The 144179-nt window shown below is 42.9% G+C and overlaps 2 protein-coding genes across 4 annotated transcripts; one reads left to right on the top strand and one right to left on the bottom strand.

The window, feature by feature from the left end:
* The first annotated feature begins 1771 nt into the window (after positions 1 to 1771).
* FHIP1A (FHF complex subunit HOOK interacting protein 1A) lies at positions 1772 to 51849 on the top strand. Its single transcript, XM_074993178.1, has 11 exons — positions 1772 to 1954; positions 3258 to 3884; positions 11379 to 11534; positions 14838 to 14924; positions 32057 to 32224; positions 35656 to 35735; positions 38201 to 38388; positions 38904 to 39947; positions 46376 to 46554; positions 46828 to 46966; positions 51166 to 51849. The coding sequence occupies exons 1-11, from the start codon at positions 1850 to 1852 to the stop codon at positions 51399 to 51401; spliced, it is 3009 nt and encodes a 1002-aa protein (XP_074849279.1). The 5' UTR covers positions 1772 to 1849; the 3' UTR covers positions 51402 to 51849.
* Positions 51850 to 58247: 6398 nt separating this feature from the next.
* On the bottom strand, positions 58248 to 125208 carry GATB (glutamyl-tRNA amidotransferase subunit B). Of its 3 annotated transcripts, none has more exons than XM_074993181.1 (13): positions 125083 to 125208; positions 120733 to 120883; positions 100821 to 100934; positions 96078 to 96276; positions 94707 to 94829; positions 91587 to 91700; positions 90808 to 90892; positions 89963 to 90007; positions 88520 to 88709; positions 79209 to 79342; positions 78618 to 78696; positions 65597 to 65731; positions 58248 to 58483 (listed from the first exon to the last, which is right to left on the bottom strand). In XM_074993181.1, the coding sequence occupies exons 1-13, from the start codon at positions 125205 to 125207 to the stop codon at positions 58385 to 58387; spliced, it is 1593 nt and encodes a 530-aa protein (XP_074849282.1). In that variant the 5' UTR covers position 125208; the 3' UTR covers positions 58248 to 58384. The 3 variants fall into 3 exon arrangements, with proteins under 3 accessions (XP_074849282.1, XP_074849280.1, XP_074849283.1); XM_074993179.1 differs by lacking the exon at positions 58248 to 58483 and adding an exon at positions 58530 to 63141; XM_074993182.1 differs by lacking the exon at positions 58248 to 58483 and adding an exon at positions 63161 to 64740.
* Positions 125209 to 144179: the final 18971 nt, after the last annotated feature.

Below are 144179 nucleotides of genomic sequence, written 5' to 3'. Positions count from 1 at the left end.
GTGCAGTTTCTTGTACATCACTGCACAACCTTCTCCTTGTTCATGAGCACCTTATTGTTCTGGTCTTTGATTGCCCCATGTGCTTCAGCTGCCACTTATTATTCCCAATCATCTTATACCCCTCCCTGGTTTTACACTTGCCATAATATCTCTGTATATCTTCACACTGCTCCTCTAACCATTTTGCCTTATCCTTTCTGGATGCTTTCCTTACCTCGTTGCATTTCACTCTGTATTGCTGTTCCATTGTCTCAGATACATCCCTTCTGATCTTCAGTGCTCTCTGCTCTTAAACTCTCTTCTCTTGGACCAACTTCAGTGTTTCCTGTGTAATCCACTTTGTACTGATCTTCTCTTCTTCTGGAACAGTCTGCTCAATTGCCTCTTCTATCGCCAGGCTATCCCTTTGACACTCTTATCTAGGCCTTCTCTGCGCCTTCATTCCTAATCTTCTCTTCGAGTGCTGCACTGTAAGCATTCCCTATTTCTTCCTTGCCTAGTCTCATCAAGATGAAACTCAAGAGAAAATATAAGACACTGCTTAAGAAAAGAAGAGACCTGGCAAGGCTAGGTGAGACAGTTAAATGCCCAAAGAGATTCATTTATGTATTTATGAACTTGAAAGCCCAGTTTGCCTGTTGTCTTCTCCACCCCCTAGAAAGATGCACCAGTGAAAACGTGAAATTACATGTGGGTGGGTTTTTATTTATTATTGTTTTTTGTTTCCTTTTCCCCAGACCTTGGTGTGTGGGGGAATAATATATGCTCATAAATATTTGGGAGATGTGTCTCTTTTTTGTTTTAACTCTATCCTGAAAGTATATCACCACTTTGATGCTGTGATATTCAGGATAGTAAAATATGCATGAAAAGAAAATTCCAGTGTTTCGGTGTGTCTCATATTCAAATCCCTCTGAACTAATATGACATTTTAATTTGGTTATACATACATTTTTTTCTCTTTTATGCTTTTTATATTTTATGTTGCTGGGGTGTTTAACATTATATCAGTGAATCCTGCTTGTATGTGTGGTCTAAGGACATGCTAAATATACACAATTCACCTTTATAAATCAAAAAGGTCAAGTTTTAAGAGTGTCTCTTTTTAAGCTCCAGAAATAACCTGTAGCTTGTTTACATGGATAGCTTGCTGAAGCTTGTTAGTTACAAAGCAATACTGTATGAAGAGTAATAGGTTTTGCCATGTTAAAAAAAAAAAAAAAAAATGGTTGAGAATCTCTAGTGATTCCTTGCTTTGAAATGGGGATTTGAAATTTGGCAGGAATGCCACTTTTCTGTCAGCAATGTGCCTGTGAAAATCTGCCCAAACGTAGCTAAGTTATAACCCTCTGGGAAAAAAAAAATCTTAGTTGTTAAAGGCAGTAGAGATTTATATAGAGAGGAGGATGGAAAACATGCACATTCTTGCGCATGCACGTGCACACCAAAACTAAATGTTCATCTATACCACCTTTTGAATACACTTATTCATGTTCAGTGTATCACTTTATTCCACGCAATTCAACTGATTTCAGCAGGGCTGTGAGAGGAGGAGGTACCCCTTGTGACTAAAGGTATGGGAATCTAGCCCTTTACATCTCTTACAAAGTACTCCACTCAGATGGGATTCTCAGTGAAGTGTATGCCAATGTGTAATGAAGTTCTCCATTGTGATGCAAGACAATCTGATGTGTTGTCTTTTTTTTTTTTTTTCTAAAACAGATTTCTATGAACTGCAGAATCAAAGAAGTGTCCACCCTGAGCTGATGATTCCACCTTTTTGATTTTGACTTCAGAGTTTTCAATCAAAAGTGAATATGGCCTAGCAGGATTGGCCTTTGGAGAGTTTATGATGTCCTCCAGTACCAGCAGAAGCAAGAACCAGCAGGCTGTGAGCCTGCAGGGAGTTGACCCAGAAACATGTATGATTGTGTTTAAAACGCACTGGGGACAGGTAATAAATTTAGTAATACTGGATAGTTTTAATGATTTTTTTTTTTTTTTTTTGAGTTAGGTTGCATTTTATAGGAATCTGCTCAAAGTAAAGACTGAAAGGATAACATTGTATTTTTCAGATACATACTTATATTTCACAGTGTTTATTGGCTAGCACTGAAACATGTTTAATACTTTTATAACTCATCTTTTGAGCTAAAGTAGGATCTTGCTAATCCACATGGCGTTAGATCTCGCATTTGCAGTGAAGAGAGAAGTTATGAGGCTTAATGATCTGGTACTGACATTGGGAGACCTAGGCTCTGTTTCTAGATCTCTGTGACTCTGTGGAGTTACTCAGGTCATTTACCATCTTTGTGCCTTTGTTTCCCTGTCTGTATAAGGGGGGAAATAATGCTTAACCACCTTTTGTGTAACATGCTTCTAGATCTATGGGGAAAGAGCTGTTCCGGTATTATTAATTGACTAAAAACTTTTGGCTTATGTGGTATAATTTACATATTGTTCTTGACAGTTTTTTTCAAAAATCTGTGTGTTCCTGAAATTTTGTTCTAGGGTTGCTGATCTTGTGATAACCACTAAAGCCCAGATCAGTAGTTATTTAAGCATCTTACTCTTATTGATATCAACAGAGACTTGAAATTAATGGGAGTCAGGCTCTTAAACAAGTTTGAGGATCTGGATCTTGGTGCCACCGAGACATCAAGTGCCATCATTTTCAGTAGGGCTGTCACTGCCCTACATTTCTGTGATGACTGACTGACTGTGTTACATGGGAGTCTGTAATTATCTATACATTTCTGATGAGGCTCTGCACTAGCATCCTGTAGTGAAGAAACTCTAATTTAAACATCTTAGGTATTTAGCCAATCAAGGGAGAAAATCAAGGAGGCTGCCACTCTGTTCTGAGCGGGAGAACAGGCTGCTTTAGCTCTGCTGCCTTCTCTTTCACTAAGAGTAGGCCCATTAACTAGAGGCCACTGTTGCACAGAGTCTGGCTGACACTGAAAGAAACTTGCCCGAAAGAGTAACTCAGGTTTGATGTACAGTAAAACTTTTCTATTGTGTACACTTTGATAAATTCCAGATTTGCAGCAGTGGGGCTACTTGTGCAATTAGATTAGGTAATACATAGTGTGAGTACAGGTGTTGCAGTGCCAAATTTTGAAGTTTTAATGATTGCTTTGTCAGCATACTCAAAGTTTTAAAGCATGAAAAGTAAGATGTTGATTTCTCTTGTTTTTTATCAACTATATTTTAACCATGTAAACTGGGATGATGTATCTGCATTTTGCTTTTAGGTCGTAAAAATCTTAGAGAAGCATGACCCTTTGAAAAATACTCAAGCAAAATATGGAGCCATTCCACCAGATGAGGCCAGCACAGTGCAGAATTATGTGGAACACATGCTTTTCTTATTAATTGAGGAGCAAGCAAAAGATGCTGCAATGGGACCTATCCTTGAGTTTGTTGTCACAGAGAATATAATGGAAAAACTCTTCCTTTGGAGCTTGAGGCGGGAGTTCACTGATGAGACAAAAATTGAGCAGCTGAAGATATATGAGATGCTGGTTACTCAGTCTCATCAGCCTCTTCTGCACCACAAGCCCATCCTGAAGCCTTTGATGATGTTGCTGAGTTCTTGCTCAGGAACATCCACCCCAGCTGTGGAATTGGAAATGGTGATCCTACTGAACCAACTCTGCTCTATTCTAGCGAAGGATCCTTCCATTCTGGAACTGTTTTTCCACACCAGCGAGGACCAAGGAGCTGCCAACTTCCTCATTTTTTCCCTTTTGATTCCCTTCATCCATCGGGAAGGAACAGTAGGTCAGCAGGCTCGTGATGCTCTGCTCTTCATAATGTCCCTGTCAGCTGAGAACAACGTTGTTGCAAATCACATAGTAGAAAATACCTACTTTTGTCCTGTAAGTTTGTTTCTTGGTTCCTTTTTTTGACATGAATTTACTTTTTTTGCTAACTTTTTTGCTTTTATCCTTCCCCCTTTCACGTTTTTTTAAAGAAAGATACATTAATTTTACTTAATCCATAGTTTAGTTGTAAACTATAAGGGTGGGAACCAAGTTAGACCTGTTGCAATTACAGAGGCTATATTAGGGCATGGGGTGGCAGGCAAGGGAAAAACTTTTCACTATTAATCACATTCTTGGTTCACCAAGGGCACATCTATACGTTTGGAAAGATTGACCCAGTCAGGGTTGATCTTCTGGAGTTCAAATTTGTGCGTCTAGTAAAGACATGCAAAATAACTCTCTCTGGGGTTGGCAAGTGACCCCTGTACTCCTTGTACAGCTATCACGAGGAGTAAGGGGGGTCGATGACAGAAATGCTCCTGTAGACTTTCCTTAGGGCAGTCAGGTAAGTCAATGTCCAATGTGTTTATTTGTAGCTGCGCAATTGCCATAGCTAGAATTGCATATCTGAAATTGATATTTCTCTAATATAAAAGATATCCTTTATCAAACTTGGCAGTTGGGGGGGCCGTCTTCTGAGACTTTTAAACCAGTATGTATGTTCAGCTTTAGTATTTGTTTGAAATCTGACTTTACAATTGAAACAGTAGACCTATTACTTTCCAGAGGAGATCAACCAACCACCCCATGGTAAGAATAGTTATTTTTAAACAAGTGTTAAACCAGGGTGCAAAGATGGATTTCTCTTGTTTCAGTGCTTCTTTGCTTGATTCAGAGTTGGGGGCAGGGGGAGGTGGAGGGCGGGGGACTAGGATGAAGTATAGATGCTATATATAGTATTTGTAAGGAAGGCCAAAACAGAGCTGTGTCTAATAACCTCTTCTACTGGTTTGGTGTGTAATTCTTATTTACGTACTATAACAGGTGAGGCACATTTTAAAAGGGAAAAGGAGACCTTGCCTAGTTAGCATATAACTGGGATTTGGGAGATATTTGTTTTGGCTTTGTCAGCTCCACCACAGGCTTGTGACCAAGTTTACATTTTTGCCTCAGATCCCTTATGTATAACATGTCAATATAAGGGTGTTTGGAGTGCTGAGGCTTGCTTTGTACGTTTACAAAGTGCTTGAATGTCTGGTGTGTAGGACTCCAAAGTATTTTTATTCAGGTTTATGGCAGTCAATTAATCTCAGCTAACTCATGATATTCTGTTATTTAACAGTGTGATTTAATCATGTGGTTTAAGTGCTATACTTCCCTTTTCAGGCTATTTTAAATTGGTTGCAGCTTTGGCCAGTTCAAACCAGAGGACCATCTGCACAGGCAGAGACAGAGAGTGAGAGAGAGAGTATGGCTACCATTCAGAGGCTGGAAATGCAAGTTTTGATTAAAATCTTTGTATCAGTAACTATTTCAGTTATACATGTCTTTCTCCGTGTAGTTTACTCCGTCGTTTAACCACCCAGACAGTTAGGAAGCTTTTCCTAAAGTCCAATCTAAACCTCCCTTGCTGCAATTTAAGCCCATTGCTGCTTGTCCTAGGATGTGGGTGGGAGGTAGACAGCTTGATGTCTAGACGCTATCACTTTCACTGCTGACACAGTGCCTAGCAATACCGCACACAAAGTGCTCAAGTTCAGAGAAGCAATAAGCAGTCTATGGTAAGGCATAGTAATTGCTTGATCTGAGCACTCCTGCAGTGAAAGAGCTGCGTCTGTTATCTCATTCATGCAGGAAGCAATGCATTGTCATCTCTGTAGCCCCTCTCCCAAGTTCCAGCTGCCTCAGCCCAGGGGATTAAAAATGAAAAAAACAACCACCCCCATTTTCTTTCTACATGAGTTTGCCCACATTTAGGTGCAAATCCTGAATCCAGCAGCTAGCCTGAGTAGCCAGATTGGGTAAAGGACAAAATGTTCTCCTTCGCACTCAGTGGCAGAGTTGCTTATTAGGGGCTAGTTCTTCCTAATTGCCTTTTGTTGATCAACCTCTTCGACTCCATCCTGCAGCCACTGTGGGAAGCTAGCATGAAGCTCATACCAACTGAGAGCTGGGTAGCGGCCTACGAAATAACAATTCATTTTTACAGTGCAGAACACCATACTCATATGTGGCAAATAATGAGGCAGTCTCTGCACCGAGGCCCTTTTTGACATAAAATAGATAAACTTGTTTCTTGTTCTTCAGATAAATACCATTATTGAATCTGTGCAATAACTTCCATAATTACATCTCCCAATTAATTTGAATAAGTCTTTTTATACTGAAGATAAAAGCCAACTGTATTAACCTGCAAACAGTGGGGAACTGCAATTGACAAAAAGTCTTGCTAATTAGAATGATTGTCAGAGTGTTAGAATCAGATTTTCTGAACAGTAATGAGACTAGTCCAAGTCTCTAATAAACTTTAATGCAATCTTGTGGTTTGTGCTTCTTTTTTCTCCTAGCAGGAATTTGCCTGCCAGTGCTGGGGTTTTTGTTTTTGATTACATTGATCTGAACAGAATCGAGGGACGGAGTTTGCTCTTTTTTCAAATCTGGAACAACTCGGTCGGCATCAGTGGTTTCATAGTAGATCAGAGATTCTCAAACTGTGGCGTACGCCTTCCACTCCCCCAAAGGCTGCCGAGGAATATTTGTTGAGAATTTGCACCCACCCATTCACTGCCCATTCCTACCTCTGCTCTGGCAATGGGGCTTGCCTGGCCCCAGCTCTGATATGGCTCCATTCCCAGCCCAGGGCCAAAGTTGGGAGGAAGATTGAGAGAGGATCAGCATCTGACTGTGGGCCTTGCTACTGGTTCCTGCTGCAGTCTGCTCCCAGCCTCTGCCCCTGGCCGTGGCTCCTTTTCTGACCTCAGAGGCATCCCTGTTGCAGCCCCAGCCTTCTTTCTGTCTGTGGGTGCTCCCACCCCCCCAAAGCCATGGCGCATGGGTGGGAGGTAGCACAGGCAACGGTAAATGGGGAGCGTGACTCAAAAGTTTGGGGACCACTGCTCTAGATTCTGAGATCAGAACTTTGTCCTAATTCCCTTCTGCCCAGGTACAGACAAGTAGATAAAAAAGGGTTTCTTACTGCTATTTCCAAAGAGAAGTAATGTACTTTGTGTTCCTCCACTTAAAACTAGACTGTGCCAAGTGTTCAAGCTTAGATGATAAGGTAGAGGGATGGATTGTGTTAGCCATGACATGGTCTGCTGTTCTGAGCACAGGAGTAGGACTAGGAAACAAACTCCTGAATTTCATTCCCAGCTCTTATATCGACTTCCTCTGTGTTTGGGTCACTAATTTTAATTGATTTACCTCCATTTCCGTCTCTGTGAGTTGAACATACACCTACTTCCCAAGATGTTGTGAGAATTAACATTTCTAGAGAGCTTTGAGTTGTAAACATTCACAAATACTGAATGTTTGCATTTAGCTATAAATACATCCATTATGTCTTGATTTTGAGAGGAGGCAGACTGTGAACACACAAGACATAAAGACTATCTCCAAATAATTCCCAGCCTTGTCCTAATCAGTCAGGGACTTATGGGCATTGACAGGCTCTAGAGAGAACTGACATCTAGACATTGGCCTTGAGGAACACCTCATAAGGGCATTACAGCCATAGTCAGCAGCATGGAAGAAACTCTGGATATGCTTATTGGGGAAAGAGACAGACAGTGTTGACGCTGACAGTGTTAGAGTGATGGGACAGAGGAGATGTAGAAAGATAAGGGAAGCCTTTCCTACTTTCTACTGACCAAAAACAAGTAAACAAATCCATGAAATAGCCCTGAAAGTACCATATTTTCTATGCTCAGTTACAGACATTAATAAATTCTTGCTTTTAATATTTGACATGCATCACATTATTTTTTTCTGAATGAATTAGCGCCAAGCTTGTATACACAGTTCTTAATTCATATCAATAAAACGTTTTTGTCTAAACTGCTCCCAACATAGATTCTGCTTTCTAGAACCTTATTTAAGTAATTTCAAGGTGAGCTGTTTGTGACCCAAATGAAAAGTTTGTATTGCATAACAACATCAAAGGTTCTTTTTTTTCCCCCCACCCCACAACTTCCTTAGAGTGAAAAGTATGTAAGGAATAACATTCTTTATAGTGCAGGATGGTTGTGAGTTTCACTCCTTTTTGTTGTGTGGTGAGGTATGAAGTTGAAAGTATGTTTCACCTAGTTTCAGGAAGTAAATTTCTCTCTTGCTGAGACCTGTAGATAGTATGTAGCAGCTCAGAACCAGGCCAGATACGTTTAAGGCCTAAATATAGATTTGTGAATAAGTGGATGGCTGAATGGCAGATGTAAAAGCAAATTCATGTTGACTATTTAATGGAGTGAAATATGCATCATGCAAATCATCAAATGAAGATATTTTTTCTTCTCAGAGTTGTATGTAATTCTGATATGGGAGTATAAGGCATTTGTATTAGACCGAAGTAATTTTACAGGGCAACTAATTTGCCCCATCCCCTGCCTTCTTTCCCTTTTCCCCTCTCTGCTGCTGGAGAAGCCCTCTCGCAACATTCTTCTTAAACAACATACTTTCCCATAGCCCAAGCTTGCAGCCTGACTAGGAAAGCCTGTACAGAAATGTTTAGTCCTGTAGTGTCAGCCTGGGTCAGTTGACCTGACCTCTGAAACTTGTTGCTGGTTTGTGTGGGGTGTCTTTTTGAGCTATGTAGATAGACACTTAGAGTACCAAGCTAAACAAACACAAGTTTGCATCCTGAGCGCATGGTATTCAAACCATGTGGAGGGAAGGCAGAACATAAAGTCCTAAGACTGACCCAGTCCTTTAGAATGTTTGAGTCACACTTGCTGAAAGGGCTTTACAGAGGAGTTTTTGGAGCCCAAGGCAAGATCACCCATCTATAGGGAGGCTGAAAGAGGCTAACTCCTCAACCCCTCTTGAGGGAGACAAGGCCTGTGTGGTCATTGCTTTTCCTGTAGTGATAGAGGGTTCTACCCTGTGTGTGGCTGCCAGGGAGATGCTCTCATTTTCACATTTCCCTGTCTTCTGACTCACTGCCAGGGAGAGTGGTATCCCTGACCTTGCTCCTACCTGCAGGCTCTCAGCCTGGTGCTGCCTTATGGGCCTGATGTGATGATGCCAGTGGCAGCGCTGGTGGTATGTGGGGCAGGCACGTCACCTGCCATTGACAGTCCAGGCAGCGAGCTATCAATGACCCCTACTTCAACCAGTTCATAATTCCACCTGCTCCCATTTGGCCTCACTGTCATTTTTGGGGGCCCTCTCAAATGGAACTTCAGGTCAGTCAGTCCCTTGTAGCCCCCACATCTTTCTTTACTTGTTTTACATCATTTTAGGGGTGAAGTATGTTGTTTATAAAAATAACTTGAGCAGTTGCTATAACTACCTTGTAGTGCAGCTTGTTAGTCTACATCGTGTCTTAAAAAAAGAAGCTTTGCAGCTTCTCATACCTTTCCCACAGTAATTTTACATCTAGCTTAATTCTGCCTGTCTACAGAAATCTGATTTCAAAGTTAGATGATTTAGGAATGGGGGGCCTTAAGGATACCACCTTTTGCCCTTTAGGGTGAGCTAGCAATCGTATTGTTTAAATAATGCACCATCAGGAATCGAATCCCCGTAAAATTAACTTCTGGGTCTCTGTTCTCTACTGTGTCAGCCATTCATTTTGTAATAGATAAATGCACATGCTTTGGGGAGAGGGCTCTGGCCCTGTCAAATTTATATGGGTCAAGTGACTGTGGAGAACAGGGATATTCTTGTCAAGAATCTGCTGCATGGACTATGAAAAGCTCCCCTGGTACTTTTGGCCCTTATGGTCCTAGAACTACAATGTGACATACTCAGAGTTAGGGAGGTATGAAGATGGGGACTGGTGCAAGAGCATACAGTAAACCCTCAAGTTATGCGGCGGTTGGGTTTCTGCAGTCCATGTGTAACGCATATTTTTTGTGCAAGTCAAGGGGAGACAGGAACTGGGCTGCCACCTGGTTCCTGACTCTCCTGGGCTTGCAGGAGCTGGGAAACTGACCAGCCCAGCAGGACTAGTCTGTTTTCTGGCTCCAAGAGTGGCAGAGAGCCGGGAACCAGGGGTTTCCCATCTCCTTGCTGCTTGTGGGACCCAGGAAACTGACTAGCTGGTCAGTTTCCAGGTCCCACAAGTGGAGGGGAGTTGGGAATCAGGCAGTAGCCTGGCTCTCCTCCACCTGCAGAGAGGGGAAACTGAGCAGGGCAGCAGCCTTTTTCAGTTTCCTCGCTCCAGCCAGTGGAGGGGAGCCAGGAACAAGGGGCAGCCTGGCTCCCGGCTCCCCTCTGTTCCTTGGAGCCAGGAAGCTAACCAGGGCTGCTGCCCTGCTCAGTTTCCCAGCTCTGCAAGCAGAGGAGATCTGGGAGCCAGGATGCTGCCTGGTTCCCAGCTCCCCACCACTCCAGAGCCAAGGAAACTGCTCCCATCATGAGCAGGAAGAGTCAGCCTGCTGACAGGAGTGGATTCCCCACTACCATGAGGGACTGCAGTCACGTTAACCTGACACACAAGCAAGCAAATTGTGCTTCTCAAGGGTTACTGTATAGAAATTAGTAGTAGGCTGGAGAAAGGTGAAAGCAAGAAGGAATAGAAATAAAAATGTTTTCCACATGCAAAGAAAACAATGGTAGTTTGCTAGTTAAAATAAATTGCACCTCCCTGATCCAGCATGGTCAGGACCTGACTAGTCCCAAATAAGAGAATTTACCAGAATGGGGAGGCTTCCTGCTACCAGCCCCCAAGTCACCAATCCCCACTCCTCCCCTACTTGCCCACCCAAGCCCCACTGGGCTGTTAACCAGTCCAGTGTTGTGTGGCTGCCTTGGCGTAGGCTACTGCTGGGGTTCCTTCTCCTGCCGCCAGAGCTGCTGATGGACACTGGCTCCAGCCCTGTGAGGCTGGTGGAGTAAGCTGGCTCCGGTTCCACCTCTGGTCATGTGGGGTTGCCTGGGACGTGGCTCCAGCCCTGTCCAGCTGCCCCCAGCCCTGTGGCACTGCCAGGGGTTGTGGGCCTGGGCTGTGCATGGCTGCAACCCTCCCCGCCACAGGATTGCTGGGGGATGCAGCCTTCTGCCTATGCAGCTGCCTTTGCCCCCCCCCCCCCCAGCTCCCCCCATGGGACTGCCAGGGACACAGGCTCCATCCTTACAGGGATGCCTGAGGATGTGGGCTGAAGTTTGTCGCCCAGCCCAGCTCTTTGGTCCAGGAACATCCCTGGTCCTGCCTGATGAGGAATGTTGCCAGACCGGAGAGTGCTGGTTTTAGGAGGTGCAACCTGTACAGTCATTAGTTTGCTTTTGTTTTGTGCAGTTTTTCTCAAGTGACAGCTCTTGAAAGGAGAGATTTCAGAATGATAGAAAGCTGGTTGAAAAATGTTTAAAGTTTATAGGACCATTGTTTTAAGCACATGAACTGAATGGTTGGGAAAGGGGCTATTTCTTCTTCTGTGTTTCCAAATACAGGTACTAGCAACAGGACTGAGCGGCCTCTATTCATCTTTGCCGACAAAGCTGGATGAAAATGGAGAATGGCACTATCTGCTGAGAGATGACTGTCTCCTATCCCCAGCTCTCGTTCAGTTCATGAATTCCTTGGAGTTCTGCAATGCAGTAATACAGGTACTGGATCTGACTCAGTCTGTTCTATATGGTATAGCAGTAGTTCTATGGTATATTCAAAGCCTGTTACAGGACGTGTTGATTTGATGGACAGTAGTGTATAGAACTAATAGTACATGTACCTATCTCATAGAGCAGGAAGGGACCTTGAGAGGCCATTGAGTCCAGTCTTGCAGCAGGACCTAGCACCATCCCTGATCTTTTTTTTTTCCCCACCCCCCAGTCTATTAGCCCCAGACCCATAAATGGCTGCCTCAAGAACTGAGCTCTCAACCCTGGGTTTAGCAGGCCAATGCTCAAACCACTGAGCTATCCCTCCCCCATCTTTATTTAGCTGAGTTTTACATCTTTGTTTAAATGAATAAATGAAAGATCTGCTCTAAGAACTGGGGAAGGTCTATGGCCCGTCATATAGGAGGTCAAATTACATGATCACAGTGGTTCCTTCTGGCCTTGGAATATATGACTGTATGTAAAAATGTTCAAAGCTGTTCAGTGTGCCTGTAAGTATTCATCTACTTAGGTGGCTTTCAAGGAGCAAATGTTTCTAATTAATAAAATGTAAGTGTGTGCAGGTTTTGGAGAGTTATTACATCAAATAATTGGGAGACTTATCTTAATTTTCCTCCTAAAGATTGTTGATTTACATTTTAAATGCTCACTTTAATATTAAAAGAAAATCAAATACCTTTATTTGAAGAAAAATGCAATTTTATCTATTTGAGTAAAGAAGAATATCCCATCTTTACCTCTAGAGTCTCATAAAAGTCTACACACAAAAACATTTATTTTCCCTAATGGTGTGTACTATGTAAAAATGTTACTCTAGCTGAATTTCAGGAGTTAAGCAGCTTACCAACACAAATTAAATTACATGCAAAATGGTCTGTTCACAACACATGTACTCTTCTTGACTACTTAAGAGTTTTTTCTTCCCTCCCTTTTGATTCCTGGTTATTTCATCTCCAGTCTAAAGGTAAAAATCTGGTTTGTTTATATGTATCTTGGGGGATACAGTTTTTCTACAGCAATCGTTTTTTGAGAAGACCATTCTAAATTCTGATGCACTTGTGGATTTGTTTTCTGTAGAAGGAAGTTTGCTCAATAATATTAGTGAAATAATCATATTTTACTATGAATTTACAAATTGCTTTCTTTAAAATTCTGTATGTAAAGTAGTGAAACACATGATTACATTTGCATAACACAGATGAAGCATTATTTTTCATTTGGGGGTAGAAAAAAAAACAACCTTACATGCCACAAATAGAATCAATAGTTTTCACCCTTGAAGTTGCAATATAATCTGTCTTCTAATGCATACTTGTTGAATTGTGAAGTAGTTGCCATGTCCCTAAGTCTACCCTGTTCCAAAAGAGGACACACACTTAGCAATGGTATTTGATGCCACATTTTTTTCATTAGAATGAAGGCTGTTATAGATGGTAAAGGAAAAGTGAGATTATTTTAAATCAGTTTAAAAATAAATCCAAACAACCAGATATTTTAAGTATGTTTCTGTAAAAGCATGGAGAGGAATTGAATGTATATATGTATGTGTATATATAATAATCATTTAATGCTAGATTATAAAGGTACAGTCTGCCCTTGGTAGGAGATAGAGAATAGCTGGACCACTGCAGGAGCACATCAGGGCACTATTTGTGACTAAGGGTTTGTTTGCACTGCATTTTAAAATCGGTAGCAGCAAATCTTGGATCCTGGGTCTACAATCTGTCATGCTACAGCACTGAAGCCTGTGTCCCAGGCTTCGTAGTCCAGATTCCAGCCTGAGTCAGGACAGTTAACACAGCTATTCTTATCTTCTTAAGGATTGTTTATGCTCTGCTCCCCTCGCCATCCCTCTTCCTCCCCACCTCCCGCACTCTGAGTGAAGCAAGTTTCAGGCTCCTAGCATGGGGACCTATGGCCCTTGTGGGTGTGTGGTTTTTTTGTTGTTTTTTTTTCCCCCCTTTTCTCTCTCCCAGGGCTGGTGCCATGACTACAGTCATATTACAGTGCTGCTGTGATGGCGCTTTATTGTTCTGAATGCAGACAAAGCCTTAGTGTTAGCCTGATTTTGTAGACCAAGATACTTGACTCTCTTCCATGGGGGTTTAAAACCCTGTAGGCTTTTAAACCCTGTGAAGGCATACCCTCAGGCACAACTTCACCTTGGTCACTCCATGCTCTGGTGAGGGGAGTATATTGCTGTTTTTGATGTAGTAGCTTATTCTCTGCTGTACCTACTGCACTCACCAGTGAATAGACAGAGGTGGAGGCAGAACTCCAGCCCCTCTCTGACTTCCTTCATCCTTTTCCACCTGTTGGGTTGCAGAGGGGGAATACTGTTGGGATTGTAACTCCTGTTCTCCCCAGTTGAAGTCACAAAACCTGAGCAAGACCTAGCAGAGACATAAGAGGACCTTTACATGGATCAGTGAGGGCTGGGATGTTCCGAAGAGTGGGTGGGTGTGAAAGGCTCACATCTTCAAATATGCCCATAGTGTAATTTAAAATATTTTTAAAATACTTGGTTTCTAATATTTCTGTACTCGTGTAATACCAGATTTATTTTTAGAAAGTTTTCCATTATCTGATGTAACTGCATTGCTCTTTTCAGAGCAAAAAGTTACCATTACATTGTAAAAATAAGCAATGGCTTGTCTTGTTTTACTACATGATTTTTATTACAAATGACAAGTGACTTATTTTAGTGCTTAGCCAGTCTATTGAGTGAGAAATGCACTTTAAAAAGAAGAAAACTGTTATATGTTTGTCCAGCACAGTGCAAGTGCTAAAAATAGAAAATATTGTGTATTCTTGAAATACATACAAACTGCCAATCTGCTTTTTTTTTTTTTTTAAACTGTAGTATTGCAAATTAATGGTAGTATGTCCACATTAATGATCCTGTCAATGCTGGTAAAGCTAAAATTAGATCTCCCAGTCTATTTTGGTTCATGGGCATGTATATCACACTGTTCGTCCATTCATTTTTGTCAGAGAATGGGGAAGTAAAAGTATATGGAAAAAGCCTGGCTATTTGTGTTTGGCTGTATTCTTATTGTTAGTTTAATGTAGGTTTTGTATTTAACTGCAGAAGAGGAAGAAACCTTTTAATTCCCAAAACAAAAGGACAAAATCAGGGTATCTTGTTGAAATGGGAAAAGGGGTTTTGACGGTGATTAAAGATAGTCTGTGTCTTATCTTACTTTAAGAATCTGTGCAGAGACCTATTGATTTGAGAACAAATATGATGGTTCAGAGGCAATTTATCATGACACAAGGTTTCTTTTTTAGGTGGCACATCCCTTGATTCGGAATCAGCTCGTGAACTACATTTACAATGGTTTTTTGGTGCCAGTAATGGCTCCTGCTCTCCATAAGGTCAGTGATTTTTGTGTGTGTCCACACGTATGTTTATAGCAGACAAGAGCAACGTTGTTAACCCATGGGATAGTGTTAGGTGGTGATGAAATTCTGTATAGTCTAATTGCATGTGTGTAGGCCAACTTTGCCCCCTCCCCTTCCTGTACTCTCCCTTTACCTTTCATGGCATTTGATCATTAATCCAGATGGAGGCATCTCTCTGCAATGGCAGATCTTTTTTCAGAAGAGCAGAATGCATGGCTTTATTTTGTTAGAGACCTGACTGTAGCACATCTCTTTTGGGGTCAGCATCTCCTGCCTATTTGGGAAATAAGCCCTAAGTCATATGTCAGCATTAGTCTTGCGCGTGATTATGAAATAGACCTGTCTTAAGCTGCCACGTCAAGAGGAGAATGTGAAGAAGTTTGAAATGTAAGAGTTTTGTTTTTGTTTGTGACCTTTAATGTTAAATCTATATTAATCCTTTGAGTAACATCATGTTGGTGACATGAATGGTGTAGGGCCTGCTCCCACTTTTTTGAGGAACTCCTGGTAGGGACACAGAGTTTTCAGGAATAAAAACTATTATATGAGATGTACAAAATTTGGCAACTATGACTAGTTCTGCTCCTAAAGAGCTGAAGTGGGAATTTCTAACCTCTTTCCAGCTTTCTAACACAAGGTTTATGCTATATTTTGTCCCACAGCTTGTGTAGCTGTGGTGTGTACTATACTACCCAGGCTGTGAGAAGAAATGAAGGGTTTCTTTCAATTGCTGGTCCCTATGAGTATTGCAGTGTGGGTACACATGCATTCCATGGACCTGAGACTAGACATTTCTTGCTGTGAGCATCTGTGGGTCCTCTCCTGCACTCTTCTGCTCATCATAATCTGAACCAAAGGTATGAAGAGCAGTGCAGACCACCTGCTTCTCCTGTTCCTTCTTATTACTGCATGGTCTGAGATAGAACTTAGAGGACACTGGAGCATTCCTTCTTTCATTTGGTCTGTAAATAACATAAATCCAAGTTGTTAGATAGCTCTTGCTTGTTTAGCATAGACAGGTTTGGGGGATTGTTTCACTCTCGCATCCCAGTGAAAAGCTCAGGTTATGCTCAGGATTCTGAGCTTCAGAAACTGACTTCAGGCCTTTCGAGTCAGTGATGACTATCCAAGTTCCCTGTACTGCCTTGGGGAAGCTCACATCTCTGCCAAGTGTAGTACCTGTTGCTCCTTCTCCACTCAAACTCACCAAGGATGGTAGGTTTGGTTGCAGTAACTACTTATGCAGCATCCAGTGAGTTTAGCGCCACCTGGGCAAACTCCCGGATATATAGTGGATGAAGACAGAAGGTGGAGTAAGAGTAGAGCCCAGGACTTGTCTATTAGAGAGATCACCACTACCTAGCAGGAGCCTTCCCCTAGAGGAAGAGTTATTCCTTTATGTCCTTTAAATCATGAGTCTCTGTAATTGGGTCCAGAGGTTCAAGATCCCTGAAAACCCTCAGTACTGACCCTCACCAGAATGCATCAGCTTCAGATCTGCTGCTGGCTGTTACCCTTCATGGGCAATAGTGCACAAGGAGAAACACCGCAGCTCCTTACTTAGACAGTCATCACTATCAGCAAACCAGCACAGGAAGTCACATGTGTTGACATAGGGCAACTCTCACTTGCCAAGGCCTCTTTGCCCCACTCCATTGATTTGGGGAGATGGAACCTTATATCTCCTGACTGAGGAAAAACTGACTATCACTATCTCCTCAGATCTGCACTCCTCCATCCTTTCAGGCCTAGTCCTTTTTAGGGGGAGTCTGAGACCATCAGGGCAGGAATACAATGAAGAGCATGGCTGTTCTTCAGTACCACTCCCCCGTGGGGATGCTTTGACTTCAGAGGTAGAGATGGCATTGCTTTTAGAACTGAGCCTTCCCATTTCTTCAGCGGGAGATTCTGACATTGAAGAGAGACTCTCATTGCCTCCATTGAGAGAGGCTAACCTGGATACAAGGTCCATAACCTCCTAGGCTCTTTCACAAGACGCGTCCCTGTTGGGACTATTGGTACCCTATGCCTTGGGAGCCATCTCAGTCTATGGTGGATCTTTTTACTGGCCACGTTGGAGGCCAAGGGACCTGTACATGCATTACCCAGAATCAGGATGAGTCCATCAAGGATCTCCTCCTCCTCCAAGAGTCCATCCTGAGTTCCTCTGAAGCCCTCGGAGGAGGAGGAGGAAGAAGAAGAGCTGGATTCAGTGATAGGGTAACACCCCTGTTAACAAAGCTATCCTGGAGCCAGCTAAGATTTTATACCACAACCCAGCAGCAAGCCTACTTACTCCTGAAGGTTCAGAGGTATTTTATCTGCACCACGCAGTAAGGTGTATGTTTTTGTTTCCCCTGCCCCCCCTTCCCTCCCCAGTTCAGTCTGCTTCAGACTCCCTGGTAGTTTGAGCCTCTGTGGAAAGAGAGAGACAGTAGCAATGGAAATCTGCCCCTTCAAAAGAGAATGAGATCAACCTCCTCACCAGACTTCAGACCTAGGCTCAGATTTACAGCCAATGGTAGTGATGGGGGGAGCAGTAACTGCACCAAACTCTTCCCTGCAGTGCTCAGGAGCTGCTCCCTCCATCTGCCAGGCAGAGCTGGTGAACCATGCCCAGCACAGGGCTCTCTTTGATTGGCCCACGAGGCTCAGTGGCCTTGGCTAGTGATGACCCCACGGCCCTTCCCCATGTAGCTAGAGTGCCAGTGAGGGCTCTCACCCCTACGGGGGAGACAGGGTGGCCAACCCCCAAGGCTCACAGCCTCAAAACCAAGGATTTTTCCAAACTCTGGCTACCAAGCACACAGCATTTAACTGAGAGTCAGTTGTTATAAAACTGGGAGCTGGAATCTGAATGGGAGACAGAGAATCTGCTTGTGCACAGCAATTAGATCTTCTGCACACTGGAGGAAAAGATTGTGAATTAGCTTATCCAGTCCGTTGGAGCCAAATCCTTTTTATAGTTACCCCTGGTCAATCCAGAATAATGTTATGGATGTCTTGGGAGTTGTTCTGAGATCGCTCATTTTAAGGCTGCATCTTCCCTGGGCTTTTATTGTTAAACTTTCATCACTCAAGGGTGTGAAAAAACCTCTGCTCCAAATGTCAAAAGTTTTAATGATAAAAAAGCACTGGTGTAGATAGCATTTTGTTGGGAAACGTTCTCCCAGTGACAAAGCTATTGCCCCCATAGGGTTGATTTTCTTGTGTCAGGCAAATTCTCTCCTGATGACAGAGAGAGACATACGCTGCTTACCTTACCACAGCGTGGTTGTAGCTGCACTGCTGTATGCTGCAATGTAGACATAGCTTGGGGGCTAAATTTAGTCCTGGGACTAGTCTAATGTGTCCCTGGATATAAAGTACTTCAGCCAAACTGATTAGCTGAGCATTAATATGTAAAAAGCTAAAAAAACTTGCTGTAATTAAACCTGTTAATGAGCTATTTAAAAATTAAGATTTCCACATCAGCGAATCCCCTGCTGATGTTTCCTTTTTGTGGGCTCTCTGTGTTACCTCTCTGAAGTCAACTGAGTTCAGGTTTCTTTAGAAAGCAGAAGTCAAGTTGACTGCTAGAGAGTGGATGAGCGTCAACCCTTCAGCATTAATGTACTTCCAGATTCAGCAAGTCCATTGTTCTTCCAGTAATATGCATTTGCTGGCTACGAAAACTTCTTTTCAAGCATTAGTTTCCCTCAACACATTAGTAGAGAAGGACATGTTGCACTGTCTAGTGCAGTGTTTCTGAACCAGTGGTACAAATACCCTTGAGGGTAGACTGAGGTCTTCCGGGAGTAGATCAATTCATCTAGATATTTGCCTAGTTTTAAAACAGGTTACCTAAAAACACTGGTAAAATCAGTACAATCTAAAAGTTAATTCAGACAGTGACTGGTTTCTATGGCTTCATGTGCCTTACACCAAACTGTGAGTACAGAATTTCTATTCCAATTTATTTGTTTGATAATAAGCTTTGCGAACTGGGGTTCATACTCAAATTCAACACATTAACACTTGGTATGAATAGGGACAGCAATTATCTCACGCGTGACAAGGACTGTCTCCCTTCCTTTTGATGTTTGTAATTATCTCAGGCAAGTCACTAACATTCCTCAGCCCGCTCCTTTAGTTCCATGCATTTCATTTGTCAGTTTTTACTGCAATTTTTTTTGGACCTCTGCTGTATAACTGGACTGGAAATGGACTGGACTGGAAATGTGGTAGATCTGAAGAAGTTAGTCTTTAAAGTGCTACATGACAGCTGGTTTGTTTTGTTGGGATACAGACTAATGTGGCTACCTCCTTGTTACTGTTTGATAATAAGATGGCAGAGAAATCATGACAGCATTGAATATTGAAACATTTGTCAATTCAAATGAATGTTCCATCTGGTCTAGTATCATATCAGAGAAAGGTACAGTGGCGGCAAAACCATTTTGCTTCCTTATCTGGGGAAGTTGTTAGTTACAGTAAAATTCCTTTAATCTGGCATGGCTGGGACCCGACAGGTGCCAGATTACTAGATTTTTCTGGATTATTGGATGTCACCATAACCCAATTGGACGTCACCATAACTCCATGCCCTAGTTCAGCACACCCCTCCCACCTTCATCGTGGCTCACCACCCCCATACCCAGATGCAGCTCAGCGTCACCCCGCACGCCTGCAGCTTGCCACTACTGCACGTCCCCAGCTTCTTCCCCACCCCTGTGGGCTCTACAGTGCCACTCACACACTGGAGGCCTGCAGAGCTCAGCACGCCCTGAGCTGGTGCCATGGTGCTGGGGACAGTGGCTCCATAGGCTGCTTCGCTGCATGGCTGATGGATGTCTGAGAGCCAGCCCCATCCCGGTGTGTGAGGGGCCGAGCCGGTAAGAGGGGACCAGGCCAAGCAGTTAGTGTCTGCCGAGCAGGGTTGGAGGGGGCTGGTCTGTGCTGCACTGAGGGGACCAGAGCCTGGGTAAGGCTTGGGTGCCGCAGGCTGGGTCTGGTCGAGGCCATGCTTGTAACCTGGCCACAGGTGCTGGCTCCTTCTGAGGCTGTTCTGGTGGTCTTGTCTCAATGCCTGCGTGTGGGGAGAGCAGGTGAAATTGGCAGCATTGTAGAGCCAGCTTCTTCACCGCTCCCACAACCTTCTTGTATCTTGGGGGACTGCAGATGCTGCATGATCAGGATTTCTAGACCATCAGAGGTTGGATTAAAGGAGTCTTACTGTAGTTGGCTTATTCCCTGAAGTATAAGGGTTGATACACCTTATTTCTCAACTGTGGATGTATGTATTAAATACATAAAACACAGAAAACAGTTTTGTCTCTTCCATGGCTCTCCAAGGCCAGACTCTCTAAAAGGCCTCAGTCTGTTTCAGAGCCCCATGGTGCAGACGTCAGCCACATTTGGTCTTTCCTAGTCCTGCTGCTCTATTATGGACATTTTCAAAGATTCTGGAACCCACTCTGCTAATTGAAATAAATGATTTATAGTGAAGTCAGATTTCCTTCAAAAATTCACTCAGTGTCTGTACGGGCACTGATCATGTAGGGAGGATAAGGCAGTTCTATCAACCCAATATTAGGTAGGTGTTAGACAATGGCCTGGTGAGATGCCACTTGTCTATGGCAGAGTCCATCAGTGACCAGGCTGAAAGCAGCTGGGTTCTTTGTTTTGTGTTCGGTTTGCACAGTAACAGGAGGAGTCAGGTTACCACTTAATCAATTACTTTGTTTATTTATCTAACAAGTTAATCTCTTACTGTTACAATGTTGCTTTATTTACCTAGCGAGTTAAGCTCTTGTGGTTACAATTGTTATGAGGTTTATACTTTGATTACAAATAGCTAGCATATGCTCTGATTCATAGATCTATACTTGTTAAGTGCATGTAAAAATGAAAAGCAAAAGATAAAATACCTAGCAGGTCTTATTCTCACCCCTGCGTTACCAACGTGACTTGGCCAGCTTCTCTCTCAATCCCTTGGGAAGAAGTCCTTTGTCCCTTTTTCTCCAGGAGTCAGGCGTCCCCGGGGACCTGGGGAGACCCCCCACCCTCCTGTCCAGCAGGAAAGATGACTGGAGCTCAAATAGGGGGTCTGCCAGACCCCTCTTTTATACCCATTGGGTCACGTAGGCTTCTTCCTTGTTTCAATTGAATTAAACTGTCTGATGCTGGTTCTCACAGGGAGTTCAAGGGCGTAGTTCACACCTGTGAGGTAGACAATTGAGGGCATTTGTTTTTTTAATGGGCCGGAGATTCTTCCTCATGTCTGGGAACCTGCGGGCGAATCAACTGATGGTAGTTAGCCAAGGGCAGTCCAAGGCCCAGCTGTTAATTAGCCCATTGTTCTTAGCTTTGCTCCAGACCTTCAAAGACCGTGGCTAAGATAAGCCCATCTGCGCTCACCAGCATTCCAGGGCTGGGCTATTCCTTTTAACCCTTTCGTGCTCTGAAGCACCTAGGGAAGGCAAGATGGAGTAGAGCAAAAGGGGGTGGGGTTCTGTCTGGCTACAGTAGGTTACAAAATTACCTCTATAATCTGTCCCAGGACAACTCTAGTCTGGAACACTTGGCATTGGGACACAAGAATTCAAATCATACCAATTTTCAATTTGATACAGTTTATTTATTAAGGTATCAAATTTTGTTTTTATATATTTTATATTAACCCCCCCCTTTTTTTTTTAACTTCAAATTGATTAAGCTATCAGGGTGATTAAAGTATGTAAAATAAACCAACAGTTCATTTTTTAAGTTTTAGCTTGATAATTTGGGAAGGCAGCAATCTTGTTTAGCTGCTAACTCTAAAAGTAACAGGCCTGTTACTCATTGCAGTTGACATTCCAGCTCTGTGACTGATAATGGGTAGGGTCAGATCATTCCCAGGTTAAAACTAATATTGGAACTACAATACAGTTCTAAAAAGGAAGCCTAATTATTGGTCTGTTTAAGTACAGCACTTGTCCATGCAAAAATTTTACTATGGTAATTATTTAAGGTTAAGATCTACTCTGAATTACAGGAGGTAAATGGGGGAGGTGATCATGTGTAAATTGCACTTTATAGACAGGGGACAGGCATATAGAGCAAACCCTTGAGTTACGTTGGGACTGCGTTTCTGCAGCCTGCTTTGACCATCTTGTGTTCTTGCAAAGTTTTTGATGCTTAGAAAGTTTAGGGGTATCTAGAGAAGAGAGGGAGTTTTCAAACCTTACGAAAGATATGTAAATGATGGGGTAAGATTCAGGCCATCTCTCTTTTTGCAAACTTGTTTATATAAAGCCAAATCAGGGTGGATGGGTTTAAATAAAGTTAATTTAAATAATTGGTTTAAACCACAATTTAATTGGCCAAGAAAAAAATCACTGTTTTTTTTTAAAATCATTTCCAGATGATACTCCACAAATTTTTTTAAAAACCATGCAAATCTGATCACCTAAAACATGGTAATTTGCAACTCATTACAGCATTTTACAACATCTAAGAGGGTGTAATTTTTTATATAAGTTGATTTTTATTAATTTAGGGAGTACTCATTACCTGAATCCAAGCTGCAGATGTAGCAGCTGTGCATTAGGAATGGAAGGAACTAACTCGTACAGGAAAACACAATAGCATTTATGTTTTATTAGACTAAATCTTAAATGTTACATAAATGTTTCACATTTGAAATTGCTGCTGTCTCCTGAGTTGCTGGCTAATAGCTGTCCTTAAACCTTTTTTTTTTTTTTTTTTTTTTTTTTTTTAAAGTGTTCAAATTTTATTATCTCTAACGGACAAGTCCTCAGAACACTAAATATACGGTGCCTTGAAAATTTCTGCAGCTAGCTCTCATCTTCGCCATTCCCACTCTCATTTTGATTCATTGACTAAAACAGAAATTCAGGTTTCCCTGACTTTTTTTTTCCCCCCCCCAACTCGCAGCGGAGTTCTTAGATTTGTGTTAATAATACTAAACAATGAAACTATTCTCTGTGCCTATCAAGGAAGGCACTGCTGTGAAAAGTTGACTTAGCAGCTGAAGAAGTTCCATTGCAAGGTGCCTGGGTAATGAGTCACACCACTTCAGGGGAGTGACTTTTGTCCCAAGCATCATCGGTAAATGTGCACTGACTAAATGGCTTTGCTTCAGCCCTGAAATGTATGATGAGGGGCACAACTGAGCAATGATTCTGAGATGCCCAGACCATAGCATCAACATCATCTGCAGAAATTGGGCATCTACCTTTTATATTTGGAGTTAAAAATGCTCACAAGAAAATGAGGCAGAGTTAGTGTTTGATCCATTTGCTACTTTGTGGCCCATAGTTTTACTTTCTGGTGAGGTATTTCTTTCAAATTTTGACAGCATCAGCAAATCAGCAGCAATTTCCCTGAAGTTTGTTTGATCTATAGATAATAGGTTTTAGTACACCGAACGTATCCGCTACATTCCTCTTTAATCCACTATTAGCTATTTTGGATAATATACTTCCATCTATTTAATCACGGCTTCCTTCACAATTCTTAATAAATTGTTCCCAACAATCAACCACAGAATTTGACCGAGTTTTTTGAGAGAGAATTAGTTTGGATCCTTCTGCACTATTCAGCGAATCTGAAGCAAAATTGTTGTTGTTGAAATACTTTGTGACTTCAACAACATTTTCTTTTGTCCCTGGAGAAGATGTACTTAAGTCTTTTGGCTTTCAATAGACACTGCAGCCATATATTATGAAGACGCTTACTTCCATTTCTTCTTCTAAGTGTCTTCTTATCTTTATCATGTTTGTAGCATTGTCTGTAACGCAATTGTGCATGTGACAATTGAACTTCTGCTTTGTTTTGCTTTTGTTGGCACTTCCTTTAAATATTCTTTTGTGTGGGCATTTCCCTATGTCTGCATTGTTTCTGAAAGGTGTGCAACCCCAACCTTTCTTTTCACACAAGCACATGTTATTGGATCATCGTGTACACTGCTCAGCCCATCAAGGCTTTAACTGGCAAATTTCCCCTCAGTATTTCTTACACACTGTTCAGATTCCTTCTCACACACACACACGGTGTCTAGAAACTTTCCACCAATGTCTGTTCTACTTGGTGTAGTGTAGCCTGGTTGTAAGGACTCGATCATGTTTATTGTTAATGTGAAAAGGAGAATTTCTGGTCTAAATGAACCAAGCAAATCTTTAGTCTTGTTGGTATTTGCTAGTCCTTACTATAAACCATTTCATAGTGCTGGTTTTACTGGATGATTTAAATCTTTGCTTGCTACTGATACTGTCTGATACATGTTTAGTTGCAGCACTGCTGCTAAAAGTCCCAACAGGTGGCTCTGAAGGTGTCGTAGATACAGTCCAAGTCTCTTATGCTTAAATGGAATCCTGAAACAAAATTTAAAAATTATTTTGAATAGTCATTCTTCTCTATGGCTTTACCCATGAAAGCTCATGACTTAATTTGTTAGTCTCTATGGTATTTTCCTATATATTGGCTACGTCTACACTAGCCAAAAACTTTGAAATGGCCATGCAAATGGCCATTTCGAAGTTTACTAATGAAGCGCTGAAATAAATATTCAGCGCCTCATTAGCATGCAGGCAGCTGCGACACTTCGAAATTGACACGGCTCGCCGCCGTGTGGCTCATCCAGACGGGGCTCCTATCTGCTCATAGGAATAAAGAGACTTCGAAGTAGCCGGGGTCCTTTTGAAAAGGAGCCCTGTCTGGACGAGCCGCGCGGCAGTGAGCCACGTCAATTTCGAAGTGCCACGGCCGCCCGCATGCCAATGAGGCACAGAATATGTATTTCAGCGCTTCATTAGCTAACTTCGAAGTGGCCATTTGCATGGCCATTTCGAAGTTTTTGGCTAGTGTAGACATGGCCATTGTGTGTCTCTCTCTTCCAGATAGTGTCTTAATTAACTTCTCTGCTGTGCTTGGCCAAAGTCCACCATCACTAGGGCAACCCTATCTCCCTGTCCCGGAAATAAGGAGGGAAGGGGTGGCTCCTCCAAGCCCCAGGGAGCCGGGAAGGAAGCTGCAGCCACCGGCGATCCCCGGGAGCCCTGGGAAAGTGTCAGCCGCCGGCGATCTCCCAGAGCCATGGGGAGGCCACAGCAGCCACCGACCATCCCCTGGAGCTATGAGGCTTGGGCGGGGGAGGGAGGAAGGGGGCAAATACAGCGAGGGAAGATGTGACTCTCGTGGTGCCAGCGAGGGAAGATGTGACTCTTCCATCTCTGAGCAGATACTTTGTAGGTTGTTTTATTTCTTTCTGGGCTAATAAGGAGTTTTCCTTGTATTGCATTCTAAAATGAAAATAAATGGTGGGAAGGAGGAGAAAGAGAGCTTGAGTTTCTAATTCATCTGTTATCTAGCCTGTATGTGTTTTGTGTAACCTTTCGCTGCAAAATAGTGTAATCTCTCTCATTAAAACACTACTTTCTCTTTCAGCCTGGAAATGCAGATACTTCATTATGTAAGGGAGCCCATTGTCTTGTTTCCCATGTGGAATAGCACAATGTGTTTCTCAACTAGGGCTAATCTTTGTTATAGCATAACGTATTTTTCTCTTTTATTTTGTTGTACTCTTGGTGTTTACCTGAATGCAATTTGCATTTAATAGGATTTCCACACTTCTTTAAATCCTTGTCCCAAAGGTATTTAATTGAAGCATGGCAGCCAGCAGGTAGTTTGGAGAAAATTTAATTATTTTTCCTTGTTTCTGATGTGTCTTAGGAAAAACTGCTTCAGTGTCAGCCATGCAAATGAAGCAAGTCCCAGTTTCCAGGCTAACTGTCCTAGAACATAATATTGTATTCTATAAGTTTCATTCCCCACGGTTTCCAGAGTAAGTGGGATTTAGCTAGGACAGAGACACCAACTGTCACCAATAGCATGAAAGAAAACAATGTGAGATGAGGAGAAGATGCAGAGAGTACTGATAAATTAGCTTGAATAGTATAGTTGTCACTTTTCCCAAATCACGGAAGGCAAAACCTATGCCATCTCTTGCTAGGTGGTGAGCTGGGCTCCCCTAGAGCAGTTTGTATAAATATACATTATATACCTAATTATACAATATACCTAGTTACATAATGTACCTCATTATTGTTAGAAGGAAACTCGTATGAGTGCAAAGTTTAGCCGTGAAAAGTAAAGGAATGCCAGAATTCTTAGGAGTTGCCTGTGCAACCTTCATTTGTCCCTTTGTGCATATGCCTTATGGTACACGAGCACACACAACCGAGCCTCATTCAGTACCAAAAAGGTGCTGTTTCTCACCAAATGAACAGCTGTGCAGTATTTTTTCTCCTTGTTCAACATGTGGTCCCAGGCCTCATTTACAGAATGCTGTTTTAAATCCTGCTCTCAGCACAATTGTTAACTTACTCAGGAGCTTTTCTGTGACACACATCACCACAGCCTAGGTTCTTAACAGTGAATTTGTTGTCACAGAACCTTTGTAAGAGGAGGGGGTATTGTCCTCATTTACTGATAGGAAGCTGTGTTCATGCAGAGTTACATCTCTTGAAGCAAGAATCAGGCCCAGAGATAGCTGTTACGTTGTATGCCAGTTCTGGCACAATGAATAATGAACTTGTTAACTGGCCCACCTTTCATATCTATAGTGGAGACAAGCCCTTTTGCCCCTCTTCTCTCACTTTTCCCCTATTGCCTAACTATATACCATTTTTCCCCCTTTTTCTTTATTTTCTCTTATTTTCCCAAACCTCTTCCTTCCATCCTTGTCACCGTTGATCCAACGCCTCCTAATTCTGGGTCATTTCTCAAATAATGACGGAGGCTGGTTCCAGAGTCTTTAGTATGTCCCACAAATAATGTTTCAGCATTATCCTGTAGATTTTAATCTCTGTGGAATTCCACCCTGTCCTCACTAAGACCATTGGCACATGTTTCATACATACAGTGAGTAGAGACTAGATCTTCACAGCTAGATTCCCATAAAATTCTGCACACGCTGGGCTGCAAGGACTTGCCCTGAAACTTGCAGCTCTGTGCTGTTACATGCTGTGTTGAGTCCAGGCACCTCTACTGAGAGCAAAGTGGCACTCTTGTGTGTTCAGACTCCATTGCAGCTGAGGGGAGAAATGTACCTCATTTAAATACAGAGGGAACAAGAAACAGATCTTGGAGAGTGAGGGGAGTAGATCAGGACAAGCAGTCTGAGCTGGGGAGGCTGACATGGGAGAGGTACTGGGAGTAGGTGTAGGGAAAGCCTGGGAGTCACTGGGCAAAGGGACTGGGTGCTGTGGGGGAGACTGGAACTGTGAATGATTGGGGCCTGCCGTAGGAGGTGAAATGAGGGAAGTAGATCTGGGGGGAGTCAGGTTGCAGGTACAGTACTGGGACTAGGTGGGCAAAGACATTGAAAGGAGCGAGAGAGGGGGTGACACTAATATTGGCCCTAGAGCCCTGGGGAGGGCGACTCGGACTGCGCCCAGTGGGAACAGAGAATGTGAAGAACTAATGGAAGGGAGGAACAGCGTAAACCAGGAGCTGGGAAAAGGAAAGGGTTGGTGCTGGTGGGATGAAGGGGAATGGCTGAATAAGGATACTGGGACAGGGAATAAGAGAATACTGGGGTGAGTAGGGGTGAGTGTGAGGTATGCACTCCAGAGCGGTGAAAGGAGATGGGGCCTGATTTAAAAGTGACAAGTGAGAGGGGGGCCAAACTTGGGTGGAATAGAGAGAAAAGTCTGTACTTGCTAGAACCCAGGACACCAGTCTCACCATTTCTCTGATGTCAGCAGATCTCTGTGAAATCCCGATTTCATCTTTTATTTCATCTGCTTCACGTGCTGATCCACCTGCTACTCCTATCAATTATTCCATTAGTTCAAATGGCAGAGGTCTATGCAGTGCATGTAAAGGTTCTAACCCTGCTGAAGACTCATATGGACATCAATATGATGCAATTGATGAGGGTTTTTTTTTTCCAATTTGCTTTTTTAAAACACCTAGGGATCCAGTTCACCAAGAAAACATTCCACTACCTTAAACATGAGACCTTCCTATCTTCTTCATGACATGCTTTCCAACTCCTTCAGCAAAGGAAGCAAAGATTCTAAACACAACAGCATCTTTGATTACACAACCCTGAGTTATCCTTAGAGCCGGCCCATCTGTGCATGGCTTTGTTGGAGTTTACAACAGATTTACTCTGATTGTAACCGCAACTGTAAAGAATTATGTAAAAGTTCATAAGATGTCACAGTAACCAGTGTTGATGAGAAAAATATTAAAGGGAGACAAAAACAAAAATAATTTAAACTGAAAGGCCTAGAGATTATAAACTTAAATCTCATGTTAAAATCATGCTTGGTAAAAATAGAAGATGCAGAACCAGAAATTAACCAAGAATGGCGTGAAATTGGTGAATAAAATAGTGAGGAGAAGAGATGGGCTAGTCCACCCACCATTCCTTTTGTGGGTCCTGAAAGAAAGAGGTGGTGGTGGTGGTGGGGAGGGGAGAATGAACAGAAGTTACTGAAGCAAAGTTTGCTATGGTGGCTCCTACCCTGACCATTTCCTGGGACCCCAAGTCTTCCATGTCCTAACTATAAGAAAATGTCCTGACCAGGTCAAAGAGAGGGATCCAGAGGACACCACCACCTCCAGCTGAATTCCAATCATCAGTTGGGGTGAAATTAGATCAAACTTTAACATCAGCGTCAGTAACTACTCAACTAACTTCTTTTCCCCAAAAGGACAGTTGTTAACATCTTTGTTACAATCTAAGGGACTGTCAAACCAGTTTTTTCCTTCTTAAAGCTAAAGAGAATCTGCCTATAAGAAAAGAGGCATTAATCATCATTTGTTTACCATTCTTAACTGGCTAAATGAAAAGACTGATTTCATTTAAAAAATAAGAGAACAAGAGATGTTGGTGTTAAAAGTGACCGTCTTACTTAATATTTTCACATGCCAGTTGCTTTGACTGTTTGTCTTTCTTTTCTTTATCTTCAATAGAAGTTTAAGAGGCTTTGTTAATGGCACATTTCCCGTGGTGTGCCACAGGATGCTTAACACCAGGCTTGATTTCACGTTGTTTGATGTTGGACAGTGATGAAGTTTGGCCCATATATTCCATCACTACTATGTGATCATGTAATCAAAGGCTGAGTCATAATGCAAAAGGAGGCTGAATTAGGGCTGCAGAGGCAATCTTAATTTTTGGTGTTTTCTAACTGAAGTTCTTAACTTTCCAGTCTTAATAATTCTTGAGAGAGAGAGAGAGAGAGAGAGAGTAGTTCATGTATAAACTGTATTGTTGGTGCCTATGTTAGACTGTAGACTCTTTGGTGCAGCAGCTTTGTGCTCTGATCATTGCCAAGCATACTCTCCTAGTTTATAAATAATACATTTTAACTCATGTGTAGCTGGATTTACTGAGTCTATAGAGCAATGAGAGTGGGATGCAGAGTACAGGTTTGTAACCATGAATTTTCTCCCTTGTGTCCTATTTTCCTCTTGTATTAAGTTTGAGGTTTATATCAGACTGTCCTTATGGTAACAGACCAAGATAATGAACCCCTTAATTCTCTTGCAACCCCCCTGGGTAAAGGATTGTAATAACCAGCTTGCATTGGTACAGTATTAGTTTTCTCCTGCAAAAATGAGTTAATAGTCCAAGCTCCCTGAACTGTTAACAAAGAGGAAGCGTATGGATAACAGAATAAGAATGAAGAAAACCCCTCCAAATTTAGAGATGCTTGGAGTGCTCCACATTGTTACACAGTTCACAAGACTATACACGATATTCTTGTGCTCTGTCACAAGTGGAAACATGATTGTTCTGCAGATGAGCCTAACATGCTTTTAAAGGAATCTGGAACATTACCTCATCATGTGTTGCTAACATGCAGCATAATGGAATTGGGATTTACATATTTACAGCTTGTTACGCAAATACTGCCCTTCTGAGTATTGTCTAAATCCTCTTAGCTTTTAGTTGACAGATTTAATCTTCTTTTTTAAATGAAATCGGTCTTTTCATTTATCCAGTTAAGAGTGGTAAACAAATGATGATTAATGCCTCTTTTCTTATAGGCATATTCTTATATGTAAGGGCTATGGTTACCCTAGGGCACTGGTTCCCAACCTCGTAGAGACTGCGACACATTTTGACAAGTCAGTAAGACTTTGTGACCCAAGACAATTCAAAATTGGGGGAGGGGGAAATGGTGGGGAGGGTGGAGAAGGGGAAGTTCTTCCCTGGGATTTTTTTTTTTTAAATAAATCTTGATTCACGTCCCCCCTCCCCCACATGAATGCCACTGCTTCCCCCTCCTTCCCCGACTGTTCCTTCTCTATGCCACTGCCTACTCCACACAGCTCCCCTCTGCTTTCTTCTTCGACCTGCAGCACAGGCAGTTGTCTGCCTTGCCACGCTGAAATGGGACTCACTTTAATTGGTTCAATGGTTGGATTGCTCCTGCTTACTGAATAGAGTTCCATTTTAACACTGTAGGGCAGGGACTGGGAGCTGGAGGAGTCAGTGGCAGGAGCTGCAAATGGCTCCTTAAAAAGCCACATGTGACTCAGAGCCACCCAGCTAGTGACCTTTGGGAAAATCGAATGGTGACCCATGTTTGGGTCCCAACCCATAGGTTGTGAATCTCTGTCCTAGGGAGTTTCATCGACAAAACTGGTGGAATGTCCACACACAATATGCGCTGGCAGAATTCTGCCTCTCAGCCATAAGGCATAACGCTGCTGTTGACAGATTGTCAACAAAATGCCTGTGTGGACATGCTGGGGGCGGGTTTTCTCTCAATAGACAGGGCATCCACAACAATGGGCAGCCCTGCCTGCTGTGCTTCTGGGTGCCTGTTCTGTTGAGAGAGTAGCCAGGCAGTCTGACTGCTTGGCCAAGAGAGTGAAGCACTCTTCTGCTTGGCTTTTGTGTGTGGCTGCACTCTGTCTGTGGAATTTTTGTCAGGAAATCTCTTTTGATAGAGTGCGGTAGTGTAATGGTAGCCAAGGGTTTGAAGACGTAAGTTTATTAGGCTCATATGTACATGTTAACTGTGTCTACAGAGTTCTGTTGACAGATATTTCTCTACAGAACACCTAATAGAGGGCTCTCTCTGTCAATGCCCTCTGTTGACAGAGAGCAGCCAGTCTGCTCAGCCTTGCATCAAGAGAACAGCCAACCACAAGCTCTGCAAACAGGGCTGCCAGGTAAACCAGAAGCCCACTATTTTGTTATCGACGGAATCTGTCAACAAAGGCGCTATGCCTCGTATGGTCAAGACAGAACTCTGCTAGCAAAACTGCTGCATTCTGTCAACTGATTCTGGACAGAACACATTTTGTAGTGTAGATGCTTCCTAGTTTTTATTGACAGAAGGCCTCTTCTGTCGACATTACCCTGTGGTGTTGACCCAGCTATCGTCAATAAATGAGCTAAAGCCTCTGCATTAACAAAGTAACATCCAGTATCCATTTTGACCTATGAATACCAAATATTTGCAGCTGAAATCTGGTAGGCAGTTTTGTGCATCAATCTGTCTGTCTGGGGGTATGTGTGTGTGATATGCATGCATGTTTGGGGTCAGGGGGTTTATACTACTGTTGCAAAATAAGTAGTGGAAATGTAAAGACAAAATACAACCTGTTGGGTTTTTTTTTTTAAAAAGCCCTATATCCCGTTTTGTTTTGTTCATTCATGGTTTGCTTTTTATTCTTGTTTATTTCTCACACATGCTGGTATTCAATATATTCATTTGAATACTAAATAAGTGGCCTCACATGCAAATCTGAATAGTGACAGGAGATGGAAAGGACAAAGTCAGCCCAGTGGTAGAGGGAGGGTGGTGAAAGTTTCAAGTTATTTGTGAACTAGTGTTGTATTTCAGCAGATAGATTTGTTTTCTGGAGGCGGGGGGAACACTCTGGTACTTTCTTTTAAATAATCAAATCACTGAAATAAGCACAAAATATTGTGCTTTTGGATAAGTCAGGGTCTTTTTCACTTTTTAAAAATAAAAAGCACAAAATATTTGTTGGCGTGTATCGTGTATAGCGTTACTGCAGAAGCAACACATCATGTAAGCATAGTGACAGTTTTGTGAGACATGCACTTACGTTGCCTTTGCTTGTAGGTGACTGTGGAGGAGGTGATGACTACAACTGCGTACCTGGATCTTTTTTTGCGTAGTGTTTCTGAGCCAGTTCTACTTCAGATTTTCTTGCGTTTCATCCTGCTGCATCAGCATGAGAATGTGCACATCTTAGATACGCTCACAAGCCGAATCAACACTCCATTTCAGGTAAGGCAAGTAGGAAGGGAGCACGTGTGCTTTGTATGGATTTGGACTAACAAATGTAGCAAGAGCTTCATCATGTCTGTATTTATGTTGTCGCTGTTTAACTTTTAAATGTGAATTCCTTTTTGTGCCTGACTTTGTGACCTATACATAATGTTGTTGTCACTGATCCACCACAGAGATGAGGAGTTTGTGGCTGTGTAAAATAGCTTTAGAGGTGGCTGAAAGGGATTTGGTGGGTGGAGGCTTCTAGGAACCTAACTTCTTCCACAAAACTGAAGGTACATTTGGAGTAATTTAACCAGGGAAGTTATTCCCACTCTTGATACTGCAAAATTATTCCTGGCATGGGTAACATATCCCTGAGATTTATACAAATAGAACTAGTTTTTGGCCTTATGAAACAGTTCTGAGTACCCCAGGTAGAAGAGATTTTTTTCAAATAATTTTCACAAAAGAAACTACCAAGCCCTAAAACCATGAGATGATGATTTCCACCCCTGCTTCTAAATTACCTGAGATGAGCATTGTCAATATGCCCACTTTGTTCCCGAAGAACAAAGTATACACCTTTCCAGTATGTTTGTTTACCAGTAATGTCGTCTGCACTTTTGTTTTTAAGAACAGTTTTTGTTTATGTATTTAAATATCAGATTCTGAGTCCTTCTTCTCTGCAGCACATGGACCTTTTGGTACACAAAGTTTATTTCAGACAGCCGCCTATTAAAATATTCATAGTGCACTACTGTAGGTAGCTAGTTGATGAATTTGCTGTAGAATAACATATGAGTACAAGTGAAGGCACAGCTAGAGAATCTGTATGTGCATGACATTTGTATTAGGGACAGCAGGTTGGACCAGAAGTGTATGTAGGAATGAAAGTGCATCTATGGATATACGTTGCTGCTGTTGCGTTTCAGAGATGGATTAACTCTGAAAACAGCTTTTGTAGAGGAAAAAATGAAGATGATGTCTTGATTAATCATAATTACTGTTTATAGGCAAAGGAAATGAGTATTGTAAAGAATTCTCCAGCCCTGAGTGACTCAGGATGTTGGCCAAAAGGGTTCTGAGATACTGGATGAGTTTCCTGCAGTACAGCTTGGCCACGTGGAAAAGTTAGATACACAGCCTTCTGTGGGTTTCCATGGCACAAAGGCAAAAAAGTCTCCTTAATGATTGACCAGGATTAAATTTACAAGCTCTTTTGACCATCCCTCCATACATATGAAACACCATTCTCGTTGTTTCTGACCAGGACATTTTTACACAATTGTTTTATTTTAATGAAATACAAATAAATAGGCTGTCTCTTATTCAAATGCATTTTGCTTTTTTATTTTTCTTTACAACTGTATTATGAATGCAGGCAATGGTGCTCTATAAATAACACGGTATTTCTTGTAAATAGTGTTCCTTCCATAACACTTTAAGGATATAATTCTGTTGTTCTTCACTGATTATTATTTTGAACCCTTAAGGCACTTAGAACAACTCTCCACAAATCACAGTAAGAAAACATAAAGTGCCTTATGATTCTCTCCCCTTTTGTCTCCAAATCACCCTGACCCTCTCGCTAACAATCACCCTCTGCCTTTGCGAAGGGCATGTGTTCACTATATGGTTTGGATCAACAGGGCAGTGCAGTAAAAACCCTTGAAATGTGCAATTTGTTTTAGCTGCGCTTAACTTGCATTAACATGAGTTAAGTGCAACTCAAAATCCCGCCCTCCCCCCCCCAGTTGGGATCAGCCCCCCTGACCTGCACAGCCACATCACCATCTGCAGCCCTGGTGCAAACCCTCTATGGCCTGGCTCCAGCTCTGGCTCACCACCCTCTTCCAGTTCAAACCCTCCTCATCCTCCGCAGCCTGGCTCACCACCCCCGCGCATGGCTCTGGTTCAAACCCCTGCATGCTGCTCCGGCTCAACTCCTCCCCAACTGCCCTTGCCCAACCCCAGGACTTACCTTTCAAAAGGGAAAAAACCACCCCCTGGCTTATGCAAAATTCGAGTTATGCAAGGGTGCTTGGGAATGCAACCCTTGCATAACTCGACGGACTAATGTATAGCTGTGATAAACTGACTGCTGATCACCCTCCTGTCAACTCTGTTACTCCTCCCCACTTCCCTTTGTTCTTGTCATCTCACCTGTTTCTTTACTGCTGCCTTCTCCAACTCCCTACCATCACAAATTTGTGGCTAGCTAATCTTTTCCTGTTGATTTCCAATATGAGTGATTAGTACCTAACCCATCTTGTACCTGTACCTGTCTTTCGTTGGACCAATTTCTGGTGGTGAGACAGAGAAGCTTTAGAGCTACACAGAGCTCTTCTTCAGGTACAGCCAGCCATTAAAATGGTCAAGTGATAAGGGTTTCCTATAGGAGTCTGTTAATGGCTCTAAGCAAAAGTCAGGTTTTGTCCTTTATCATAGGATTAATGCTCTTCTGTCCAACTTAAAGGACTCCCAGGCAGGTCTCCACCAAGACAGTGAAGATTTTTGGTAGGATAAAAGCACATATGTATAATTCGATGCCAGTGAAGATATTTTTGAAATTCAAATTTCCAAACTCTTTTTAGTCAAGTGTGGGGGTCAGATACGTCTTTCACTCTGTCCAGCAACCTTAACACTTTTTTGGACTTGATACGTAAACATTTAGCATATCCTACAGTGCCAGTCATTCCTTCGCAAGAATTATGCCACTTTCACAAAAGATGCTTATGTTGTCCACACAAGAGCTGGAGACCTTCCTTGTTAGTTGTGACGGAAGCTGTGTACTGAAATTGGAAGTGCTCCTGTGCTGGCATGAGTGATGGGTGAGGCTGGCCACCACAAGTACATACTGAGCATTTTGGATAGGGTGGTACCTGAGGTAGCTAGTCCTTTTTGTGGCTCATGCTGCCACAGCTACATTTTTGTCTGTAGCACAGTGGCTTTATCAAAGCTAGTTGCATGTGTGTCTGCTTGAGCTGTAATAATAACTGAACTCTGTTCAGCAAAGGCCTGCAGCTGGTCAAACTACACGCATCTGAGGCAAAAGCTAATGCTTCCTTTATTGCTGAAACCAATTAGATAATTTAAATGAGCAAAAGTCCTTTGAGAGGTGTGCTGTTTATCACTTTTCAGTTCTTGCAAAAGTTCATGCTAGCACCATTGTAATGATTGAACACTTTTCTCCTTCAACAACTTAAAAGCAAATCTCTGTTCAGTGTATATTTTATAAAATGTATATTTTACTGTATGTATCACTCCAGGCAGCTAATAAAATCCTACCAGGGTGCTTTGACAAAATGAAATAGGCACGCTGTCAGTTTCTGACTAAAGTACTGGATTCAGGCTCTGCTTTTTATAATGCAGAATTAAAAATACCTCGTTGATGGGAGGAAAGTTACAATTGCCTGGTCAAAAGCTGTGTTTTTATTGTTTCCCAGCTCTGTGTGGTATCTTTGGCATTGTTCAGAACACTCATTGGCTTACATTGTGAAGATGTGATGCTACAGCTAGTTTTAAGGTAAAATCCAAATTCCTTTTCCATTTTAATTCTCCAGTAAGATGTCTCAGTACGCACAGCTAGACAAGACTTCTGAAAGGGAACAAGCAACTTTAAGGATAAGAACACTTACATTTCTGACACACATATGCCAAACCAGCAGGGCCAACAGCCACCACAGTGGGTGGGAGGGGGACCTGGCCCCCCACCCCCAAAGGGGCAGGGCCAAGGGCACAAGAGGCAGAGCTTAGGGCAGACAAGCCTGGTCTCCGCCCCCCCCCATCTCCCCAGTGCTCCCATAGAGCCACATGTGGAGCAGCGGCACAGTGCTGCTGCCGTGTTCTAAAGGGACCTGGACCTCCTGAGCCCCTTTGAAATGCCAGGACCTGGGGCAGCTGCCCCCCATGCCTCTCACCTCCCGGGCCTGTACCAAAGAGAGAGATCCTTCACAGAGTATAGCCTATTGTACCCAGGCACAATGGGCGACACGGCTTTTCACGTGTTCTTCTGCCGTAACGTATTTGTTGAAAAACAAGGAAAGGGAATCCATGGATTATAATTTCCCACTTTTAGGCTGCATCTGTATTACCCCTTTTTGGAAGGGGCATGTAAATGCAGCAGATTGAAAATTCTAATGAGGCGCTGAGGTGAATATTCAGTGCCTCATTTGCATAATGCCAGCCACTTGCCACGTTGAAAGTGCTGCTTTCAAAATGCAAAATAGCTGTGTAGACGCAGTTCCTTCAAAAGGAAGCCCTGATTTTGAAAGCGCTCTTCTTCCTAATCTGTTGAAGAAGGGCACTTTTGAAAGCAGGCCTTCCTTTCAAAGGAATCCTGTTTACACATCTATTTTTGCAGTGCAAAAGCAGCACTTTTGACACAAGTGGCTGGCACTGTGAAAACGAGGCGCTGAATATTCATCTCAGTGCCCTATTAGCATTTTCAAGCCTCTGCATTTACATGCCCCTTCCAAAAGGGAAGGGCAGTGTAGACACAGCTTTAATGTTCCCTGGTTCTAAATAGATAATATGTTTTCTCTTCTGAACATTTTCTTTCATTTAATTATAATCTGCTAAATACACTATGAAGATAGGCTATGTTTACTTCCTCTGCAGCTTCCAAATCTTTTCACTTGCTTTTGCCCAGGAATTTCTCAGATTCCTGCCCTCTTATACCAGGGGAAGAAGGATATTCTGCTTTTAATTGTGCAATGTCCTGAATTAATATATTTCTGTCTTTAAGCATGTTTTGAATTATTATCGGAATCCTAAATTTACCTTTTTTATTTTTCTAGCTTTCTTTTAACATTATTTTTAACAAGTGTATCTGGAATGTCTGTTAGATTGGATTTGGATCAAATCAGGCCACTGGTAACTAATCTTGGATGTATTAACCGTGATGTAATCAGATCATTAACTTGATGGCAAATCCAGACATGTTAACTATCACTCCATGTGTTGTTTCGCCTCCCTCCAGCACAAGTTATACTGGGGTTTCATACGGTTCCTGCTGGTATATGTGGCTACATTAGTAGGGACTGGATCAGACCCTTATATAAGTCTATGGGGAACTCAGTTGCTAAGATTCCTCCAGTGACTTCTACAGAGTTGAATGCTGTATTTCTTTTTGTATTACTTATTTGGAGAGTCGCTTGTTATTAAATGGTGATTTTACCCTAAACAACAAACCAGCTAACACCTATATCACTAAGGCTATCCTAGGTTGCCAAGAACTGTTGGCAAAAGAGACGCTTATTTCGCAATGCATTTGCGTATCTTTTTCCCAACCGTTCAGTCAGGAGAGGGTTTTCTAACATTTGGCCTGTCCACATGGGGCCAAGCGTCAGAAAAAACCCCTCTGTGAAAACATCCCTTCTTCCTCATGGATCGAGGTGGTGTACAGGAATGCCGACAGATCTGCAGTCTGGATGAGCACTCTTCTGACAAAACTTCTGTTGACAGAAGCCTACAGTCTAGACGTAGCCTAAGAAATGGAGTAGAAGTATGTGTTTTGTCCGTTCCTTGTCCCTCCCTAATCCTGTGCTAAAATCCTGTGTTATCTGTTGATTCTTCCCAACAAATGACTCAGCTGGATTTCCTTGTGCTAGTCCCTTCCTGGGTATGCACTGACTTCACCTGCTCTTCTGGTGGACTAGGATCCCAGACTCATCTAGAATAGATCCAGACCAAGTTGGAACCCTCTGGCATGTGTCCATCCTTATTCCATTGCCCCTCCCTGCCCACATTTAGGACAATGCTCTGACATAACTCACAGGCCCCTTCCCCTGATCCAGTGGTTTCCTGTAGCTTAATCCCACAAGTATTTCCTCCCGAAGAGCTCCTGTCCTTCCCTTCTTCCTCTAGACAGAAGCCCAGCGTAACTTCTCAGACTCCCAGACCTACCCTAGAAAGCTGCCATGCAGCTGTTTATCCTTAAATGCAAGGAACATTGCTGTGGGCATGTAATGATTGGCTTTGCTGTTTCAGGTATCTGATCCCGTGTAACCACACAATGTTGAGTCAAAGATGGGCTGTGAGGGAAAGAGACTGTTATTCAGTATGTGCTGCCAAACTACTCGCTTTGACCCCAGCCTGCTGCTCCACTGGGATAACGTTGACCGTTGAAAACCAAGCAAAAGATTACATCCTATGGACAAAGGCTTCAGCCAGTGCAGGTAAACATCAATGTGCACTGTACTGTGAAGGGTTTGGTTTCGAATATGTCAGCCTAGGGTGGGAAAGGGAACGTAATTGTTAGCCAAAAAAAAAAAAAGTCTATTTACTGTTAACATTTGGTAAACAATAAGTAATTTGGTCTGGTTTGGAGAGTTCTGGCATTTAATCACTCCCACATGGCAGCTCTGTCAAATCTGTATTTTAAAGAACATCTGTGTTGGACATGTATGAAGTCATGGGTGTGTATTTCGCTACTGCAGGTGCAGTGTGGCCTGATGGATTGGGCTCTAGGCTTGTCTCTCAGAATTCCTGACTTCTAATGCTGACTCTGGATTAGACACATGAGCAGCCACAAGCAAATATCTTAACCTCTTTGTCTTCATTGTCCTTCACCTTTGGATGCTTGAGGCAAAGAATGTTCTTGCCCTTCTTAGTGGCTGCCTCAGGATATCGGAGGGACTTCAGTTTGATTTTTCTTTATCATATTGTGAATGCTCTCATTGTTCTATCTCAGGTTCTGGACTAGACTTTTGCAAATCCATGTGCATTGTGAAATATGGAAGAACTGTGGACATCAGTTACCTCCAGTACCTGTGGGAAGCTGAAGCCCTCATTCTCCACTGCATGAAAGACTGCCAGGTTTGGTCTGCTCCATATGATGGGAAAGACCCTGATCCAGACACCTTCATCCAAATGCTGGCTGAGGAGAATAATAAAAATGCGGAGCACTCCATGTTCCGACTCCAGCAGCGAACTTTGAGTAACTGCAGCTCCTCTCAAATGACGCAACTGGGAGAGAAGATGCAGTTGGAGCTGGAATGGGATGACAGCTACGACACAGGGATTTCTCCGGGATCTGATGTGAGCTCACCCCAGCCTTATGATGATCTAGGAACTGTAGAGCCACAACTGCCTGCGGAGCCACCAAAGCACATTCAACAGATGAAGAAGAACGCAATCATGCTTGTCAAAGGGTCTTACATAGAAGAATCAGATTTTCAGGATGATGTTGTGGTTTACAGGTTATGTGCCCAAAAGGATGCTCAGGATGATGACAACTCCAAGGAGGAAACTTTAAGTACAGCAACTGAGTCTCAAAACACAATTCAAAACCAAACCATTAAGAGGTCTGTAAACAGCTCACCTCCAGACACAGAATTAGAGGAACACAATAGGAAAAATACAGGCTTACCTCAGGATGTCACACAGGAAGAAACAAACCAGAAAGTAGTTGAAACAAACCTCAAACCAGACCTAGAGCTGCAACCCTTTCCTCCAAAAGTAGATCAAAACTCAGATGGGAGGCTGCTGAGCCCAGATAGTGAGGAATTCATTGCACAGTATGAAAAAATTATTAAAGAACTTGATTCGCACGCTCCAGGCTTGGAAGAGCAGAAATTGCTGACACATGAGCATGTATCTCCAGTGGAAGAGGAAGATGATTTTGAAATTTTTTCAGTGGACACCCCATCTGCAGAAAGTATTCAGTCTCCGTTTGGGCCAAAGGAGGATATATTTCCCAACCGTCCTGCAAGGAGCCAGAATGCTGCATTTACAGGTGGAATTTCCTCATTAATTAAATTCTTTCTGATGTTTGTTACGGTTTATTGGAGCCAACCAAGAACAGGACTCCAGTGTGATAGGCAGCATACAAGTATTGAATAAAAGACAGCCCCTGCACTGCAGAGCTCACAGACAGGAAAAGGGTAGGTCAGAGAGATGGAACAAGCAACGTGCCTAAGGTCATGGCAGTACACTTCAGGTTAGGTCCATGATTTATGATTTGCTTTAAAACCCTTTCAGTGGGGTCATGGTAGAAGGTGGTGGCAGGAGAGGTTAGCGCAAAGAGGCCTTCAGAAGAGAGGAGAGATGGTCACCAGTATGAAGGACAGAGGGTAATAGGAACCTATTGCAGTATTTTTTAAAATGTACTTTGATATAATGTAGCTATGCAATAAAAGTGCATGGGGCTGTTCCTAGGTTGAAGTTTTTGACTTTTATTTGTTCAGGTTTATAAACATTTAGAGTTAGTTCAACACCAGACAGCTGTCATGACTGCTTCATTCCAGGGAAACATCCTATCACTGTGAGTGGTTAGACCAGGGGTCATCCACCTGCAGCTCTGGAGCCGCCTGCGCCTCTTTAAGGAGCTACGTGTGACTCCGTGTGCTGCTGCTGCTGCTTTCACTTGCGGCTCTGGAGGTTGCTGCTGCTCGAACAAAGCCTGCGGTTAAAACGGAATTTAGTGTTTTTGTTTAAGCAGCAGCAGCCTCTGGAGCCACTGAGCAGTCAGCTGCGGTGGGGGGCAGCCGGCAGGGCAGGGAGCTGCTGCTCCATGTGGGATGGAAGTCAGCCTGCAGGAGAGCTGGAGGGAGGGGTGGCTGAGCCTGCCCCGATGGAGCTGCACAGCTGCGCTGAGGAGATGGCAGGGGGAGCAGCAAAGGAGCAGCGGCAGTGCATGGAGCTTGTCAGCTGAGGCAAGTAAATCCTGGGGATGACGGGGTAGGTCTGGGGCTAAAGGGCTTAAATCTCAGGAATGGGGGTGTGGCTTGGGGCTGAGAGGGGTTAAACCTGGGGATGGGGGCGGGTTTGTGGGGTTGAGGCAGGTAAAGCCTGGAGATGGAGGTAACTTAACTTTGTAACTGGAACAAATCATTGTGTGTGCGCTGTTGTTAAAGTAGGGGTGGCGATGTATGGTTTGTTATTTATTAAGGACCGTCTTGTATTCATGGGCAGTGCAGCTCTTGAATTATTGATTTTTGTAACTGCATTTGAAAAAACATGGCTCTTCTCACTATTTTGGTTGCAGAACCCAGGTTAGACTATCTGACCTAATGCAGTGAGTACACATGTAACATTTCTGCAGCTGTTTTGCTACTTACACAGCAGCACATGAAACATAACTAGGGCCAGTCGATTTGAGACTCATAGGATTTTAAAAATAATAAATGTTATGACTGCAGCAATTTGTGTCTGAAATTTCAGATGATGATGTAATTGCAGGGGTCCTGACACAACAATGAATGAGGTTGCGAGGCTATTGTTGGAGAGGGAGAGAGAAAGAGGGTGTCTGTGTCTGTGTCTGTGTGGGGCCGATGGCTGGGAGCCCAGGTCTGAAGGCAGAGCCACTACCTGAAGCAGTGCGGAAGGAGGGAAAGCGTGGTATGGCATTACCCTCTTTTCTTCTTCACTGCTGCTGCTTGCAGAGCAGGGCCCCCAGGCAGCAGCTTCCACTCTGTAGATGTCCAGCTCTGAAGAAAGCAGTGCAAAACTAAGGATAGCGTAGCATGATATAGTATTGCCACCATGCTGTGCTGCTGTTGGTGGAGTCCTGGACAACAGCCACGCTCTCCAGCCCCTCAGCTCTGAAGGCAGCACAGAAGTAAGGGTGCCAATACCATGATCTCCCTAAAATAACCTTACAACCACTCAGCAACCCTTTTGGGTCAGAACCCCGCTTGAAAAACTCTCCGGCCTTGCACATTAAATCTGTATAGCACAGGTTAAAAGCACACAAGAAACCAGTTTTCCGGGGGGACCAGATTTCACAATCTGTGATGTGTTTTTCATGGGCTGTGAATTTGACAGGTCGCTAAACATGACAGAAGAGTGACAGGCTGCTCTGCCGCCTTCTGCTGCTCTTTCGCTTTTGTGCATCAGGTGGCAGCTCAGCAACCACTTCTACATGCACCTCTTTGCAAGCTGGTCTAGGCACCTTGCTCTTCAGATGCCAGTGGCACCCTCGCTGTTGTTTTTTTTTTCCTATTGTGTGAGACATCCAGTGAAATTTGGGCACAGGATTATATTTAAATCATTGGGAGGTTCCCAGTGTCTTCTGGTATGCTTAGCCACAGCAAAGCCCCTAAGGGCTGACTTTAAATAACTTGGAGGAGACATTAATCTTTGTCATTCAGATGTGACAAGCAGGCCTGGATTTGAATCTCAAAGCATTTGGGGAAGGCAATTTGGTTTTTAAGTGCATTTTCCACTATCGCTGTGACAAGTTCTCTGTATCAGGTCATCAAGAGCTCTCCTTCCCCCACCCAAGTTCCCAGATCACATTCAGCTCTGTCTCCTGTCACACAGGTGAGATATCTGGCCACATCCCTTTCTGTCTGCCTCAGGTCCTCTTCTTCCCTTTCAAACGAAGGTTGGCTCCTTTGGCTACAACCCTTTATCCCTCCTAAGCTGGTCCCCCCCACTCTCCTCTCTTCGATCTGCTTCAGACAGTTTTGTAACTGGTGGTGAGTGGGACAGACTTTGGCAAAGTTGACTTTCCAGTGGGGGTTACATTATTACTCAAATGGCATTTCAACCATCTGTGTGGTACTACACAGAAATAGCATTTTGCATGTAATTTGGATCCAGCATTACATTGTGTATTGGTCTAGTGCAGAGGTTCCCAACCTAGTGCAGAGGGGGACGCAGTCTGACAGTTCAGAAAGACATGGTGACCCAAAGCAATTCAAAAACAGGAGTGGAGGAGAGAGGAGCAGTGCCATACCTAACTAAATTTGCACCTGAGGCAAGAATATAACAATGTGCCCCCCTTCCCCATTTATACGTTCATAGTAGTTAGTTATTTCAAAGAAAAAGGGGAAAATACATTAATAAAATCATCATCATCATCATCATCAGTCCCTTGACTGAGGTCGTTGGGGCGCCTAAAATACTAATGCCTAATTTTATTATAATTATTATTTTATTATTATAGTTGATCTGAGTTGTGGTGGGGGAAAGAGCCTCATTGCCAAACCACCCCTCCTGGCTTCCCCAACTTAAACCCCAAACTCAGAGGCTTGAGGGGCTGTGGGGGAGTCGGACCCAGGGGCTGGGGGTGGTCACATGCAGGGGTAGGGAGTGTTGGGAGGGTCACACTTGGGCTGGGGGAGATATAAACAAAAAAATGAAAGCTGACAAATCAGCTACAGAGGACAGAAGGGGGGCAAAAGTGGGGAAAGGGGGGGTGTCAGAATTAATTACTTACTGCAAGAGTCTATTAAGTTGTTTGCCTGGGATGGCTATGAATATCAAAGGTGGAGAAACTGTGTTTTGTAATGCGTAATTCTTTCTCTACTGACAGAGAGAGCTGCTGGATGTGGCAGCGTTAAGGGGTGGCAAATGGCTTTTTTAAGAACCACGTGCAGCTCTGAGCTCCTGGTGACCCTTAACAAATCTAATCGCGATCCATGTTTGGGTCCCAACCCATAGGTTGGGAATCCTTGGTATGGTGGTATGATTTGACTGTCAACTTAGTGCTGTGGGGTTCCATTACAGGAAGGAACTTTGTTCTGCAGAAGCAAATATCCCAACAAATTCTCCCACCAGCTGTGTGTAGACATGCTGATCTGCTCTATGACTTGTACCTAAGTAAAAAAAACTGTCATGTGGCTGTGGCACTGGTGCTTATGCTCAGCTCTTGGTTTAGAAAATGGCGGCTGCTCCTTTAGTATTCTCTGCAGTGTAAAATAATTAAACACACTCCTTCCTCCATACTTTCCACACAAAGAAAAAGTCAGCACTTCAGTAATAAGAATGTAATGTGGCAAATAGACTTTTATGATGGGTACATCAACATTGACCTGTATCTCCAGGATCAGATGTAAAAAAAAAACATTTGTTCTAATTAGTTAGCATTTTTCCTTTTGGAGCTTTTAAACACCTGCTGAGGTGCTCTGGTAAGTTTTTGGAGACCCCTCCCCCCTGTTTTTTCCCCCCATCTGTTCATATTACAGACCTCTAGAGATAAGTATTCTGGTGGTCTTAAGAGGTAGTTTGCAGTTGTTGGTATAAGTACCTGGTTTCAGCCTTTGCCACTCAGATCCCAAGAAATAGCTGACTTGGAATAGTTAACTATGAGCCAACTTCACACCTCCTTTTGGACTTTCTTGCATAGCTGTCTCCATTGCACTGGGGCAGGATGGTGGGGAGTGTCCCAGCGGTACATTGGAATACTGCCGTGAACGTGAGAGGAGGAAGGGTCAAGGATGTACAGGCAGTGTGTGAAGAGTAGGCTTTTTACATATCCTGGGCAGGCAGTATTATGTGAAGGCTCGTTATATATCCCAGCAAAATATTGCAAGAGACCTCCACTGGTAGGAATGTACATGTAGATAGGGCCCAAATTAGTCACTGCTGTTTTAACCAGCTGTATGGTGGCTCAAGCCTTTTTGCTTGTCCTTGGGCTATACGCTGGCTTGTTGGTGAGATGTGAATATACACCATCACCCCCTGACTAGCTTGCCGCATTCTAACTGGCCATATATGGACCTTGCTGGCATGCATTACAATTCAGTAGTGTACTTTGCTCTACCCCACTTTGAAATGCGGTGATCACACTGCAGCTTGCTGCAAACCAAATGTTGGCAAAGACATTTCAGCTCAGATCTTGCTGTCCTCGGATCTTATGTTCTAGCCCTCTCGGGCTTCATAGCAGCACCGCAGGGGAGCAGATCATGTTCTAGTTGGCAGAGAACTGGAGAAGGGAGGCACATCCAGGCTATGGGGTTCCCCCCTAGCAGTCTCACCCCAGCCCTCATGGAATTTGGGATGTAGCTCTTTGGGCAGCTTCCTGTCAGTGAGCTGATGACAGAGTAGTCTTGGCCAGTCTGGCAAGCACCCCCTTCTGCTAGGGCTGCATTATTTATTGCGACCATTATTTGTCACCTAATTGGCCACAGCTGAGGAGGTGGCTCCTCTGTCCCCTAACCTGCCTTTTAACCCTATGATATGAATTAGTTGGGTGACGTGATGGTGAAAAGCCTGTAGTCACCTGGACCCTTTTCTACCTTAATACTCCCAGCTGTGCTCTCCTCAGTGGGGCTGTACCAGTACCCCTGAGATGGGTGACAGAAGAGAACTAGTGCAGACCCAGCCATACTGTTCATCCACAGCAGGGCTAGTTCTAAAACTAAAGGGGCTTTGAACCTCACCCGGGCCCTGTGCCTGATTGATGGAACTACACAGTAGTTATTTGTGGGCTGCTTCCTTGACGGCTGCAGAATACCATAGCAAGGGTGCCCCCACGGAGAGAGTTTGGCTTTTCAGTACGCTCCCACTGTGGGCACTGTGCAGAGGAATCCGAGCTGGACTCACAGCTGAAACTTACACTGAAGTAAATTCATAGACTGTTTTCTGCTAGTCTCTTCACTGTCTGTCTGTTCATCTGCTTCATCATCTAGTGGCACATATTAAAATCCACTTCCATTTACTTAACTCATGTTCACAGTGGCAAAGTCTTTAGCAGCCTTACAGTGAAGGTTGTGTACTTTCATTGTAAATAGTTCTGTATTGTAGTGGCTGTACTGTAAAATGAGTGTACACTCCACCACTGTTCTTCAGAAATGACATTTATCTGATAAAGCCTACATCTCTCAATAAACTATTTTTATGGCTTCTTCACTGTGTGTGAATTTTTGAAGTGCAGGGAATGTTTGTGCTGAAATACAGATTAGTCTAGGGTTGGGTTTTTATGTTTTGAAGCAGCATTTTTATGGTCCCACTAACATACCACTTTGTATTATTATAATGTGAGACACATACCCATAATTTACTCTGTCCAGTCCTTCTGTAGAATTAAGCTAGAACAGCAATAAGAAGCCTGACTCTGCTTCATCTGAAATCGTTGGCAGGACTCCCAAGTAATTTCAATGGAAGTAAATCTAGAGAACATAACATACTGGACTAAATCTTTATTGGCACATATGTGGTTGAATACTTATGCATACCTAATATACTATTAATGTCAACTGATTGGCTAAAGTGCGCCTGCTCGTGATTAGAGTTAACAAGAGATAAAATATATTCAAAGCTGCATCTTCTGTCTGTTCAGACCTGGCTTTTTTTTTTCCTGTTGGGTTTTAAATGGCATGTGGGGAAACTGATTTAGTCAAACATGGGGATTTAAATTCTTTTAAAAATGATTATTCTCCTGAATTTAAGTGTTTATTTTAAAAATAACATTGGTTCCTTTTGTTTTTCCTTTAGGTCCGTTTATCAGCGTAGTGCTATCAAAGCTGGAAAATATGTTGGAGAATTCCTTGCATGTTAACTTGCTGCTCATTGGGATTATTACTCAGCTGGCCAGTTACCCACAACCTCTACTTCGTTCCTTTTTGCTCAATACCAACATTGTATTTCAGCCTAGCGTACGGTCATTATATCAGGTACTTCATCAATGAATCATTTCATGGTCACTGCCAATTTTGCCAGTAATTCTAGTACCTTGTTAATCTATTCTTCAGCTTCTTGCTGTTCATTTGCTTTACCCTGTTTGAGGACCCTTCAATTAGTTTGTTTTAACTGTGTAGAAACTAGGAGCTGGAAATTAACTACCCAACTGGCACTGTACTAGCCTTTAATTTTGGAAAGTAAGAGATTGAGGTTTTAAGCTGTAGTTGCAAGGATAGTATTAAAATTTACTACTCTTATTTTGGCAGGTACTGGCATCTGTGAAAAATAAAATTGAGCACTTTGCATCCAACCATAAAGATTTTCCAAGTCTTCTAATGCAAGCTCAGCAGTACTTGCTTTTCCGAGCAGACATGTCTGATGTGTCTTCAGAGTTACTGACCAAAGGTAAACTTCAAACCATAAAACACTGACTTGTCTGCCCCTTTTCCCACAGAAAGATAAAAATAAGGAAGAGGATATTATTCTTTTTACAAGTCAAATGTATTTCCATATCTGTCACTTTTTAATATGACAATCCTACATTTTTATGAGGTAAATATCTCCCATCTGGAAACTCTTGGTTGTGGTGGTGTTTTAGCACATGAAAACTTATTTCTGAGAAAGTTACAGAATAAGATGTTGGCATGACTTGCTGTCAGACTGGCAGAGTGCACAGTTTATGCACAGGGGTTGCATATGTGTGCTACCTCATTTGATATTTAGTTCCCCATTGAGCAGTGAATCAGCTTTTTTTATAGTAATTCTTGGGGAGAGCAATTGCAGAAATAAATTCAGTTTGGAATTCTAGTAGCGAATACCTTAGACCAGACTAAAATATTTTTAAGGGGGATAAATAAGAGCCAGAAACTTTTGATTATGCCTTTTAGATGGAAAGTAAGTTAAAAATAAAATGCAGTACTAGAAGGGGCACATCAAGGGTGGCAGTGGCTTGGTGTCACCCCTTGTCAAAACAGTCCCACTCCAGCTAACTTTTTTGTAGCATCTCCTGCTTCGGAGGCATGTTGGGCACTACACCTATTTTCATTGGCTTGTCAATTATTAATGTTTCTCACCATATGGCAGGTAACTTTAAATTGTAAATTCCTCTTTTCTAAATGATAAAATGCTTCCAGCAGTTGATGAGGTCAGGGCCTTGCATTGTATTCAGCGCATCAGGCACCTGGTTCTAGAATTGCTGCTGAGTAGTTAGCGGTGGGCACAAGTTTCCATTAAAAAGCTGACTTTCACATAGCATGGGAACTCATAGCATCCACAAAGAACAGTAACCATAGTAACAGCAGGGCACCAGTTAGCCACAGAACAGGGTTCAAGGGATTCTATTTATTGAATCATTATCATCAATCATTTGGAATAAGTAATGAGCATCCCACTGTCCCTACACCTGATTTTTGTTTGGCTTTTCACTGGTGTGTGGGAAGCAAGGGAGGCTTTTTAAAAATGCTTATTTAATTGCCCTTTTTTTTTTTTTTGATGTACTTAATTTTCTTCAGTTCTAATCAGCATGGTGTCAGCGTCTAACGTGCACGGTATGCAGGCTCTGCAAAACTGTAGCCTTTCTTTGGTTACTTCTTGCAGCACTGGTCTTCAGAAGGTGCATGCTGTTCACGAGATATGTATCACAGAGATTGGCGTGGGGGGTTGGAAGACAGATTGCAAGAACTAAAGCACTGTAGGTGAGAGATGTTTACAGTTAGGGTCCACTCTAGGTGTCCTAGAGGATGCAAGATGAGGAGCCACTGTTTAATGGCTATTTTTTTAGGTCCTGTTGCTAAGATTTTTGCACAGTACCTTCCTAACATAACTTCATCCGTCCAAAGAAGTTTTGAGTATTATGCTTCAAAAGTCTCTGTTGTAGGTATTCTGACTGAGTAAAACTGTCGCATAACTTCGGTATTTATTTTTATTTTTTTGTTTTACAATAGCGTTTGTGGACTTCAGCATTTGTTGAGTCCCTTCATTTTGGTCATTATTCAGGAACCTGAAGCAGAGGCTGCTCAAGTCACCTGTATATTTTCTTCTGCCCTCTGGCAGCCCCTGTAAAGAATGAGTCTGACTAATTCTTACAGGCTAAATAAATATCAGGATAAATACATAACTGCAGTTCTGGCTCTCAACCAAACTTGCAATGCCAGTAATCAAACTGTAATCCCTGGGGCAAGCTGCCTCCCTAGTTCTTCTACACATCACATTATATTGATTAAGAAAATGTAAGGTTGAAACTGCTACAGTATGGACAGATAAAATATGGTTGGATTTTACAAGATTATTGCAGAAAGCAGTAATTAAATGAAAATCAGGTATTATAGAACTTTCTCCTAGATTCGCTTTTCAAGTTGAAAAGTGAAAGTGGTGTGTAACTTTTTTCCATAGTCTCTCCTGATTCTTCTGCTCCATTGAATATAGCTGACGATGGTGTGGGGGGGAGCTGATTCTATTGGTGAAAACTAATCCAAAACATAGGTGGCTCAAGACAAAAAAGCAGTAAAGTAGAAGGGATAAATGTGTATTGCAGTATATTGAAAGAGTTCTGAGAATGGTGGAAAATTCACATCTCTGCTTACATTGAAATGGTATAGGGTGACAGGAAAAACCTATTTGGTTTGAAATTGCATATGTAGAGGCATCAGGTTATTAGCTGATGCTGTCTTTACCTGTCTCCCTGGTAGAAACACATCTAGAATATTAGACCTTTTCACTGTCTGTGTTGTAAGATTCTACACTTTGTGCATTTCTGAATTCCAATAAAACAAATTGAGAGCAGAAATGAAAAAACTGACAGAATTCCATTGAAGAGTAAACTGAAGTTGAAATATTTTGCAGAAATGGGTTTGATAAAATAATCCAACAGGAAAAAAAATCAAAAGGTTTTAGGCTTTTTGCATTTAGATTGTTATAACAAATATAGACAATTCATATTTAATATTGATATTTGGTATTTGATTATTGAGACTATTTTTAATTTTTATTTTGCATGTAATTGCAATGCTTGTTTTTTGTGCCACTTCAAATTTTTTTCCTCAAAAAATGTTGCAATTTCCTGTAGAACATTTTTCCCCAACCTGCCTTAAGGGGAAGAGATCAACCTACGTGACTTAAAAAATCTGCAGGGTAAGAGTTATGATTTGACTAGAATTAAAACTAATGGCTTTAGCAAATTGCTGCTAAGAGATGAAACTTTATGCAAGAATCAGGAGGATACACGCTAATTCATATGAAACTTCCCTGTTTCTCTCTCCTCCTTTCCCAGTTGATGATGCATAGGAATTGCCATGGGTGTATCAGACTAGTGGTTTGTTTAATCTGATATCCTGTCTGCCATCAGATCCTTCAGAGGAAGGTGCAAATAACCCAGTAGTGGAAAATTTATAGAATAACCCATCCACGTGTTCAGTGAAAAGGAAACTTCTCTTCATCATGTAGTGGTTAGTTTACACCCGAAGCACATAGACATCTTTTTAATTCTGTCTAATGAAACAGTAGACACTTTTGTTGGTCATATAACAACTGCTTTTTGAAACCTCTTAAGTTCTTAACCTCAATGTTTTCTCTCATGAATTCCACATGATGATGATGATTATACAAAATGAAAGTACAACTTTTGATGCTGTGTTTTAAGTTTGTGGTCTTTGGTTGCAATGTGAAGGTCACTTAATTAAAACCCATTGCTACCTAGGCGTGAAATGAGAAACAATAGGTTGAAATGAAAGTGCTGCTGCCTTTTTAGTTCACTAAATTTATAAAGTTTTGTACTACTTACTTTAAAAGACTAATCTAGCTCCAGTCCTGGGATGAGCTTTGTGAATGCAGACCAGATAGGTGTCTAGATAATGGAAAATATGGCTGGTTGTTCTTATTTTAAAAAATATTTCCTGCCTGTTCCCTAGAATATGGTTGTCTTCATAGAGAAAAGTCAGAGAGCATCGTAACTGGAGGTTTTTTTTGTTTTTTGTTTTTTTTAAATCATGAAATTTCAACCAGTATTTCTTAAATAATGTTGTGGTTGAGCTTTGCAAGAGTTTTTATGAAAATTTACCAGCACAGGTTTTAAATCTACTCACCTGCCTTTCCAAGGTGGTGATAAGGAGAAGATATTTTTCCTGATTGTCCATAATAAACAAACACTTATGCCAGGTAAGCAGGAGAATAGGCAATTGTAAGGCTGTATTATTTTAAATCATACTTTGGGAGAGGAGTTTCCTCCCATAAAATGTAAATAAATTGGATTTCTCTTTCTAAAGGTACCTTCAGATATATTCGTTTCCATTATCCTGCCTTTACTTGTGGAGTTTCTTCCAACTTGGCAGCTCTCAGAACAAATTGCTAGGGGGAAAAGGGAGCACATGGGGGTTGTGGGTGGAAGATAAACCCTACAGGCCTGTCTGAGTGTGGATATTCTCTTTTTGGGGGGTAGAAGGAATAGAATTTGGGCGGCACAGTGTGTAAAAGCATTGCATTTGAATAAATACTAGTGGTGTGAATACATCTTCCAGCACACATTCCATAGGACTGTAGCTTGCTGTTTGACATCCAGTTTGCTAACTAGTCAAAACTGTTTACTTTTTTTCCTCTCTCCCTGGATTTAGATAACCTGCAGCCTAACAGCAGCACAGGGAAAGGAAGAAATCTTTCTGAAGCTTCCCACACCCTGCTCCAGCCTTTCTTGGGACACAAAGCAAAGAGAGTAACGGCACTCCCTGGTATTCCCTTGCATGTGAGGAATGCCATACTTGCAGCTGCCCTGTTCCCTGAGTTTCTAAAGGAGCTAGCAGCTCTTGCACAGGAACATTCCATCCTGTGTTACACAACACTGGATGATTGAGGGTTGTTACTAGGGTCACTTTTGGAGGTTCTTTTTCTAAAATTTTAGAAATTTAATATTTTTTTAAAAGCAAAGCTGCTTACAAAAGAGAGGTCTACTTTGATACTTCCTGGCAATACTTGATCTCAGAAAAAAATTCTCATTCCATACTACCTTTATATTGGGCCTTACGAATTCCGAGTGAGCAACATACAAATATGATACATTGCTGAGGGGTTCTGTTATTTCAGATTTGTACCCCCTTTCCTTCTACGTACACACAAGTTCCTCACTGCTGCTGTTTTTCAGTTCTGGCCTGGAAAAGTGGGTTGCCTATTGGGAAAAGTACCTGACAATGTAAATGTATACAAAGACTGCACAAAATAACTGAAATAAGCATTATGGGTTAAGGGTCAAGATTTTGTGCAGGGTGGTTTGGCTTGCCTTTTTTTTAAAAGGGGAAAAATCCCCTTTACCAAGGGCTAGGACAGTGAATCCCAGCGTTCTTGTGTGTTTAAAGGCATGATGGGCTGAAAGCAGGTGCTGTACCCAACACATACCATATTGCCTTATGTTGCATACAAATGTGCAGCCATCAGCTGTTGGTCTTTTAAAGTCCAATGAAATGTGTAAGTGAATGTAGAGTGCAGACTGCTTGGAATTTTCCTTGCCGTTTCTTAGCATTGTTTGATAAACACTGTCCTGTGACCTAAAAGCTCAAACAAGCCTTATGTTGTAAGATTTGCACAAAGTGGAAAACAAAATGATTCTATGCAAACTAACAAATCTGTAAAACAAACTTATTTGTCTATTGATAAGCTGAAGAAAGGTATTAAGTATCTTTCAGTAGTGTTAAAAAGGGTGACTGATCTATTTGTGCTAAGTACTGCTTTTTATGAAAAAGGACAGCTTTCCTCTGAAAAAAGTCTTGAATATTGCTTTTTTAAATGTCACTTTGGTTAAGGAAAAACAAAATGCTACATGTAAAGAAACACTGGTTATTTATTTTTAAGTTATGTGTTTGCTTTTCCTACTATTGCACTTTTGGAGTAACGTGGGGGTGGGGCAGGACAATGTCAGGTAGTTGGGGATGAAAAAGTCACAGAGAATCAAAAACTGTGAGAGAGAGTTTGAATGACTGCTTAAGAAAATTCTCTAGGGATGAGGTTCATTAGAACCACCCAAGCATAATGAACTGGTGCATCACCCCTGCATTTTGTCTTGGTGGCATAATTGTGCTTCCAGTGCTATGCTTTGTTCTACATAAATGGAGGCTCAGCTCATGAAAGCCTTAATGTTACCCCTTTACACCACAAGGAAACAACAACCACCCAAAATGCTGGAAGTGGGAAGTAAGCCTGGTAGGAAAGCAGTTTTAGTTAGCTGCTAGTTAGAATTCCCCAATACTGTAAAGCCCCATATTATAACTTTCCAATTTCAAGCATGTTCTCTTTGTGTAGGGAATGTAAATGGAAAAAGCCTGGAAAAAAGAAATAAGGTAAAATTTTGTAAATTACTTATGTGACTTAGGAGCTGAAGTTGCATTAAATTTCAGAGGTGCATGGTCACAAGGGGTATGTCTACACAGCAATTAAATACATGCAGCTGCTTTGGGTTCATTGTCCGTGGGCTTACAAAGTTGCTCCATAGATGCCTGTGCTCTGAGATGGTGTTAGCAGAGAGGCTGCCAGAATCCTGGCTTCAATCTGAGCCCAAATTTCTGTACAGCAGTTTATTCCCATAGCCTAAGCCCCACGAATCCAGGCCAGCTGCAGGTCTTTTATTCCTGGGTACACATACCCTTAATGCTTTGCTTTGAAAACTGCACCCATCATCCACAGCAGACAAAGGTGGTGGTGGTGCCTGACTGCATTATATCCTAGCTGTAGGACATATTGAAAGTCCTAAAGTGGATTGGTACTGACTGTCACCTTCAAGAACTTCCTTGGACTTGGCATCACTTGTCTGTCTAGCTATTTGTAATGTACTCAAACTCCAGGATTTTTGAATACCAGCTTTCTTCCCCTGTTCTGTCCTGGTGCTGCCTCCTAGCTCTGTATGTTCAGGCCCACATTTGCCTGTGATTTACTTTCTTCTCTGTTGCTCCTGCCCCACGTCACTGTCAGATGCCATTCCACCAAAACACTTGCTAGGTTCCTTGCTCCTGCTTTTAAAAAGATTCATTTCGTTTAGGAATGGGCAAATTCTGTCACTGATTCCTTTTCCTAGCGAGAGGGAGAATGTATGCACATCCTCCTTGGACAAATCACCTTAGAGCATGCCCGTGCTCTCACAAATTAGCCCCTAGAGCAGGAGTGGCCAACCAGTTAGGGATGAAGAGCCATAGACAGAGTGCAGTGAACAATGTATTATGTATGTATTTTATCTATTTATATAGATATATCTATAGGCAGATAGATAAATATATAATATATGGCTCAATACTGCCTCTCTGCCCCTGCTCTGAAAGCCCTCCCTGGGAGCCAGGCACCTCCAGCCCCGCTCCTCTGTTGTAATTTGAGGCTGGTGACTCACCGGAGCCATCACTGCCCTAAATGCTTCTCCCATCAAGCACAGGAGTGCATGCATGTGTAGTCTAGTGGATTTACTGCCATTGTGTCCTCATGGATCTTTGGTACCATTGATGATAACCAGAAGGCTGCTGGCATGCATGTTCAATGATATGGGCGGCAGTGATCGCAGCAGACCCTGGTGAGGTTCCTCAAAGACTACACCCCAGATAAGGCTGGAAGGTGCCTGGCCAGGGTTTATTGCCAAGCAAGGTACAAGTAACAGGTGTCGAGTATACTGATACACTGTACAGGGGTACCTGCAGCCCTGGACTGATGTAGTAATGGGGAATTCCACTGCCCCCCTAGGTCAGACAGACGGGTCCCACAATACCACGTTCTATACAGGTACAAACAAAGCTCATCTCACTGCTCACACAGAAGGTTGCCACTCTGACACTATATAGATACCACCCATCCTCCTGAACCGCATGGTTTGATAAGATCATCTCTTATCCATCATGCTGATATTTTAGACCCTTTCCTGAAGCTAGGTCTGTATCTGTGAGGAGTAGATACCAAGCAGTTTTTTAATGAGCTGATGGTACCATGTGATTTCAGCTTGTACCACTTATTGTTCTGCACCTGGACCAGTTAGGGGCTGTGTCTACACTACCTTCCTACTTCGAAGGGAGGATGGTAAGTAGGGTAGCAGAGAAGGAGCCGTGCCAGTCTACGTACTATCAAAACAAAATTTAGTTTTGGTAAGTAGGGTGTTGGGAGTTTATTAATAAAGTGCTACGGTGCATGTGGGCGACTTCGAAGTGTTAAACTTCAAAGTGCTGGCTCGTGTAGCCACGGCTAACCCGCCAGTACTTCGAAATCCCTTTACTCCTTACTCCTTTAACACTCCGAAGTTGCCCCCCCAGTGGGGGGTGTGTGGAATCTGCTTAATGAAGTGCTGCATATGCACTGCAGCACTTCATTAATAAACTCCCACCACCCTACTTACCATCCTCCTTTCGAAGTAAGGAAGTAGTGTAGACAAGCCCAGTGTGTTGTATTCTCAGCCCTGTCTATGCCAACTTCTGTTAGCAGACACCTGCCCTTTTCTCATAGTTTTAGCCATGTTTTGTCCAGTGTTAGCTAGGCCTCAAACCAGGCCTGTGCTGTATGGGTTTAGGCCTTCCATCTTACTATAGCACGGAGCAGCAGCTGGCAGTGCCAGCATGTAGCTCTCAGGAGGAGCCGAATTTAAAGGCTCAAAGCACCACATGCAGCTCAAGAGCCACAGGTTGGACATCTCTGCCCTCGGGGAAGAGAGACATCCTGAAGAATTGCTTACCACATTTCCAGCCTAATCTGGGCTGGGTCAGTGGCTCCTGAGCTCCCTAAGCACTAGTCTGTACTCTGTCCCCATGTTAGCAAAGCACAGCTGCACCTTCTAGTAGGAAACTGATGAGTGCTCTAAAATGGTATAGAGGCATGTAATAAGAAACCATCTTCAACAAATCATAACCAAGTGGGAATTTACTCCCAAGATACTAACCATGCATACTGGCAAGTCATTATTCTGTATGTGCACAAGCTATGCTTAAAAACAAAAAAGACCAAAAAAAAAAGTCTCTGATCTAAAAGGAGAGAACCTATTATGGACTTATACATTTGGCAACAGGCTCATCAATTTTTGAGCTGTTAAGATGTGCAAATACACATCTGGTCAATTTACTCTGACTTCAAAGTGACCCACTAAATAGTCCATTGTTCTTGGGACTTCTGGTGTAGGCAGGATTTCGGACAGGGTTGAATTATTAGAGAACCATAATCTCCACAATCCTGAGGAAAAAAATGACTACAATGTTGGCTCTTCTACCTTCAAGGTGCAGAGCAAACTACATGTAATTGAGCATGAAAATGGTGGTAATTTCATTATAAGAGCCTCAGATTAATAATCCTTTCTTGTAAGAAGTCCTTCATCCAAATGCGGTCTAATATACTGCTGCCTTGAAACTGGCCTGATTCTGATCTATGTTACAGTGGTGATCAGACCAAAGAGGTTTTTAATAAAGGTTTTTGTCTTTCTTTAGATACATTCCTTCACAGCATCTGCTGTTCACAGGTTGATTTTAGTATTTAATAGCTCACTAGGGCTTCTCACAGCTAGTGCTGCAAGTGGAATGCATATTTTCAGAGTAGTTAGCCTGTTCAGTGAATATTGGATAAGCTTTTTGTGTTAAGGACAGGTAAGACCGATCCATTTAATGAAACTAGTGGTTTGTTTTAAAAACATAGGTAAAGGCAGAAGTTTTCCAGAGGAAAAAGATAGGCAGGTAATAACACATTTACACCTAGATGTTACTAGCTCCAACTTAGGCAATATTAGTTAAAATGCTATGACATCTCCTTAGCATACATACAGTGAGATTAACTGTCTGTTCACACCTAACAATACAACTGATAGCTTCAACAGAGAACGAGGGTTTAAATTCAAGCTGCCTTCTACCGCTAGAAGTAAGTCTCCTAGTAAAGGCTAAAAGCTTGCACAGCCCATGGCCTGTGCTGACACGCCTCTGGATAAATGGGAAATTTCATCTCTAGTGTTGACAATCCAGCACCTTTTTCAAGCATTTAAAACAAATTCTAGGAGGGAGAGGAAAAGAACAGCCTTATTTGGTGCAGTTAAATGATGTCATGGAATTTACTGTATTACTTTGAATTGTAGCCAGAGCTACAAAATCATTACTGCTTACTGTGCAAATCTTCTTGTATACATTGATTATAATATAGTTTTTTGTTAGGGCAGCTTCGATTTAATAAGCCATTTACCATGCTGTACGGACTGAAATGGCTATGTCATGCCTCCCAGTTTTTATGAAGGTTGCTATTATGTTTAAACCATGACTGCTATGGGAAATAGTGCATTTTTTTTTTTTTTTTTTTTTTTTTTTACCTGTGGTAGTTCTGGCACAATACAGTTGTGTCATCCTGTCACTGTCTAAATTTGATATAGGCAATTACAGGCTGTCCTTGATTGTACCTTTTTGGGCTTTAGCAGCAGATGAGATAGAATGATAATTATCAAAAACTAAGTTAATGTAACACAGGCTCACAGTGTGGTACCCAGCTCAGTAAGAAATACAAACAGCACTGAAATTTTATATTACTCTTGTTCATCAAAAGCAGAAAAAATTCATAATGGCCTTGTGTTAAGCTGTAGTGTTTTGGACCATAATGGTAAAAATATAGCAGGAAGGTTGAAAATGTATGCTTCAGTGTTTTCAGATCTGTTTGTGTGAGTATGTATTTGAGTAATGAAGAGATGGGTGCCCCTATGAAACCCACAAGTTGCTGTGGAATTCTAATTTGTAACTTCATTAGCTTCAAAACCTCAGATTAACTTTCTTTAACCTGCCTTTTCAAATGTGAGCTTGCATAAGTATTTTATATTATTTTTGTATGCTTGCTGAAGACGCTTATGAAGAGGAGTATTACTGTCTCAAGTACGTATGCACTTTAAGTTTTTCATCTTATGGCCTTGTAAGGGCTGTTGGGAAGTCATTACTGCTTATTGAGCAAATCTTTGCATTCAGCAAATGATTGATTAAGCTGCCACACAAACTGGTATCAATTATGACCAAAGGCTGTGACCTAAAACCCCTTTAGGAACTTTTGAGCAAAGACTGTGTTCCTAAACAAAATTTTAGGTTTTGCAAAGGGACCTTGTATAACTGCACACTGGTTGGCTAAATATCTGAAAAGTTGATTACCTTGTGAGAGCATTAATTTTTTTCTTTAAAAATAAAGTGGTCCTAGGCCAAAAAATAATGTAGCTGGGTTAAGTTTGTCTAATCAAACTTTGTCAGCTTGGCTGGCAACCACCCAGAATATCACCTCCTCTCTAATGGAAAGATGTAGCCTTTAGTGACTCCAAGTCTCAGCATACAGTGCTCCTGCTTGCGCTACCAGGCCACATCCCTATAGGACACAGCTCTCTGTTAACTGAGAGAGAGGGGCATCCTGCTTACCAACTCTAGCAATACTTAGTTTTTGTTTCAAGCACCAGCTCAGAGCAATGTGATTAAATCAAAGCAAACATTCTCACACACAAGTTTCTAGCCCTCATAATTTAAGAAGCTTCAACCTAAAAGCCCTCCTGCCATGGTTAATGGCAGAATTATAGTAAACAGCCCCATACATGTACAAATTTGAGTCACTCTGAAGTTATTCTAAATTGTACCAGGGTCCAGATCAGCCCTCAACTGGCCATCCTAGAGGAGAGAGAAAGGTGAATCCACTGAAGGGTGCACAGACCCGTGGATTTAATATAAATTGCCTCGTTTTTCAAACATTTACAGTTTAACAATACTGGACAGCCTGGACATTTAAACTGTAAGCCAACAATACCCATGCTATATAAGAAAAGATAAATCATGACCTTCTTGCTGCTGTAGCTTAGTTCTCTCTCCTCAGGTGAAGCAGAATCTAATGAACTTCCTATCTGTTGTTTGAAAATACCAGTGCAGGGGACATGCAGAAGAGGACATAAGCTTTGATGGACTGCTCCCTCCTTTCTTGAGCAGCTTGAGAATATAGCTTTAAACAAAAAATGAATTAAGGTATTCATTCAAGAGTGCGAAGTCACTTTTCATATATAGCATACACCCAAGGCTATAAATGTGTGAGAGGCTGCTGCAGCAGTTAGTGATTCTGAGAGTGTATATTACAAAGGGCTGCACAGCACAGAAATAAGAACATTACACTACAATGACACCATAAAAACTATTTAATATCCTGGAAAGGGGTTCAAATTGCATTAACATTCACAAGAAGAATGCTTAAGCTGTAATGAAAATTTTCCTCATACACTTCTATAACATGGATCAAATTAAACTGTGCAGTGAAACTTCACAGCCAGGGCTTATAGCTGAATGTTCTCACTCCTCGTTACTTTCACATTGCCAGAAAAAATGTCAGTTTCTCCCCTTAACCCCAAAAATCCAGCAGCATAGCTGCTGTTATTTAAATATAATCAATGTCAACTGCCAAAAGCTTTTACACATGACTCTGTAAGAGCCCACATGTTTAAACTACCTCTCAGTCCATTTGGATGACAACGTAATGACTCCAAAGATGGTGTCAACTTTTATACTTTGGCAAAATTTCTCTGGAAGCTGAAGGGTCAAAGGAAATTCTCTCACAAGCTGTGCAGTAAATTAATCCTGAGACTCTGAATAAAACTGTAACTCATGCTGCTTAACAATTAGAGCACAAAGGACACCTAAGCAGCAGTTCTGGGTACAGTAGCAAATTGACACCTGAGTTAAAGGCAGAACTTGAGCCTTAATTCAAGGAAGCCAAGGGTTTTGTCCTTTATACAAGCCTTGTGACAACCTCCCTCTTCTGTCTGTCTCCTGACACTGATCACTTCACAGACAACGTCTGCACCATCTCACCCCACACACCTCTTTTCCATTTGTCTGATAATGGATCAACTCCATGAGGTTGGATCCCTGAGTCTTAAAACGGTCTGCAAAATGCTGTGCACACACATGATGCTATATAAATACATTTTACTGGAGTGGCATATGTCAGGTGTCAATCTCCACAAAGAATAAACTTTTTGGGAGTTTAGAATTTGCCATGAGCTTTTTTTTTGTAGAGAACAGGAGAATCATAGAACAATAGAGCTGGAAGAGACCTAAAAAAAGCCACCAAGTCCAGCCCCTGCCCTAGCCAGGACCAAACCCATCAGATCAGCCCAGCCAGGGCTTTGTCAAGGCAAGACTTAAACGCCTCCAGGGATGGCGATGCTGCTACTTCCCTGGGTAGACCATTCCAATGCTTCACCACCCTCCTCGTGGAAAAAGTTTTTCCTAATGTTCAACCTGGACTTTCCCAACCGCAACTTGAGACCATTGTTCTGTGTTCTGCCTCTCTCCAGCCTCTTTGCAACCTCCCTTCAGTAAGTTGAAGGCTGTTATCAAGTCCCGCCCCCCTCAGTCTTCTCTTCTGCAGACTAAACAGTCCCAATTCCCTCAACCTTTCTTCATAGGTCATATGTTCCAGCCCCCCTAATTATTGGGTCACCCTCTGTTGGACCCTCTCCAGTGTGTCCACATTTTTCCTATAATTGGGGGCCCAGAACTGGACACAGTACTCCAGCTGCAGCCTCACCAAAGCCGAATAAAGAGGAATAATCACTTCTCTGGATCTATTGGCAATGCTCCTGTTGATGCAACCTAATATGCCATTAGCCTTCTTGGCTACAACAGCACACTGTTGACTCGTGTCCAGCTTCTCATCCACTACAACTCCCAGGTCCTTTTCTGCAGCACTACTAATGAGCCAGTCGGACTCCAGCCTGTAACAATGCTTGGGATTCTTCTGGCCCAAGTGCAGGACTCTGCACTTGTCCTTATTGAACCTCATCAGATTTCTTGCAGCCTAGTCTTCCAATTTCTCTAAGTCAGTCTGGACCCTGTCCCTACCCTCCACCGTATCTACCTCTCCCCCTAGCTTAGTGTCATCTGCAAACTTGCTGAGGGTGCAATCCAACCCCTCATCCAGGTCATTAATATGTTGAACAGAACAGGATGTTGAACATAGGGGGTATGTTTAACTGGATGTTTTATATCCAACCCAGGCTCGGATGAAGTCAGGGTAGCTGAAAGTGAGTGAAAAGCACTTAGCATACAGATCACATGTTGGAAGCCACATTAGCTTAGGGTACCTTCCCTGCCAGCTATCCCTGCTTTTGACATGATAGCTGGCACCTTGGTGAGCATGCAAAGGACTTCTCACACATTAAGCTCTATTTCCCAAAAGCTTACCCAGATTGATTGTCTGTCAGTCAAGAAACTGCCATAGCATTGTTTTTGTTTCTATACAAAATACTGGTTCAAAAATTCAGCAAGAGATGAATCCATAATGTGGTGGAAGATTTTTAAATTTGTCTTTCTGGCAGCTTCTAGTACAAGGGAAGAGTTAGTAACAATTATCCACTTCTAATGCATGTGAGGCAGTCAGCATCGAAAGTATATTGAGATTTATAGTAAATGCTATTTTAAACTTAAAGATCTATATTTCTAGAACTTGTCCGTGAATTATTACAGGCTATTTTCAACCCTATAAGTGAATTGCTTAGACCAAAATGGGTTCGAAAACAGCCATTGAAGACATTTACCAACAGCAGTCATGCTGTGATATCTGAGGTCCTTCTATTTTATTTGTACTGCAGTTACTACTCTCTCTCTGGTCAGGTGTAGGTGTAGTGCACATCCCCCTCCAAAGCTGTCCAACAAAAAGCATTAATACTACAAAAGAACAGAGCCTTCTGGAAAAGGTGGGGCAGGGAGCTATTTTTTAAAAGTAAAGAATAGACTTTAAACACATGGACCAATAAAATCAAACTTCATGCAGATGCTCAGTCCATAATTCACATTCTTGTGCCTTTTGTTTCCTCCCAAAATGGCAGGAGTTGAGGACAGAGCATTAATCTGTCATCCAGTATATACTCTGATTTGTGTCATAATCATTTATTGTCTGAATGTGTTTTGTAAAACTGATTGAAACTTGGCACCCTGAACAAAGTCCTCATGGAACAAAACAGGTGCCACCCAGTAAAAGACAAAATGGTGGTTTTGCTCACATGGTGATGAAATAATAGTAAAGCCTTCATTTGTCAGTTTAAATGCACTATTTTTTAAAAGGTCAAGGTCAGACATGGTATAATTCAGAAAAATTCTTACCTTTTTAGACAAAACAAGGCAACATACTGTTAATGCTTTTTGTCAGCTGTACAACCTTTTAACTAACTTATTTTTATGTGAACAATGGATACACGTTTTATTCATTAAATATATTTGAAAATGCCTGTATTTCGTCTCTTTTCTGCTCAAGACTAAGCTTAAACGGTATGCTAGTTTGTTCAAATGTTTCTCTGTGCAGAAAGATGGTAACACAGCTAATCAAAGAATGATGTATCGTAGAGCAGGACTGAACTAGCAGTTCTAGCGCTTGGAGAGGAGGGCTTGATTCAACAGATAAAGCCTGGGCTACATCGTCTCTGACTTAAGTCCAGATTTTTAAAGGTGTGTAGGAGCCTACCTCTTATTTTCAAAAAGGATTTAGCCATTTGAGTCAAAAATCCCATTAACAATCTATAGGATTCAGGTTACTAAGTACCTAAATGAGTTAGGCCCAGCTATTTACATGTGGCAGTGCTCAGCTTTGCAATGCTCTGTGCATGTATTCCAATGCAAAACATTTTATCCTTCAGAAATATCTTTGAGTTTGAGGATGACTGTGGTTTTAAAAAAGGATTACTTAGCAACTTCAAGAGAGGCTGCTAAACTCCAGAGGCCCCCGCCTTAGTCTCGTCTCTAGCAAGTATTTATTACAGATTGTTTACATACATGCATCTAGCACAGGTTCTTGAAACAGCAGCATTCTCCCGTAGTGCACAGGACTGCTTGGGGCTACAGGTGTGTTAGTTGGTTTAGGGGGTTATTGAGCCACTTGCGGGGGAAAGGTGGGGGAAAACTACTGGGTTTAGGGCAGGAAGCAAGGAAAGGAGGTTGGGTCACTTCTTCTCCTTTCCCCCTCTCTGGCAAAGACAATGAAGGCATGACTGCACTGTTCTGATAGGTCGGGGAAGGGGCCAGCATTGGCTGAGCTACCACTGGATGTTTGCAAGTAGGGGGTGTCAGACGGTCACATCATTACATTTCACACTCGACGCTGCATCAATTTCTGTTCCTTTAGAAAAACCATTGCTACCCGGTATTATTTAATCACAACGTATGTCTTATACGATTTCTAGAGAGTCAAACAGTTCTGTACAGTTACAGACTTACTCTGGCATTTACCCCTGATTGCATATACAGAATTGCTTCCCTTTCTGATGTCTGCAAAACTACAAAGCTACAGAAAAAGCTCTCCGTACTAGCTTGTTTGTGAGTACTTTTTTTTTAATCTGAAGCATTCTGTATAGTAAGATACTACCTGAATAGCCACCAAAAGGGACTAATAATCCCACTCCATGCAGAGTATACACTGTCTTCTCACTCTGGCTGGAATTGAACTTTAACAAGTCCAGGGAATTGTGTAAGTTGCTCTGAAAGCTACTGTGACAGCTTCTTCTCAAATATTTGTTTCGCTGCCCCAAGATCTGCTCGCCCTCCTGTTGTTCTTTTAACCACGCCAATCAATCTATTCAGAACTTTTCGGTTTCCTTTCTTTATCTCCGCAACCTTAAAAACAAGATCACAAAGTATTTATCATGAATAATGGAAGATGCTCAGTTACATTTTGTAACGTTAGTGGCAGCTTAATTTAGGCCCAAAATTTAGTATTTATGTTTTGGTGCCCTATTCTGCAAGGGCTGTGTGTGGCTGTAAACCTAAAACTGCTTGCAACCCTACTGAAGGAAAGCAGCGGTCACTGAAAAATCAGGGCCTTTGTCCTATTATAATTGCTGGTTTCAAGATTTTCTTTTATTCTGATGAAAACAACTTTTTAAAAAAGATCCCTTGTTGTGTCATCTGAAAGACTGTCTACTTTTCCTAATGGGGTGACATGCAAAAAAAAGATGGCAACCAATACATGGATGTTCAAGTGCTGGGTGTTTTGCTCCACAAAATTTACTTGTGTAACAGGGAAGAATAATTCTCTGCATTGTGGGAAGCATGGGTGAAACCCTATTGCCTGAATTATGTATGTTGTCTGATTAGATAGCTGTCCCCACTGGCCTTAAACTTAACCTGAAATACCAATTGCATGCACAATTGCAGCTACATCCACCTATTATTGTGCCTGAACTTGAGCCCATCATAAATCTTGCCTACTGTATCCCAGCATAGAAAGGGCACACTGCTACCTTTCTCTGCTTGCAATTACTGCATTAGAAATTTCAGTTGTGTAAGTATTGCTTACATTCATGAATTGTTCAGTATTTGAGTATTTAGTTTCCTTTTTAAAAAAATAAACTACGATTGAAAAGCAAGGCATTTTCTCTTGCAATAGGCCTAACTGTTTTGTGAGATAAGATCTCACGGTAATTTAAAGTACAGACCTCCAAGCTTTGAAAGCCTCTCTTTACTAAAAGGATCGCCTGAAAATGGTAGAAAATAAGGTTGCCTTATCACAGCTGAGTTTATAAAACACTGGCAGCTGCTGGAGGAATTAAACTCTTACAAAATGATTTTTAATTATTGAAACAGGAATCTGGTGATGGACATTCAGCTTCTGTGCTGAAGAGTTCTAGTTCTCTACACCTTCATTGCTTCATTACTGGTCTGAAAGTGAAGAAGCACTTTTATTAGCCATTGCAAACGAGTCAGTATAAGGGAGGTTATGCAGATCTACTGCAAGTTCATTTTCTTTATCAAAAGAAAATTGCAAAGCTGTTAGTGTCTCACAAGTGAGATTTGCGCATAAGTGGCACTGTTCTTTAAAGTGGTTAGCTTTTTCCCTCCAACTGCAAATGCAGCTAAACAATGTTTATACTTAAAATAAGCCATTAATTCCTGGTTTTTGCATTTTGTACTTGAGGGAATACAAAAGCATTTTTTTATGATGCTAATGTTAGATGCAGTCAAGGTTACTCGTCCATTTTGCTCCCTTTTTGTAACTTACAAATTACTTTTCCGAGCTGAAAAATCTCTTGAATCTTGAAACTGAACTGTTGAAAGCTTTCTTCCATTACATCCACACGTTGTGTGTTAGTAGGAGGTTGCTTAGGATGGTCAGCCAGTCAGTGTATATTTCATGGTGGGGGAGGAGACATCAATTTTACAAAGAGATGTGATAAAAACTGTTTGGCTTACCAACGTTGATGCCATCCTTTAAAGCTAGTATTACACATATAAAATGAATTCTTGTTAGCTACCTGTTCTTAGGAGGCACTTCATGGTGACAAATAAATAAATACATTTTGCTGATCAAAATTGCCAGAGCAGGTTAAAAAAAAAAGGCCGTCTGCCCCCATATGGCTAAGAGAGACAGGACTACTTCTACTATCGTTGTTCTCTTGCACTATCACTTTATGCATAGTCAGACTGTTTTAGCTAGGTTTTGGGATATGTCAGACTAATACACCCTTCACTTCTCTTTGAAGAGGCACAATGGATGCAAAGCAGAGATGGTAATTTTAAGCCCTTTAGCACAGGGGTGGGCATGCATTTTGGTCTAACGGCCAAATCGGGCTATGGAAATCATAAGGCGAGCCATGAATGCTCACAAAATTGAGGTGGGATGGTGAAGGTGCAGAAGGTGTTCTGGGCTATGGCCAAGGAGTCTGGAGAGCAGGAGTGGGAGTTGGGGCTGGAGTGGGGGAAATGGGGGAGCTCACAGGTACAGGCTCCACACTGTGCTTACTTTCTCAAGCAGCTCTGAGAAGCAGGTGAATGCATCCTTTTCAGATGGCTCTGACACAGAGGTGCAGCCAGGCAGCTCTGTGCACTCCCTGTCCCATCAGCAAGTACTGCCCCTGTAGTTCCCATTGGGTGGGGACTGCAGCCAGTGGGAGCTGCAGGGCTAGTGCTTTGAGTGCAGGGGGTGGGGGCAGCACATAAATCTGAGCGGGGAGATATGGCTGATGCACCAGATGCAGCCAACAGGCTATTGTTTGCCTGGGCTTGCTGTAGCACCAGCCTATCACCATATCCACGCTTCTGTATTCACCATTTCCCACCCCATTGTATTCACCTCTTTTTGATGCCCTTCCATCACCGCCTGACAGATTGCTTCAAGCTCTTGCTGATCCTGGATTACTTCAAGTCTCTTTTCTTTAACAATCTGAAGTGGGGTCTTCCCCTCACCCTTCCACAATTCGCGGAACACCTACAGCAGCAAGAAATGTAGAGGTGGGGAGTCAATGCTGGCTTCATTCCCACTTTCCACCACAGCCATGTGCAAATTAATTCAATAAGAACAAAAGCAAAGGGTTCACATTTACATGATGGACAATATTTTCCATTCATCTCTGTGAACACATTGGGATCTTGACTTGCTAGAGCCTCTCTGGAGCCACAAGAGCCCCAGGCCGAGATCAAGTAACTCAGTTTAATTTGTAATCTGAAAACAGTTTAATAGTCCAGTGCAATAATCCAGAGCATCACGTCCCTTCTCCCTTTGCTCTGTACAACATGCACATCACGTAGCTTTGCAACAGTAATGTTCTTTGTGCTTCTACCGTAGGATTGCTGTACAAGAAGGTGGTTATTCATAGGAGCGTTGCTGAAAGAAATAACCATGCATGGCCAGCAGAGAACGAAGATTTAGACAACCATTGTGTGTAGCCAGATGCCCTGTAATACATTTCATTTACAGACCATCATCATCACAGGAGGAAGAGAGAGGATGCTTAATAGGCTATAGAATAAAAGGGTGGTAAATCAGAATCCCTGGGGCAGCTCTATTGCATCCATATCTCACATCTAGGAACAGCAGGGCGAGCCCAGGCTTCTCCACCTATTACCAGCTAATGTGAACATGTTTCCCTACTTTGTAACAGGGCTATCACCAATCAATAAACCGGAGAAGAGAACATTTATAAAAAAAAGCAATATCCCTGGGCAGTCATTTTGTGTATTCCCTCTGCTCTTATTTCAGAGATGGGGGATGCAAGAGAGAAATCCTTGTTAAAACAGCTGCTTCTGCTTGATGCTGCCCTGGTTCATCTGGTCGGTCAGGATGGAAATGAATACCATTTCAAAAATGCAGTGCTTCAGATCTAGAATTGAGAGGGGAGTGGGTGAGGGGGCCTAATTTAAAGTCATTTTTAATAATTAGCAGTGCAGCAAGGTGGCTTATGAAAACAAACTAGAATGACATTTTTAACCCTCAAATTTTTCTCCACTATGAAAGCCTGTCAGCATGGAATGATTTGACAGATTTTGCAGTTGTTCTAAGAACCCTGCACTTAAACAATCTGCTCCTGTCCAGGTGCAACTCAAATTTCCCTCCTATGCTGCAACCCACCACCACTTCCCTGGCCCCCTGTTGGATCTTGTTTGTTTTGCCAGGGGCCTTGAGAGAACACCACCACAGTTGTCCTGTGAATTTATACTGCAGGTCTTTTATTTTCTGCGTGAGAGGAAGAGGGTAACAAAACCAAATTAAATGATTAAAAGGTACTGCTATCTGGAGTTAAATCACCATAAGTAATATTTTAACCTGCTCCTATATAAAACTCACACAGAAGACCAGCTTCTAAAACTGCTGGATCAGTTCTCCAAAGCGTGCATCAGCCTAAAGAAGACGAATGTACTCGGTCAGGATGTTGCTGAATCCCCATCAATCAGCATTGACAACTATACGTTAGAGGTTGTCCACGAGTTCGTTTACCTCGGGTCCACCATCACTGACACCCTGTCATTGGACACTGAGCTAAATAAGAGGATCGGAAAAGCAGCCACAACTCTGTCCAGACTCAGCAAGAGAGTGTGGAATAACAACAAGCTGTACACTCACACCAAAATGCAAGTCTACAGAGCCTGCATCCTCAGCACCCTCCTTTATGGCAGCGAGACGTGGACCCTGTATGCCCACCAGGAAAAGAGGCTGAACGTCTTCAACTTGCGCTGCCTCAGGCGCATCCTTGGAATATCATGGAAGGACAGAGTGACCAACACTGCCGTCCTCGAGCAAGCTGGAATCCCAACCATGCACACCCTCCTCAGGCAGCGTCGACTCCGCTGGCTTGGCCACATCCACAGGATGAACGATGGAAGGATTCCAAAAGACATCCTGTATGGTGAGCTAGCCTCTGGCAAAAGACCCCCCGGACGCCCCCAGTTGCGTTACAAAGATGTCTGCAAGAGAGACCTCAGAGGTAGACATCGAGCTGGACAACTGGGAAGATCTAGCAGACGACCGCAGCAGATGGAGGCAGGGGTTACACAAGGGCCTTCAGAAGGGCGAGTTGAAGATTAGACAGCTAGCAGAGGAGAAGCGAGCGCACAGAAAGCACACTAAGGACTTGCCAGACACCCACTACATCTGCAAGAGATGCAGCAAGGACTGTCACTCTCGTGTGGGTCTTTATAGTCACAATAGACACTGTAAATGAAGTCCTCAATTGAAACTTTAAAGGGCGCGATCCATAGTCTATGCAGACTGAAGGATGCCTACTATATAAAACTCACAATACCTCATCTCCCAGTTTATTCCTTAGCACCTCTTCAGAGCCATCTGGAATGCTCCAGGAAAAAAATTCAGCTGATCCACAGCCAGAAGACACCTCGTCCACTTCAACAACCATTCTCAGGGCTTCTTCAAGAGAGAACCACAGTTGCTTACTTCCTACTCTCAGCAGGTACACTCAGTCCTCCCCCAAAGGGGCAGACAGGAAGCTTTCGAGAGGGTTCTTCCTCCCTGAACTCCACTGCAGCACAGTAACTCTGTCACCCCTCAAGAAAGTGCATCTCATGATTTGCACCAGCCAGCTCGGAGAGAACTCCCCAGGGACCTTGCTCAAAATAAAACCGAACCAAAGAAGAACCCACATCTGTCTAAGAAAAGGGCAGAACTGATTTTAGGCTTGAGGTGTATCATTCCAGCAGTTCTCTAACAAAGATTCTTCCCAGGCTTCCACAGGATAGAAGGCAGCACTTGAGCAAAACCACAACTAACAAAATCCCCTCCTCCAACCAGAATTACCAAGAGATGCCCATTGAGTAGTCTGACTTGGGCCACTACAGTTTGAGAATCAAGGAGCACTACCTGGTTGTCTGGCAGCCTTCTCCTCTCCTATGCTAAACATATCATGGCACAGAGAGACTTTGCCCACTACATGCCATCTCAGCAGAACCTGGCAGAGACTGGCTTTACTCTTGTAAATACACACAAAGCAAAGTTGGTTTAGATTGTATAGCTTTAAAAAAGTGTCACTCTATTGCTGGAGTACAATACTGGATGCCCCTCTACAGGAAGGGGACACACATCCTCGTTGGGCTATGTCTGAAAGTCAAGGAAGGACAAGCCAATTAATTATATTGGTTAATTCATTAAAGGAGAACGGTGAACACTAGTGGAATATTTTAAAATAGTATCCAGACGCTAAAAAGCAAATTTTATTTCTGATAGCCAAACCCAAACACTTTTGTGCCGAAGTGCTCTTCTAGTCCAGCTGCTCTCTCTTGGGCGCTTGTCGCTTTTCTCAGCTGAACATAATCTCCCTACAACCCCTTTTGATATATAAATACACAGCTGAGAGACCAATACTGTTCAAATACGTTTTTCTATTAGACTGACACTTAATAGAAAAACCTTAGCAGTTCTGACAAGCCAAAAATTTGTCCTAATAGCACTCAAACTTTTCTTTTTTTAAATATTGTTCTAACCTAGATCTGAGCCTAGTCTAAAAACAGTGTAAAATATTTTTAATTCATCCACACTCACTGGTCAAACCACGCTACAGACTGACAAAACAAGAGTCGGGGGAATAAAGTCTTGAATGCCAAAATAAGATTCTCAGCCTTACCTCCACTACTGAAACCTCAGTACCAACCACTATGGACTCTAGCCTAGGTTTGGTAGAGACTGCTGCTAGATTCTGCACACTCTAGCCATGTAAGCCTCACCCCAGACCATTACTCAGATGGTTTAGTAACATCTTACAAGTCTTGCATCTCCACAACTGCCATTGTAAGCATTTCACAGCTGTTGAACTTGCAAGCTGAAGCCTGTATGGGTACAAATACTGCAGCTACACCATTCTGGCTTATCCCCCTCAGAATGAAATGTGTATTTGGAATTATCCAAAAGCTTCTCCTTCTGACAAGTGCTGTGCACTTTGGATCGGGGGCTCCAGATTCCCCAGACTGCACTGGTATAACCACGGTGGTTCAATTTAGGTTTATAGCCCATGCTCACCTCTCTGGTACTTGCTGTATGTAGATGTGCCAAATGGTTCCAACTTAAATGACTGCTGTGTAGATGAGCTACACCACTGTGTGTGCAAATAATTTTGTAAAAATCCATGTGCCTGCAATGGTAGCCTTGGTCAGCACAGAAAGTTTGGTTTGTGTGCTATAATTACAAAATACAGCACTGTGCTGCAGTGTTCCTTCTTTGACATACAATATACGCCATGTCACATTGCAAATTTTAAAAGTGTTCACTGTTTTAATCTGAGTTTTGCTGTCTTGTACAACTTTGATGAGCACACCCCTTGTAAAAATATAAACTGTTAGCACTTCCTGCAATACAAATGTCTGCATGTCCATGAATATTTGCTCACTCCATCAAACCCTTCTAGCCTTTCTTGTTGGATCTGTCTTCACTACTGCAATTAATTCCCCACACCCACCTCAAATGCTGCAATGCATCTGCTGTTTTGGGCGCGTGTGCGTGTGTGTGCGTGTGTGTGTGTGTGTGTGTGTGTGTGTGTGTGTGTAAAAATAAAAGAGAGAGAGACTTTTTGTCCTTAGGGCATCCAATATCTCTGCCTGCTGCAGAGAACTGTTAGAAACATTTGTTATTCTTCTGACATCGAGGCAACCAAAATACTTTTCTAAACGTGGCCAGGCTGGACAGCATCCCTCAATGACAGGCAAACAATACCGTTATCGCTCTGTCCAAATTCAGAACAAAGGGCACAATACATACACTTGCAGGAGCTAGTAATTAAGCAGGAGATGCAGTCTCTCTGAAATTCCTCATTTTATTGCCTGTCAAAACTGCTTGTGTATAAATAAATTAAAATGCAAGAAGCTCTGTTAAAATAAACTGACCTTCTTAGACACCATCACAAGCAAACAGAGTTAAAAATCAAACTCTGAATTTCCTCTTTAGATTTTGGCACCAGGCTGATGGGTGTTCTCAAAAACCACATACACAGAATTTCTGTATATGCACGAAGTCGTCTCGTTGTTTTACACCCATTACAATCTTCTGAAGACCATTTCTAAACAAGCGTGCATGAAGAAAAAGTGCCTGATTCTTCAGAAGCTGAGCAACCACAACGCTATAACTTCTCAGCTCCATCAAAAATCAGGCCAGTTTAACTTCAAGCAGCCTGACTTAGCGACCATCCCTCCCATTTGAGTCAGGACTGCCCCTTTTTTTAGCTTCCCTGGAGAGCATCCTGGCGCTTTTTTTTTTTTTTTTAAAAAAAGCCAGGCTAATTGTTCTGTATGTTGCAAAGCAGGTGCCTGAGTTTTAAAGACATACCTCCTTAAGCAGCAGGGGCTGTCTGTTTAAAGAGCTATCTGGAGAGGCTGGATGAGGTGGGGGGGCTCTTTAAACAAACTGTTTAAACAAACTGTTGCCAGCAGCCCCCAGAGCAATGGGAGGGGTGGGGGAGGGGCTCAGGCTGCTGTGCACTCTTAGCACACGCTGCCTGAGAAAGACCAAGTAGGCTGTGTCTCAGACATCCCCCTACCCCCACAAACACGGCTGGAAGATAATAGGCTTGGAGAAGAGAGAACAGGGCACTATGGTGGGGAATGGGGGGCAGCCACTCACGAGAAAGTGGGGACGGCTGCTGGGTAGCCCACAGGCAGCAGCAAACAAACAAGTATTTGGAGTAAAAGGCAGCTTGACCCAGGCCAGAAATTAGATGGGGGATTACGGGCTTGGAGGAGTTCCATGAAGGATGGGGCTCTGAAGGGAGCAGAGATAGGAAAATGGGAACAAGAAAGGTGAATCATGGAGGAGGGCTGGTAGGGTTGGATTAACTCTTCTGGAGCCCAGGGCTATTGCATTGCTTGGGGCCCTCTAGGATCTGGGGTGAGCACAAAAATAATGGGTTTAGAATATGGCAGGGGGTCTCCAGGCTGGGCCAGAAGAGTGAGGTAGGGTGACGGTGCTCCAGCTCAGTGCGCATGCTCTGGAGGTAGAGCCTGGGATGAAAAGTTTAGGGTGCAGCAGGAGGGGGCTCTAGGCTGTGGCCCAGGGGTTTGGAGCATGGAAGGGGGCTCAGCGTGGCCCGCTGACTGATGGGGGCAAATGGGCCAAGCCCCAGACCCTTTTAAAGTGCTCCGGCAGGTGTGGCAAGCAGATAACATGTTCATCCTCCTTTGGGGAGAGTAACTCCCTGTTCCATTCTTCTTGCTTGTGCCTTCCCTCAAAGGCCAGATCAGCAGCCCCCACCCTTCGAGAGGAGGTGGAAAAGGTGAAGTGATGGGAGAAGAAGGGTGGGGGTAGGGAGTTTGGCTGCCCCACTTTGCAGAGGTGTTAATGGTTTAGCAGAGAGAATTCTTTTTACAACTTAATTCTTCTGGAGTTTTGTAGCTACAGTAAACCATCGAGTTACATGGGGGTTGCGTTGCTGCAACCCTCGTGTATCTCAAATTTTCACACAAGTCAAGAGGCAACAGCTGCAGTCTGGAGGCTGGGAAAATGACGAGCCACTCCTGCCAGGGGTGGCAGTTGCGTTAACCTGAGACATACACAACTTCGTTGCGCATATCTTGAGGGTTTACTGTATCTGAAAACTGATCACTTTAAAAAAAACAAAAACCTGTTATTTTACTAATTGATGCACAGTAGATGAAAATTGGAAGAACTTTACCATAGAGCCTGTTTGTTTGTTTGACTTTTCAGTTAGAGTTGGATTTCCAGATTAGCGAGTTCCATCATGTTTTAGCATTTGTTTGGGAAGGGGTATTTGAGCTATTAGGCTGCAGCCCTTATTTTATCTGGCCCTGTCCTGTGGAACGAGGGAGCTAGCTAGGCCAGGACTGGAGAGCAGGCGGGGAAAGGGTGGCCCAAAGGCAGTAACTAGGAAACAAACAGGTACCATAATTTATCTATTGTAAATCCACTGACCAGTGAAATTTAAAGGGGGAGAGGAGAGGGGCTTAAATTAGCCTAACAGGTTTTATTCTCTTTTCATACTGCCGCAAAAGTATCAAATGGTTTACACTGTTCCGGAACCCAGCCCCTGGTCTCCTCCCTGCTCCCAGTCTCCTGTCCAGACTTCTGCCCCAATCCCTGACTCCTGCACACACACCCAACCCTGATTTCCAGCAGTTCACTTTCATACCCCAGCCCTCCCCCACATTCCCCCACACCCTCTGCTCTGGTTTCTGCACACACACACACACACACACACACCCCTCCCCGCCACTACCAGCCCACACTCTGGAGGACAACAAGGTGAGGACAAGGCAGGCACTTCGATAGAGCAACAGCCAGTTAAGTGTGGGTATATATATTTTACTTTTTTACCTATTTTTGTTATAACAATGAAGGATATTGTTTAAATGGGTGCACACTCAATGCTATATTAGAATGTTTATACTGCATAGTTCTAAGGATTGCCTTTGAACTCACTTAATTCCAAGCAATTTTACCAGGTGTCCTGTATTTCACATAGGGTAATATGATCAGCCTAGACTTAGAACTCTCTACAATAATTTTTTCCTCGCAAGACTGCCATACAAAACTGAAGACACACTAATTTGATTTCAAATCTATAGTTAAAATGAAGAAATAGGTAGAAAAATATGCAAACATTTGCCCTTGTTTATCTGAAAACATTAACCCTGAAACCACATAATGCCAGTTAAATGTCTTAATTTCATTGCTGACCATTTTAGAATAAAAAAAATTAGCTCGTATATTTATCCAATAGCGTTAGTTTGTATAAATCTGCAAGGTCTAAAGAGACAAATAGGTATTAATTATACCACCATAGGGCCTAACTCGTGATCAGTGCTGTACTCTCAAATAAAAGTCGCAGCACCCCTCACATTTTTACAATTTATTTTTTAAAGACTGATCAAATATGTATACTTTTGTTCCTATCACTACAGAATTTAGCTGGAGGAAGAAGCAGCAATTTATAGGGGACGAGAAACTCTCCAGTGAAGACCTGGAAGGGGAATGATCGATCTTATTTTTTTATAAATGTAAACGATGAAAAAACAATTTCATAAAGTTGTTTAAAAACATACTCAACATGTTCACATTTCTGTAGTCCATTTCTAAAACACACCTGTTAGCTCTTCCAGAAAGATCAGCAGAAGCTGAAGCAATTTTTGCAGACTACCAATAGCCCTGCATAAATGCTCACTGTTGTCAAATGTGACATGAACACCTTCCGCTACTCTCCCAACAGTATCCGCAGTCAGCAACCCATTTGTTTTCTTTTTTTTTTTCCCTTCAAACAAACACCTTTATGTTTTCTCTCACACTGCAAAGCATATACGGGAAAGACTTGATGTAAACAAGTGCAAAGTCATTTCAACAGCATCCTTAAATCCCTCCTTTCAACTCACTTGCACCAAGAAGCATGAAGCTGCCAAAAACAAAACAAAACACAAAACAAAGGCACTTGTAACAGTTAGGCAGCAGCGTGTACACTCTGAGCACTGCCTATTTATATAACAGAATCATAGAATACTTGGACTGGAAAGGACCATTGAGGCCATCCCCCTGCCCTCATGGCAGAACCATGTACTGTCTAGACCATCCCTGATACACATCTATCTAACCGGTTCTTAAATATCTCCAGAGATGGAGATTCCACAACTTCCCTAGGCAATTTATTCCAGTGTGTGATGACCCTGACAGTTAGGAACTTTTTCCAAATATCCAACCTAAACCTCCCTTGCTGCACTTTAAGCCCATTGCTTCTTGTTCTATTCTCAGAGGCGAAGGAGAACAAGTTTTCTCCCTCTTCCTTATGACACCCTTTTAGATACCTGAAAACCACTATCATGTCCCTCCTTTAATCTTCTCTTTTCCAAACTAAACAAGCCCAGTTCTTTCAGCCTTTCTTCATAGGTCACTTTCTCTAGAGAGCTTTGATCATTCTTGTTACTCTTTTCTGGACCCTCTCCAATTTCTTCACGCTTCTTGAAATGCGGTGCCCAGAACTGGACACAATAGTCCAATTGAGGCCTAACCAGGGCAGAGTAGAGCAGGAGAATGACTTCTCATGTCTTGCTCACAACACACCTGTTAATGCATTCCAGAATCACGTTGCTTTTTTTGCAACAGCATCACGCTGTTGACTCATATTTAGCTTGTGGTCCACTATAACCCCCAGATCCCTTTCTGCCATACTCCTGCCTAGACAGTCACTTCCCATTCCATACCTGTGAAACTGATTGTTCCTTCCTAAGTGGAGCACTTTGCATTTGTCTATTAAACTTCATCCTGTTTACCTCAGACCATTTCTCCAATTTGTCTAGATCATTTTGAATTCTGACCCTATCCTCCAGAGCAGATGCAACCCCTCCTAGCTTGGTATCATCTGCAAACTTAATAAGCTTACTGTCTATGCCAATATCTAACTCGATGAAGATATTGAACAGAACAGAACATCCCAAAACAGACCCCTGAGGAATCCCACTGTTTATAACTTTCCAGCAGGATTGAGAACCATTAATAAATATTCTCTGAGTACAGTTATCCAGCCAGTTTTGCACCCACCTTATAGTAGCCTCATCTAAGTTGTATTTGCCTAGTTTATTGATAAGAATATCATGCGAGACTGTATCAAATGCCTTACTAAAGTCTAGGTATAGCACATCTACCGCTTCCCCCTTATCCACAAGGCTCGTTATCCTATCAAAGAAAGCTATCAGATTGGTTTGACATGATTTGTTCTTTACCAATCCATGCTGGCTGTTCCCTATCACCTTACCACCTTCCAAGTGTTTGCAGATGATTTCCTTAATTATTTATTCCATTATCTTTCCTGGCACAGAAGTTAAATGGACTGGTCTGTAGTTTCCTGCATTGTTCTTTTTCTCCTTTTTATAGATGAGCACTGTATTTGCCCTTTTCCAGTCTTCTGGAATCTCTCCCATTTCCCATGATTTTCCAAAGATGATAGCTAAAGGCTCAGACATCTCCTCTATCAGCTCCTTGAGAATTCTAGGATGCATTTCCTCAGGCCCTGGTGACTTGCAGACATCTAACTTCTCTAAATGATTTTTAACTTGCTCTTTTTTTATTTTTTATCTTCTAAACCTACCCCTTTCCCACTAGCATTCACTATGTTACACATTCCTTCTTCAGACTTCTCAGTGAAGACTGAAACAAAGAAGTCATTGAGCATCTCTGCCATTTCCAAGTTTCCTGTTACTGTTTCTCACTCCTCACTAAGCAATGGGCCTACCCTATCCTTGGTCTTTCTCTTGCTTCTAATGTATTTATAAAATGTCGTCTTGTTTCCCTTTATGCCAGTAGCTAATATGAGCTTATTTTGTGCCTTTGCCTTTCTAATCTTGCCCCTACATTCCTGTGTTGTTTGCCTACATTTATCCTTTGTAATTTGTCCTAGTTTCCATTTCTTATACGATTCCTTTTTTATTTTAAGATCATGCAAGATCTCCTGGTTAAGCCACGGCAGTCTTTTGCCATATTTTCTATCTTTCCTATGCAACAGAATAGCTTGCTTTTGGGCCCTTTATAATGTCCCTTTGAAAAACTGACAACTCTCCTCAGTTGTTTTTCCCCTGTCTTGCTTCCCATGGGACCTTACCAGCTCTCTGAGTATACCAAAATCCGCCTTCCTGAAATCCATTGTATCTATTTTGCAGTTCTCCCTTCTATCCTTCCTTAGAATTGTGAACTCTATGATTTCATGATCACTTTCACCCAAGCTGCCTTCCACTTCCAAATTCTCAATTAGTTCTTCCCTATTTGTTAAATCTAGAACTGCTTCCCCACCGTAACTTTTTCAACCTTCTGAAATAAAAAGGTGTCTCCAATGCAGTCCAAGAACTTATTGGATAGTCTGTGCCCTGCTGTTAGTTTACCAACATATATCTGGATAGCTGAAGTCCCCCATCACCATCAAACCCTGGATGATTTGGTTAGTTGTTTACAAAAAGCCTCATCCACCTCTTCCACCTGGGTAGGTGGCCTGTAGTAGACTCCTAGCAGGACATCACCCTTGTTTTTTACCCCTTTTAGCTTAACCCAGAGACTCTCAACACATCCGCTTCCTACGTCCATCTCCACCTCAGTCCAAGTGTGTACATTTTTAATATATAAGACTCCTCCTCCCTTTTCCCCGTCTAAGTGGCATTGTCTCAATGCTACATTGTACTCTACAGGTGTTTTGTCTTCTACATAAGTTGTAAGCATAGAATCAGAATAACTGAATTGAGAAGAATCTTGAGAGGTCATCAAGTCCAGTCACTGTCACATATGGCAGGACAGGGACCATCCCTAACACGCATTTGTCCTCGGAGCCAGACCCGTCTGTTGTATGTTTTTTCAGTACCTAGCAAAGCAGGCTCTCATTATGATTGGCCTCTGTATGCACTCTCTCAATCCAAATTCGTTATTAAGATTATTTATAATACAGTCAATACTCAAATTTTACGGACTCCAATTTAGTGGACTTCAGGAACAATGCACTTCGCCAACCCCACCCCCATTGTCCCTGAAGTCAGCTTAACCAAGGTCTGTAAAATCCTAAATCCCGCCCCCAAATCCCAAAAAAAGTATGATAGGAGACTTACTGCCACAGCCTGGGAGGACCTGCTGCTGCCACGTGCTCCTCCCACCAGGGGTGGGGTGCGCACATGGGCAGATGGCACTTGTGTATGCGCCCAACCCCTGGTGGAAGGACCGCATGGCAGCAGCTCCTCCAGTCCGCAGCAGGATTCTTGCTGCCATGCATGGTGGGGGAGCCCAGCCTTGGCGCAACTTTTGCTGCTGCATGTGGCAGGGCCCTGAGCCGTGGTGTGGTGCAGCTTTTGTTCCCCTTGTGATGGGGCCCTTGCTGGTGCATTTTGAATGGCGGGGCTCCCAGCTGCAGCATGGCTTTAGCTGCCGCGTGCAGCAGGGCCCTTCCAAGTGCACATGGCATCGCTTTGGATGCCACGTGCGGCAGGGCCCCCAGCCACAGCAGAGGGCTCAGGTGGCTCCTCCAGTGTCAGCAGTTCCAGCAGTGGAGAGTAGCAGACATTTTTTGAGGGGGGCGGGGGAGACTGGGACTGGGGGAGCCTAGGAGGGGCTGTGTGGGCAGTAAACCCGCTGGTTTAAATGGACTTTTGGCTGTGACATACACCCTCCCCCCCAGTTAGTCCGTTCAGTCAAGGGTTTACTGTATGAGAGTTTACTGTAGGTACATATGCACTGCCATAAAATGTATTGTTAGCACAGTTTCTTAGCCCTCATCTTGGTTTTTGGAGCTTGGCCAGCTACTTGAGAAAAGAGAGGGGAAAATAGTTGGCTCCGTCTAGAGTGCCTGCCTAAGAAACATCAAAGAGGGTCACTGGCTTATTAAAAGAGCAGGTCTTCCTCCTTCAGTCTTACAAGGCACAATTAACCCAGCTGTTTGCCCTTTGTCATTCAGTAGGTTGTGTGACATCTTACAGCTGCAGCTCCTATTCATATTGAGACTCAGGAAACAGTAAGTTCCTCAGGAGAAAGTCTACTCACTAGAGTCTGGAAAAGCCACTAAAATACAGATATGAATTCCAATCTGCTCAAAGCACAGGAGAGTTCAGAATCTGGGATTCGATTACAGTGATTACTGGTCAGTGGCGTCAAATCCACACTGCCCAAAATTCTGGAATGTTTAGATTAATGGTTTTGTTTCAGGCCTCTCCCCGCTATTTAATGCTGAATTTTACACATACATATGCATACAGCTCACCTCAAGTAGAAGTTTGGCATACTTGATTCTTTACATGTAAAATGAATTTATGGTACCATGGAAATGATATCGATTCCGGATGGGAGATTTACTGTGAGAATGAAATAAGGAGTAGTAGGTTAAAAAAGTACATTAGGTCCATAACAAACTCACTTGTTGGGCTGCTGAAGAAGAAATTTCTCTTCTCTCGAGAAGGTTTAGAAGTTCAGCCAAAAAGAAGGAACTGACTGGACTAGAGTAGAAAAAAATAAGGTGAGGTGAGAGCTCCCTTAAAAAAATGACACACAGCATAATCTTAACATCTCTATCTGGTACCTAGTCATTTGCATAAATTGCATACAACCATTTCAACAAAGGTTAACCGTTATAACTGAGAGCAACCCAGGTTCCTAGTGGTACACTGTGCAACTTTAAAAAAGGTAATCGTACCTTTAGCTAGTTGAGTGGGTTTAGCCATTTTCACATGATAAAAATGGCAGCCCACTGATTATAGACAATAGTTCAAGATTTCCCATCTCTGGAATGCATGGAATAGTCTTGGTTCATCAAAATCCCACACAGGTTTAGGATCCCAAAAGAAGTGGCAGGTACCCGAAATTCTCTTGCCCACCCACCAAGGAGATTACACTGTGCTAAACTAGGAGTCAGTTCTGGAGTTACCGATAACTATTCACAATTGCTTATCTGGCCATAGGAAGATAGATGGTTCCGTTTGATCAACTTAATATAATCAAAAAGTTTCACCTTTCTTTGACTGTAAGCCTGTGTTGGTTTAAATAGCCAAGTGTATCAATGAGAATCCAGCCAATCACTTTCTTTGGGTTCATCTCGGTCTGTTTCATGACATTTTCAAAGAACTGCATTAATCCATCTTCATTCTGTTTAGAAAAAGAATTCAATGGGTTAATGATAAAAGAATAGCAAAATGAATATTTTAGGTACATCACATGTATCTTCAGAGAGGACTAGTCCTCTCTCACTCCCAAGTAAACCTGATCTGTGCACTCACTGCAAAGTCTCGAACAACTCTGGGAAGGCAATATGAAATTAAATGCTATACTACACTGAGAAATGCTCTATAAAAAGAATACATAAGCACAGATGTGCCTGCCTGCTGGGTTTGTAGGAACTACATTAAAATATACTCTCTTATCTTTCATTAATCCTTCCCTGAAATTAGTGTCCAGGAAGAAACTGCCCCAGCCAAGGCAGGTTCTGAGAGTTCTTTTGTTTTATTCTAGACTGCCTACCCGCTGGTGAAATGAACAATCAAAGAACATGCTATGTTTACCAAGGAATGGTCTTCTGAAGTCACCTAGAAATATTTAATGCTTGATCTTGCAGACACATTTCAGTTTCTTGGAATGAGACAGGCTTGTTTCTATCCTCAGGTGATATGGATATGTCAGACTAAAAGAAGCAGAATTTTTATTGTTCTAGTTTTTTTTTTCTTCCTCTGATGAAGGCCCTCAGCATTAGAATACAATTGCATTGGGGGACATAGATTCAATTTAAAGCATACAAGAAATCTGAGATTGTTTTTAGTAAAACAGATATCACAGGAGCTGATGGATGCTGTGATGTCTGTCCCTTGGAAAATGATGGCTCAAATAAATGAAGCATGTGTGACAGGCTTGACCACAGGAGTCCCTCCCTTGGGATTGTCACCTCGTGTGCCAGTCATGCCACTGAGCTCACGCATCTGCTTTTCTGGGGTGCTCCACCACCCTGTCATACTGGGCCAGAAGCTTTAGTCTTCCCAGCTCAGGCTTACAATTAGGGTAACAGCCCATATTATTGCTTTGGAGTATTTTTATTGGCTCTCATTTGCAGACGTAGAATCAAACAGATCCATACTTCTTACTTCTAACATCACACACAAATGTGCACATTCAGCAAATTATAACTTTAAAAATGACACATCACAGGGTGCGTTTTGCCTAAAGCATATAACTTATGCATATTCATTAGCCAATTTTCATAAAGAATGGTAGGGAGGCCTGTGATAGCATATAACTCAAAAAACCTCAAAAGGGCTATGGAGAGTAATGGGCATTCTTATTTATAGTGCGAAGAGCCCAAATTCAGTTCTGTTACTAGACTTTGTACACTAATTAAAAGTAAAATTAAGTCCTTGTGTAACATCGACAGACCTGGGTTGCACCAGGGATTGAACCTGCAATCACAGGGCTAAAGCCCTATGCTTTACCACATGAGACAAAGGCCAGCTAGCTCTCAGCCAGGGCTGTAGAGCAGAGACTTCACTCACCCTAGTATGAGGTCTCAGTGCCTCTGGGTACTACACTTGTTAAACACTAATATTTTTAATTCCCCCGAGACTCATTATTCCAAATACAGACTCGGAATACAGTCTAAAATGACATGGTACCTAGACCGAACTTTAAACTTTACTCAGGTAAAAGGGGCAAATATTGACTTGACTTAAGCCCTTGTACTCCAGGTGGAGCATAGGTCATCTACAAGTCTCCTCCACTTCGTTCTGTCTCGGGACAAAACTTCTAACTGACACCAGGAATATCCCAGCTGTTGTCCTTCATTCTCGGTAGATCTTCTCCAAGTCTTTCTCTTCTGTGTTTTCCTTGTGGGTTCCATTTAAGATCTTGATGGACTATGCTGAATAATGGTTTTCTGACTGTGGCCTAGCCATCCCCACTTTCTTCTCTTAATTTGAACGTCAAGCGGTTCTTGTCCTGCTCTGTTCCAAACCTTCTTATATGGTGACAAACTCTTGCCATTTAATGTTAAAGATATACCTCAGGCATCTGTTTATGAATGTTTGTACCTTGTGATTTGAAGACTTATCAATATGCCTGATCTCACACAATGCTTATCAGCAAATACCATAGAGGGCCTTAACAACTGCATGTTTAAAATGGGTGGAGCAGATATTCCCACAAAAATGCTTACACACGACACATTCAATCAAGTTGCCAGATGCAAACTTACTGGATTTGCACATGGAAATGCACATATTTGCAACCTCTTCATTTTGCTTTTCTTTGAAAATCTGCCTACTATAATCTTTAATAATAACTCAGCTATGATGAGTGAGACAAAGCGTGTGCTTTAGTCAAATTAAAGCTTGAATCAATGTAACATGAACGGAATATTTGCTGCTGTTTCAATTTGCTATGTGACAGAAAAGACTTGGATGAGCCTTCGGTTTACAGCAGTCCTTGCTACTCTACTGATGGAAATTAATTCTGGCCCCTTGTGCATTCTGATCCACCATCCTAGAGCCAAATTCACTCATGCACTCAAAACCATCCTGTGACTCATATTGGGAATATGTATTTGAGAAGAGTTTGTCAGCTTATGGGACATCTCATCCACACAGTCGTGCTATGAAACCCTGATACCCTACATACAGACTCTGAGAACAATCTTCTCCAAAATCCTAACTCCCCTCCCTCACGGTTCAATATAAGACGGCTAATTTTACCACAACTTCAAATTTTCTTACTGCATTTAGTAAGAACTTCTGCATTTTTATGAGCTTAAAAAGATTAGCATATATTGAGTTAAAAAATTCCAGATACAAGATAACCTTAAATATTTGACATGATTCTAGCATATACAACTACTACGAAATGCTGAAAACCAAGGTGCAATTTGAATAATAGAACACGCTGGCAGAAAAGACACCCAAAACAAACACATAGGGCTTATCTACACTTCCCCCCAACTTTGAAGGGGGCATGTTAATCAGGGTGACGGGAGATTACTAATGAAGTGCTGCGTATTCACCGCACTTCATTAGGCTTATTCTCCCCTGCAGCCACTTCGAAGCTTCAAACTTCTAAGTGCTGGCATGCACGTAGCCACAGGCAGTACGAAGTGCCTGTGCTCCTCAAAATTTTGGGGAGTAAAGGTGCTTCGAAGTAGTGCCGGCACTTTGAAGTTGCCGTTGGGGAGAATTAGCCTAATGAAGTGCTGCGTACTCACCGCAGCACTTCATTAGTAATCTCCCATCACCCTGATTAACATGCCCCCTTCGAAGTTGGGGGCAAGTGTAGACCCAGCCATACACTTTTAAAGCAAACATTTCCTTGCTGCCACTTACTGGATATTTTGAATTTTTATCTACCTCACAGCGACTTGTCTGGTCACAGACTGACAGCAGCATTCAGCACCAAAAATGCCATACTTTATTAAAACAATATAGTCCCTAGGAAGAATGAGATGCATCTAACGAAGTGGGTCTTTGCCCACAAAAGCTTTTGTTCCAATAAATCTGTTAGGCTGCCCCTCTATTGAGAGAAAGCCACCCAGAGTCTCCACACAGATTTTTTGTCGACAGAATCTGCTGACAGCAGCATTAAGCCTCATAGCTGGGGCTACATCTACACTAGAAGCATCTGTCTACAGAAGTTACTGTCAGAAGAGATGTTCCCACAAAGCTTCTGTCAACAGATCATGTCTACACATAAAAGCAGATCAATCTTTTCACCTGTTCCGTCAACAAAAGGACACCTGGATAATCTACGCAGCTTTTTTGTCGACAAAACACATTTTGTGTGTAGACGCTTCACGAGTTTTCTCTACAAAACCCTCAGTTTTGTCTACAAAATTCTATAGCATAGACACAGCCTGAGAGGCAGAATGCTGCCAGCGAAGGTGCTGACTTTTGTCAACAAACTGTTGACAAAATGCATTTTCTGCGTGAACGTTCCACCAGTTTTGTTGACAAAACTTGCTAGTGTAACCATAGCCTTAGTCTATAAGGTGCCACAAGACTTCTTGTTGTTTGTGCAGATACAGGCTAACACAGCTAACCCTCTGATACTTGTCCCTAGGAACAGTTTACCATCTTAAAATCGACACTGAAAAGCTGCTATGTACGGATTTATGGGAACGCTGACTATCCCATCTTAAACAACAACAGAATCGGAAACCGAATTTCGGAATTAGAGCATTGTGCTTGTTATTGCGGGTTACTCAGCAGCTTCAGTACATAGTGTAGGATGACCATATTTCCTCATGTGAAATACAGGACACCTGCTAAATTGCTTGTAGTTAAGTGAGTCCAATGACAATCCATGAGAACTATGCAGTACAAACATTAAAAATAAAGTTAAGTTGACCAAGCACTCATTTAAAAGACATACTGCATTATAATAACAAAAATAGGTAAAAATTAAAGATATATACGTACAATAGAGTTGATAATTCTGCATAAAAGTGCCTGCCTTGTCCTAATCTTGCTATCCTTCAGAGTGTAGGCTGGTAGCGTCAGAGAGAGAGAGATTCAGAAGGTCTGTGGGGGAGGGCTGGGGTGTGTGTGAGTAAGCTGTGGGACATCAGGGCTGGGTATGCATGCAGGAGGGCAGGAGTCAGGACAGGAAGCTGGAAGTGGGAAGGAGCCCTGGGGCTGGGTTCTGGAACAATGTAAGCCATGTGATACTTTTGCAGCAGTATAAAAAGAGAATGAAATCTAGTAGGCCAGTTTACACACCCCCACACCCATTTAATTTCACTGGACTCTGGGGATTTACAACAAATAAACCGTTAGCTTTCAAAGTGAAACAACGTATTATTTCATATTTGATACCTTTCAATACCTCAAAAACAGCAAAAAGTCATGTGGCACCTTACAGATTAACAGACATTTTGGAGCATAAGTTTTCATGGGCAAAGACCTGCTTCGTCAGACCCATGGGTCTTTGCCCACGAAAGCTTATGCTCCAAAATAGCTGTTAACCTATCAGGTGCCACAAGACTACTTGTTGTTTTTGAAGATACAGACTAACACGGCCGCCTCTCTGATACTATTCAATACCTCAGTGTATTCAATACAGCACAGCATACCTTCTAATAGTCATACCCACAATGCCAAGCCATTGCCAAACCTTCCAACCTGCCGCCAGTCTGTATAGAACAGACCTACTTTCCAATAACCCACTCTGCAATAGGATTTTCAGATCTTGTACCTCTCATGGGGGCTTGTAAGTTACAACATTGAAAGACTTGGAAATCCTCACCCCCAGCCCTGACGCTCACTCCTGTCATCTCCCACGGAAATCCCCCATCATGGGTTTCTCTCTCCCGGTGATTTGACCTCCCATCTAACCACTAAACCCAACAGCCCCTCGCCACTCCAGAGGGGTACAGGCCACTTGGCATCCGTGTGTTCCCTAGTTGCTGATGTTTAGTCACCCATTCCAAGAAGTGGGTCTGTCCCACAATAGCTCATAACCTAATAAATAATATTGATAATCTACAAGGCACTACAGGACTGCTTTTCAGTTCTGTGAAGATACTGACAAACGTGGCTCTCTCTCTCTGAGACCCCCCTGCCTCAGCTAGCTCCCTTATTCCCTAGGGCAAGGCCAGATTAAGATAAGGGATGCAGCCTAATGGTTCAAACATCCCTCCCCAAAAAAATGGTAAAACTTGATAGAAATCATTTATGAAAATCCAACTCTAATTGAAAAGTGAAAAAAACAAGCAAGATCTATAGTAAAGTTCTTCCAGTTTTAATTTGTCATGCACCAGATAACAAAGTAACACAGGACATGTTTTAAAAAAATTATTGATCAGTTTAGATAGCTACAAAACTCCTAAAGAATTATGTTGTAAAAAGAATTATTTCCTTTCTAAACCATTAACACCTATGCAAAGTGGAGCAGCCAAACCCCCCTACTCCCGCTCCCCACCATTTCTCTCATCATCTCACCTTTTTCCCACCCCCTCTCAGAGGGCAGGGGCTGTGGCTCTGGTCTTTGAGGGAAGGCACAAGAAAAAAGAATGGAGTGGGGGGAGGGGGCTTGGTGGGGGGGAGCAGGTTACACCTGCCACACCTGTCTTAGCAATTTAAATGGTCTGAAGCTTCCAGGCCATTTTAAATTGCCTGGGGTCCTGAGCATTACCCCTTTGCTCCCATCAATCAGTGGGTCACACTGAACCCCCTCCCACACTCCAAACCTCGGAGCCCCAGCCTGGAGTTCCCCCCTGCTGCACCCCTAGCCCTTCATCCCCAGCTCTGCCTCAGAGCATGCACTCTGAGCTGGAGCACCCTCGCTCCATCGCACGCCCCAGCCTGGAGCCTCCCCTTCCATACTCTGAACCCAGGGTTTTTGTGCTCACCCCAGACCCTAGGGGGGCCCACAAAATCTAGTAGCCCTGGGCTCCAGAAGAGTTAATCCAGCCCTAACAGCCCTCCTCCATGATTCAGCTTCCTTGTCCCCTTCATTCTGCCTCTGCTCCCTCCTGAGCCCTGTCCCCCATCTTTCATGGGACTCCTCCAAGGCCATGATCTAACCCCTGGCCTGAGCCCAGCTGCCCTCTATTCCAGAGACTTGCCTGTTTGCCCTGCCTGTGGGCTACCAAGCTAAGTGCAACCTCCCCACAGCTTTCCCCCTTTCCTCCAAGTGGCTGCCCCCTATTGCCTGCCATAGAGCCCTGCTCTCCCTATCCCAATCCTATTACCTGCCCACCGTATGTGTGTTGGTGGAAACTATCTGAGACACAGCCTCCTCTGCCTTTCTCAGGCAGTGTGAGCAGAGTGCAGGCAGCCTGGCTCTGCCCTGCCTCCAACCCCCACTTCCCCTCCCCAGGGCTGCTTGTAACAGCATGTTTAAACAATCTGCCTAAAGAGCCTACATACCTTCTGCAGATGGCTCTTTAAACGGACAGCCCCTGATGCTTAAGGAGATGTCTCTTTAAAATTCAGGACCCTGCTTTGCAACATAAGGGACAATTAGACTTTTTTGTTTAAAAAAAAAAAAGTCAGGAATCTGTCCAGGGAACTAAAAAAAGGGACAGTCCTTACTAAGAAGGATGGTCACCCTCACAGTGTACCAATACATTGTCACTTTGCTCACCAGAATGAAATGTGGCATGCAAAATGTCAGCCAAATGCCACAAAAAAATTTACATATGATTTAAACAGATTGTTTAATAGTCCTGAGCTGTCCACAATAGACTGTGTGGTTTCAAATGCTTTTTTTCACCAGTTTAGCTTTAAAACACTACTATGTTTTGCAAGGTATCATGGAAACAATCTTTGCAGATATTTGGCCCACAATGTGAAATGGTGCGTTTAAAAACAGCTGATGTCTTCTAGAAAACCAAAAAAGACAAGAAAACCACTCTATTGAAAAATAATTCTGCCCATATCTCATTTTCTACTTTCTTCTTTCTCTATTTGTACCAACAGAATTTCCACAGCAACCAGCTCTAAGGAGACAAAGGAGCATGTGGGAAAAGTGCAACAGGAGCAGACGAAGGTATAAACTGTATGGAAAAGAGAGATACAGATTACATAAACAGAAGTTTTGAATTTCAGAGTCTTGCATGATATATCAATCAGGTCTTAAAAACCCTCAGATACTTAAGTTTTAAAATACCCAGAAATGCACCCGAGATAGGCTTAAAAACAGCAACGGAAACATAATTTTCAGGTGAACTAAGGTGAACTGGGCCCCCAGTGAGACAAACAAGTGAATCTGTATGGAGAATAAAAATGCTGAGCTGATGTCCTAACCCCAGGGTGAGCCACCTTAGGGTAGTGCGAAATTCTGTAAGGTGGGGTTCAGCACAATCGACTGCTTTGTCAGGCTTATCCATCTCACTAAAAATTTAGAAATATGTTATTGTTTTATGTATGCGTATTCACATTTATATACTGATTAATAAAGTTTTTCTATTCTACAGACTTATTTTCTTACACATGCCGAAAAGGGTTTCTTTTCATATGACCATAACCGAAATTTCCAGTGGTTTGGATTACAGGAGACGGGTTTGGGGGAGCCCTGCTAATTGCATGGATGAGAAGTAGGGCCCGATGGAAGTTTGCTCACCCCTGTCCTCACCTGCACTAAAAGGAGAAAGAGACAGAACATACACGAGACTTATTGAATCTATTATTCTCTTATTTATTGAAGAGAACAATTTGCAATGCAGCTGTAGTTGTACATCTTTCTCACAAGCTGCAACTCTCCTTCAGAATTAACAGTTATAAAGAAAAATTTGCAAAGGGAAAGAAAAAAGAGGCAAAAGCAAGGAAAAATAATATGTTTTCAAGTGAGATTCAGAAGATAGAGAGTTGACAAGGCAAAGAGACAAAGGGCTAGCAGCTACCTATGGCTAGAGGTGCAGAGAAGACTATTGCATCATAACTCTTGAGACAAAAGTAGCAAAGGGGAAAAGGACTGAATAAAAAAGGGACACTGAGGAGAACAGGAGGAGGGTCCATTTATGGTCTTAGATCAAAACATATTTGTTTTCTTAAATGACAATGTCCTCTAAGGTGAGGTTACTATATATCTGTGGAATTAAACCCTGGCTGCAACGCACTTTTAGCCTTATTAATCAACTGCTACCTTCAGAACCACAGGACTTGTACGTGACTTATGACAGGTGTGCCCCCAAAATGAAGAAAATTATGACATTTACTTTAACCTGAAGAGATTTTTGTAAAATTTGATTTAAATGCTGGACACAAAGTCATTACTTTTGGATCAATTCCAAAAGGATTTAAAAAGAACAAGGATGACGCAATGTCTTTTCAAGAGACAGGGTGGCCTTCAGATGGATTCCCAAGTTTCCAGATTTTAAACAATCCCTTCACTTGCATCCACAACCCACTCACCTCCTTGTTAGATGTTATAAATATTTTATGAAAACAATGGCTATTTTTTATTCCCCATTCCAGACCCAAAAAAGCAAACCAATACCTGCCATGAGGATCATGCACTCATGGACAAGTTGAATGCTTGTAGCAGTCAGAACCATTAACGAGTCCACTTTTAGACAGATGAAATTCACTAGCTATTTGTTAACTCCCTACTTGTTCAAAAATCACTTCTCACAAAAACAACACTTCTCATAATAACAAGTTATTTCCAAGCCCATTTGAAGGATTTGGCACAGAGGTACAACTTAAGGAAGAAGATGTTAGTCACATTTCCAAATTTAAAAACCTATGGTAGCTGACAGCTGGTTAATATGACATTTTATTTTGTGTTTTCTCTAAGCATAGAAACTTTGAAGCTTCTTGGTTTATTATTTCAGCAATCAATCAACAGACCTACCAATAAGGTCAAACAGTGTTCGGGCAGAATCCCGTATTGTTCAACAAGCTTCGCTCTTTTCACACTAGGGAGATCAGGAAGCCTCTCTCGAATCCAATCAATATTCACCACTTGTGAATGGTTCACATTAGCAGGTAACGATTTATTATCATACAGAATCAATGGAGGGAGGTTTGGCTCTGGCATGAACCTGGGGAGAATGGAGAGAGATGTATTTGGGGTTATTTTTAATCAAGACAATTCCCAGCACCTCAGCAACAGGCTGTGTAACATTTACGTGCAAAAGGTAATGCACCTCTAGAAATTGTATTGCTGGATTTAACTAAATAAGCTACCGAAACATCACCACTTAGTAGAATATTGTTAAATATATAGGTGGGAAAAATCAATCCCTGTTCTCCACAACCACTCTTTTCTCTCTGCTTCTCTGCCACCATTGCCAAACAACCAGCAACAGAAAAAAAGGTAATTTAAAAAATGTGACACCCAAAATTTTAAGTGTGGCTGCAATCCATCACTCTTGTTGGTGAGAATAAATTGTGATGCTGACCAACAAGACAGTGCGGGTTGGAAAGGAGAGAAGCGTATTGAAAGCCAGCTGCCATGACTTCTCTGTGTAGGTTGCAACCTCTCTCATATTAATCTGAGAAGTCCTAAGGAAACCACACACTGTTAAAACCAAAGATTACCATGGCTAGCAGTATGTCACAACAAATAAAACTGAGTGACAACATCAAAGAACAAAGGATCTCAGGATCTTGTCTGTCTTTAGCTGAAATATCTTTGACTTTCTTCCTACTCACATTTATCTGAATATTTTCTTACAGCTGTTAAATATGGATCTGGCCTGACACTGACAGGGTAGGGAAATACTTCAAGAAACAGACTTTTTTGTTTTAAAACTCTGTTACCCATGCACTCAGAAACAAAGGCCAACTACCTAAGCACACTAGCTATCAAAATCTGAAAATACAGTCAGTCCACATAACGGTTATTTCCACAAATACTTATCCCTAAACTTATAAAGTTAGGGCAGAACTTTTAAAAGTGTTCTCCCTTGGCCTAACCCAGATTTCTCACTGAATTCAATATCAGAACATCCACTGACTTCCATGGGAGAAGAGATAAACCATTATAGTATACGAGCCCTCAAGTGGAGGCCCATAATCTGAAAAAATTCTTCAGGAAACGAAACGTGACTTCACTGAGTTAAAAGCATGCCTAAAATACACAGTCCAGCTCAAACACATATTGAAGTCTCTGCTGATTTCAGCAGGATAGAATGGAGCCCAAAATATGAACTGCTGAAAAAAGGACCTGATTTTGGGAGGTATTCCTTGTCCTCAACTCCCACAACAAAGTCAGAGGTTGAGGGTATTCAAGAGGTAAAGTGGGATATTAGCTCCTGAATAATAGTTAACTTCAAAAATAAAATGTCATTACCGGTAATCCTGTTTTCCTTCTTTATCTCTCATTGGTAAGGTGCACCTAAAATAAGACAACACAGGTAAAATATTTAATATGATGGGGTTTACTCTTTCTCCAGCCATACTGGTACCTTTGCAAAACTAGTTATGTGGCAAATAACTCCAACACCATGGGAATCAAGAAAGCTTCATTAAACTTGTTCAAGGAAAACATGCATCTACTTCGACACCCTCCAGGACCCAATGTAGAATTTCCTCCCCTATAGTACAAACATTTAACTTAGTGCCACATGGCACTAAACACAAAACCACAAAAAGGGGAGAGTAATGAAGATACATCGGGTGGACCTGATACCATAGCAGGAAGCACATATATAACCCAATCTTATAGCCCTTCACGAGTTCCAGTGAATTCCAGTGGAAGTTTTCTCTGACTTAAAATAGGTTTACCTGGATCCTGAAATTGCTAATTAATTTCAGTAGTTTGCTACATGCCAGCAAACTAGCAATACTCATCCCTGGGGAGAGATGGAAAGGTTTTCCCTACAGAAGCTGGGCCTGGCAGTCAGGAAAGCTCTGACAATACTGCTGTGTGACTTCACTTCTCTGTGCCTGCTCCCCCTCCCACCCTTAGCTTGTCTTGTCTATTTAAACTGCAATCTCTTCAGAGAAGAAACAAGGCCTAGAACAAAAAAGTATCAATTGAAGCTCTAGGCATTATCGTAATAAAATTAATAGCTGTGATGGGACCATGCTCATGAATGGTAAATGAAGCAAACAGAAATGGAGAGACACTCTTACTAGGAAGCATTAGAACCCCAAAATTGCTACTTCAAATTCCTCTCTAAAATTTGAACTCACCCAAGTTTGTAATCAAAGGTTCTGGTTTCATTCACAATAGTTCCTCCATTTTCTAGTTCCTTGATTTGCCTCTTTATTTCATAATCTGACAAAAAATAAAACAGCTGAGTTACTCTCACTTTTATACCTCCCATTACTGTATTTTTCAATGCTAGACATAACTGGAAAGATTATTTCAATCTTTCTGAAACAAAAAGCAACTTAGTAGAGATGGAATTATTTGCAAAACTGACTCTTCTCTGGCACCATTTTGTGTTCATTTGGTTTGTGTGGTGATGGTGGTGAGGATAGGTTCCCCCCACATACATACATACACCACAGGCAGTTCCACACTCACCAAAATTCAACTAAACTGTACAGCCAAAGAAACACATTTCCCATCATACTGGGACTGAGTGAAGCTCTCCATCCATTCGCCCTGTGTTTCTGTCTGGAAGATGTGCTGTTCCACTTTTTCTGCCCAAACCTAAAACACAGCACCATGTCCTCTGTGCTTTACTCACCTGACACATCATGCCCTGGGAAACCAAACAATTTTAGCTAAGGACATATAGATTCTGTATTGTTAGCTTCTATTAAAGTAGGACATGCTAAATACTGAATCATCCACTTTACTCTCCTTTGAGACACAGGGTCATTTTCACAAGAATACCCCCAGCCAACGTGGGCAACATTCTGATGGCGTGCTGCACCAAAACCTATTACATTTTGTGATACTTGGTTATGTCACCAAGCATGAGGATCTATAGTATTTTAATAAAGTTGCAAATAATATTTACCTATTGCTCTTGCCAGAAATCGTGCACTATTGATATTCTTCACTTCTGTTCTTGTCCCATAAGCTTCTCCCGGGTGATGCACAGATACATTGGCATCCACTCTCAGTTGACCCTCTATAAAAGGCAGTTAACACAGAGGGTGTTTATATGGACTTCTGTAAAAGATCGGAGGTCAGGAAGAGATTGGCTGCCTCATAACAGCTTCCTGTTTACAGTTCCATTTTAAAGCTCCATCTTCAATGACTTAATTTTCTGAGAATACTAGAATACTAGCTCTTGGAATAGAATGATAAAATTCCTCTCACAGACAGCTGTGTAGTGTAACAGCATGTGCTTAAATCACACCCCTTAAAATATCAACACCCACACATGCAAGGTTATGTCCTGTAAAGGAAGGACAGAACTAGGGTGAATCACCTATAAGCAATTTTTTGGAAAAGCAGGCTGCAAGATTCCAGTTCATTTTCCCCAGTCTGACAAAAGTATGTGAAACCACTCCCTGAAATTACCATTTGATGGCTGTACACTGCTCTACCATGGAGTGCAAGATTTTAAAAGCACTTCTGGTAGATTTATTGAAGCAGCCTCGGGAATTTAAAGCCCAAGAGCAGTGTCAAAACTTGTTTTCCCTCCCCACAAGGCACTGCAATCTTCTTCCTCAACAAACAATAACTTGAATCCTTCCTGCTATTGGAAGCAAAACATACAGTGCACATTTTCTGTAAAAAAGAGGAGCTAGTACTCAGCCAGCTCCCTTTCACCTCACCCTCCAGCCAATCCCACAGCTGGGGCTGCAGAGGTGCCAGTAAATACCAGTGCAAAAAAGCAAAAAAACAAAACAAAAACAAAAAAAAAAGCAGTGAAAACTTATGCAGCCATACTGTCAGCTACAGAAGGCAAGGAGTAGAGTAGACATCCCAGGAGATCTCGTTTGACCATCTCACGATAATTCTGTTTTACCAAGTTCCTTCAAAACATCCTTCTAAACAGAGAATTTGTTGAAATAGTCAAATTAAGCAGAAAAGAAAAAAACACAGGCACACATCTCTCCCACAATATAAGCCCATATATATATAAGGCCCTACAATCAGGACCGATGATGTGGAGGGCAAAGAGGACAGTTGCCCTGGAGCTCAGTGACTTAAAGAGGCCCCAGACTCTGAGCCACTACTGCAGCAGCAGCAGCGTCCGGAGCCCTGGGCCCTTTAAATCACCACTGGTGCTTTGGTTGTGGGAGATGTGATGCAGTTCTTTTCCACCTGAGGCCCACCGCTTCCGGGGCTCCCAGAGCCAACCCCTGCCACATTGCCCAAGGCCCAGCAAAGTCCTGTTACCAGCCTGCTTGCAATATTGTACAGAGGAAATCCATTCTCTAGCCTTCCTCCTTATTTAAATTAAAAACTAATATGCTATAAAATGCATATTAAATATTTGATATTTACAGAAAAGCAGTTGTGAAAACAATGCTGATAGCCCACTGTCAAATCTGTAGAGATATGTAACACCTTAGAGCCCATTCAGGACAGCAGATGTAAATTTGCAAAAAATGGACCTTAGCCATTTTATAAAAGCTGTGTTTATGAGATTTGCTGACGAGGCAAATGAAGGCAGAAGATATAGGAGGGACCTCAATATTCATTTTAGAGGTGACTTTTCACACTGGATCATACTTGAGGTCAGGGGAAGAGAGCACTTTCACTGAAAAGAACACAGACTCACAGTATTTTTCTATCTTCACTTTGCTGCTATCTGGGTTTGACTCTACTCTCTTGCTGATTTAGGAGAGATTAGGATTAACGGGGAAAAGTGAAAGCTGCGATCTGTGTGTTTTTACAAAGGCTGTCTCCTTCCCTGCTCAGCTTCATCTCCTATTTGATCACCTTGCAGTGAAGTCGTGCTCTCAAGCTTATTGTTGCAATTGAAGTGATGGATGAGGATTTCAGTATTTGTCTTCCCAGCACACACACCAACAGAAAGAATGTGAAATGTGAGAGTGTAAATCCTGAGCTACACACAAACACTGGAAAGAAAAAAACATAGCAAAAACACCTCACTACGCATACCTGAACAAAAGGATTTTGTTTAAAATCTAATAATATTGTGGAAAAAAATATTGCCAGAATGGCAGATCTTTATTTAAGCACAGTCTGGGATACCGTGCTGTGATACCAGTGGAAGTCTCAGGGACAAATTCAGTACCGAAGGATGACGGCAAGTTACTGTATATTATAAAGTCTGTGTAAGAAGCACAGTAACATAGCTTGGGCTGATTCAGGTGGTGTGCAAAGGAGTGACACCTCTCTGGTGTAAATCCACTGGTGTTACTATGGTGTAAAACAAGCATCAGTGGATCCTGTGGAAGTGGAGGATGCCTCAGCAAAAGCAGCTAGCTAGAAGGAATAAGATAAAGCAGGACATTGCTCTTCTTCATGCTACAGTAGTGCCCAGAAGCCTGAATAACAATCAACATCCTTCAGTAAAATTGCATATGAAGATACCTTTCCCAAAGAGCCTAATACTGAAGAACTATGAATAATAATTAACCATTATTTTATATTAAGCCTGAACCATTCTCCGACATTCCCAGAGTCACGCTCCGCTTTGGACTGAGCAGGTACAACTCAGATTGAGCTTACTGGGAGTTACATTTGCTTTACCCAGAGGCTGAAATGGATGTTCAATCGCTAAGTTGTACCAGTTCACTGCTGAACATCTGTTTTGTGATCAATTTACATTCAAAATGTAACTTACACAATCAACTGTGCTGGGAGCCTTCATGCTCAACTACTATTCACTGCTATACATCTTCCGTCCCCAGTTCAGTACACACAGAGAGAAGAGAAAGACAAATAAGGAGACAATAACAAGAAGACTGGGCTGCTTCATCTTGCTCTGGGCTATCATGAAAAACTAACACATGAGGCAGAAAAAGCTGGGCCCATAAAAACACTTGAAGCATAGCTGACCTTATATACAGACGCCAACGAAATACAGGAGACAGCATTAAGAAAATGCTGTTACGCAACTACTGAGCAAAATAATCAGGAGCTGTGAAACTACCGCTGCAAGCGCAGGGAATTACAACTAACTGGAAGGAACCTGCCATGCCCCCTCCTTTACCTGCCATGATTGCTTGGCTGCTTCCAAGTGTTTGAAGAATAAGCTGAAGCTCTCGGACTGCTGCAGCCGCCTCTTCCCCAGAGCTCATATCAGGCTCCATGACAACCTCAATCAGGCCAACACCTACCAGAAGGAGAGAGAAATGAGAGATTTCCAGCAGTAGCTTTTGATCTTGACATATTAAAGTTCAATAAGCTAAACATGACAGCCCTCCCTGGGAAAACCATGTTTTATTTAATAACTGTCAAAATAGGACTATCTAAAGAATTGTCACACTATTTTTGTTCTCCCCATCCCAATATTTAACTCAAATGTATTTAAACAGCCCCCCCCCTCTTGCGATAACACAGGGAACAGATGGAAAAACCATTCCCTTTTCCTCTGATAAAGCTCTTATGAACAGGCCACCTGATTTTCCAATTTCATTGTCACTCCTTTCAGGTGAATTCATGACATCACAGTTTTCTGAGAGCTTCCCAAAGTAAAATTTGAAAGTGGGCAGCCTAAAATTAGGCATCTAAATCCATAGTGTCAAGTATTGGAGGGGTAGCTGTGTTAGTCTGGATCTGTAACAGCAACGAAGGGTCCTGTGACACCTTATACACGAACAGAAAAGTTCTGAGCATGAGCTTTCGTGAGCACAGACTCACTGATGAAGTGAGTCTGTGCTCACGAAAGCTCATGCTCAAAACTTTTCTGTTAGTCTATAAGGTGCCACAGGACCCTTTGGTGCTGTTATATATCCATAGTGAAGCACATAACTAAACATTTCAATTTTCAGCACTAATGAGTATCTACAGCCCTCAACTTCAATGGGAGCTGGGGATGTGGACCACCACTGAAAGTCAGGCCATGCACTTATTTACCTAACTAGACATGTAGATACATGCATGTGTTCAGTGTTTGATTTGTACAAAAGAATTTAGAGCTTTATGGGGAAGTGGCCTATAAATGCTAAAAATTCAAATCTTGTTTCTGTCTCAAGCACTGACATCCCATTCGGCTTCTGCCCATATTGCTTCATTCAGAGTTTGCACTCTCTGTTTAAGCAACACTTTCAGCTGCAAGAGCATAAGTGGCTTCTTGCTGCCAGTGAATACCCCTCAACATGTTAAAAGGTCTTATTTAGAAGTTGGCTGACATACAGATTTAAGAAAATGAGCCACTAGACTTCTGACTGGCCAGTGCCATCAGCAAATGGGCCGGAAAAGATTAACATTAACCACATACGGATTTTTTTAAAACATTTGACATTAATCTTAAAAGGTTTATTGAAAGCAACAATTCAAATTCCACACCCGCCCCCCTGCCCCCAGGGGTTAGTTTTAAATATTCAGCAACAGAGGGGATAAGGAAGTGATCCAAGCCTACCAGCTCTGTTCAAGTCAATGAGGGTCTGGCCCCTTGTGTCATCGTGAAGACTCTTTCCGCTGTCTTGTTCCAACTGGATCTGCTTGATCCTCACAGTTCTGGTTACCATCTGGTTTTTCTGCCCCCCTGCATGGAAGCTGTACGAAAGACTCCCATTCACAGCAACAGGAAGTCTCTGCTGAGTGATTTGATAACCTGCCTGCATACAGAATCAGTCTGTGGTCAGAACTGTCGCTTCACCTGAACAACCATTTTAATTTCTGTTCAAAGGTGGACTGGCCCTACCCCTGCAGCCAGGCCCCTGGCCCCCTACATGCCAGCTATCTGCCCTCATCTTTCACCTCACCCCAGCATTTCCCTGTAGCTGGGACTGTCACTCCTATTCTGTCTACAGCTCTATTGCTGTTGCTTGAAAATCAGAAAAAACAGAAGGCCTGATTTCCACTAAAATCAGCCTTTGGTCACTCAGCAGACGGGGTGAAGCAGTGATCCCTCATGGAGGACTGTGGCAAGTGAACAGTCAAGTCTAGATACCTAAGTGAGGTCTTGCCAGGTCCTCCGTATCTTGCCAGGTCCTCACTCTGGCTGGACCTTGCTGCCCCACACTGGTCAGAACCCTATTGATTCTAATGGAAAAAAAAAAATCAAAAAGCTGGGGAAGCCTCGTGTTAGTGAAAACCAGGGTTTTCTAAGTTTTGCCAAAATCAACAATGCTTGGACTTGACTAGCAAGGAAGAGGGGCCCACCTGGGGTGTGGTGGCAAGAGCCAGGCTGGGTGTACAATTTGGTCCACATAAGCAGTGAAGTGTACAATTTTCTACTTTTAAGTAAGCTTGGAAGTAGAATATTAGATTTTTAATCACTAAACATCAATTTCACTATATGCACACAAACTAATGAGAAATATTTCTACCACTGATAATCAACATTTTAGATCCTCCAAGAGAGAGAAATACAGATGGAGAACTTCTTAAGACTTTGATTTCAGGATACCAACTTTATATATTTTGATATGTGATTTTATCAATCTGTGTTTTTAACCATTATATAGCATTGGCTTTTTGAACCTCAATGGTTAGTTAAGTATCTAGTGTCTGACATCACTCACAATTTCATGCAGGTGTAAAATCTATAAAAACAAAGCAAATACTTTAAAAAAAACAATATTATCCATCAAAATGATAAAAGCTGAATTGTGGCAAACCTAGTTTTAACTACTATACCAAAAATGAGACAACTGTCTCCATTCTGTAGGCTCTATATCAGGGATTCCCAAACTATGGGTCAGGATCCAAACATGGGTTGCCATTAGATTTCCTAAGGGTTGCAAGCTGGGTGGCTCTGAGCCACATGTGGCTCTTTAAGGAGCCATCTGCAGTGCCCACCACTGCCACCGCTCACACCTCTGGGTCCCAGTTCCTGCCCTGCTGCACTCAAATGGAACTCACGTTAATTGGTTTAATGGCCGATGGGAGGGATCCGGCTGTTAAGCTAAGTAAATTGAGTCCCCTTTCAGTGCAGCAGGACAAGGAACTGCCCATACTGCAGATGGGGGAAGGGAGTCGGAGAGCTGGAGGCAACCCTTTGGAGGCGGCAGCTTAGCAAAGGAGCAGCGGAGGATACCAGGCATGCTTGTGAGGTAGCTGGGGGGCATTTTGGAGCTGTGAGGGGTTTAAGCCTGGGGGAAGGGTTGAGAATGCCACAGATTTAAGCCTAAAGGCAGAAGGTGGTGGTTCGGGGATGCGATAGGTTTAAGCCTGGGGGTGGGTGAGTGGTTTGGGGCTGTGAGGGGTTTATGTATGGGGGCAGCGAAGGGCAAATCAACGATTTATAAAATATTTTTTCCCAGGGGAGAACCTCCCCCCCCATGTTTGGAATTGCCTTGGGACACAAACTCTAATTGAATTGTCAAAATGGGTCCCCATCTCAAAAAGGTTGGGAGCTGCTACTCTATATAATCTATCCACATAGCTTTTCCTTCCTCCCCTGGCTTCTCATTAAAGTGATTTTTTTTAAAAAAGCCTCAAATGGCATCTGACAGTAAACAAGAATCTCATTTCCCAACCAAAGCCCCAGTTTTAGATATAAAAATAATCCCACTGTCAAAAGACCCTAAGAGCAGGATTTATTTTATCTATTCCATTCAGTTCATTAGCTTAAATGTTGTATCTTATTATAGGGCTCCTGAGAAGACTGCCTTATTACAAAGTGCAGGCTGGGCATTTTACAGTCAGTGCACAACATTATTGATGCCAGATGCTAGGAGATCCAGAGTACTGTGTATTTAAAGCTAACAGAATGTGTTAGGTATTTTCTCGACCCAAATTTCTGTGCATATCTGACAAGAAGATGCTGTAATATAAGCTATTTGGTAGTGGCAGAACACAGAGCCTACTACATACTGCACATGCTACCTGAAAATGCATCTTCCTGTCATCCTCTCTGTCAGAACAGATGGACTAATTTTGACTTAGCTTCATTCTTTTCTGCTCATTTTTTATAAATGAGATTGATATGGTGGAGCGATTCTCACAAGGGAAGTCCAAACATTCTCTAATGTAGAGGCAGAACCATCCACAGATTAAAAGTGATTGGCAACTGGGTTTGTGATTTCTCTCTTCTTCTGGATGATGTATTAAGCCAGCTTGAAAAGCTGGCCTTGCCTTCTTTTATTTGTTTTTTTCTGCTGCTTGTTTAGAATTTCAGTTTTGCCAATTTATGGACTACTGATGATTGCAGAGCTAGCAGTGTAATCACAAGCAATGTAACTATCCAGCTATTTATACATCTTCCATCAATACTGCATGCAAGGGCCAGACCCCCATAGGGTCCGTAAGTCCCAGTTTTAAACTTCACAGAAATTCACAAACCTCTGGTTCCCTCTAGGTGCCTATATTCACTTTGTACCTAGGTTTTCAGGACAAAGTTACCAAGGCACCCACGCTGCTGCCTCCCTTTCAGGCATCCAAAATCCTACCTTGTCCCAGCACTATCCATGAACTCAGGGAAGACAGATGTTCACTTGCCTACTTGTTTGGAAGGCTCAATATGGGAGGTGTGGTCAGAGGCTGTCCACCAGATAAATTTAAAATCAGCCACCAGCACCACCCAACTTACAGCTTTTCTCCTACAGTAAGAGCCCTTATCTGGGAGGTGGGAGACTCACGTTCAATTCTGTCCTCTGCCTGAAGGCAAGATAGAATTTGAACAGGACACTCCCACCTCTCAAGAGAGTGCTCTAACCTTGAAGATACGAGATATTTTGAGGTACTCTCTCAATTTCTTCTGTTGCAGCTGTTTCACTAGGTAAAAATATATAATAGTAATTGGAGCAAGGGGATTGGTCTCCCTCCTCCCACATGGGTACTCTAACCACCAGGCTACAAAGTGTCATTTTCTATCGGGTCTCTTTAAGCATTGCAAAACCTAAGGTACTTTGTGGACACAAGCTCAAGTGCCCCACAAAGACTAATGACTTTATCCTCACAATACCTGTGCAAGTAAAGTAAATAAGCATTATGTCCCTTTCACAGCAATATAGAACTGAGGCACAGAGATAACTTGCCCAAGAACAAACACGATGTTTCTTGCAGAGATGGAAATTGAGCCCAGATCTATTGAAACCCAGCTATGCATTAACCTATCATCATCTGTCTTCCATTGAAAGAGGGGGAAAACAGAATTCTGGGTTTTTTACTATTCTTTAAAAACAAACAAACCCCCAAATCTCAAATGCCTGGACACATGTGGGAGAAAAAAGATTTTTAATTATAGCTTCAACACCCCTATACATTGGTCTGCTCACTGAGGAGCAACCTTAATTCCGTGGACCTCCAAGGACACCAACAAAAACTGTGGAGGTAAGATTTGATCATCCTAATTCTTCTTTGTCCTGCTTCAGTTTTACCAAAGTATTCAAGCATTTTCATTCAACAAACTAAACTAAAAACAAATCTACTGATTTTCCCTTTACAGGCCACTTTTATGTTGAACAACATCCAGAAGACACATACAGAGGGAAAGGACTATTAAACTATCAGGAAAGTTAAAACTGTGACTTTGTTAAAATGAAAATAAGATCCTTGAACTCTGCTGTACACTGTTAAGAAGTAAAACCAGACTCTCAACTCATTGCAACATTCGTACTTCATTTTATCAAGTGCAGCACACTTTTAAAGACAGTTTATTCCACACACAAAAGCAATCCACAGGATACAAACCTATTAAGGCACACAGCAAAGACACATTTATTAAGTTAATGCACGATTCTATCAGATTAGACGTTTTGAAAAGCAAATGTGATATTTATAGATCCTTAAATTTTGTAGCAAAAACAAAAACAAAAACGGCTCTGATGTTTATATTATAGAAATATATGGTTATTACACATTCATTTTAAAAGAAGGGTTATTATCAACCCGATTTGCTCTGACCCTAACAGACAATTAGTGCTAATACTATGAACTGAGAAAGTACAGGCACAGCAGCTCCAGCTCCCAATTCAATTATATAAAGCCACTGGAATCGTGAAGCTAAGCAAGGAGTCAACAATCAGGGCAATCATATCCAATCAGTGAGCACCAGGGTACAGCTATTTATTCATTAGGGTACAGCACAGCATCCTGTTAGTTTGGGCAGAACGCTGATTGCAAATATAAAAAGCACCTCTTCGCTACTCCCAGCCCCACTCCAGACTCATCCTTTTCTACAGCTATAGAGGGACCCAAACTAGTGCATACTTACAGGCAGGTCTGCATAGAAATAGTGTTTTCTGTCAAACAAAGACTTCTTGTTTATGCTGCAGTTGAGTGCGAGACCTGTCATCACTGCTGCTTCTACACATCTCCTGTTGAGAACCTAAAGACACGATATACAATTTCAATCAGATATTCATTATATAACAAATGCTTTTCCCATACACTGCCTTATACCAAGTGTATATTCCATTTTGCTTGCCTTCAGCAGGAGTTCTCAGTTTTCTTGTGTGGACAGCTTATATCCATCATCAGTTTGGCAGCAGGTGCAAATCTGCAAAGTTTTATATGGAAAATAAAACCATCCTATTGTCTCTGTTGTATGCTGCACAAGAAGCCAAGTAGAGTTTTAGACTTCTTCTTTTGCAAACATAACCAATATTATTGCCATCCCAAAAGCTTCAAGGAGTATAGGGGCACTGGAACAGTTTGCTCAGTAGAGGTACAAAGAGCCATTGAACCAAACTGTAAACCTTCTATATAAAATGGAAGCCCCGTCAAGCCCACACACCTACTTCTAGCCCTTACGTGTCCACATAAAACCAGCAGCTGGTCTGTACTAGCTGACTCAGGTTCATGGGGCTCGGGCAGTTTCATTGCTATATAGACTCCCAAGCCCCAGCTGGAGCCCAGATTCTAGGCCCTGGGGGTGGGAGGACCTCATAGCTCAAGCTCCAGCCCAAGCTTGGAAGCCTACAGTGATGAAACAGCACTGCAGCCTGAGCCCTATGAGCATGGGCCAGCTGTGGGTTTTCTTTACTCGATAAGTAAAAGAGTAAAGAGGCAAAGAGTTAGAGGCAAATCAGAGCAACTGATGACAGAGGTATTTGCCAAGAGATTTTATTTAAATCTCCCACGCAGGGGATTTGAGTCCGAGACCAGGGCCCCATTTCAGCAAAGCACTTAACAATATGCTTAATCCCACTAACTTCAATAAGATTTATGAGTGGATTTAAGTGGTCTGCTGAACCGAAATGAATTTCCACGTGTATAGCTACCTTGTTGAAATCAAGACCAGGGTGTAGCTAACAGCGCATAACTCTGCAGTTTATTACATAAATACCAGAATACAACAGCAGGGAGGGATGGAGTGGAGAACATACACACATTTGCATGTGTCGATTTTCAGCATTTCCTCTACACAGACCTCAGTCCTGAGAGATGCTGAATGATATCAACTGCCAGCAAGTTCTGGTGAGGTATCAGACATAAGTAAAATTGGACCTCAGTGAACTAGAGCTCCTTTTCCTCCCACTGGAAGCAGAAACAGTCTATTTATTTTTACAGCATTCTACCTTCCAGCAGCCTCATGATCCAGAGCAGAAAATACAGTTTCTATTTAAAAACATTGGGTATCAGAAAGTTCTTTGAAGCGGTTTGCAGTGTAGCGGCCATTCTTGTTTGACGAAAGTGGTGTTAGGTATGTAAAGTTGTGAACTTTTTTCCCTTGGAGTACATTCTGTGATACCCGAAGGCCTGGCTGGAGACTTTTTTGGTATATTTGGGATGGTTTACTGGCTCTGTGAAATCCAGTGTGGTGATATGTGTGTTTCTTGTTTGTAGGGTTCCCTTATGGAGGCTGATTGTGGTGTACAGGAAGTTGATGCTTTTCATTCCAGGAAGTGGAATGTTCTATAGACAGTTTGATGACTGGATGTGTGGTGGTGACTGAAGACATGGTGAAAATCTAGGAGGTTACCTGTTCAGAGGATGAAAATATCATGCATGGATCTCAAATATATTATTGGTTCCATGGTCCATTTGTCCAGAAATTTCTCCTAAATGTGGCCCATAAACAATCTGGTCATACTAATATCCATGGTTATTCCAAGTTTTGGACAAAGTACATGTTAAATTTAAAACTGTTAGGGGTCATGATAAAATAGATGAGTTTGATAAAACACAGAGTGGATAGCCAAGAGTTGCCTATTGTCTTGTTGGTATATGAGGCAGACAGCAATGCTGTCATTGAGATGGATGTTGGTGTATAGGAAGGCCACACCCATGACAGCAAGAATGGTATTGTGAGGGAGGATTTTAATGAGAAGTTTCTGGGATACATAAGTTCCATCCTGGAGGAAGCTGACTTGAGTGGTTTGAGGATGATTTCTGAGTCCTGATGTTCCTTCAGTAAAAGTGCCAAGGCCAGATATAATAGGTGTATTTGGGCTCCCTTGTTTGTGCATCTTGGGAAGCTTGGAGAAGAAGATCCCTGCGATAAGTTCATTGGGAATTAAATTGTGGAGTTTCTCAGAGTTATTTTGGGGAAGGATTTGATAGCCTTAAATCCAGTTGATAGTTATGATCGTTTTGTCTGGTGGTTGGATTTCATGGATTGTATAGCTGTTGTCTCAGTGGTGGAGCAATTTCCGTGTGTGATGTTTGTTAAAGATTTCACAGTTAAGTTTTTTCCTGAATTACTGTAATGATCAAGAATGGTTTTATCTGCTGTGGGGTGTCCAGTCAGATAAAGCTTTTCTTCTTAAAGCATATTTTTTTCTTATGCCTTTCAGTGGAGTTGTCGTACTTGTGGGCAATGTTATCATTGCTGTGAAAGAATTCTTGAGGCGAAGCTGGAGAAATAAATATCACATTTTCAACACTTTACTATAGCATAAGGTTCAGTGATGGGGCTGAAGTTCAGTGCCTTGGAGAGTAGTGATAATTCCACTCCATTAAGGGGCTCTTTTGGTAAACTGATGATTTTATGATTTTGTGTAGTGTCCAGATGGTAGGTCCTGAAGCCCTCACTTATCCTGGTGGTGAAGTTCTGTGGGTCGTGGAGTTGTAGCTTATTACATTGTTGTTTTTGTGCTGGATGGCTGCCATCAACAGGTTATTTATTTTTTTAATGGCTGATGGGAGGAAATTACACCCGGACCACTAGGAATTGGGTAAGGGTAGGAGTTTAAATTAACAGGGTCACACCTTGAGCTCTTGGGGTTGGGTGAAGGTGTGTGTGTCCCTGAAGTGTGGAAGGGATAAAGAAATTTGTGCAGATAACAAATTCTGACCTCTCAGTCCTGGTCTTCAGAAGAAACCTGCATAACATTAGCAAGAGACAAGCCTGGAGGTTAAATTCACCTCCTTGCTAAACACTAAAAATCATGGTCACAAGAGACACTCTGAATTTTTGTCTTATTTCAATAATCCATAACACACTAGGCCCTGCCTCTTTTTGTGTACCACTGCTGGGGCCTTGACAGGATCACTTTACCTTGCGTGGCCCCTTAGAATGCATGTTAAGTACTTATGCCAGAGGTTTTCAAACTTCATTGTACTGTGACCCCTTTCTGAAAACAAGTATCACTACATGACCCCAGGAAGTGGGACCGAAGCCTGAGCCCACCTGAGGCTCATGACCCCAGGCTGGAGAAATTTTGTTCCTCTTCATTGTACAACAGACTCCTAAAAGTAAGTAACTCACACTGTGGCTCTGTACAGCGTATGTGAGTTGCTTCATGATTTCATTTATACAAATAGTATAAAATTGCAAAGAATCTTACCAGCTGCGCCAAGAAAGATACCAGTGAAAATGTTACATTTTGCCAGATGTGAGAATCTTATTTACATGGTTCTTGCATGTCGGTATTGTGAGTGATAGATGTGTGAGATATATCGGCATTGCAAACTTATGCTGTATTTCTGAGTGACACCTCAAGATAAAGATTCTCAGCCCCCACTCCGAGCAGGGGCAGGGTCTCCTGTGGCTGTCCACAGCTTCCTGCTGATCTGGTTTGGGGCAGAAGAGTGACAGGCAGGGGGGAGAGTCTTCTGTGTCTTCCCGCAGCTGCCCACCTGGCTCTTACTGTGGCCAGACTGCAGCTCTGAGTCCTCCCCATGCCACCCACCCCAGGCTGCAGCCAGGTTGCTGAATGCTGTGCTGGCAGCTGTGGGGAGCCTTGGTCGCTCCACCTACTTTGGGGGAGGGGCATGAGCAACCCCCACCCAGTATCCCTGCCTCCCCCGATCCCCAGTGCAGGGCAGGTGGAGATACCTGCGCTCCCCACAACTGCCAGTGCAGCTAACCGCAACTCCAACCAGGGCATGGGAAGGGGGCAGACAGTGGGCTCAGAGCTAATCAAGACATAGGAAGAACCAAGGGCGCAGCTGTAGGGAGCTGAAGCAGACCCTCCACCTGCGCTGGGTGGCAGGGGTGGAGGGACTGACCGTGGAAGCAGGGCATTCCACAGTCGGTGTCCTTGCCCCTAGGCCTTTACCCACCACAGGTGGAATATCCATAGCAGTGTTCTTCACAGCTGTCTGCCCTGTCAGACCCGTGTGGATATAAAATTTCTATTTGCATCCATGCTATCTGCAAAAATCTGTGGATGCTGATATCTGTGGCTATAAAGCAGATGTCCATGAACTTGCAGGGCTCTATGCATTACCTTCGTTTTGACTTCAATCCTCCTGCTCATCTCTGTATCAACTTTTCTACAAACTAAAGCTCTGAACAAAGGGCTAAATGACTAGAGTTTTGGATGTTTTCCAGAGGGACACTCAGGCCAACAAACACACCAATGAAGCTAAGAACCTGAACCATAGACTCCGAAGTATCTGTATCTGATTACTTTGCCATTTAACAACTCACTGTCCCTATCTTTCTAATAAACCTTTAGTTTTATATACTAAAGGATTGGCTGGCAGAGTGGTAGTTTGGGTAAGATCCAAAGTAATATTGAACTGGGAACGTGGCTGGCCTTCTGGGGTTCAGAAGAACATTATGTATAGTGAGTGGAGTTTTTAAATAAATCCTCACCTTACTGGACCTATGTGCTAATCAGGAGTCAGAGAACTGGAATACAATAAAGGAAGCGGTATGATTTTTTTTCAGCTTACTGATAACCAGGATGGTGGATCGGGAGAACAGTTCACGACTAGTTGGGGAGTCAAAATTCAGTGTAAATCACCAGTTTGGGGAGAATCTGCCATCCTTTTGCAGTCTGCCCTGACCCTGGCATTTTCAGTGAGGAATGCCTTAGGTGCCCGGGTCTAAGACACAAACATTTAAATTGACTGTAATAATCAGGATCTCTCAACACAGGAATTTTATGAGCAGAAAAAAATTAATTACTGTTCCCCACCCCCCAAAAAAAGAAAGAATAGAAACCGCAGAGATTTATTTTTGTGTTACTTTCTTTGCAATTGAGAAAACAAAGCTCTACTGCAATGGTATCAAACTCCTTAACACAAATAAAAAAATATATATTTTTTTTCTGTCAAAAGAATAAAAGGAATTGCATGTTTACAGCACTTAACTAGAGTACTATTATGTCCTTATCATAACAGCATGCTTCTGGCTTGGCTATCTTGTCTGCTGAGCCTTATTTATAAAAGGTTTGGAGAAAAAAGGAAATAGAGCACAGTATACAAATAATTTCCAATTTAAATGTTGATGAGCAGCAAAATGGACTCAATTAGTCCTCAGTGCCAGAGTGGATAATGTTTAAGTAATTATTTGTTTTAATATCATAACTACAGTTTCATACACACCATACACTTTCAGTAATTAGTACTGTATGCTCTAGATAATAAACATTACTACCCAGAATGCCTGTGTTTTATCACAGTTGTAATCTGACCACTAAATCTTAAAAATAAAAGAAAAAAAAGAAATCATGACATTTCAAATTCTCTCTCTCCCTGGCCTGTGGCTTCATCTTTTTTTAAAGTGCACAAGCTAAACTGGGGTGTATCAGTCAATAGTTGAATAGTGCTGTGCAAAGTGAGGAAGATGGCATTCTACCATCTGAGTAAATACTGAACGAAGGCCCAGAATTATTCCGCCAGAGCTCTTCTTTTTCGGAATGCATTATAAAACCAAAGTCACAACTATCTGTAGCCATTAAGAATCCTATGATGCTAACTTTCACCAGTTAACTACCCACATATTAAGCAAAGTACCGTATTCTTCACTTCCTAACAACTGGATAATGCTGGTATGCTTATTTCATTGGCAAGTGAAGACTGATCCTATATATATATTAGCTACCTCAAAAAGGAGGAATAATGATCTACTTTTCTTCTGCCTATGCTGCAATTTTATTACCTACATTTTACACCTGAGTGAATCAGATGGTTAGGAAAACTAATACGTCTCCTTGGAATATGCACAGCTTTTAGAATAATCTGTAGTGATAAACAAATTCTGTGTATAAAAGCTTCTTGTACTAATGACCTATGGTAAGTTCCCCAGCTTATTTATGTAGTATGGTGTCATTAACTTGACAGTTTTGACTAACACTGAGGATTTAAATTATTGGCTTGAACTGACAAGCTGCCAGTCTGAAAAGCTTGCACAGTGCTGGTTTTGACAGAAAATACAGAAGTGCTGGAATGAGTATGGACAAAGCCCAGAATCCATAAAGACTTCTGAACATTTCCATCCTTCTAACATCTGCCATAGATATCCTTTTTTCCCTAGAGAATTCCTAGAAAGTTCTCTCATCAAGGAAATGTAATTGTTTGTATTGGGAAACCATGAAAGGATTTAATGACGGGCACCAATATCTCCCCTCCAACAGCTACATTATCTTGCTGAAGGTACCATAGCAACTGAGAGCCAGTGAAATAAAAGAATAACCTTGCCAAGTTCTATTTGTATAGAAACTAATCTACTCCTTTCCCTCTACTCCTTCTGCTGCCATAAAAGATGTAAAGATTCTTTGCATTATCTTATCTTTAGGTGCAAGCTCAATTTAGAGAGAGCCTCATTTTTGTCTATCTGACATCATACCTCCAACAGCACAAATATCTACTAATAGTAATGCTGGTAAACCAAACCCTATTAAAATTATTTTTTCTTCTTTAAGAATCAAAGATGTTTATCAATAGACTTAGTAACATTAGCTTGCTTTTAGTTAAAAAAGCAAAGTTTCCATATTCAATAAGCATTCAATTTTGTAAAGTAAGAAAGCAGGTATTCACCATAGATTACTGAAGGATATAAAATAAATCCAAATGACAAAGATGTAATTCACCTCCTCCTTTCCCTGGAGAAAGCATCTCCATGCTTTCTCAAAGATCCTATTGCCAGAACATTTTAATTAATTATATTTATTAAAATAGCACTTAAAAGTCCAAAGTCATCAGAGAGGGCCCCATTGTATCAGGTGCTGTACAGATAGAATAAGGAGACTTGCCTGTACCTTAAAGATCTTACAATCTTGCTTCTATGCCATGGGCTCTCACACATTTTCGTGTGGTATACCACATCTTACTGGAGTATATTTCAAAACAACCCTTTCTGCCATTTATTATCATGCAGACCACCTTCCTCTCATTTAAAAACACACCAGGAAACCAGTTGCAACCACATACAGGAGAACACCGAGATATGCGCATTCAAGTTGTGCGAATCTTGGATTAACGTGACTCTGAGTGGGTTGGAGCTGGCGTCTGGCTCTGGGCCGCCCATCACTCAGTGGAGTCTAGAAACTGACCAGTGCAGCAGCTTGACTCTTGGCTACCGCTCCTGTCAGGAGTGGCAGCCTGACTCTCACCATCCCTAAGAGGAGTGGTTTCCCCATTCCTGTCAGGGGCAGCAGCCTCCCTGCTCCTGTCGGGGTGGCAAGATTCAAGCTGCCACCCCTGACAGGAGCTATTTCTCAGCCTGACTCTCAGCTGCTGCCCCTAACAAGAGCTGGGAAACTGACCTGTGAGCCCGCCTCCTCTGGGCTGTCTGTGGTGTGGAAGTATAAGATGTGACATTGTACATAAAAGAGTTACATTGTAAAAAGAAATTAAATCACACTGATACAATGTTGCTTCTAAGCTCAAGAAGGGGAGGTATGCTGATTTAAACAGAGCCAGCTGTGCCTGGAAAAGCAGGAACCAGAGCATTAGGTGCTAAAGGGCAATTAATTAAGGCAACTAAGGAGTCATTGGCAGGGGATTGCTGAGGGTGATATGGAAATGAAGGTACATGACTGGTCTCAGGGACTATATGAGGTGGGTGGGTGTCTGTTTTTTTTTTCTTTTTTCCTTTGTCTATTAACTTGCCTTCTTGATCTGTATAAATTAAGAGACCTGAGCCCGGGGAGGGGGCTCACTTTTTAAATGTATTAGCAGAGCAGCTTTGCTAATAAACAGAGTGGTCTGACAAATTGTGAGTCTTGAGTCTAACTTTGACAGTGGCTAACAGGTCACAGGAATCTGACCAGTGCTGGTCAGTTTCCTGGCTCCCCCAAGTTATGCAAAATTTGACTTAGGTGGGGTTGTGCAAGAATACCACCTCTGCCTCAGCCAGGGGTCTACTGTACAATATATTTATTTTGTTTTTAGCTTCTTTTAATGCATGTTAGCAGCTGGAAACAAAGAGAATATAGTACAGTGCGACCATTCACTCACTCCTCTGCAGACCACCAAGTACTCCATTAACCACCGAAGAACCTTTATCCCATAAGAGCTATAAAAATATTTTCAGTTTTAGGATATTTTATGTCACTCTGGTTTCTATTTGCTTCCGTTTATGCATTCGGTCCCATCATTAGTGCTGTGTCAAAGTACTCACTTGCACTGATATATGCTTCTTTGAAGTGCATTAATAGTTTAAACTTCAAAATTATTACTCAACTCGCTCCATCAGCCCCCCCCCCCCCGACTTCTCGCCAGCTCACACTCCATGTTGCCAGGACTCTTTGGTCCTGGAACATCTGCCAGATCATAGATACTGCCAACCAGAGAGTCCAGGATTAGAAATGTTCAGCCTGTACTTACAGAAGGAAAACTCATACCACTTTACAACAGTGAGAACTTGCAAGGAGCAGCACAGGATAGACAGGGATGGCAGAGCCATGTTCATGTCCTAAATGATAGCTGAAGGCATGACAAGGATGCAGATTCTGATAAATTCAAGATTTCCAAGGTGATATTTTCAGAAGTGCTCAGCAATGATGTCTTCAATGGGAGCAGAGTTACAACAGGAATTTAGGCTGACTTCAGTGAGAGCAAAGCTAGGCCATCACTGAATGCTTTTGAAAATCCTCTTTATCAGTATGTGCAATCTTTTTAAAAACCATATACATAGTATAAAAATGCAGTTCATATTATATGCTGAAAAGGCATTAAGTTTCAGTTATTTTAAAATGGTTGGCAGTCTAAAAAAATCACACAGCTATGGTTAAGGCTCACAGTCAATTTGTGTTCTTTTCACCTTTAATTATTTAAATCCTGAATTACATCTCAGTGGTTTTGTCTGTTAAGGAGAAGCATAATGACTTCACTGTGCAGTAGGACTGATGGGATTAAGAGAGAGGATACAGCAGCTTCCTATGATTAACAAGCCAACTGTGTAAACAGGCACATTTTGAAGGTGTAAAGCAGTTGCAATTGCAAAGCATAGTGCAGCTTTTAGCGGGAAATTGTAGTCTGGGAACTTCAGGCAGTGAGGTGAAGAGACGCTACAGCTTTTAACCAAGACATACCATTTAATTTCTAAGACTAAAGCTATCAATTATTCAGGCACATCTCAAGCAATCCTGAGATGCATTTTTACTCCTTTTTTACAGCCCTGTTTTCAGCTCTCGTAAAATAAATATGTCCAACTTTAATGGTAGGTCAATCAGGCCTTAAATGAGGTAACCTTCATAGCTTATAAACAAAGTTTTTGAACAGCCTGTGGCATATGGCCATGTGTCATATACCAACAGGCTCTTCTATTGCAGTGGTCTTTAGTGGCCTCTGTCTTCGACCCTCTTTGCACTCAGTCCGTAAAGACCACAAGCCACAATTCATCTGGCCAGTTTTATAAAGCTGAAAACAATCAGCTGGGAGGAAAAATTTAATCAGAAAAATGTGAGGGATATTTTGGACTAATTTTAAGAACACCTAATAGATGTCCAAAAAGCCACTATCTAGGGAGAAGACTGTGCTGATTAAAAATTACCATCATGTGGTTTAGAAGGTAAATGAAAGCAGTTGTCCAATAATTTTTTTAAAAACACACACACACACACACACACACTCATGAATGTTGAAGTTTAAGCTGCACGCTTCACCCTAAAAGGATAAGGACTATCAGTTACGGTTAACCAGCGGGGGCTGAAGCAGTGCCACCCACCACAGGCAGGGGCACTCCAGCACGGCCAAAACAGCCCTCGTCCCCAGCGGGCCTGGCCCCGGAACTCTGGGGGCTGGGGTACTCCAGCCTGGCTAGAAAAGCCCCCAAACTGCGGCGGACCCAGCCCAGCTGCATCACAGGTGGGGGATCTCTAGGAACCCCCCCTCACCAGTTTAATTGGTTAACTGGTTAAACTTAGCATTTAACTGCTTAACTAATTAAACAAGGTTTTACATCATTTACATCATTATAAAAAACAAAAATAAATGGAAGAAAGGGAAATCTGAGAGTAATGACTACAAATCAGAAGTCTATAAAGTGCATTTTTGTGTAGCGATGCTCCGTGGTTTTTCCCAGGAAAAGCCTCTCACGTAGACATAGCCTTAGAACCGAAAGAGTTTTATATCATCAAATTTCAACTGAAACTGGTGAAATATTTTGGCCTAAAACAGTGGGGGCCAAATTACACTTAAAACGTTCTCAAAAATATAATCTACTACAGATTGCCACATATTAATAATACAGATTCAAAAAGTCCCTGCTTAAACAAATAAATCTTCATTTACACTGCCAAAGCAAATTCAGTCTTGGCTAATGCAGCAAATGCTACAGAAAAACAAAGCTAATACTAATGAAAGGATTCCATATCACCTTCTTTCATACAAATAAAAACTTTTTAATATTCACTTTCAAATTTGCTCTCTCCACATTGGGAATGAGATTTCCTTCTTTTTCTTTTTTGTTTTTTTTTTTTTTTGTATAGATAAAAGCAGTTGCTGGATGTGAAATAGTGCAGGATCACTAATTTTTAATTATGCTAACTATCATGCTGCCTACTAATCAGGTGCAGTTATCTTCTCTGCAGAAGCCTGCATCTGCTGAAGCCCATGATTTTTCCCACCAGGGAACAATCATGAAGGCAACAGCCATTTACCCTATAAAGCACAGAAATTTTTCTGGGCAAACTTTGAATTTGATTAAAGATATGATTTAAGTATGATTTCCAGTACCTTATTAACAAAATGTTAACTAGATAAGCCAAACCAAATTTCTGGAACTCAAACCCTATTTCCAGTTTCAGTGGGTGTAGAGGTGTTCAGACCGAGTCTGCCGCTCTGGCTTTGGCAATAGGCTGGAATCAAAATAGGAAGGGACTTATTTTTCAATTCAGGTGCAGCTGGAGTCTCCTCAGAGAAGCCGCTGCCATTCAGTGAAAGTCCTCTCAAAATAGTGCCAATCTCTAGGGAACTCAAAAACTTGCAAGATTTTCACCATCTCTGGAATAGCTCAGTTTTTGCCACCAGATCTGAAACTGAGCCCTGATTATGCATTGAACTCAGACCCTCGACTAAACTCTATCAGGAGATAGCAGATCACCATTTCTTCAATCATTTCATGCTTTCACAAACTGACTTATCACTCTGAATTTCTCTTACCCAACCCCAAATGTTACTCTCATAGCTGCTTGGAATCTCTCAAGACCCCAAACATCTTTCTCCAGGTTTAGTCTCAATTTCAGAATCTTAATCTATTCTTTCAGTGAAGAAAATAAAATCTTCAGGTAGCACAGTAAAGTTTACAATAATAATTCAGGGTTTACTTCCATAAATACATTTGAGGAGACATTTAAAATGCATTTGACATCACTGCTATTGTCTTCTAAAGAGCATGCTTGTTATATGATTTAACAATAACCCTGTTCAGTGGTTATTTTCTCGGCACACCAAGTTTGCAGCGGTAGTGCATAACATTTTTCCAATTACGTAGTACCTTGCACCAGAAAAGGTCTCAGGGAGCTTTACAATGAAAATGTATTTATAGCACCATCAAAAGATAACCATATTAAGTAGGAGTTAAAATGTGACTTTAGAGAGTAAACTAAAGATGATTTGGAAGAAGGGAGGGGAAAGAACCATGGTAGAATAAGTAAAATGCAAGAGAAAGTTGTTTCAGCTGACGACCAGCATGCTGAAGGGGCTATCAACCAAAGAAGAGCCATATAATACCACTGCATTACTGAAGATTGCTGAAGATTAAGGGCTACCTCACTAATCCCTTCTTTCACCACTCTGTAAAGTTTCATGTACATCTTTAGGGTATTACAAATAGACAAACAATTAGTATGGTTCATACTTTCCCCGAACAAAATAGGTCTTCTAAGCAAAACCTAGTAACTCTATATTAAAACATTCCAAATAGGAAATGGCAGCTATGTGAACACACATATGGCAAAGTAATGTCAAACAGCTAGCTAGAAACCTAAGATGCTCATAGAAACATTGACCTGGAAGGGACCTCTAGCGGTCAATGAGTCCAGTCTCCTGCACTCATTGGAAGGACCAAGCACCATCTATACCAGGGGTTGGCAAACTATGGCTCCGGAGCCACGTGCGGGTCTTTAAAGAGCCACTTGCAGCTCCAAGAGCCGCTGCCACTGATTCCTCTTGCAGATCCAGAGGATGCTGCCGCTTAAACAAAGATCTAAATTCAGTGGGCTGTCACTGAACTAACTGAATTTAGTTTTCTGGTTTAAGCAGCGGCAGCCAGAGCTGCTCAGTCATCAGTTGGGGCCAGGAGTCCAGAAGAAAAAGCCGGCGGGGCAGGGAGCTGCCCCACAAAGGCGGAAATCTAAATTGGCAGGAGAGCTGGGCGGGTGGGTGGCCAAGCCTGCCCCTGCTGGAGCCACACAATCACGCCAAGGCAACGGTGGGGGGCAGCGGGTGGAGGCGTTAGCCATGGCCACTACAGAACTGTGTGCACTGAGACGAGTTAAGCCCTCAGGCAGTGAGGGGATGTTGGAACTCAAAGGAGTTTATCCTGGGGGTGGTTGTGGAGGGGGAAGGTTGGGTCTCAGAGGGGTTAAACCTGGGGGTGATGGGTAAGGTTGGGGCTCAGAGGGATTGAGCCTGGGTGGGTTTGCAGGATTGGGGGGCAGGGGTAAAGCCTGGGGATAGGGGGAGGATTTGGGGGTTGAGGCAGGTAAAACCTGGAGACAGGGGTAACAAATTTCTGACCGGTTCAAATCATTGTGCGCGCTGTTCTTAAAATAGGGGTGATAAAAAGCATGATTTGAAGTTATTTATTAAGGACTGTCTCCTATTCACGTACATTGTGCTTCTTGAAGGACTGATTTTGTAACTGAATTTGAAAAAATGTCTCTTCTTGCTATTTCGGTTGCAGAACCCTGATCGAGACCATCCAAGACAGGTGTTTGTTTAACCTGCTCTTAAATATCTCCAGCGATGGAGAATCCACAACCTCCCTAACCAATTTTCTCCAGGGTTTAACTACCCTGACAGGAAGTTTTTCCTAATGTCTAACCTAAACCTCGCTTGCTGCAATTTAAACCCACTGCTTCTAGTCCTATCATTAGAGACTAAGCAGAAGAATTTTTCATCCTCTTTCCTATTAAAAACATGAAAAATGTTATGTCCTCCCTACATGGATACATCTACACCTGGAAATTAAGTTAAACTTATTGACGTCGACATTTTAAAACTAGATTTTAGAAAGTCAATTTGAATATCTGAAACTACTCAGAAAGTCTATTTAGTGTGTCCCCACCAGGCTGCCAAAGTTTGACTGTGGCAGCAGTACACTGTGGGCACCTAGCACGGTTCCTGCAGACTCATTATGTTTTGTGATTCTGTGCCAGGGTCTTCTGGGAAAAAAAAAGTTGCTGCAAGTGGTTCTGGGTTTCTGATGTCATCACCCCAGAATGCATTTCCCTCGCTTCCCACTGAAAAGAAAAGGACAAGGGAATTTTTGAGCCATTTTCACGCTGACTGACACCCACCATTACAAATAATAACGTGGATCTCAAGTTGCTTCAATGTTTGGGGCAGCGTTTTGTGCTGATTTCCCACACTGTGATGCAGTATATTCTGAACTTAATGCCCATGCACCACCAGTGGATTGATACGAGATCACTAAAAGATGTGAAGCTCTAGAGGACAGCACCTCGGAGATGTTGGCATCATTGGAGTCACTGCACAGCGTGGAGAGCAGGTTCTGGACACATAACCAACTCAGGCTGGTGGGATTGCATTGTTTTTCAGTCATGGGACGATCAGCAGTGGCTGAAAAACTTCCACGTGCATAAGGCCACTTTCATGGAACTTTGAAGTGCTGTCTCCTGCTCTGAAGCACACCAATACCAAAATGAGACCTGCTTTGACCGTTGAGAAGTGTGTGGCAATTGATCTGTGGAAGTTTGCAACGCCAGACAGTTACTGGTCAGTGGGAAATCAATTTGGCATGGGCACATCTACAACGGGGGCTGTTGTCATCCAGGTAGCCAAGGCAATCAATAAGCTTCTCCTGTGAAAGACAGTGACTCTGGGGAATGTGCAGGACATGGTGGACAGATTTGCTACCATGGTGTTCCCTAACTGCCGTGGGACCATACACACTCCTATCCTGGCACCAGCCCCACCAGGCCTCAGAATACATTAACTGCAGCGGGTACTTCTCTATGGTGTTGCAGGTGTTGATAGATCACAAAGGTTGTTTCACTGACATCAATGTGGTGTGGTTGGGAAGGGTGCCTGATGCGTGAATCTTTAAGAACTCTGGTCTGTTTACAAGGCTCGAGAGTGGAACTTTCTTCCCAGACCAGAAAATGAACATTTGGGGTGTGGAAATGTCTATAGCAATTCTTGCTTATCTCTTCTTCCCTTGGCTCATGAAGTCATACACAGGCACGTTGGACTCTCGTAAGGAGCTCTTCAACTACAGGCTGGGCAGGTGCAGAACGGTGGTCGAATGTGCCTTTGGCCATTTAAAAGCCAGGTTCAGGTGCCTTCTTACCCACTTAGACCTCAGTGAAGAAAACACCACCCTTGTCATCGGGGCCTGCTATATTCTTCATGAAGTGTGTGAGATGAAGGAGGAGAACTTCATGCCAGAGTGCGGGGACAGAGGCAGGGATCCTGACCAGAAATTATCAGCAACCGAGCATAAGGGCAAACAGGAGAGCACAGAAAGAGGGATGCCTTGAAAACCAAGTTTATGAATGAGTGAAGGGCACTAACCAGCATTCCGCCCCTGGCGCTCCACACACACCACCCATGCTGCTTCCTTGCCCTTTATGAAACCCTCTCCAACCGCGAGACAACCCACACCAATGTATGGACCCCAAAGCATGTTAATTAATAAACAAAACTTTTATTTTTCCAGCCTGCAATGTTTTTATTTAGGGTCCCTAATGGCAGAGTGGTGGGTATAGGGAAAACAGAAGGATACTAAGCTCATGGTTTCTCATATGTTAGCCTTCTTCTGGTGGGTGATTTCCCAGCGGCAGAACGCAGGGATCTCCATGAACTCCTGCTGCACCCGTTCTGGGTCCTAGAGGAGAGGAGGGGGAGGAATGGGTGGAGGGAGGAGGCATAAATTGTACAGGGGATGCACCGCCCCGAGCAGGGGAGGGGACTGATTGTGTTGAGGGAGGTCTGAGACAATGGGGCCTGGAGCGGACAGGGGATACAAGGCCCCAACCAGGGGAGGAGAATCAATGTGGTAAGGGTGGCATGTAATGGGGTTGCCGGGAGAGGCCACGGGATACAATTCCCCAATGAGTATGGATAGTGTGGCGTGTAATGGGGCATGTATTGGGTTGGGGGTGCAGAGTTCGATTTTGATTTTTCAAGCACTTCTTTCATTATCTTGGTCTGCCTTGTCCTTATTGACAGGACTGAAGCATTCATTTTTGCTTGATTGTCCCCTATGTTTTTCCTCCACTCTCTCATCTCAACTTTTTCCTTTTCCTTTGCTGCCACTTCAAAATAATTCTCCATTTCTTGCCATGACTTCTTCCTCCTCTGCATTTGTGACAACCTCATTTCGGGGGGACTGGAGTCTCTAAGTCTATTTGCAAGGTTGCTTTCTGCAAAAAACCAAAACCATATTGAAATATTAAGAGTATTGTCAATTGCATCGTTTTTATCTTTACTCGGAAAAATGAGCATACTGACAGAATGAATGGCTGTCTCTGGGGAAGAACTTATTGCAACTGCAAGATCACCCTGTGGACTTTTAAGGCTGAAGACTATATGATCCCAAGCAGAATGATTTAAGCTCTTCTGCTGCTGACTTTTTCCTTCAATGCAATGGTAAGCTATCTTTGGTGCACGGGAAAATATTATGGCACATGTCCGATGGGTCACCAGCATGGCCCAGGAAGGGGTGTGTGTTGCACCTTGATTTAAAAGCAGACTGCTCCAGGAGTTACACAATAATTAAAAGTCAATGCAGGTGTGCACACGAACCTGGGCAAGGTCCAATCTCCTGCTGGCTCAGGGAGGAGTGGGGGTTATTGCTACGTGTCCAATCGGCCACCAGCGCAGGATATGGGAGGGGAGTAGACTGTTGCATGGGCTTCTTCAAGCAACACCTTGATTTAAAAGAAGGTTGCTCCAGGAGTTAGAAAAATCATTAGAAGTCCCTGTCTCAGGTGTTGCAAGAGGAGGAGTGAGGGGGTGGCCTTCCATGCCATGATTTAGAAGCCAGTCAGGCTGTGTAAATTTTCCTCTGCGTTGGGTAGGTCACAAGCAAAAAACTACCAGTGATTCACAAAACTTTCCATTTATTCTAGGGTGCCAAATGAGATAGCCTCCTCAGAATAAGAAAGAGAGATAAGGAAAGATTGCTCATTCTGTCCAGGTACAATGTTGGAAAGTTTGTAAAAATGCTCTGTGGGGCCATTGTTCCACATCACTTATTGGTGGCTTGGTGTAGAAAGGTGTCCTACTGTGGAAACAGGAACAAGTCAGGTCTCCCCAAAAATCTTGTGAGAAGACTCCAGACATGCCTGCCTAAAACCTTCAGTGACATGCCCAAACAGAATAAGTGCTCTATTACCAGAAATATTTACAAGCTGTTCTAAGGAAATGGGCATAGACCTTCCCCAATCCCTCCATGATGGCAACATACTATTATCCCTGGGCAGGGGGGAAGCATACTCACCATATGTGCCTTCTCAAGCATCCCAGTTTGCTTCCGAAGCCACTTCCTGAGATAAGGGGACGGGTTCCAAGTAGAGAAACAGCTCCTTGTTTGCAGGAGCTGCTTCTGCACTTGACTGGACCCCACTGTTACCCACCTCTTCCTCCTTCAGCAAATCAGACCGTGCTTCATTATCCCGCTGAACAGCACTGAGTGTGGACGCATCTTCTGGGCAAAGAGGTTCTGTTTGTCCCCAGAATAGCATGAAGCTCATCACAATAGTGGCATTTCTGGGGAGATGCCCCAGACTGACCATTTGGCATTTGAATTTTAGGTAGTTTTGCCTCAGCTTCTTGATTTTAACACGGCACTGCTGAGCGTCCCAGGTGTACGCTTTCAGAATCACACCTTGCAATATGTTCACTTAAATATTGGCATTTCTTTTGCTGGCTTTGAAGAAAGATAGCTTTTTGCCCCAACACTGCAATGAAGCCCAAGATCTCCTGATGGCTCTGTGCCGGGGCTCTTTTGCATTCCTGAGAACTTGTGGCTGCTAGGTGTGCTGCAGAGTTGTGCTCAAGACACCAGTATACCACACTGGCCAAAGAGGAAAGTAAATCAAATAAAAATTCCCAAGCTGATCACCACTGCTTTCTGTCACCTACTTCTTGCTCTCCTGGAGAGGAGCAGAGGTGAAGCGGTGACCAGAAAGGACACACTGATTTTTTTTTAGCCTTTGAAACGGTCCCACAATGCCCCTTGATTTAATAACACTGTCGCCTGCACTGTATAGGTCAACACAGTAAAAAAATGACTTTTAGGAGCTACTCCTGGGGAATATGGCATTACAAAAGTTGACCTTAGAGCACCTTAAAGTCGATGTATTGAGCCTGTGTTGACTGATGGTTTATTTAAAAAAAAAATTGACCTCAGACCTTTAAACTTCACAATCTCCTAGTGCAGACCTGGTCTATGTCTTCTCTTTTTCAGACTTAAATCCAGTTATTTCAATCTTCCCTCACAAACCCTGTTTTCACAAACTTTAATAATTTTTATTTATCTCCTCCAACTTAGCCACATGTTTCCTGAAATGTGGAACTAGACACAATACTCCAGTTGAGGCCTGATCAGTACAGAGTAGAGGGGAAGAATTATTTCTTATGTCTTGCTTATAACATTCCTGCTAATATATTCCAGATTTTTTTTTTGCAACCATGTCACATTGTTGACTCAATTTAGCTTGTGGTCCAATATGACTTCTAGGCACCTTTCTTCAATACTCCTTCCTAGGCAGTCATTTCCCATTGTGTATGTGTGTAACGGATTGTTGTTTCTTAAGTGGAATACTTTGCATTTGTCCTGATTAAATTTCTTCCTATTTACCTTAGGTCATTTCTCCAGTTTGTCCAGATCATTTGAATTTTCATCCTATCCTCAAGCCCTTACACCCCCACCCAGCTTGGTATCAGCATCAAACTCTTTAGTTGTATCTCTATGGCATTATCTAAATCACTGGGGAAGATACTGAACAGAACCAGTCCCAAAACCAATCCTTCGTTACCCCACTCGTTATGTCCTTCCAGCATCACTGAGAAGCATTCATAACCACTGTTGAGGAATGGTTATCCAACTAGGTATGTACCCACCTAACAGCAGCTCCATCTAGGTTGTATTTCCCTAGGTTGTTATGCAAGGCTATCAAAAGATGAGGAGGTCAAACAAAACCATATCAAAAGCTTTACTAAGTTCTAGATAACACATCTGCTGCTTCCCCCATCCACAAGACTTGTTACTCTGTCCAAAAAGCTTTCAGATTAGATAGACAAGAAGTGTTCTTGATAAATCCATGTTCACTATTATTTATCACCTTATTATCTGAAAGGGGTTTGCAAATGAATTCCTTAATTATTTGCTCCATTATCTTTCCTGCTACAGTCACAGAGTTGCTGGAACAATTTTTAGAGTGGGAACGCTGAGAGCCAATGAATGAAACTGCAAAGCCTGTGTTTAGTGAAAACCACTTCAAGCCAGGGAGTGCTATAGTACCTCCCCACCCCTACATGCCTAAGTTCCAGCACCTAGGGGTACTGGAAGATAAGCTGACTAGTCTGTAAATTCCCTGGGTTGCCCTAATTTCCCTTTCTAACTTCATAAGAATAAGGATAAAATTTTATCCGAAGCCATGAAGTCAGGGATTCCACGGTTTTCAGAGACTCGTGATATTTTCCACTTCAACTTCAGCTTTCTGCTCTGGTACAGTGGGGGCCCAGGAGTTCTGAGCTGTTGCAGCTGGCAGGGGTCCAGGAGCTCTGAGCTGCCATGAGTGGCAGGTGCTGAACCCTCTCTTCCCAAAGCAGGTCTCAGGCTCTTATCCCCCTCCAAGGAGCTCAGGTTTCACTCATCCTCTTGTCAGGCCCTACCCAAAATATTTTAGTAATTATATCATCAAAATATTTTAGCTTCTGTGAATTTTTGTTTACTGCCCATGGCCTGTCTGTGACATTTCTTAAAAATAATTGCGATAAAACCTTAACCTTTCTCCTAGCATTTTATACATGTTCTCACATTTACCTAACGTCCAGTGCTTCATGCCAAACAAATACAATAAAACTAACTTGAGAAACATTGCCATGCAAATACACAGACTGCTTGCAAAAAAAGAAGTTGCCATTAATTCCATCTCTGAAAGAGATATGCCTGTATTATTTCCTTAGCAGGAATTGTCCCATCTCTGGGGTGACCAAGTTATAGACTACATGCATGAAAAGGAAATAGCGAACCCAAGTTTGGAAAAATAAAAGAACAGCACTACAAACAAAGACTTATGTTGAGGAATTTGCTATGCAAATATGTGAATATTCTGTTAGGAGGCAAATTGAAATGAAATGTAACTTACTGGTAAGGTTCCTGGTAGAGAAGCATCAAAGAAAGATACCAAAGAATTAGGTGATGCTGCAAACTGGACTTTAGAGCCAGAGAAAAGCTTTGAGTCAGAACTGATCTGTGCATGAATTTCCAGGCCCACTACTGCTACCCATGGAGCATCACTGGAAGAGAGGGGGAAGGTAAATAAGATTCATACAAACTCTACTAACAACCACAAAATTTTAAACACTACAACACAAAAAAATCTTCACAATAGCATGCTGTAGCACTGTGTTGCTGACCTATAATAAATACTGATAGGGAAAAAGGGGCAATTTTTTTCATTATATACAAGTAGATGATAAGTAGGGGGGAAAAAAACCTGAATCTCTGAACTCAGCAAGGCAAGCGAACAGGAGTAACAGTTTGTTTGATAACCCCCTACTCCTGCTGCCCGTTTTGTACCCGACAGGAATTATAAATAAGTTGCACTTCACATACTTTGCTAAGTCTCCAACATTCAGCTGGCATACCAATTATGTGTACATTATCACCTAGTCACTTGCAACTTGGAAAAGGCTTGTACTGTATTAACAAACTTTAGTAATCTGATAATAAAGAAATCATTTCCATTGGAGAGCAACTGCTCTCTGAACATACTCCACAAGAACAATCTTTTCCGTATTATCTGAAAAATAACTGCAATTCTCATATCCATAACCTTTATATAGGCAAGAGATGGGGAGGGTCACCTTCACAGTGTGAATTGCTTGGCAGTTTCTGTAAGTAATTATCTGGCCTTGTATGAATGAAGTGACAAATATCATATTTCACTGGTGCAGTCAGGTTTGTATGGCAAAATACTAAAGCAATATTAAGTACCAAGACAGATATAGTTGATAAGGGGGTCACAGAAAAACTTTAAACAAATACATCAAATAAAGCATTCCTTTCAAAGGTGAACAAAATGAGTTAGAGCGGTCAAGACTTGAGCTGAGGGTTCTGTCTCTCCTTCAAGTGCTGACTGTATCTCCACCAAAAACTGAGTAAGAAGATGGAAATACTGTCACTTGGGATTAATTTTCAGGCACTTAAAGTATTTTACAATAAAGTTTTTCTTCATATGTTGAGTAAGACCACAAAATCATATTTGTAAAAAAACACGTCTTGTTACCTATGTTTCAGAAAACAGAACTAATATCTAAGGCTCTTAATCAAAAAAACATCATACATGTGCTTAGCTTTACTACCCTGAGAAATTGCCTGATTTCATAAAACACACGGGAACAAAAGTAACAGAAGGACTCATGATACAGGTTGAGCCTCCCAAAACCAGAATTCTCTCATCTGGCAACATCTGCCATCCAGCAGAACCATGGATGTTACTAGACTAGAGACCCCGGTTAGTAGGGGGAAGCCGTTCACCCTGGACAGAAGAACCCAGCATGGTTTCTATCCCTGTCCAGAGGTGACAGCCAGCCAGAGCCAGCCTCCAAAGGGCCAGGGTTGCACCCAGCACCCACAGGACCATGCAGGAAGCCTAGCTGGGGACACACCAGGCACCTGTGTGGCTGGGTCTATGCCAGCAGCCTGGATAGCCTAAAGATGGCCTCCAGGGCTGGGACCAGCAACTGCAGGGCCAGGACAGTGTCCAGCACCCCAGGTAAGGCTGGAGCTGGCCTCTGCAGGGCTAGGACTATGCTTGTGGCTCTGGGTCCATGCTGACAGCCCAGTCAGGGCAGAGCTGGCATCCACATAGCTGGGGACATCTTCAGCATGGGGCTGGAACCAACCTCCACAGGCAGTGGTGGCCAGGCCAGTGTCGTCACAACAGAGACCAAGGTCCGGCAAGAGGTAACGGGACTGGAAGTGGGTGGAGGGAAGAAGAGCAGGCAGCTGACTGGGTGGCTGGAGTAGGGGACCTCCCTTCATCCAGCAAATTCCCTCATCCAGGACCAATCAGGTCCTGAGGGTGCCAGATGAAGGAGGTTCAACCTGTATTAATGTTAAGCTACACACTTTGTTTCCATTTTTACTGCTGTTTTCTTTCTCCATTTCATTTTGAATCAATTATATCCATTTTAATATCAACATTAAATTACTTCACATCTTATCAAAGTATGCATGAAAGTAGAGGTTACAAGTACCTGCACAATTGCCTGTGAGTGGTATCTCATGTCTGTGCTACAAGTAGAAATTTAGACTACCTCATTTACAGTCCTCCCATTCTGACCTCTAATTTCAGTTCAGACACGGAAAAAAAAATTGATCGGTTTAATTTGCATGATAGCTTATTTTTAGAGAATTTCACGCACAATACTGCAAGATTTGGTTTGCAAACATTCAAGGAGAATGATTGCTTAACATTATTTCCTTTGGGATCATCAACTATTTCATGGAATTATTTCCATGTCTCAGGTTTGGAAAAATCTTTTTAACTACATTTTGGGCATAATTTGACCTGAAAATATCTCTTTACAAAGAAGTGGGTCTGTCCCACGAAAGCTCACCTAATAAATTATTTTGCTAGTCTTTAAAGTGCTACTTGACTGCTTTTTGTTTTTACAAATCTCGTTTCTAAAACAGGCATTTTTTTCAGAAGTTTTCTGCATTAAAGCCTTGGTCCTGCATTCTGATGAATATTATCAGAGCCTTAACCCTATTCTAGTGCTAAGTCTCTACATACAGATCAGATTATGTCAGAGCCAAAACTGCCCTGAACAGAAAACCCCTGCAATTCCAAACAGTACTTTCTTCAAAACCATCCTGTCCAGAGGACAGTTTTGGACAGCGGCTCCAGGTCCTGCACTTCGGGAGGGGAAGGGGACCTGCAGCAGACAGCCTAACCATCCTAACTGCAGGACAGTCCCCCATGTTGATATTCGCCCACAGGAACCAGGGAGGCCTGGGATATTACCTGGGGGACCACCAGCACAGTAAGCGTTGGGGATGGGAGGCAATGCCTGCTGCTGCTGCTCTACACCAGACTCCCAGGTATTCCCCTGTGCTGCATCTCTTGGGGAAGAGGCTTTGGGCAAGGAGTGAAATGCAAGTGGGAGAAGGCAGAGCAGAGGTGGGGTAGGAACTTGGGGGAAGGGGTATAGTGGGGATAGAGCATGGGTGGGAAAGGGTGAGGCCAGAAGTGGGGGTTTGCCCCAGGGCCCATACCCCCTAGTGACAGCCCTCTCTTTATTTAAATTAGGTTTAGAAGCTAATTTCTGTAGCATGGAACTACTGTTGTTGTCTCTGTCAACTAATGGTAAGTTACTAACCAGTGCAGAAAAAACACAAACCCAAATTCAAATCCTGGCATATAGTTAGCATCCAAAAGCCTCTTTGTGGATTTGAAGAACTTTTGGAATCAGTTATTTCAGCAACAGGAATAAAATAATCTGCTCGACTAGAACTGCTGAGTAATTGGTAAAATAGGGAGGGTAGAACTGGGTGTGGTCATGAAACTGGAGGAGAAGGATCAGGAATATGTAACTGGACAGCTGACGTTGTAAGTTGTTGACAAAATGAATATTAATAAGCATGTAGAACGAGAGTACCCAAATAAAGCCAAGATGCTGGGGAGTACAGCATGGAGACTGGGGAAACTGGGGAAGGCCTCAGGGATGTGCAAGGGTTACAGGGTTGGGATATTGGAAACAGCATGTGTGCCCACAAAAAGGCACAGGACACCAGTATTGCACAAAGGGAGAAGCCTGGTTATGCACAGGCCAGGGGTGGGGAACCCCCCACTTGCAATCCACCACAGGCTTGTTTGGACCATGGCCCAGAGACTCTGGGCTCCCCTCCATGGCAGCCAGCCCACGGCAGGGGAAGGATTTGGAGCTCCGAGCCTCATGATCTGGATCCAGCATGCCATGGCCTGGATCCACCTCTGCAGGGTCCGGGGGGCAGGAAGGGACCTGGGCTCTGCTGTCCCCCAGACAGGGGAAGAAACAGTAGAAGCCTCGTCAGAAATGCCTGGAGCCTTCCTCCCGCTGCGCTGATTGGCCAGAATTCTGGCCAATCAGAGTAGCAGAAAACGTTCCGGCGAGCAGGTAAGCCGTCCCCCCGTCGCCAGACTCAGCACCCCTCGACCGCTCCTCTGCCCCTCCCACCCCAACCCCGCCCTCCAAACGCTCCGCCCCCGACTCCCTACCCACGCCCTGCTCCAGCCCCTCCCTCGCAGACTTCCCAGGGCCGCCCCGCCCCGCCCCCTCCCGAATTTCTCACCTGCGTGGCCCCCGAGTGACTTGTCTGCAGGTCAGGGCCCCGACCCGAAAAGGTTCCCCAGCCCCGGCGCAGACCAAGGGACGCGTAACACCCGAGTGCCGCACACTCCGCGCTGGGTTATCGCTTCCCAGTTCCGCTGCGGCACCCCGAGCCTTACCCCTGCTCTCCCGCGGCCCCTGGGGCCTGCACCCTTCTCCGCCTCGGGCCGCTGTGCAGGCCGGCGACACGCCGCGCGGGGCCGTGCCGAGCTAGCAGCGAGCGCCGCACTATGGACGCCGCCATCTTGTTCTGGTGATGGATTTGCTGACCTGGCCGCGGCGCCTTCTGGGAAACGTAGTCTCGCGGCGGGGAAGACTGCGGGGCGGAGGGGGGCAGCGAAACTACAGCTCCCGCCAGGCCAGGGCGAAGACACCTGGTCCCGTTCGGGCGCCCGCCTGCTGGTCCCGTAGCCGGTCGCTGCGGCAGGTGCCGCGCTGTGGCGAGCCGGTGGAGGTGTCTGTGCCCGGGCAGGTGCCTCACCCGCTATCTAGGCAGCAGCACCCCAGAGCTGGGCTCCGTTCCCCGCGCTCAGCTCGCGGGATTTGGGACCTTTCCTTACCGAGAGGGGCTGGCGGGAAAGTCGGGCTCCCGCGCTCTCCTCCAGTGACCCGTCCCGTCTCCGGGTAACCCTTTTGCAAGTAGCTGAAGTCCGCTTCGAAAAGGCTGCACGTTCCGCGCTCTCCTCCTCTCACCCCTCTGGCCTTCGGTCTCAGGTCAGCTGCGGATCGGCCTGCTCCCGCGCCCGGTGTCTGGCTTGTCCATGCCTGGAGAGGGACCAACTTCAGTTGTGTTTTATAACTGAAGGCCTCCGGGCCCATAGGATTGCTCGTTAAATCCTCCCCAACAGACAGTTTGACATGGTGCCATTGGTACATTGCATTAAAACAGGTTGCTGTAGCATTAAGAGGTTTCACAAGCCTTCATACTACAGTGTTTGCAGTATGCGGGCTCATCCTCTGTAAAGGAACAGCAATCCTGGAGATTGCTGAAACAGACTTTTGTGGACAGATATGTAATGATTCTGATTTAAGCATTGAAGATACAAGCTGCTCTATTTGGCTAACCTTCTGTCTCTGCACAGGCATAGACAAAAATTTGCACGGTATGGGCCTTAGATTTCCAGTCAGAGCAAGTCATGTCATCTCTCTGTGCTCCTCCAAACCTGTGTCCCTCTTATTTATTCGAGTGATAAACTCTTTGGGACAGACTGTTTTACCACATGTATGCAGAGCACTTCAGACGAAAGAGCCACAATATGGGTAGATCCTGGAAAGCTACTGTAATACTAATAAATACAACAGAAACTTTAGTATCCAGCAGCCTCAGGGAACACGTCCCCAACCGTGGCTGGGACACTGGCCCTGTGGCAGCCAGCCCCATGCCTGGTGGCTCCAGCTAGGAATGCCAGGTTAACCAAATATGGCAGTTATCCTAATGCTGATAACAGCTTTTGCTGTAAATGCCAACCATCAGTTGTCATATACACAAACATCTCAGTTGTTAGTTATACAGCTACAGGGGATAGGGAATACAATTAACAACTCTCTTCTAGATTATAGGCATGTGGAGTTTAAATGGGAATAGTCATTAACTATTTATATGATTTTATTAGGCCAACTGCTAGGAAAAGATAATCACGAATATTGGAGCAGGTTTCATTTCATCCAGTAGAGGACAGTGGTGCACATAGACACCAGCTAGTATTTTACAACCTATACCTCTCATTTTGCCAAACCTCAAATGCAAGGAAGTGTCTGCAAAGGGCACAGAATGTTATAGGAGTAAATTATTTAGCAAAGATAACTTTTTTGTTGTTCCATAGTTCTGTTTTTTGTGTGTTAATAGATAAAAGTTAGTGAAGTGAAAAGGATATTAATTAGTTTTAAGACAGGGACAAACAAATTTATGAGTGAAGTTGTCAGACAGAATTGGTTGGTTGTGTTGGTAAAGGACAAGGCTCAACAGGGCCTTACAATGGGGTTTACTTCCAGCATATGTCCCTAAAACTCATGCTTCAGTGTTTTAGCCAGCCACTGGCAGGGTTAGGAGGGGATTCCCTCCCCCAAAAAATGTATTCTGGGGGGAATTTTTTCCATTTTCTTCCTCTGAAGAATCAGGAATGGCCACAGGTGTAGAAGGGACCTTAGACAGTGTAGGGCCTGGACACTGAGACGATATTCTTCTAGTGCTTGGCTGGTTCTTGCTCCCATGCAGAGGGTCTAATTTATAATCATATGTGGGATTAGGAAACAATTTTCCCCAGGTCAGATTACCAGCTACTTTAAGGATGTTTTTGCTTTTCTTTGTAGTGTGAGTACAGGTCACTTGCCAGGATTATTTAGGTTTTAGTCATTTCACCACCACTGTAAGGGCCTTGATCCCTGCTATCTGCTGCTTGTGATACATAGCAGTCTAGTCTCTTGTGGGTTGTAACACTTGGAATTCATTCCAATTGGGTATTGTTCGTTGGTACTGCATGGTGTTGGTGGCCTGTCATGTGTAGGAAGTCAGATTAGATGGTACCTTCAGATCTTAAATTCTGTGACTTAGTTCCTCATAAAAATTACCCTTTAAGATGTATGCTTAAAGGTATTATTTTTACAATTCAGAATTCTGGTGGATACTAGTTTCTGGGCTTATCTCCTTTATCCCATCAGAGACTGATGATCAGGAAAAAACGAAAAAAAAATCTTGCAAAGATGTACTGGACAAGCAGCTAAATTCAGTTTTGGAATAAAGAATGATGAGTCCCTGGTGGTGTGTGGCTTACGTGGATAGATCCTGTGAAGGTGTCTTATCCTGAAAAACAATCCCAGACTCACAGATCTTGGGAGACAGGCCAGTCCTCTCTCACAGACAGTCCACTCCAACCTGAAGCAAATACTAGCAGCCACACACAGCACTACAGAAACAAAACCCAGGAACCTTATCCCTGCAATGTACCCTGCTGCCAACTCTGTCAATGTAGCTATACCACAGACACCAACACGGAACTTAAACCACAGAAGCCACACCATCAGGGGCTCATCCACGAATGTGATATACACCATCATGCACCAGGAACACCTCTCTGCTGTGTATTTTGGCCAAACTAGACAGTCTCTGCGCCAAAGAATAAATGGACACAAATCAAGAAAGGTAACATACATAAACATACAGGAGAACACTTTCACCTCCCTGGACACTGTAATGGATTTAAAAGTAGCCATCCCTCTACAAAAACTTAAAAACCAGACTACAAAGAGAATCAGCAGTGCTTGTGCATATTTAACGCAAATTAGGACTGAATCAGGATTTACAATGGTTATCTCACTACAAAGGTAATTTTCCCTCTCTTGGTATTCACACCTTCTCTCAGCTGCTGGGAGTGAGCCACATCCACCCTAACTGGTCCTACACTTGACGAGTAACCCTTCTTTTCGTATATTAGTACATAAATCCCTACCTCTAACTTCTCCCCAGTACATCCAATAAAGAGGATTTTACCCATGGAAGCTTATGCCCAAATAAATATGTAAGTCTTTCAGGTGCCACAGGACTCCACATTGTTTAATCAGTAATTATACTTGAAAGATTTGATTTATCCTGAAAGTAACTGTATCCGGGCAGACTCTGCCTTTCACCATTGTCTCCAGAAGTTCTTCTGGATATTAGAATTTGCTGCTTTGTAGGGACTGCTGGATAAAAACAGACATGTCAGAATGTGGTGTTTATATTAGTGCTGGTGAGAAAGTGGCAAGTTTTTGTCTATTGAACTTTTTCTTAAGTTCAGTATTGTAGGAGAAGATTTCACAAATAAAGTTAAAACCTTATGAATATTAAAATTTTAGTAGCCAAACTGTCACCCCCTTATGCTCTAACAGATTACTCACCTAAAAACAAACAGCCCCTGTAGCATCTTATAGACTAACATTTATTAGGTAATGAGCTTTCATGGTTAAGACCCACTTCCTCAGATTTTGGAATGAGTATATGGTCGAAAAAGTGAGGGGAGCCTTTCAATAGTATGAAAAGGGAGTCCACCTTCTATACCTAAACAACACCCCTTCCCCACAAAAAATAAAATAAAATCAGCACATTTCCCACTTAAATAGTAGTTTTGGAAGAGACCTGGCATTTGTGCTTCAAGCTGCCCTATATGCCCTCTTACTTCCCAGCCCAGAAAAGTCCCATTTTTTAAAATTTTTCCAACTGGCTCTCCACTCCCACAAAAAATGCTGATCAGTTGAAGGCAAGCTGGGAATAACCCAGCAGATTGCTTTGAAGTACTGGGCTCTGTGTCACTTCTTCCTTTGGACCCTAGTCTGACAGTTTACCATCTGTTTATAAATCATGTCCTGCCTTGGACGAGCAGGGTGTTTCCACTGTTGCATAAAGACTTGCATGACAGTCGCTCTGTACTAACCATGTAGGCTTCTATGTTGGAGTGACCCCAAGGGATAGGTTTCTATGAATCTGAACCTAGTGCTAGTGGAACATTGCCAATCCCTGGGAGGAAACAGGAGTTTCACGTAGCACAAAAGCTCTTAGTGTATCATCTAAGCTATACACACCCACTTATTTGAAAGAGGATCTTCCTGAATTTCAGTTTAGAGGGTATGACTACTCTAAATTTTGCTTTCTTGTAAGCTATATTTAGGATACGTTCTTATCCCTTTTGTGGGCTGGGAGATCTGTCTGTAGCGTACCAGGGAATAGGGTATTCAGGCCCAAGTGTTTGTTGTATGGTTCAGACTGCCTGCAGTGTCTTATTTCAGCATGTGGAATAAAAAAACAGGCAGGAGCTTCTGTTATATTCTGAAATGGAAGGTGTGGTTTTGGGAAGAGTGGATCCCATGTCTAATGAAAACCAAATACCCTACAAGGAAAAGGAATGAAAATTATTGACTAGGGAAGCCAGCTATTGTTAGGGATGATTTTGGGCTTCTACACCTCCTAAAATCATGTCTGTAACTTGAAAGCTGTTTTTCCTCTTGTTGATATAACAAGGAAGACTCTCTATATATCCTGAAATTTTCAATTAGGAAGTACGAGGATTTTTCATACCAGATTAGATTATAGAATTCTAGAGCTGGAAGGGACTGCAGGAGGTCATCTAGTCCAGCCCCCCTGCCTAAAGCAGGATCAACCCCATCTAAATCATCCCATCCAGGACCATGTCACGCTGGGACTTAAAAAACCTCTAAGGATGGAGATTCCACCACCTCTCTTAGTAGTGCATTCCAGTGCTTCACCACCCTCCTGGTGAAATAGTTTTTCCTTATATCTAAATTACACCTCTCCCTCTGTAACTTCAGACCATTGCTCCTTATTCTGCCATCTGTCACCACTGTGAATAGCGTCTGTCCTGTTTAGAACTCCCCTTCAGGAAGTTGAAGGCTGCTATCAAATCCCCCCTCAGTCTTCTCTTCTGCAAACTAAATGAGACCAAATCCCTCAGTCTTTCCTCATGGTCCGGCTCACCAGGCTTCCTGTAGCAATTGATGTTCTTTGCCAACTTCTCCTAAAGGAAAAGATAGTTCACCAATTACAAAAAAAATTATCTGTTAGAAGGAGGAGGGCATTTTTTCTCTGGACCACAGCAGATGAGCAGCTAAAATAGTTGCTTTAACAATCCCCTAACCAAGTCTGTGCTGCTGAGGAAAGGTGGGAAGAATGGGTTTCCAGGTTTGAGGGGCTTTCTAACAAATCTTGAAAGAGTATAGCAACAAACACTTGTATTCCTTATTGGGGCAGGGTCTCCAACCAGTTTGTTTTAAAGTGCTATTACTTATCATAAAAAGGTGCCACACTAACCTAAGACAAAAATCAGAAAAAGGTTGGCCATCAAAATGACGTACAATAAATGCAACAACAACAACAACAACAACAACAACAAAAGGACCCATGAGTGAGTCTAGTAGTCCTCACAGGCTGTGTCCTAGTACCCACTTCTGGCGCTAAGATCCCTGACCTCACACTGCAGCAGTTCTATTTAGACTTTTACTTTCCAAATGAATGTGTCAGCGTGTGTGTATTTTGTATTTCAGGTAAATTAACTTGTTGCGAAATAAGATCATTGCCTCTAACCTTGAATTATCTGAGGGCTGTTTTCAAAATAGGTTGGAAGCCCTGCAAATTGCATTGTAAGAAAGCCTCAGTCTGAACAATATCTGGCTACCATAGAAGATAATCACCTAGGACTCAATGGTTTCCTTATGTTTCAGTTCACTTAGGTAGGACAGAGATACTGTTATCCTCACTGCACCTATGGAAGCAATCAGGCTACTCCCTGTGTAAATTCATCACTACCATATGTGGCCAGTGATCCACTATTCTCATGCCACAATGAGTAGAATCACAGCCATCTCTAACCTAGTGTCTTGGCTAACCACGTAAAACCAAACACCTCCCCTTCCAGATTGGTATTCAAATATTGTCAGTCTAGGGATGTTTTTCCATCATCTTTAAGCAGCACTGAAGCTCCTTCTTCTCTCTACGTTACTGGGTATGCACAATGCTTGCAGTCCTCTTTATCTCTTGAGCCTGTACTGTGACATGATTTCCCCAGCTGCCACCCATTCCTTTAAATGGGGAATCCATGGTATCAGTTACTTTCCTGGTGTCCACACCCAGGGGGGTTGGTCCTGTTATGTGGTTTACCATCTTAAAAAGTCTTTGTGCTAAAATACTGTAACTCAGGTACCATATCAGGTTTATATTTGGGTATTTACACAGTATTCGGGGCAGTCCATCACTATATTTTGATATAGCAGAGAGATAGTGACCAAAGTGAACAGATTATGGGAAACAATTTGTTTTGTGTTTCTTATGAGTTCCTGAAGGAAAACATAAAAGGAAGCAATCTAGAGTTCCAGCAGATAAGAGTACCTAATAGACAAATATTTGCCAGTCTCAATTGTAGTGATAGCTACATAAAAGAATCCTTATTTTTTGTCTGTTTTTCCCTCACCCCAGTCTTCATGTTGAAGTGAAAGGAGGAAGATTTGTGGAGGATCTGAGGGTACTTTCTCCTCTTTCCTTATTTTTAACTGCAATTGCAAAAAGCTATTAATTGGTAACTATGTCTGAGGCCTCATATATTTCCTAAATTAAGAGCAACAACTCTTGTTACAACTCTTGTTTCAGACTATGACTTGATATATAAGGTCAGAGCTATAAGATTTCAGCAGCATATGGTTTCACATAACGAAGGCCTAGATCAAGAACTTCCTCCTATGACCCCTGTATAAAAGTATTTTCACTTATATCCAAGGCACAAGTCTAAATCTGAATCTGAACCTTTCATTGTTTCCAAAGCTAGTATGTTTCCAAAGCAGTCCTATGGCTTATCATGACTATTTATTTTCAGACAAGCTACACCACCCAAACAACATTTGAAATATGAATTGTCCATCCCATTAACCTTTCAAATTATTCTGATCTTCAATGTCATGCACTCAATTCAGTTTCTGGATTCCAGCTCAAGATTCCATTTTACCCAAAATTAAAAAAAAAAAAAAGACACAGACTAATATTAAATTTGAAGATGAAAAATTCCACTGATCCCATTAATACACATCAAAGTATTCCCTGTGTTAAAAAAAGGCAATCTCAATGCAAAATAGGTGGAGGAACTGTTTGAAAGAGTTGTTAGGCAACACAATGCTTTTAGTAAGCCCATGATAAGGGCATAATTTTAGTCTGAAAATTTTAATTACAAATATTAAAAATAGTCTCAAGTGTTAAATCTCAGGTCAGTGCTGTTTTTTCAATAAAATGCAGGATTATTTATGGGTTACAAGCACTTCTAGAGGTTACATTAGAAAAGAAAATGATACTCTAGCGCTGTGTTTACACTAGAAATGAACTTTGAAATTAATTAGGGCTTACTTTGATATTTAGGGTGGAGCATCTACACACATTATACATTACTTCAAAATAGTGGTTGAAATAAGGGGCCCAACTTCAAAGTCCTTATTCCATTCCCAGGACAGGAATAGCACCCTAGAGGAACAAGGGCCGGGAGCGAGGATGAGGGTTCCAGCAGTGGGACCCTTGTCATCCCCTCTGGGACACCTCCAGCTGGGCGTCACCTGAGATCACTGGAGTTACCAGCCAGTAGGTATGGGGCGTTCAGGATGCTTTGGGGCTTGGGGAGGTGCTCCCTGCCCCCTACCACAGGTGACAGGGGGCCACACACCATCATAACACTCAGCTTCCGCCCCTGCACAGCCCCACAGTCCACATGCCTTGGGAAGTGGGGGGACACTGAACCTGGCTCGACCCTCACAATGTGGAAACTCCTTTGCACCTGGGATGCCAGGAGGACCCTGGGATATTTGACAGCAGGGGTGGTGGAGTGGGGGCCGCAAACCCCGAGGTCAGGACTCACGGGCCATCTCCCTGTCCCATTCTGTCTCCACAGGTCCACCATACAGGAGCTGCCCCAGCCCCCTCTGGGACTAGCCTGCAACTGCAGAGGGCCAGGAATCTGAGCCTGCATCCCTGAGCCTGCATCCCCACGGGGTCACCAATGGGCCAAGGCACCACACAGGGCCGTCCTGTGGGAGATGACCACAGTGCTCCGGGACTGGCTGGCGATGGAGCAGGAGGTGTGGGTGTGGGTGGCAGACATCCTGGAAACCCTAACCCAGGCTGTGACCACCCACCTTGCCCAACCTCCCACTCCCTTGCCAGCTTGCCCCACTCCCGCAGCCACCCCCCGACTCTCTGTGCAGCTGCTGACCTTGGGGCCCTGCTCCTGCCCGCCCTCCTGTTTGCTGCCCGCCTAGCATTCAGGCAGTGGCTGGTGGCCAGTGCCGCCTGGGGCGAGCAGGCCCCTTCTTCCCCACTGTCTCCCCCATCTGCCCCTATGTCTCCTGCTGAACCTGAGGCTGCTGTACCCCCCCAATGCCCCTACCTTCCCATTCTCCCGGCGCCAACTCAGCCCGAATGGGTCCCTGGATCCAGGGCAATAGGGACTTCCACAGTTGCCATGACTCCCGGCCCTCCACCCTGGTGGACCGCTGAGTTGTTACCCACCCCAGCCCCTAGTCCAAGTTGGTTCCCTCCCCCAATGCCACTGCTTGATCCCTCTTGTATATAGTTCCTCCCTTGCATGTAGTTTTAGACACCTGTTGTAGGCATAAACATGCAACTTTTATTTACAGCAGTAAAGTTAACGTTTGAGTTCTACCCCTACTCCTGGATCCTTATTGTGTGGTGGGGGAGGGTGGTGAGAGGCAGGAGTGCGGGGGGATGTGGTCGGGAGTTGGCTGGGGGAGTGTCACTGCTGGCCCTGGGCGAAGGCTTCTCACAGGGCCTCCCTGGCGGCACAAGGCTGCATGTGACTGCTCATACCAGGCAGCAAGCTCAGCAGCCCAGTCCTCGGCAAAGGGCTCCTCTTTGCTCTCCACAGCACTGTGGGGGGCACAGCAGGTCACGATCGCCACAGGCACATTCAGGAGGCTAACCTCCAGCCTCATGAGGAGGCATCTAAATTGCCCCTTCAGCCACCCAAACACCCGTTCAACTGTGGTCCTGGTGTGCTGCAGGCGTGTGTTAAAAACATCCTGGGATGGGTCGTTGCATCCTGTGTAGAGCCTCGAGTGCAGGGGATACTCAGCATCAGCCCTAATGCAGAGGGGCATGGTGATGTCTCCTACTGTGAGCTCCTGTGGGGGGAGGTAGGTCCCCTCCTGCATCCTGCGGCTGAGCCATGAGTTCCGAGACACCCGGGCATCATGGGCCCTGCCTGACCATCCCACACACACATCTGTAAACCAGCCCCAGGCATTGACAAGGGCCTGGAGGAGCACAGAGTGGTACCCTATTGTGTTTATAAAGGCGCCAGTGCTGTATTCTGGGGCCCAGATGGCAATGAGGGTGATATCCAGGTCCATGACAGTGACCACCTGGCAGAGGAGAAGGTTGTTGGTTGCCGGGATGACCTGCAGGGGGTGCAAGACAGATACATCCATGGGTGTGTGGATGGGTGGTACCCGTCCCCATGCAGGGCCCCTTCCCTGGCCGCATGCAGGGCCACCTCTCACGGGGTGCACCCCCCGGTTGGTGCATGGCCCTGGCCTGGTTTACCTCAATCAGGACTGCCCCAACCGTGGTCTTGCCCACCCTGAACTGCTGTCTGACAGAGCAGTGGCTGTCCAGGGTGGAAAACTTCCAGAGGGCAATGACTATGCTCTTGTGCAGGGGGAGTGCAGGCTGCCTCCTGGTGTCACGGTGCTGGAGGGCTGGGGTGAGCCGGTGGCCGAGCTCCTCGAAGGTCTGCCTGGTCACCCTGAAGTTGCACAGCCACCAGTCATCATCCCAGTCCCCCAGCACGAGGTGGTCCCATCAGTCGGTGCTGGTGGGAAAGCCCCAGCATCACTGGATGACCAGGGTGGGGCTCAGCCACTGCCCTGGCAGAGGGTCTGCAGGAGGGAGCCTGTGCGACTGGCCCTGCAGTGCTGCTGGAGGATGGCCACCAGAAGCACTGCCAGCAGGCTGGCCACAGCCTGTAGGAAATCCCCCTTGGAGAGCCGATGAGGATCCCCTAAGGGTCTCCGCAGTGGCTTGGCTCTGTGCAAAAGGGTATGCTGTGCTGGGTACAGCCTAGCAGACCTGAACATATGCAGGGCGTGCACGTTGGGAAGGGCCCTTTAAAGGAGTGGCTGGCTGCGGGCCCCGAAAGGGCTTGTCAGTCATGCAACCTCCATCTGCGGCATTTCCTGGCCTCTTATTTCAAAATAGGGCCCATTGGTTTGTAGATGCTTACTTTTGAAGTGCCGGGCTGCTACTTCAAAATAGCAGATGATGAGTTTGATCTTCTTTGTGTATGTGGCTGTGCATTTTCGAAGTTTGTTACTTCAAAGTTGGACCTTGAAATAAGCTTCTTCAGAGTTATGGTGTTGTGTTGATGCGGCCTAGAGCTTTAGCACTGTGCTACGGAGGGCTGTCTTTATTGTCCATAGTACATATGATTGCTTTTTTAATTCTGAAACAACAAGAAATGAGAATTAAAAATTATTGGCCAGTTGCAGTATTTTGATTGTGTGTGTGTGTGTGTGTGTGTGTGTGTGTGTGTGTGTTAAATAAGGTAGATGAAAGAAGAGAGCATATTCTGAAGATGAACCCAATAGGGCTATGTCTATACTTGCATTCCTTTCGAAAGAGGAATGCAAATGAAGGAAATTGGAAATGCAAATGAAGCAGTGATGTACATCTCACACTTCATTTGCATAATCTCTTTTCAAAAGAGATTCTTTCAAAAGAAAAAGAACAGTGTAGACATGGCTCTTTCAAAATAAACGCCATTTTCGAAAGGAGAATTCAAGTACAGATATAGTTTAGATGTTTGTAATAATGCATCATCACTTCGTGGGCACCCTGCTCATTTGCAGTTACAGCCTTGCATGGGGCCCTTCTCTGGCATCCCACCCCACTGGGTTCTCCTTCAACCTTCTCATGATCTTTCCAGACTTCAGCCTTCTCCTGCTGGGTCATCTGTGGCCTTGCACTTAGTTTGCAGATTTGTTTGAACTTTCATTTGGAAAGATCTGTGCTACCCTGAGTAACAGATCAGGTGTAGTAAAGAAAGCATTCTCTTCCGTGTTGTCCTAAAAATCCTTAACTGGTGGCATCATCTCCATAGTCCTTGGTCTTGATACTGAAACTCAACTAGTGCAAAGAGTGGTGGTTTTTGTAATATGAACTGTTGTCTTCAGACTACAGAACCATTTCATCCAGGCTACAGGCTCTCAAAGGGAAAAAACTTTGAATACCTTTTGGGCTGCTTTTGAAATGAAGTAAAGAGTTTCTGTTTCAATCAGAGGTTGAATCAGAGACTGGCTCAGAAATAATGCTATAAAATGTAAATTCTTTTGCGCTTGCTTCTGTAGCAATCTTGCAGATTTTATGCAAGACTCTCATTGACATCTATGGGAGTTTTGTGAGAGAAAGGTCTGCAGGATCAGCCTTGTCATGCAGAAACGGCCGCATCTGCTGACTCATAGTGAATTCCTGGCACACGCCGCACGATAGAATTAAGCAAGGATGAAAAAAGGAAATTTAAAATATAATCCAGTATATGAAATGTTCCTGCATGTGCAAAGCAGGAACATATCCTAAATGTCTGGCTTCAAACTGCAATTTCACTGTCGGTTACTGGACCTGAAGAACCACATCCAGCCCACCCCAGTTACTGATTGATAGGTTAATAAGTGTCTGTGCAGAGAATCTGGTGCCAATAATTGGAGATTTAAGGGCAAAACTCAGATTGTGTAAAATCACAGTAATTAATCTTTCTTCCCTTTCCCACCCAGTCCTTACACTTTTCTCCCTTTAATATAACGAAAGGGAAGCATCCCAATGACAGATATATTACATTATACATCAGCATGCAAAATGTGACCATTACTATCAAGGCAACAAAAATTGCCAACTTTATTTTTATAAGTAATAATATGGGAAAGCAGATTCACTTTGATACTAGAGATAACGAATACCAATGCAAGGAGAAGAGCTAAATATAACCAAAATATTTAGCGCCAGATCCTCCTGCCATTTAGTCATCAGGAACTTTTCACTGGGGGCAGCAGTGATCTCTCAATCATGTTTATTAGTTATGGGCTTTATTTCGCACTAAAACACACGCAGAGGCCGGGATTTTAAGCAGTGAAAATAAGCTCCATCCTTCACAGGGTTTACAGGCTATCCAGGGGAATTCTCCCTCCTGTTGGCTAGGTTCTTCAAGTCTTGGGGAAGATCAGCCAATTAGAGCTGTAGCAGGAGGCAGACAGAAGTTATTTCTTCCTGTCAGGAGCACAGAGGAGATTTTCCACAGAGCAGCTGAGAGAGGGAGCAGCCAATGCAATTTTCCCAAAAGGGGTATGAGAGAAGGGTTAAAAATAAACCCTGCAGCTCACGGTGGCGCTGCTCACCATTCTCCCACTGAAAAATGGGCTAGTGCCTGAGCACCCCTTTTTCCTCTCAACTGCTGAAACAGCAAGCCTGAAAAAAAGGATTTCCTCCTTTGGAGCTGCCTTTCAGTTATGGGGCTGGGAGGCCAAAATAGTACGGAATTGTGGAGCAGGTAACTGGGGTAGCCTTAAGAGCTAGGAGCACAACATTACTTCATTTGAGCCTAAGGGTTCAGAGCCGTTAGGGGAAAGGGAACACAGAATTAACTGATGTAGTGATGCAGTGGCCAAAACTGTATCCCTCAGTACAGATTGGCAACATTAAGTTTTACAAAGAGTGGAAGCTGGGCAGTGGGACTTCAAAAAGAAAAAAAAATCAAAGGACAGATCAAAAATTAGTTAATGTACACTTAGCACTAAAATAAAGATACAGTACCTTTTACTGGCGAAGATTCTACCTACACCAATTAGGATATAAACTGAGCAAGGTGAATTACAATATAGCCATTTTTATCACATAGAGATTATTATGATATGTTAATTTATTGCTGGTGTCCAGTTAAACTATTCATTTTACCTATGAGGTGTCTGTGTTCTTAGCTTAGATGGTTAGTGTCTGATTTTCCACTCGTATGCCCATATGTACTATGAATGCATCAGAATGGTAGTTTTCGGTACTGACAACTATTCAAAAAATTATGGTGATGCGGTGAGGGGAGCTGAGGCGCAACGTAAAACGAACAATTTCACAAGATTCATCACAAAATCTTGACAAATGGAAGTCACTGAGTTTGACCCTCATTTTGCAAATAGTGTAACATACAAAGACCAGGGTAAAGTAAATGTCCACACAAAGTAGTAGGAAAATCAGAACCTCAGTACGGCTCCCAGACCAGAATCAGGACTAGTTAGTTGGTAACAGAAGTTGATTTACTAAGGTCTACACTGAAGAGTGAAGTTGATGTGAGCTGCCTTGTGTCAAACTAACTGTGGAAGTGTCTACACTTAAATGTCATTGTCACCGATGTAACTACCCAGCTACACTGGCTTTATAACTCAACTTCCCCAAGCCACATAGAATCAAGGTCAATGTAGTTAGACCTGTGTTCCTGTAGATACTGCATTGCTTAAAGTGATGGTTACTGGCTTCATCCCCCGCAGTACATGGTGCATGTAGTGTGTTAACACAAGGCACAGGCACAGCCCAGCAGTGATACTTGCACTACCCATGAACTCTAGCCAGATTAACTCTTCTGGGGTTCAGAAATAGATTTTGTGGGCTCTAGGGTGGGTCCAGAAATGAGGGTTTCAGTGTGTGGGAGGCGGCTGTCAGGAAGCAATATGGGAGTGTGGGATCTGGACAGGAGATAGGGTGCTGAGAGCATTTACCTGGCACAACTCCCTGAGAGACAGACATGGCTCTGCATCTCCGACCGGGTGTGATTCTGGCCAATGGGGGCAGTGGGGGAAAGTCTCCAGGCAAGCTCTTCTCTACACTGCTATTCTCTCAGCTGGAAAGACAGAGGACAGCAGCATGAGGAGTCACTTCCTCCCCAGCCAAGCTGAAGTGTCACTGTTGGCTCCCTGATGCAAGGGGGGCTGGGGGGGCAGCCAAACTTCCGCCATCCCTAAGCCTGGAGTGCTTAGGGCTGTAGGTTCCCCACCCTGGTCTAGATATTAACTAAACCTACATATCAGTTAAAGATTGTGAACACTATTTCTCCCCACACTTTGTTCGGCAAAGCACAAAGTTACAATAGCTCTGGATTCACTATATTTATTCACATTGTTTCCTACTGCATCACATAGTGTCTGACACATGCAAAATCGTCCAGGGTCCACCTGTCAAGAATTGTTTTGGTTCAGGTGTTGTGACTGCTCACTCAGAGCAGTGAAGTTCCAGTCTCCAGTTGTAAGCAAATTCCAGATGAGACAGCCTTAGCATATATCCCTAGTTAAGTGGGGGAGGATCCTATTTTAGTCTGCTGCCCTCAGACAACAGTGATCTTGGTTTGAATCTCAGGTGCAGTAGCACACATTAGAAAGCGCACATTAAACTAGCCCGGGGTGGCCAAACCTTTTTGCATTGGGGGCCAAATGGCAATTTTTTACATGTGCTGGGGCTGAACACAAAATAGCGCCCCCATCCCTTGGCTTAACCCCCTCGGCCCCTCCACCCTCCAATACCCAGACTTAACCCCTCTCAGACAATGAGCTCCCTGCACTGCCACTGCTCTGCCAGAGCCACCTCCTCCTCCTTTTCAGCACAGCTGTGCAGCTCCAGCAGGGGAAGGCTCGGATGCCCCTCCCCGCAACTCTCCTGCTGACTTCCCCCCCTGCCTTGCCATGCTGAAATAATGGAACTAAATTTAATTGTTTTAATGGCAGGATCCCTGCCGGCCATTAAACCATTTAAATTCAGTTCCATTATTTCAGGAGCGTCAGCATCCGGAGCCATATGTGACTCCTTAAAGAGCCACACCCAGCTCTGGAGCTGCGGGTTGCCGACCCCTGCCCCTGCATCAAGATTATTAAAGCCATACGGAATTAATGTTGTGCAGAAACCGACAAACATGTTGAGAAATACCCTATCCAGGCCAAAAGATCCAATTGAACGTACGTGTAAAACAAATGTGATTTATAAAATTCAATGTTCAAATTGTTCCAAACATGGTGTTGGACAAACTGGAAGGAGATTGGGTACACGTATACGTGAACATCAGATGGCTGTGAAATGACGTGCTCCTTTGTCATTGATTTAATTACATGAGGACAATACGGGGCATAAATTTGATTTCAACAATGTGAAAGTGATAGGGCAAACAGGATGTAGGCAGGGAAGGGAGTTTCCAGAGGTGTGGTTTTCTGGAAATGATTCAGTTAATCAGCATGTTGATTTAGATCTGGTGTTTGAACCTCTGAGGCTAATAGAAAAGGGATAATAGAAAAAGATAATAAGGGATAATAGAAAAAGAACACCTAATGAAAACATGATTAACGACAATTGGTTGGCCATAAGCAACCAATTAAAATCAGCTATTGGTTAGGGTCATGCAAAAAGACTATATAAAGACTGGTCTGGGAGGACTTTTATTAAAAACCTATTGCGCACTGACGATGTTACCTTGATTGGTAATGAAACGTTTGTAATCAAATTGCCAAGCTTGGTGAACATTCAAACATCAGATTGAATCTCCCGAGCTACCAGTCTTCTCTTCTATTTTAAAATATAGCCTTACCTAGAGGGAGAACTGAATCAGCCCCTAGAGGAGTGTAGAGCCCTGTGCAGAAGTGGCAAATGTCACTTCCAGGACCACCAGCACTAGCTTATGGGGCCCCCCAAAGCACAGGGTCACCATGATTCACTGTCCCATAGGCACAGCTCTGTAGAGAACAAACAATGGGACAGATTCTCATACCCTTACTTGAGCAGCATATGGTCTTATTCCACAAGTAGTCCCATTCTTGGGATAGAGGGAAAATACATCAGCACTGATCCTGCAAGCTATCCTTATGTAACGAATCATTGCTTATACAAAAGTAGTTGGATGTCATTGTAGCAGGACAACACACAGGATTAAGCACACTTCTCCAAGAGTGGACAGAGAATTAGGCTTCAAGTGTGTAATTTCGGTATCTAAGATTCCCAACGGTTCCTGAGCTCACATAGCCTCACCAACTTCAGGTGAACCTACACAAACACAGGGGCTCAACCTTATGGAACACCTTTCCACCGAGGCCTACATATAGACTTATGTCCGATAGATATTGTTTTAATTCTCTCTTTTATCAAGAGTTGCTCTTCTAGGTTTCATTTCCTGCTGTAGTCCAGAATACTTATACTCAGTATTTTCTGTTGTTTCTGAGGTGACCCATCCAGGCACAACTCACCCAGATGTGCATCTTCAGTGGTATGCCTCTATTCTTTAGAGGCCCAGCGAAGCAATGCTTGCACCCATGTCTTTCACCCTTTCAGCCTTACCCCCTTCACAGCATTATAGGTCAAAGGCAATAGGGAATAAAATAAACAAGTCAGAAACAGGGACATCTTTAGTGAGCCCTCACTCTTCTGTTCAGAGATTACCTTCTAGACAGCGTGTGCACCCACCAATTCCCTTGCCAGGGTCTAGTCAAATCTTTCCTGGAGGACTCATCTGGTTGGCTAGCAAACCCCATCTCACAGGTGCAACAGGCTCCCCCCAACAAAAGAAGCAGAACTCTATCCTCCTTGCTAGTCAGTCCTGAACTCACATAGGTCTTGTCCTCTCATCTCCTTTTGCAATGCTTTACACTAGCTGCAGGTGTAGTAGATAAGCTAGGTCCACAGTTTCCTCTTTGCTCTCTTATCGCTAGTGTGACAACTGTCTACCTCAATAACCCTCTAGCTGCTGTACCAACCCCATGAGACCTGTCAGCCCCCTCAAAACTCTACAACACAATTCACATTAGTTTCAACCTTAAAAGAAAATAACATGTTAAGATATTTTAAACAGTTGATAGAGAGAGCATTAATGGAAATCTAACTTCTGTACTAATGAATTTACTCTAGTTTATATTGCTCCAATTTAGCTACATCAGATCTCATTAGATTCCTGCATAAAAGAGCCTGTAGGCAACTTGTTGGGTGGCAATCACTATTGAAAAACAAATAATTAGTGCAGGCAAGGGGTTAAATCAATGCAGTTGTGTGACAGCTACACTTACATACTTCCCAATGACTTCACTGGTGTGATCTACTTTAGAACATTTCTATTTATTATCCAATATGAAGGTACCTGACTCACGCTGTGCACTTTTATGAGAGTGCTAAATATTACAAATTAATAACTCCCTCTTCATTTTCTCCATGACGTCCATCACCTCCTCCTCCCATAAATTAAGAAAAGAGGGGAGGTTAATCAGAGCGTAACTGATGATGAAAAAATTCTTTGTCTTGTATAAAAAGAAACATCCAGGTTTGTTTTGTACAATTCTATGATTACTTGGCAAATGAACATAAAGAAGGATACAGCAAGCAAATACAACTGTGCTCTTGCTTTAGTAATTTTTAAACGGTCTCTTTTTTCAGTGAGACAAAACACAATTAGTGTGTGAATTGATGTAACCACGTGCATCAGATGCCAGATGTATACAGCTTCCTAGAATTTACAGTCTTAATCCTCCCCTCCCCATTTTACAAGAAATGAAGTCCAGTAAGCTGTGTAAAGTGACAACTGTGTTATATGCTTAACTTCCCAAGCTCAATAACAGATAAGTTTGCCTTGACAAGAAGCATATCTAACCCTTAGCAGGCCTAGAGAGAGGTTCTTTTGTCAGGTCACAACCCATTGATAATTTATTTATTCATTTGGATTAATGGTCTTCCAGTCATTCCAAGTATTTGCTAGGGGATGTGTAAGGTTGTTCAGCTAATGCTTTACCTTCCTTAGCACCAGGAAGGGCTTCAGGGAGGAAGCAATCACTTCCCTTCTTCTAGGTGAGGAAATAGAGATGGACTAATGCAGGAAAGGTTTGCAGGCCACAAAATACGTCAAGAGTAAAGGGGTCTGCATACGATGGAAATCAAAAGTGAAAGATCTCTTTGAAAGGAAGTGATTGGGAGATTGTAACTCAGATTCTGGGGACCCAGGTTTTCAGTTACTATTTGAAAAAACACAATTCTCAACATGCTATTGCTTTACATGCTTTTTCCCTACCTGTATAATGAACAGATTGCAATCCAAGAGCTAATTTTTGAGATAAAAACTGAAAAAAAATCACTCTTCCCAAGAGTATTTCCCATATTTCAATAGCTGTGAAACCCACTTGGGTTCTTAATTGCTTGGTATGATAATTTCTCAAGGAAGTGTTTGTTTTAGAGGAGAAAACCTGTCTGAAAAGTTTGTATTTGCCGTTACAATACCATCTCAGACAAAGGGAATAACCACCAATTATTTTCTATTATATGTGAAGCAACTGGTTGTCCTGCAGGTTGGGTGCTAGAAACAGTCTGACACGCCTGTAGAATTTTAGGTTTTTCAGCTAATATTTTTTTCTACCTTCATTTTGGCTTTTGTTTTCAGTGGTATAGGGCATATTCTAATTTTCTTTTGGCTATCTTTGGCAATATCTTTGGAAAACCATCATGAGTTAAATTTAAGTATCTGTGGAATCCATTGTATTAAATGCAAAGGTCATTTATTATTGTGGAACTATGTGCTCAAAGGACTGTATTGAACAATGTGGCATACAAGCCTGGACTTTTGAGACAATATTTGCAAAATGGAATTCCTGGTAAATTTATAGGGAAAGGTGAATGCAAATTCATCATCCCAAT

This window comes from Carettochelys insculpta, chromosome 4 (assembly GCF_033958435.1).
Source record: "Carettochelys insculpta isolate YL-2023 chromosome 4, ASM3395843v1, whole genome shotgun sequence".
Classification (NCBI taxonomy): Eukaryota; Metazoa; Chordata; order Testudines; family Carettochelyidae; genus Carettochelys; species Carettochelys insculpta.
The sequence above is the reverse complement of the archived record's forward strand: the minus strand, read 5'-3'. Positions and strand labels throughout refer to the sequence as shown.

Bases quoted from the DNA above. Each gene is read 5' to 3' on its own strand.
- FHIP1A (XM_074993178.1), top strand. From the start codon at position 1,850: ATGATGTCCTCCAGTACCAGCAGAAGCAAGAACCAGCAGGCTGTGAGC. The intron at 46,555-46,827 runs GTACTTCATCAA...TTATTTTGGCAG, and splicing joins GCGTACGGTCATTATATCAG to GTACTGGCATCTGTGAAAAA. The intron at 46,967-51,165 runs GTAAACTTCAAA...CCCTGGATTTAG, and splicing joins TTCAGAGTTACTGACCAAAG to ATAACCTGCAGCCTAACAGC.
- GATB (XM_074993179.1), bottom strand. From the start codon at position 125,207: ATGGCGGCGTCCATAGTGCGGCGCTCGCTGCTAGCTCGGCACGGCCCC. The intron at 120,884-125,082 runs GTAAGGCTCGGG...CCTCTCTTCCAG, and splicing joins GGGGCCGCGGGAGAGCAGGG to TGATGCTCCATGGGTAGCAG. The intron at 88,710-89,962 runs GTAATGACATTT...CATTCTCCCCAG, and splicing joins GAAGGAAAACAGGATTACCG to GTTCATGCCAGAGCCAAACC.